Source organism: Dendropsophus ebraccatus, chromosome 14 (genome assembly GCF_027789765.1).
Source record: "Dendropsophus ebraccatus isolate aDenEbr1 chromosome 14, aDenEbr1.pat, whole genome shotgun sequence".
Classification (NCBI taxonomy): domain Eukaryota; kingdom Metazoa; phylum Chordata; class Amphibia; order Anura; family Hylidae; genus Dendropsophus; species Dendropsophus ebraccatus.
The window spans coordinates 62,778,149-62,900,044 of NC_091467.1; the positions used below are offsets into that span (position 1 = coordinate 62,778,149).

General features: G+C 45.3%; 3 protein-coding genes and 1 non-coding gene across 8 annotated transcripts; 3 read left to right on the forward strand and 1 right to left on the reverse strand.

Moving 5' to 3' along the window:
* The first annotated feature begins 16,740 nt into the window (after positions 1–16,740).
* Positions 16,741–21,077, forward strand: WFIKKN2 (WAP, follistatin/kazal, immunoglobulin, kunitz and netrin domain containing 2). The gene is made up of 3 exons (XM_069951664.1): positions 16,741–17,415; positions 19,177–19,292; positions 19,543–21,077. The coding sequence occupies exons 1-3, from the start codon at positions 17,319–17,321 to the stop codon at positions 21,040–21,042; spliced, it is 1,713 nt and encodes a 570-aa protein (XP_069807765.1). The 5' UTR covers positions 16,741–17,318; the 3' UTR covers positions 21,043–21,077.
* A 15,061-nt stretch (positions 21,078–36,138) lies between these two features.
* Positions 36,139–36,329, forward strand: LOC138773420 (U2 spliceosomal RNA). Its single transcript, XR_011360120.1, has one exon. It is a non-coding gene; the product is annotated as a U2 spliceosomal RNA (small nuclear RNA).
* Positions 36,330–54,170: 17,841 nt separating this feature from the next.
* Positions 54,171–71,453, forward strand: LOC138772629 (protein kinase C delta type-like). 3 transcript variants are annotated; one of them, XR_011359790.1, is made up of 6 exons: positions 54,171–54,770; positions 66,246–66,508; positions 67,079–67,141; positions 67,417–67,699; positions 67,928–68,489; positions 70,158–71,453. XR_011359790.1 is itself a non-coding variant. In XM_069953152.1 (5 exons), the coding sequence occupies exons 1-5, from the start codon at positions 54,183–54,185 to the stop codon at positions 68,213–68,215; spliced, it is 1,485 nt and encodes a 494-aa protein (XP_069809253.1). In that variant the 5' UTR covers positions 54,171–54,182; the 3' UTR covers positions 68,216–68,767. The 3 variants fall into 3 exon arrangements, 1 of the variants encoding a protein (XP_069809253.1); XR_011359789.1 differs by having other exon boundaries at positions 70,169–71,453; XM_069953152.1 differs by lacking the exon at positions 70,158–71,453 and having other exon boundaries at positions 67,928–68,767.
* A 5,961-nt stretch (positions 71,454–77,414) lies between these two features.
* On the reverse strand, positions 77,415–120,526 carry ABCC3 (ATP binding cassette subfamily C member 3). Of its 3 annotated transcripts, XM_069953401.1 has the most exons (31): positions 120,282–120,523; positions 95,118–95,294; positions 94,365–94,490; positions 93,694–93,831; positions 93,463–93,585; positions 93,319–93,380; positions 92,689–92,817; positions 92,175–92,393; positions 91,912–92,089; positions 91,666–91,827; positions 91,307–91,399; positions 89,724–89,927; positions 89,454–89,600; positions 89,000–89,087; positions 88,542–88,608; positions 88,112–88,238; positions 87,098–87,274; positions 86,729–86,896; positions 86,285–86,468; positions 86,101–86,206; positions 85,871–86,021; positions 85,588–85,795; positions 85,199–85,509; positions 83,718–83,917; positions 82,295–82,421; positions 81,527–81,628; positions 80,936–81,082; positions 80,691–80,849; positions 79,814–79,980; positions 79,431–79,625; positions 77,415–77,767 (listed from the first exon to the last, which is right to left on the reverse strand). In XM_069953401.1, the coding sequence occupies exons 1-31, from the start codon at positions 120,327–120,329 to the stop codon at positions 77,656–77,658; spliced, it is 4,602 nt and encodes a 1,533-aa protein (XP_069809502.1). In that variant the 5' UTR covers positions 120,330–120,523; the 3' UTR covers positions 77,415–77,655. The 3 variants fall into 3 exon arrangements, with proteins under 3 accessions (XP_069809502.1, XP_069809503.1, XP_069809504.1); XM_069953402.1 differs by lacking the exons at positions 77,415–77,767; positions 79,431–79,625; positions 79,814–79,980; ... (2 more) ...; positions 81,527–81,628; positions 82,295–82,421 and adding an exon at positions 82,464–82,739 and having other exon boundaries at positions 120,282–120,525; XM_069953403.1 differs by lacking the exons at positions 77,415–77,767; positions 79,431–79,625; positions 79,814–79,980; ... (8 more) ...; positions 86,101–86,206; positions 86,285–86,468 and having other exon boundaries at positions 86,757–86,896; positions 87,093–87,274; positions 120,282–120,526.
* Between the last annotated feature and the right edge of the window lie 1,370 nt (positions 120,527–121,896).

Genomic DNA, 121,896 nt, shown 5'->3' on the forward strand with positions numbered 1-121,896 from the left:
GATGTAAACCAAGCTGTCATGTGTCTACGTTACATTGTTTCCATTCTTAGGTTGGTTAGAATTTCTAATCCAGTCATGTGACCATTCTCTCTATTTTTCTTGGTTCGTCTGTGTCACCCTGTAAGTTTCTGGAACATCTTTGTATAATGCCAGCATCTTGTCATCCTAATAAAAGTGGCCTCTTCTGAGGCTGTGAATAGGTGTTGGCTTATATACATGGGATTGGATGTTCCACCATAAGACGCTGACTGTTTCACCAACTTTTTTGTTTTGTTTACGATCCAGAACTACATGGTCTAGACCTGACATGAATTGAAGCTTAAGGTCCGTTGTCTTGGCCGCCCTCTTCAGTAGCCGTAGGAATTGTGGTTTCCTTTCTTTGGCCACACATCATGCGCTGCTTATGTCTCTATATAACATTTTGTGGTGTTAATGAGCGCGGCTGTATTTCATCCAGTCTGGCTGTGACTCAGGCCTCATTGTGACTTTCTAGGCTGCACTCTGTATTACTTTCTTGTATTGCATTAAAGCAGTGCTTCTCAATTCCAGTCCTCAGGCCTCACCAACAGGTCATGTTTTGAGGATTTCCTTAGTATGTCACAGGTGATATAATTATACTCCGTGCATCAGGTATTATCACAGGTGTAAACCAAAGAAAAAACAAAATTGAGTAATGTAGCAAATATTATTTATTTAAGTACTCTTAAAATACAGAAAGAAAAAATAAATCAACACTATAAAAACAGGGTGGCAATCCTGGAGAGCTATCACAAATACATAAATAACTGGGAGCAACTCATAAAAAGAACACTGGGACCGGGTATGAAGTGCTATGTGCAAAGGATTGTATTACATGGGGAGCAAACCCCTATATCAAATAAAAACACCCTTCCCACCCCATACAGGAATCGCTCATATTACCAATGTGTCACAAAAATCCGCTCACTCTCCAGGACGCCACCACCCCGACGCGCGTTTCGTGTCCTTCGTCCGGTGACATTTGATACTAAGTAGTTATTATATGTAACAGTGGTGGCCCTTTGTTTATGCTGTTTTTTGGCTAAATTATCACAGGTGTGCCTTGTATGGGATATCCTCAAAACATGACCTGTTGGTGCGGTCTGCATTGAAGCCCACCTATTGTGGGTAAAGACTTTTTTCGAAACCTGCTTTGAATTGTTATAGTAAGACCCTTTCTGACAAATACACGGCCCATGTATCGCACATGGATGTATATGAGAAGCTTAAAGGGGTTATCCAGCGCTACAAAGACATGGCCACTTTCCCCCTACTGTTGTCTCCAGTTTGGGTGGGGTTTTGAAACTCTGTTCCATTGAAGTAAATGGAGCTTAATTGCAAATCACACCTGAACTGGAGACATGTTTTTGTAGCGCTGGACAACCCCTTTAAAGGGGTTAGCTAGCGCTACAAAAACATGGCCACTTTTCCCCCCACTCTTCTCTCCAGGTAAGGTGTGATTTGCAATTAAGCTCAATTTTAGAGATGAGCAAACCGGGTTCAGGTTCGAGTCGATCAGAACCCGAACGTTCAGCATTTGATTAGCGGGGGCTGCTGAACACAGATAAAGCTCTAAGGTTGTCTGGAAAACATTGATACAGCCAATGACTATATCCATGATTTCCACATAGCCTTAGGGCTTTATCCAACTTCAGCAGCCACCGCTAATCAAATGCCGAAAGTTGGGGTTCGGATCGACTTGAGCATGCTCCAGGTTCGCTCATCTCTACTCAATTTACTTCAATGGACCTGAGTTTGAAACCCCACCCAATCTGGAGACAACAGTAGGAAGAAAGTGGCCATGTCTTTGTAGCGCTTGGATAACCCTTCAGTGTTAAGACAAGGTGACGCTGGTGATACCATAGACTACTTTCAAGGTTTCTGTGCCACAATTAGGACTTTTTTTTTTTAAATTCTATTTTTGTGGGTCTTTAAAACTTGGGGATATGAGCAGGCACAGAAACCAATGGGCTCTAAATTTGTCTGCAACTGCTGATCCACAAAAAAAAAAAATCAGCGCTCGCTTGCTCCTTGTTTCCCCGCTTGCTGCCGGTGCTATTACACGTGTCGGCAGCAAGCGGGTAAGAGGGGCGGGGGCTGCCTGGGTAATCACTAGATCGTCCAGGCAGCCCATAGAGGATAGCGGCAAGCTTATTGAACCCTCCCTTTTTATTTAACTAACGACCAGGGAATGACTGAACGACATGTTAGCTACGTTTACACGGAACGATTATCGTGTGAATTCGCATGATAACGATCGAATTCGAAGGATCGTACATGTAAACGCAGCGAACGATCAAACGACGGGCGAGAAATCGTTCATTTTAATCTTTCAACAACTTCTCAAATTGTCGATCGTTCTCAAAAAATTCGCAGATCGTTCCGTATGAACAGACGTTGCGGCGATTTAACCAATGTGTGAGGCTTAAGCGATCGCAAAATGAATTTTCCATACGATATAGCGTGCCGTCTAAACGCTGATCGTTATGAAAAAAATTGTTACTCCGACATCGTTAATCGTACGATCGGGCGAATTATCGTTTCGTGTAAACGTAGCATAACACTGAACGGTTTGTGAATGTTCAACGATGAAATGTCCAGATTCTATCAATTTCTTGTTGGTCATTTAATTGTTGCCTGCTATTACAAGAAACTATTATCATTTAAAGGACAAGTGCCATGAAAAACTTTTCCCAGTAATTGAAGCACATTACAAAGTTATATAACTCTGTAATATGCTTCAATCACCTATCTGCCTCCCTTCCCTGTCTTTCCCCCCCCCCTCCACCCCCCCCCCCCCCCCCCAGGAAGTGTCCTAACTCACACAGACCTAATTACTGCCGTCACGGTCACCAGGCAGCTCCTTCTTGTGAGGATGAGTCATCAGCAGGAGGGCTGCTCTAGGTCCTGTTACAGCAGCCCCCCCTCCCCAGTCCAAGTGATGGCTTGCAGTTGTTCAGCCAATGGGAGCTGAGCAAGCTGAGTCACCTGACAAGGCAGGGGAGGCTAGTGTAACAGGAGAAGGAGCTGAGAGAAGAGCTTGCTGACGGTGACAACAGTCATTAGGTCTGTGTGAGTTAGGACACTTCCTGGTGGAGGGGGGAAAGACGGGGAAGGGAGGCAGATAGGTGATTGAAGCACATTACAGAGTTATATAACTTTGTAATGTGCTTCAATTACTGGGAAAAAGTTTTTCATGGCACTTGTCCTTTAAGGCCTGGTTCACAAGCTGTATAACAGTGTCGTGACACTACTGTATGACAGAACACCTGTTCTCTGTGACGTTCATCCTTGCTGGTACTGCAGTACCGGCCCGATTAAGTTCATTTGAACTGGAATGCAGGCGCATTCTGCTGTGACTGCACTCCAGTTAACCATAGCACATAATGGATAGTATGGCCAGGGGCACTACTATGCATTGTGTGCACAGACTATTTTGTGCGGCTGCAGAAAAAAAGTCACACTGTATACAGAGTGTATAAAGTGTGGCCAGTGTTCCATGGAAACAAATGCAGCTGGCCACTGTCAAAAAACAGTTGTTTTACATTGTGTGACGGTGGCCTAGATCTGAACGATCTAATGATATTTCGAACTATAATCGTCCCGTGTAATACGGCTTCAACAGAGTACTATGGGGAACTGAACACCTAGGAACCAAACTAGGCTTTTTTTTTTTTTTTTTTCTTTTTCTTCTGAGGTTAAGGAGTCCTTGGTAAATGAAGTGATTTACAAATACATTAGGATATTTTCTGTCACATGGAGGGAAGTTGTATGAAATGACAGGGACCATTTAAGCCCTCTTGGATATTGCTACACAATTGTTGGGAAGATCTGGAGCCACGTTACCTTACCACTGAGTAGGCAGCGTAGCTTGTATTGATACAGTTATTATGCAATGGCAGTGTGATTGTTACACAGATCATAGAATGCTGCATAAGATGCCAAAGTTGAGAAATGGGACTACGCCTTTTTCTAGAGCCATTTTTTTTTTTTTTTTTTAAATTTACTTGCATTACAACACTAAATCAGTGTACTTATCCTATGGCCTTATTCCCAGGCTCTGTGCACACGCGGTATATACAGCCTGTGTGCAGCGGAATGAATTCTTAGAATTCCCTGCATTATATATCAAAATCTTGGGAGCTCCGAGAGTTTAACCCTTTGAGGACTGGGCCAATTTAAATTTTTGCGTTTTCGTTTTTCCCTCCTTGTGCTTAAAAGGCCATAGCACTTTTTTCACCTAGGAACCCACATGAACCCTTATTTTTTGCGCCACTAATTCTACTTTGCAATGACAGGCTGAATTTTTTCATAAAGTACACTGCGAAACCAGGAAAAAATTCAAGTGTGGTGAAATTGAAAAAAAAACAACACATTTCTTTTATTTGTTTTTTTTTTTTGTTTTTACGCCGTTTGCCCTGGGGTAAAACTGACTTGTTATATATATTCCTCAAGTTGTTACAATTACACAACGATATGTAACATGTATAACTTTAATTGTATCTGATGGCCTGTAAAAAATTCAAACCATTGTTAACAAATATATGTTCCCTAAAATCGCTCCATTCCTATGCTTATAACGCTTTTATCCTTTGGTCTATGGGGCTGTGTGAGGTGTCCTTTTTTGCGCCATGATGTGTTCTTTCTATCGGTAACTTGATTGCTCATATGCAACTTTTTGATCGCGTTTTATTACAATTTTGTCTGAATTTGATGCGACCAAAAATGCGCAATTTTGCACTTTGGGATCTTGTTTTGCGCTTACGCCATTTACCGTGCGAGATCAGGAATGTGATTAATAGTTCGGGCGATTACGCACGCGGCTATAACAAACATGTTTATTTTTATTTATAACATAGGAAAAGGGGGGTGATTCTGACTTTTATTAGGGGAGGGGGCTTTTTATTAATAACAACACTTTTATTTTTACTTTTACACTTATACTAGAAGCCACCCTGGGGTTAGGGTTATTCCCCCCTGGGAGGACTTCTAGTATAAGTACTCTGATCTCTCATACAGATCTAGGCTTCATAGATATGCAGCATAGATCGATGAGATAGGCACATCGATTGCTTCCGGCTGCTGCACCTGGAAGCAATTGAGTGCCGAGTCGGGATCAGCGCCATTACGGCGCTGACCCCGGACGGGGTAAGATGTGTGGATCGCTCCTCCCGGTCACCAGGGAACGGCTGCATCAAGTAATCGCGGCCCTGCTCTGAGGCGGCCCTGGATGGGGTTGAAGGAGAAGTCCAGTGAAAATTTTTATTCAATTGTTGTATTGCCCCTCAAAAGTTATACAAATCGCCAATATGCACTTATTACGGGAAATGCTTATAAAGTCCTTTTTTCCCCTGCACTTACTACTGCATCAAGGCTTCACTTCCTGAATAACATGGTGATGTCACGACCCGACATGTGGCTGCTGGAGAGGATGATGGCAGGGGGATGCCCTGTGTCCCTCAGTGTTCCCCTGCCATCTTCCTCTCCAGCAGCTACAGCCCGCACAGCTCTGGGAGTTGGGTCGTGACATCACCATTTTTATCCAGGAAGAGAACCCTTGATGCAGTAGTAAGTGCAAGTTAAGAAAGCACTTAATGTGTATTTTCCGTAATAAGTGTGTATTGGTGGTTTGTATAACTTTTTTGGGGCAATACAATACTTTAAAGGAGGTTATTCAGGATTTGAAAAATAAAAATAACATTAGAAACAGCACACCACTCTTGTTTTCAGCTTGTGTGCAGTATTGCAGCTCTGTACACTTGCCATAAAAGGAGCAGACCTGTATTATCACACATGCTGAGGACAAATGTGATTCAGTTTTTGGAAGAAGGTAGGCATGTCCTGTCCCCCCTGAAACTGAAGTCTGACTCATACACCCCCCTGCATTCCTGATACCTTCTCTCTATGAGCTTGAAGGTAATTTTCTGACCTTGATCCTCAGTTTTGTAGTTTATTTGATATGTTAATGCACCAAACTGCCTCATTTATATATAGTGGTCTCTCAACATACAATATTAATTGGTTCCAGGACGACCATTGTAAGTTGAAACCATTGTATGTTGAGACCAAAACTCTATGGGAAACTGGTTATTGGTTCTAACTCCACCAAAATGAGAATTTAAAGGAAAATAATCAGCTAACTAATATGGATATAGCAAGTTCTTTCATAGAACAGTCAGAAAGAGCTACAAGAGACTACATTTCTTTCTATGTTGTGGAGTAGAGTGTTTTCAGGTCCTGTATGGTCACAGAATTATAAAATGATGCTGCCTTCACCTGATGCCAAAAGGTGCAACTCATCCTGGCACAGGTAAAGAGCAGTACAGGACATGTAGTATCGCACTGTACTGTAGAGAGGAGATACCAGACAGCCAACCAGTGCATGCACTTCACTAATACTGGGTTTTTATCAGTAAAATGGCCACTTTTATTGGTCGATCATCTAGTTTTTTCTTACATGTTCCGCAGATCTAGACTGTCAGTAGCATTGTATGTTAAGTCTGGTCTCAAGTTACAATGGTCCAGAAAAGAACAATGTATGTTGAAAATATTGTATCATGAGTCCATTGTAAGGGGTTGGACAAAAGTATTGGCACCCTTAGACTAATCATGTGATGCTTCTCTAATTTGTGTAATTACCAGCAGCTGTTACCTGTGGCACATAACAGGTGGTGGCAATAACTAAATCACACTTGCAGCCAGTTGAAATGGAGTAAAGTTGACTCCACCTCTGTCCTCTGTCCTTGTGTGACCACATTGAGTATGGAGAAAAGAAAGAAGACCAAAGAACTGTCTGAGGACTTTAGAAGCCAAATTGTGAGGAAGCATGAGCAATCTCCAGGCTACAAGTCCATCTCCAAAGACCTGAATGTTCCTGTCTCTACCATGTGCAGTGTCATCAAGAAGTGTAAAGCCCATGGCACTGTGGCTAACCTCCCTAGATGTGGACCGAAAAGGAAAATTGAGATTTCAACGAAAGATTCTGCAGAAGGTGGCTAAAGAACCTCAACTAACATCCAAACAAGTTCTAGCTGCCCTGCAGTCCAAGGGTACAACAGTGTAACTCGTACTATCCGTCGCCATCTGAATGAAAAGGGACTCTATGGTAGGATACCCTGGATGACCTCACTTCTGACCCAGAGACATAAAAAAGCCATGCTGGAGTTTGCCAAAACTTACCTGAGAAAGCCAAAAACTTATCGGAAGAATGTTCTCTTGTCAGATGATACAAAAGTAGAGCTTTTTGGGAAAAGGCATCAACATAGAATTTACAGGGGAAAAGAGTCCTTCAAAGAAAAGGACACTGTCCCTACAGTCAAACATGGCAGAGGTTCCCTGATGTTTTGGGGTTGCTTTGCTGCCTCTGGCACTGGACTGCTTGACCGTGTGCATGGCATTATGAAGTATGAAGACTACCAACAAATTATGCAGCATAATGTAGGGCCCAGTGTGAGAAACCTGGGTCTCCCTCAGAGGTCATGGGTCTTCTAGCAGGACAATAACCCAAAACACACTTCAAAACGCACTAGAAAATGGTTTGAGAGAAAGTACTGGAGACTTCTAAAGTGGCCAGCAGTCCAGTCCAGACCTGAATCCCATAGAAAACCTAAGGAGAGATCTCACAATGGCCGTTTGGAGAAGACACCCTTCAAATCTCAGGGATCTGGAGCAATTTGCCAAATAAGAATGGTCTAAAATTCCAGCAGAGCAGAGAGAAACTCAGTGATGGTTACCAGAAGCGGTTGTTCGCGGTTATTTTGTCTAAAGGTTGTGCAACCAAGTATTAGGCTGAGGGTGCCAATACTTTTGTCCAGCCCATTTTTGAAGTTTTGTGTAAAATGATCAATGATTTCACTTTTTTTTTCCATTCTCTTGTGTTTTTTCTTTGCAAGCAAAATATGAAGCTATTATTACCAAAGTATTTGTGATTGCAATCATTTTCTGGAAGAAATTAAGTATTATCTGACAGAATTGCAGAGGTGCCAATACTTTTGGCCAGCACTGTATTGTAGACCTGTAGGTGTCTATCAGCTAAGGCTTCCAATGCCACCATCGCACATTGTCTTAAATCTTGGGCAGCTTCCAAGTGTTCTCTCATAGTTTAGCTTTTTGACTGACTCCTCTGTCTTAAGTCTAAGACAGGTATAAGGAATCTTTGGCCTTCCAGCTGCTGCAAAACTACAATTCCCAGTGTCCATGCATGATGTTTTTCAACAGCTGGAGGGCCTAAAGGTTCTCCATTCTTGGTGTAAGACAGCAAAAGCTCTTACTTGCCTCATTACATGGAAAGATTATTGTGCAAATAATCGTTTTAGTGTTCAAATTTTAGCCCTAATCTTTCTATATATATGCAGACAACGATTAACAAAAATTTGTTCATTGCCGTTGATCGCAACCTTTCAGCTCACCATCGTTGTTAATCATTAGCAAATCTTTTGGTGTATGTACACATTGTCCATTATTTGTATACTCCTAGTATATGAGTATATAATCTCAATAACGAATATCATTCCATGTGTTATGGTAAATGATTTCTAGTAGCTTGCAAAAGCGCTAGTTTGTGATTGTTAATTGGAGAAAATGGGACCCTAAACCACTTAGTTCCTCACTAGTTTTTTTGGGCACATTTTCAACTCTACTTTTATGTAAAAACAAAGGGTCCAGACTTTGTCACACCCATCCTAGGGTACGCATTCTTAATCCGTTGGATTTTTTGGGCATCAGTAATGCCCTACTTTGACCTGCTCAGGTAGTCCTCTCAGGCTGCTTTTTTTTTTTTTTTTTTTTTTTGAGAGTCTTGGATCAGTTTTAGGCATGTAGGCTTGTAAAGCGTGGAAGATCTGAAGGCTCTGAATGGCCTCTATTGAATCTCCGACGTTGCTTCCACAGGATATGATGTCACAACAAACGTTCACTTATTTTTTTCCCAGCCAAATAGGATTAATTTAACAGATAGTCATATATTTGGGAATAAAAATAATTGCACAAAAATTGCAAAATATTCGTCTGTTTCTGACTTGACGTAGGTCTGCGCTAGTTTGTGTGATTTTTTTCTTAAATGGGCGCAAATCCAAGATTATGCAAATTTTTGGAGGAATACTCAAAACTGGCAGATTAAATCAAAACGCATCTAAAAAATATTGGTCTGTCAAAAAACTGGTTTAGAAATAGAACTTACAGTGGTACCTTGGTGTAAGAGTAACTTGGTTTAAGAGTGTTTTGGTTTAAGAGCTCACAGTTTTTCAAAATTGTTACTTCGTTTAAGAGCATTGCTTTGGTGTAAGAGCTCCCTGTACTAGGGGGGAGGGGCATGGTCTGCATAGCGGGGTCTACAGCACTGTACTCTGACCCAGGAAGTCTCTTTCACCTTCCAAATCATAGCAGATCCACTTCAGGCTGGGGCTTACATCAGGGGACAGGACTGTGGAGGTAATCTCTCCATAGCTGTAACCCCTCTCTCCCCAGACAGAGAGTGCTGCATGTATGTGCCCACATTTGCCCTGCTCATTCCTTCATGCTCCCTGCAGTCTCTGTCCGCCCTTGTGTTTCCCATCCTCTCCATTACTGTACAGTAACTTATAATATCACATATTCTGCTGTTTCTGAATGTTTGTTTCACTTGTTTTGCATGTTATTCAGAATAATAAGTCATTATTTTGGGGTGTGGAACCAATGGTCTGCATTTCTATGATTTCTTATGTGAAAATTTGCTTTGGTTTAAGAGTGAATTTGGATTACAAGCGCAGCCCCGGAACGGATTATGCTCGTAATCCAAGGAACCACTGTATTTAAAAAAAATGGGTGCCGTGCCCTTGATAAATGACCCCCTATGTACTTCTTTCCCTTGTTAAGGGCTTAGTAATGGAATGAGAAGGACAGAAAGAAAAATGAGAAGAAATGTTTTCCTCCATGATTTATAGGAAAACACAGCACTAGGAGAGAAGAAACTGACATTTTTCTCCACTATTCCAACATCCGATTATATTCCTAGAGGTGTTCTGTAGAAATGAGCGCAATTCAAGCATGCTTGAGTCCAGTAGCGTGGCATTTGAATACTGATGACCCAAGGAGTTGGATACAGCCCTGGGGAGTCCTGGAAAACATATATACAGCTATAGGTCATAGGCTTTATCCATGTTTTTCAGGTCTCTCTAATGCTGCATCCAACTTGTTCAGCCACTGGTAATATAATTCCGAACAATTGGACTCAAGCGTACCCCAGTTGCACTCATCTCTAGTGTTCTGTAATTTGGAAGGACTCTACTGGTACCACTATGATGTTTATTTTAGGCAGAACCTACTAATTTACCCTAACCTAAAATTTTATAAGAATGATGTTAGATCATGGCTTAGTTTAAAGATGCAGCAAAACTAGCAGACGTATCTGTGATTATGAGATCCTTCAGAGGCAGCCATGGACACTGTGCCCACTACTTCCTAAGCAGTGACAACTCGCTCATCCAATCACTGACTGGGCTAGCACCAAGTTTTCTGGGATGTGATATGACTAATAATCAGCAAATTTTGACTTTTTTCGCCCCTATTAAACATTTTTTAACATTAGGCTCCTTAGAATATGGAGCCCTTTTTGATAGCAAAATAGTCAAGAATTTGGCATAGTACAATCTCCAAGGGCTAAACAAATATATCGTCCTAAAATATATTGTCCTTTTAGAGGTGTTCCCCCCAGGGGCGGGCTGGGCCGGGGGGCAGGGGGGCATATGCCCCCCGGGCCGGTCTTCCCCCAGTTGTCAGGGCCGCATGGCTGTTGACAGCTGGCTGGAGTCCTCAGTGCCTCCCCTGCTTACAGCCCCGCCCTCTTCAGTCATATTTACCTGTGGATGTGCTGTGGATCCGGTCTGTGCTCGAAGCGGCCGCTGAAGCCCCGCCCCCATGCCGGTAAGCCCCGCCCCTTTATGGCCATTATGCAGATAAGCCTATGAGGCTTATGGTAAAAAGCAAACTGCTGTAGGCAGTATCTTCCTCCGGCCACCAGAGGCTGCTCTCTCCTCCCAGCTGGTTCTCCTGTGTCTGGGCTAGAAGAGCCTGAAGACCGAGAAGATGGTGTCTGCAGGAAGCCAGGTACCTACACAGCAGGACATCTACACAGCAGGCCATCTACACAGCAGGCCATCTACACAGCAGGACATCTACACAGCAGGCCATAGGGCAGGGGGAGGGAACCAAGGCTCTCCAGCTGTTGCAGAACTACTACTACCATCATACCTGGGCAGCCATAGGCTTACCATAGATGATGGGAGTTGTAGTTTTGCAACAGCTGAAGAGCCAAGGTTCCCTATCCCTGACAGAGGATACATATACACAGGAGACCTACACAGGAGGATACATATATACAGGAGACCTACACAGGAGGATACATATATACAGGAGACCTACACAGGAGGATACATATATACAGGAGACCTACACAGGAGGATACATATATACAGGAGGAGACATACAGAGGAGTATATAGAGGATACATACAGAGGAGTATATAGAGGATACATATATACAGGAGGAGACATATATACAGGGGTACATGGAGGATACATATATACAGGAGGAGACATACAGAGGAATTAGGGCTGGGTGAGTAAATAAATTAATTCGCCCAGAAGGTTAGAATCGATTAGATTTTTGTAAAAATCTTAAATTAAATTTTCACAAAAAATCATTGCAGGCGGAGCAGCATGGATTGTCGGGTTGGCGGCCGGGCAAGAGGTGCAGGTCAAGCGGGCAGCGCGGAGGTGAGGTGCATGGCGGGCTTATGGCGGTGCGTGGAGTGTCGGGCCGGAGGTGAGGTGCAGGGCGGTCGGGCAGTCCGCCTAACAGAGCTGCGACTGACCTGCCTGAGCTATAAATATCACGTCCTGCTCCCCTCCTGGCCACACATGCAGGTCCCGGTCTCTGGAGCAGGTGATATCACCACTACAGTCCCTGCGGCCTCCTTCAAAGACCGGGGACCTGCATGTGTGGCGGGGAGGGGAACTTGTGTGCCAGGGTGAGAGGAAGAGGAGGAGGGCTATGTGCACTCCTGCCCCAATCACCCCCAGCTGCCCCAGTCCCCCTAGAGTCACCCCCAGTCTGCCTCAGTGCCCCTCAATCACCCCCAGTCTGCCCCAGTCCCCCTCAGTCACCCCCAGTCTTTCCCATTTCCCCTCCGTCATCTCCAGTCTGCCCCAGTCCCCCTTCAGTCAACTCCAACTGTCCCCAGTCCCCCTTCAGTCAACCCCAGTTTGCCCCATACACCCCCAGCTCTCCCAGTCACCCCCAGCTCCCCCAGTTTGCCCCATACACCCCCAGCTCTCCCAGTCACCCTCAGCTCCCCCAGTTTGCCCCATACACCCCCAGCTCTCCCAGTCACCCCCAGCTCCCCCAGTTTGCCCCGTACACCCCCAGCTCTCCCAGTCACCCCCAGCTCCCCCAGTTTGCCCCATACACCCCCAGCTCTCCCAGTCACCCTCAGCTCCCCCAGTTTGCCCCGTACACCCCCAGCTCTCCCAGTCACCCCCAGCTCCCCCAGTTTGCCCCGTACACCCCCAGCTCTCCCAGTCACCCCCAGCTCCCCCAGTTTGCCCCGTACACCCCCAGCTCTCCCAGTCACCCCCAGCTCCCCCAGTTTGCCCCGTACACCCCCAGCTCTCCCAGTCACCCCCAGCTCCCCCAGTTTGCCCCGTACACCCCCAACTCTCCCAGTCACCCCCAGCTCCCCCAGTTTGCCCCATACACCCCCAGCTCTCCCAGTCACCCCCAGCTCCCCCAGTTTGCCCCATACACCCCCAGCTCTCCCAGTCACCCCCAGCTGCCCCAGTTTCCCCCAGTGACCCCTCAGCTATACCCGTATTACTACTACACCCCTCATCTTTACCTGTACTACTACAGCCCACATCTGTACCTGTACTACTAATCCCCCTCATCTGTACTACTAATACACCCCTCATTTATACCTGTACTACCTCACCCCTCATCTTTACCTGTACTACTACACCCCTCATCTTTACCTGTACTACTACACCCCTCATCTTTACCTGTACTACTACTACACCCCTCATCTTTACCTGTACTACTACTAATGCCCCTCATCTGTATTACTAATACCCCCCATATCTATACCTGTACTGCCTCACCCCTCATCTTTACCTGTACTACTACACCCCTTACTCACTATACCTCCACTACTACACCCTACCTAGATGGAGGCACCAGTGGTATGGTGGTATAAGTAACTATGTGGTGAAGGAGTGGTGATAATATTTGTTACTTATATAATGGTAATAGATGATGTGGCTATGGGGTCATAGAGCGCAGTTATGGGCGTGGCTATGTCCCTCTTTCCCCCCAGCAAAAGTTGGGGGGTATGCATATATACAGGAGTACATAGAGAAGACATATATACAGAAGTATATAGATGATACATACAGTATATACAGTAGTACATAGAGGAGACATATATACAGAAGTATATAGATGATACATATATACAGGAGTACATAGAGGATACATCATATATCCTCTATGTACTCCTGTATATATGCATCCTCTATGTACTGCTGTATATATGTCTCCTCTGTACTGCTGTATATATGTCTCCTCTATGTACTCCTGTATATATGCATCCTCTATGTACTGCTGTGTAGGTCTCCTCCTGTGTGTGTATATATATATATATATATAGTTACACTGATCCAAATTTTCCTGCATTGCATATTCCCTCATATAATGTATATAGGCACACACAGGAGGAGACCTACACAGCAGTACATAGAGGATACATATATACAGCAGTACATAGAGGATACATATATACAGGAGTAGACATACACAGCAGTACATAGAGGGGACATATATACAGGAGGAGACATATACAGGAGTACATAGAGGATACATATATACAGGAGTACATAGAGGATACATATAAGTATGTGTGTTTGTTGTTTTGTTTATTATTATTTTTACTAATGGGGGGTGTTCTAAAAAGAGGAATGCCTATACCCACAGGACCACAGCAGTAAAAAAAAATACAGAAACCCCAGCTTTCCCAGCATCTTGTATTTGTAGTCAGTATAATGGAGGTCACCCAGCTTTTCCACCATCTTATACTCAGTATGATGGAGGTCACCCAGCTTTCCCAGCATCTTATAGTCAGTAGGATGGAGGTCACCCAGCTTTCCCACCATCTTATCCTCAGTATAATGGAGGTCACCCAGCTTTCTCACCATCTTATACTCAGTATGATGGAGATCACCCAGCTTTTCCACCATCTTATACTGCGTATGATGGAGGTCACCCAGCTTTCCCAGCATCTTATAGTCAGTAGGATGGAGGTCACCCAGCTTTCTCACCATCCTATACTCAGTATGATGGAGGTCACCCAGCTTTCCCAGCATCTTATAGTCAGTAGGATGGAGGTCACCCAGCTTTCTCACCATCCTATACTCAGTATGATGGAGGTCACCCAGCTTTCCCAGCATCTTATAGTCAGTAGGATGGAGGTCACCCAGCTTTCCAGCATCTTATACTCAGTATGATGGAGATCACCCAGCTTTATCAGCATCTTATACTCAGTTTGATGAAGGTCAACCAGCTTTCCAGCATCATATACTCAGTACGATAGAGGTCACCCAGCATTCCTTGCATCTGTCTATGGGTACGTTCCGTGTCATCGCTGAGCCGCCCCATAGACTTATACAGGAAAGTGACTTCTGATCCCTTCACAGGGCACAGTAGGATATTTGGTCACAAATGACGAAGATGTTATAGGTAAGGGCCAGAGTGGTCCTTAAAGGATGGGCCGCCAGCCTGCTACTCATGGGCCAGTGCTGTGTGCTTGCCCCCCGGGCTAAAATTTGCCAGCCAGCCCCTGGTTCCCCCCCATTAGTTGCTTTAAATGGATGGACAAATGAATTTGATAACAAAGGAGTCCTGTTGTACAGTGATAGTAAAGGAATTGCCATCATCAAATTCTCCGGTCATTAAAGTTTTAAGACGTATGGGTCGTTTATGTTTGCATAGGAACATAATGCTTAAGTCTAAAAATATTAAGGGATTTGCCAACATATTGGTTGATGATCTTTTTCACAATATCAGAGATTCACAGACGTAGTACCATCGGCATCAGAATTTGGGATCTTGCATCTAACGCAGTTGTGAAGTGTGATATCAGGCTGCTTCAGGACTATCGTTCGATCAGTAGAGTCTCAGACAATAGGCCATAGGTTGTGGGCTGCTGCATGATGAGCAGTCTGCTCTTACTAGATGTCAGTTTTGAATGGTGCTGTACAAGCAATGGTGCTGTTTCGTTATAGCTTGGATCAGAAAAAGCTAAAGTCATTCCGTACAGAATTGGGGTTCTAGGCTTTTCTGAATTGATAACTAAAAAAAAAATGGTAAATGGAAATCACACAGGTTCAATTTATATATTTGCCAGAATTGTAATGACTAGTGTTGAAGAAACCTGTTAAAAAGGTTTGGGTTAGGCAACGTTATCCGAACACTCAGCATTTGATTCCCTGCAGCTGCAGAAGTTGGATACCGCCCTAGGGAGTCCTGGAAAACTTGGATACAGCCAAAGACCATAGGCTTTATCCATGTTTTCCAGCCGTGGGGAATCAAACATGTCAGGTTTGGATAACATTGCCAAACTCCAAACATTTTGACAGGTGGGCTTAACACTAATTATGACTATTGTATCTTATTTCTCTAGATTTCAAGACTGTCATTGAAGTCTCATGAATGAATCTCATGGACAGGGAAAAAGTTAACAAAGCCTTAGAAAAGTTTTTACCATGGCTGGAATGTTGGTCTTATCAACACTGGAAAGATCTTCTGGTCTAGTAATCATATATGGAAGGGAGGACACGAGATCATGAACCATAGCATAAGGTTAAGGTCTTGTTCCTCCTAATATTGAGCATGCTAGGTCAAGATATGAGCCAATTCCAACAGTTGTTCAGTGTCAACTAGGAGCAGCTTTCGTGGATGGAAAATTGTTCTGCGAACAGTGTTCAGTGGGCGATATCCTTATATTTCATTTTCAGCTGTTTCATCTATGAAGAGAGAATAAGTAAGAGCCAGGTAGCTCTGCTGCTGGCTTTTTCCACCTGGAACAAAAGGGTCAGGCAGCAAAAACCATGCTTGTCCAACCTTTCTCTTTACTGACATCATCTGTTAGTGGATAGTGGGGAGGCTAGCATACACTTTAGTCTGCTGAACGTGCAGTAGTAGTGGATTAGGTCAGGTATATGGACACCTTTAGAGGAAACATTTGCTATTATAAAGGGATGAACTTGACTGCCATAATGTTTAGATAAGCCCTGTTGTACAAATGTCCATCCAGGTAATGGAGATCTGGATCCATCTGACCAGGTTTTTCTACAGACATTGGGATCCATCTAAGTCATATTTCTCCGTAGGCTGCATTCACACGTTTCGGGAAGTTGTCCGTGCTCACGGATCCGTGCGCACGGACGGACAATTTTACAGTCCATTCCTTTCTATTGGGCTATTCAGACGTTCCGTGATTTCACTGATCCGTGATCCGTTCCGTTTAATAATAGGACATGTCATAATTTGGAACGGAGGCACAGAATAGATCCCCCATAGAAATCGATGAGATCCGTATTTTTCACAGATGTGACATCCGTGGAAAACACGGATGTGCAGTAATCAATGAAATTTAAAATGCTTTAACACAGATCCGTGAAAAAACGGACACAGAGCACAATTACCAGACCGGGAAAATCACTGAACGTGTGAATGCAGCCTTAGAGATCTAGATTAATTTAACCAGGACATGTTTCTTCTTAGATATCTGGATTCATTCGGAAAGGCCATGTTTCCCCACGGTGATCTAAATTCATCTGACCCAAGTCATGTTTCTCCACAGAGATTTGAATCCATTTGCCTAGGCCATGTTTCTACACAGACATCTGGATCCATCTGACTGGGCTTTGTTTCTACACAGACATCTGGATCCATCTGACTGGGCTTTGTTTCTACACAGACATCTGGATCCATATGACCGGGCTTTGTTTCTCTAAAGACATCTAGATCCATCTGTTTCAGTCATGTTTCACCACAGAGATCTGGATTCATTCCACTAGGACATGTTTCTCCACAGTGCTCTAGATCCATCTGTCCAAGTTACATTTATTCACATATGTGGATCCATCTGACCAGACCATGTTTCGCAACCGAGATCTGGATCCATCTACCAAGTCATGTTTCCCCACTGAGATTTTGATCCATCTGACGGGGTTATTTTTCTCCATTTAGCTCTCGATCCATCTGACTGGGCCATGTTTCTCCACAGTGATCCAAATCTATTTGACCTGGCCATGTTTCTCCACAGAGATCTGAATCAATTCGACCATCATCCATGCATGCTGAGGAGCAGTAAGTTGTGGGTTTGGACATATTGGTCGGATACCAGTGTTGTATTTAGTCACAATTTGCTCAGTGCTCCACGTGTGTATGGGCACGATTCCTGACATTCTTCTTGGGCCAATTTCGTTGATGGGTTTTCTCCGTTCACAGGACCCCCTTTTTGTGGGTGCTTTTTACACAATCAGGGTGCGTCCACACTATAGAATTCACGCAGAGAACTTCCTGTGGATTCTACTACTCACCTCGGTGCGCTCCCGCTTGAATCTCCGTCCTATAGACTCCATTCTATGCTCAAGCAGATTCCGCCATCCACCCAAAGAATTGACATGTTGGCACGGGGGCGAGCAGCAGAATCCACGGAAAGTTCACCGCACAGATTCTCTAGTGGGAACGCACCCTCACACCTTCCTCCATATACTCTCCACACTGTTACATAAAAACCTACAAAGCTGACAGTGAATTCCTGGCCCTGGCTACCAAACCCCTGATGGCCTTGCTCCAAGTCTCTCACATCACTGTATTATCCCATCTAATGGGGATTTACACTGAGACTGATCACTGGATTTTATACTGCATTCCAGGCAACTGGTCTACTGTTCATACAGGGAAGATCTGCTCATGAGAAGGTAGGGGTCTGTAATAAAGGGTCTATTTGGTCTCGATAGAGATGGGCGTTCTTCTTTAGTTTACTTTAGTTAGGCTTATGCTCTGGTACACATACAAATTAAGGAAAACAGGCTTTTTGCAACAGCCACAAGTTTCCTTGCAATTTTTTTCCTTCCATAGTTAAACATTGAAGTTGTGGTCATGCTGTAATTGAGCCGCGGTGGGCATACTCTAAAATCTACCTCTGCCATGGAATTTATGGTTTGTATAATTTCAGAAAGTAACATTTGCAAGATGCGGTTATACAACACTCGATTGGCTGTACCGAGTTCGCTGCACTGACAGTGAAAAGTCTGTGTTTTGGATTTTACTAATCGGCTCAGACAGAGAAATTACAGCTGTAAAAATAGTGAATTTCAAAGACAGCCTATTCATTAGGACTTTTCCTCCCTTTAAGGTTTCACCGAGTCCTAACAAAGAACAACAGTCTTATGTTGTATAATGCTGCGAAGGAATTTATTAAGCCCTTAATTTGATATATAAAGTTTCTGTGCCATGCCAAATAATGAGCAGTCCTATGTAAACGTGTCTCCCCCAATTAAACTCAAATGTTTTATATAATTACCCAGCAGTCGTCGTATTTTGTTTCGTCATATTACATAAATTTAAACCCGCTCACCCGTGAACAGAACAATTAATAAAGTGGGGGGGTGGGGGGGGGGGTGAGGAACGCCGTCGCCGCAAGCGGAATCCTTTTAAGTCTTTCCAGAATTTTTTTTTTCTTTTTCGGAAATTCACAGACTAAACCTAGGACAAAAACGTATTGTCCTATGAAATCAAGATTTCCCGAATTAATTAATGGAGCAATGGAATAAATTGTACAGTAAATACACACATGCCGCCTGCATGAATTAAAGAGTTATTTTTATAAGACCATTAATCCAGAGCAGATCGGAGCAGGCTGTATTACTGACGGCGCTGTATAGTGAGCAGAGCACTAGACACGCTACGGAAATTTTTCGGCAATTTAATTTTTTTTTTTACAGTTTTAAGGCTAGAATTTGGCCACTAGTCCTGAAATGCGTCATCCTTCTACTAGTACCTGTATGGGGGCGAAGGCTGCAAGGACCCATGTGGTGATTCTTCTCTTTTTACTTCTGCAAGGGGAAGCTGTACCTCACATGAGATACTACAATGCCGGCTTATGTCCGAACGATATGAATCCAAACCTGTGGGTGGATGCTCAGAGTACCTGTCAGAGAGAGTGTGAAGCTGATCAGGTGGGTGCTATTTGCTTTAAGTCATGTTCTACGTGCTGGAGTATCTATGTCAGAGGATACAAAGAGACTATTACTAAACACAGATATGGGGGTAGGATGTTATTCAATGCGGGACTTAGCGTTTTGTAGAGAGTTGGTTTTGTGTTGATTGATGAGCTGAGTGAGCTAAATCTAGTATCATTTGTTTTATAGGTTCTTTTTTATTAGTAGGAAAATTTTTTATTACTTTTTTTTTTTATTTATTTAATAGGAGTGTGAAACTTACGAGAAGTGTTGTCCTAATGTCTGTGGAACCAAAAGTTGTGTGGCAGCTCGATACATGGATGTGAAGGGAAGGAAAGGTCCCATGGGGATGCCCAAACAGGCTACTTGTGACCTCTTTATGTGCACTCAGCAAGGTTCCCAGTGTGACATTTGGGACGGGCAACCCATCTGCAAATGCAAAGATAGATGCGAGAAAGAACCAAGTTTTACCTGCGCTTCTGATGGGCTCACCTACTATAACAAGTGCTTTATGGATGCCGAAGCTTGTGCCAAAGGCATCTCATTAACTATAGTCACATGCAAGTATCACCTCACTTGGCCACATACTAGCCCTCTTCCATCGGAGACAACAGCCATCCCCACCATTCCATCAGTCGAAACAGCCATTGTAAACATTCTTCCACCAGCTCTAGTGAACAAACCCACTCACAAGACTGTCAATGTCGGAGACACGGTCAGCTTTCATTGTGATGTTACTGGAAAACCCAAACCTGAAATAACATGGGAGAAGGAAGGAAAGGACAGTGTAGTCATGCGGCCCAACCATGTGGTTGCGAACATAGTGGTCACCAACATCGCCCAGCTAGTTATCTATAATACACAACTGCAAGACACTGGAGTCTATATATGTACAGCTAGAAACAGTGGAGGCATCATCAAGATCAACTTCCCCTTGTCTGTTAAGGAGCAACCTGCCAAGGAAAAATCTGGAAATCAAACTTTTTTTCCAACTGATGAGTGTCTAAAGCCCCCGGACAGTGAAGACTGTGGGGAAGAGCAGACACGCTGGTATTTTGATGCCAAGAAAAATAATTGTTTCATCTTTGTCTACGGCAATTGCAACAGTAACATGAACCATTTTGAGAGCTATGAGTCATGTATGTTAACGTGTATGAACGGACCAGTCAACATCTGCAATTATCCCGCCCTGCAAGGTCCTTGCAAGGCATACGAGCCACGATGGGCATTCAACAAGCTACTGAATCAGTGTCAGTCTTTCATCTATGGCGGGTGTGTAGGCAATGAGAACAACTTTGAAAGCAAAGAAATGTGTGAGGAATCTTGCCCATTCCCCAAAAACCTAAAGTGTAAAGTCTGTAAGCCTCGGCAGAAGCTGGTGACCAGCTTCTGTAAAAGTGACTTTGCCATTCTTGGGCGAATAGTAGAACTGACAGAAGATCAGGAATCTGGACATGCTCTTGTTTCAGTGGAAGAAATCCTGAAAGATGAAAAAATGGGACTAAAATTTTTGGCAAAGCAGGCACTAGAAATCACTCTTCTCAACATGGACTGGAGTTGCCCCTGTCCCAATGTCACCTCTGTCAATGGACAGCTCATAATCATGGGTGATGCACATAACGGCATGGCAGTCCTACAGCCACACAGCTTTGTGGGCATGTCTAGTGCCCGCCGTGTGCGCAAACTTAGGGAAGTAATCCACAATAAAACCTGTGATCTGTTAAAAGAAATTTTAGGGCAACCGTAATATGTTGATATGTTAATAGAACACGTCTGATACTTGAAGGAATGTATGTTTTCTGAAATTACTAATATCTATTAAAGATCAAATCTGGTCAGATGTGAAAGTTATTCTACTTGTTGTAATGCAATTCATAGGAGGCAGTATTATAGTAGTAATATTCTTGTATATAGGAGCAGTATTATAGTAGTTATATTCCTGTATATAGGAGCAGTATTATAGTAGCTATATTCTTGTATATAGGAGCAGTATTATAGTAGTTATATTCTTGTATATAGGGGGCATTATTATAGTAGTTATATTCTTGTATATAAGAGCAGTATTATAGTAGTTATATTCTTGTATATAAGAGCAGTATTATAGTAGTTATATTCTTGTATATAAGAGCAGTATTATAGTAGTAATATTCTTGTATATAGGAGCAGTATTATAGTAGTTATATTCTTGTATATAAGAGCAGTATTATAGTAGTTATATTCTTGTATATAGGGGGCAGTATTATAGTAGTTATATTCTTGTATATAGGAGTAGTATTATAGTAGTTATATTCTTGTATATAGGAGCAGTATAATAGTAGTTATATTCTTGTATATAGAAGCAGTATTATAGTAGTTATATTCTTGTATATAGGGAGCAGCATTATAGTAGTTATATTCTTGTATATAGGAGTAGTATTATAGTTTTATTTTTGTATATAGGAGCAGTATTATAGTAGTTATATTCCTGTATATAGGAGCAGTATTATAGTAATTATATTCCTGTATATAGGAGGCAGTATTATAGTAGTTATATTCTTGTATATAGGGAGCAGTATTATAGTAGTTATGAACAATGTGTAAAAAACAGATTGTGCACTCACCAATGATAGCCGAGCAACATCTTTATTGTAGCCACAGTACACTCAGCATGGAAGGGGGAAGGTGGATAGGTGCAGGTGCGTATACAACGAATGTTTTTCGCGCCCTGGTGCGCTTCGTCAGGTTGAGACACGTCACAGGAAAGGGGAGGTGAACATTTAACAGGTAAGTGTAAACAGAAAAACGGAAGTGCATCAAAACAGTACAAAGTTGTAAATAACAATATCCTAAATCTATTTATACTAAAAACACATTAAGGCTATGTGCACACTACTTATGAGACCGGCCAGTCCGTGACCCCGGCCGGGTTATGGAATGGCCGGTCTCTGGCCGGATCATCTCCGGGTGATCTTTCCGGCCGTGGAGCACTGATGCGGGTGCATCAGCGTGCGCCCGCATCAGAGCTTCCCATAGCACCCAGTTAAGCGAGCGGCCGGAGTTCACTGTGTGAACTGACAGGTCTTTCAGTGAATTCCGGACGCAGAAAACTGACCTGTCATTTTTTTCCAGTGCCGCACAGATCCCGGCCGGAGTGTATACGATGTGTGTACGCTCCGGCCGGGATCCAATTGCACACAAGGCTATGTTCAACTCCGCAAAACTACGGCCATAGTTCTGCGGCGAGAACTACGGCCGTAGTTTTACGTTGTGAGAACATAGCCTAAAGTCGTTTCTCTCATTGAGTCCTATTGGACCTATTGCGTTTAATTTACTTATCCATTTAGTTTCGCGGACCAGCAAAGTTTTTAGCCAATCTCCACCATTGTATCCTTTAAGTTGCCAGTATCCTTTAGATAGGATGGAAACAGAGGGAGGAGGCGACGGAGAGCCCAATCAAGCTATCCTAAGGATACTGGAGACTTACTGGATATCCTTGAGGACATTACTTGGATGCCGGGGTACTCTCTTGCGTCTGTGGATGTGGAGAATCTCTACACCCGCACCCAGCATGATACGGGTGTGGAGGCTACAGACCACATCCTCGGACGCACTGGACAGTCTGATTCTTTCAGAAAATTTATTAGTGAAGTCTTACTTTTTGTGTTACAGAATAATTGTTGAGGGAGATTGGCATCGACAGGAGACCGGCACTGCTGTGGGCACGCCGGTCTCCTGTACGTATGCCAATCTCTTTCTTTCTTGGTTGGAGTTTAAATTGATTTTCTCAGTTAATAACCCTTTTATTAAGTGTATAGTGGCTTATTTTGGTTTTGTTGACGATGTGTTTATTATTTGGAACGATTCTGTTGAACAGTTTAATGAGTTTATTTCTTTTCTCAATAACAACAACAAAGTTAATATGTTTTTTATTTCACTCTTTGGAGGGCAATCCCTAGAGTTCCTCGATGTAAAAATTGACATAATCGATAACATAATCAATACCTCAGTATTCCGTAAAGCTACTGCCTCCAACACCTTACTTCACTACTCGAGTTCACACCCTGAGACAATAAAAAGGTCTATTCCTTACAGTCAGATGACCCGCCTCCGCCGCATTAATAACGCAGATGAGTCGTTTCATCTGCAAGCCAAAGAGTTAAAGAATCGCTTAATAGCCAGAGGCTATCCCGAAAAAATTATTGATGCAGCCTATGAAAAAGCATCAGCTCGCAGCAGATCATCCCTGCGCTATCCGCAGAATAAAAAGATACAGCGGAATGACAACACAGATAAGCGGTTCGTGTTCACATTACAAAACTCTCCAATGAACCAAACTATTCGTAATATTATTTACAAACATTGGTTTTTATTGGAGAAGGACAAGGATTTAAAAGAAGTAGCTGCCCGAAAACCTTTACTCACCTTCAAGAAAAATAGAACTATTGTTGACTCCCTGAAATTAACCTCTTCTAAAACACCCCAAAATTGGCTTCAACGCTCTCTGCCTACTGGAAATAGAAAACATGCGGTCAATGCCAATACTGCCCACAGTTCTTAAATGTATCTTATGTTAGTTTAGGAGGCCATGATTGTTTTATCAAACAGTTTATTACTTGCAAAACGACACATGTCATATATGCAATCATTTGCCCGTTCCTCCGTTACTATATAGGAAAGACAAAAAGAGCTCTCTGGATACGTTTTAAAGAGCACCTCTACTCCTTAAAAAACGGTAAAGGAGTCCCCTGCATGATTGAACATGTTCGCTCTGAACACGCCAATGACCCTAAGTGTTCAAAATTTGTTGGTCTTAAGAGGGTCAATCCCCCTAACAATGGTGGAGATTGGCTAAAAACTTTGCTGGTCCGCAAAACTAAATGGATAAGTAAATTAAACGCAATAGGTCCAGCAGGACTCAATGAGAGAAAAGACTTTAATGTGTTTTTAGTATAAATAGATTTAGGATATTGTTATTTACAACTTTGGGCTATGTTCACACTACGTAAGTTTCCGGCCGTAGCGCGTTCCGTGAATAAGCGGCCGGAGACGTAGTTTGCGTACAATGGAAAGTATACGAAGTACGGCTGCACAGTTCACACTACATACGAACTTACGCCCGGATCGTATGCGGCGGCGTAAAAAATGAACCAGACCATTGTTTGCGGACGAAAATGCCGTAACTTACGACCGTATCGTTACATGCGGTCCCGTACGTAGTGGTGATTTCTTCATTTTTGCAGCTTTTTCTGCCGATCCAAAAGGTTCTGTGGGGTGTCCGGGGCTAGGCGAAGATTTCCAAGTAAAAGACCGCTGTCAGATCGCTACGTAGGGCGCTCGGGAAGCGTAAGTAGACTTCGGGCGTAAGTTCGCTGTCCGTACGTAGCCGGCCGCAAGTAGCGTAAATCTCCGTCCGGAGTTTACCGCGTATATGTCCGGCCGCGAAAATATGCGGCCGGACATATACCCAGTGTGAACATAGCCTTGTACTGTTTTGATGCACTTCCGTTTTTCTGTTTACACCTGTTAAATATTCACCTCCCCTTTCCTGTGACGTGTCTCAACCTGACGAAGCGCGCCTGGGCGCGAAAACGTTCGTTGTATACGCACCTGCACCTATCCACCTTCCCCCTTCCATGCTGAGTGTACTGTGGCTACAATAAAGATGTTGCTCGGCTATCATTGGTGAGTGCACAATCTGTTCTTCACACATTGTTCATTGTGTGCCTTTACTGCACTTTTTTGTTGCACCGCCATAAGCTTAACATTAGCCACAGTTCAGACTGCCACTCTTTTTACCGTAAAGTGTTTTTGCAGTGCCGGCTACCACACATCTACCTCTTCATTATAGTAGTTATACTCTTGTATATAGGAGCAGGACTGTATTTAGAGTTCATGCTGCCCTAGGCATTTTGCATGCTGAGGCCCCCCCCCCCTGTACTGCCAGGTTACATGCATGGTGCATACCCTGGCACAGCTGGCAGGCCGGCACCCCAGCACCCAGTAGTACTGAGCCGCCCCCCGGCTGTCAGTAGTACTGGGTGTTGGGTACTGGGGTGCCACTCTGCTTGATGCCCGCTCTTCTCATCAAACCGATGGGATGGAGGAATGAAGGAGGCCGGGAACGTCTTTGTTTGGGGACCGCTTCTGTCCAGTGTCAGACTGGAGTACCTGGGGCCCACCAGGGGAAATGAACCTTGGGGCCCACCAATATTGAACAAGTGAGACACAACATGTTGATCCGCTCCTTGCCTGGATTCATCTGCATCTGTGACAAATCCCTTGAGAACAACATTTTCAGTCGAACTAAAACTCTCAGAATACCCTCCATTTATACAGCTCTCAGGGTATGCTGGGAGTTGTTGTCTCGGCCCATATATTTGATTACCTGCATGTAACATCCTCTGAAATATGTATGGTTCATTGGATTTAATGTATACACACATTGTTTATGATATGCACTAATAGGCTATTTAAGTCATTCCCTCCCCCCACTATGACGTCTACAGCCGGAAGAAGCGTCATGTGACGCGAGAACGTTTGCTGCTAGGACGCCGATCTGCACCTCCCTCCCCTATGAGCACTACGATTTTTTTTTTTTTTTTTTTTAAACTCGTTTTTATTAGGAGATGCAAGAAAAGATATATACATCATGGATATACATATACAATCATGTACAGCAGAAAACATACATAGAAACATACATCTCTCAGAAAGGCACACTGGAAATACGTGAGGAGGAAGGTGTTTCGACGCACAATGTCAAATCCTACCCAGATCCAGGGAGTTCAGACTCAGAAATGAGAGTCAAAGGGGATCTACACCAAGCGTCCCATACTTTACCAAATTTAGCTGGGCAGCCCCTGTGTTTATATACTAATCGTTCAAAGGACACCACTGAATTAACCATAGTGATCCACATTGCTAATGTGGGGGGGTCGTTTATCTATCCATCTCATAGCTATGGCCTTGCGGGCAAGAAATAGGGCTTCCCTGAGGAATATGACATTGTGGTGTGTCCACACCTCCTCACTCAATGAACCAAACAGACAAACCGTAGGGTCCAGCGGGACCTGCATAGGGCACATAGATGTAAGGGTGTTTCCCACCTCCCGCCAGAAGGATTGGAGTCTAGGGCATGCCCAAATCATGTGCCAAAAGTTCGCCGGTTCCATTTGACACTTGGGGCAAGTTGGAGCAGGAATCCTACCCATACGATGCTACCTGACAGGAGTTAAGTAACATTGATGAATGATATAAAGTTGCGTGAGTTTATTATTTACAGAGGGTGATACATGTAGGTGGGATTCTAGAATAACTTCATATGTTTCATCTGATAACGCAGGAATGTGATCTCGCCATCTATCCAGCGTCGGGAGGGGCGTCGAGGTAGCTTTCAAGCGTATGAGGTGGGAGTATATGGACGAAACCAGTCCGCCAGGGCCCTGTGATCTAATAACGCCTATCAGGGGATAGCTAGAGATTGGGGGTTCAGTAGGGCTAAACTGAGCCTGCAAGGAGTGACGCAGCTGTAAATATTTATAAAAATGACGGTTAGGAAGAAAATATGTCTTCAGGGTATCGTATGAAACAACAGTGCCATTCTTGTAAACTTGTTCCACATATCGGACTCCCACCCCCTCCCAATAAGCTACATCATGAAACATCAGTAAATGAGCACATCTACCATTATGCCATAAAGGGGACTCAACTGGGGTGCCTGTGTAATTGGAAATGTTAGCTGCGGCACTCCACACCTGAAGGGCAGTGTGATGAATAGGGAGAAGCCGTGTATTGGGAAGCCTGTTCGCTACTAGGATTGACCATAATGAAGGGGAGTGCGAGTAATCAAGAAGATGCATCTCTGAGCTAGCACCAGGCTCTGCCTCCATCCAGCATTGCAAGTATTTCAGTTGACCTGCCAAATAATATAAAAATAAATCAGGAACCGCAAAGCCTGCCATATCCTTGGGCCTCTGTAGCTTCGCGAGTTGCAACTTAGACCTAGAGGCACCCCAGATGAAGCCAATCATAGTGGACTCCAATGTTCTAAAGAAAATTTTGGGGACCGGTATGAAGACATGTTGGAGGACATACAGGCATTTAGGGAGCACCACCATCTTGACCAGATTAATTCTTCCAGCTACTGAAAGAGGGAGGGCACTCCAGACCTTAAATTCGTCCCTAAAGTGACCAATAAGAGGATCTATGTTGGCAGTCCTCATATCCACAGGTGTAGCGTTAATTTGTACCCCTAAGTACCGGAATTGGGAAACTACTCTGAGACCGTGTACCGTAGAACCTAAAAGGTTAGCTCTCGAGTGATGGACATATAGAAAAAAGGATTTGGTCCAGTTCATCAATAGACCAGAGTAGTCCTCAAACCTGTCTATAAGCTGAATGGCTCTGGGTAGGGAGACATCGGGTTCAGAAAGAAAAAGTAGTAGGTCATCAGCATAGAGCCCAAGTCTGTCCTCCCCACCAGTATACCCGAGTCCTTTATAGATGGGATCCGCCCGGAGAAGAGCCGCCAGCGGCTCCATGGCCAGGATGAAAAGAAGAGGGGACAGAGGACAACCTTGGCGGGTGCCTCTGCCCAAGGGAAAGGAAGGAGAAACAAGTCCATTCAGTGACATAGCCGCTGTTGGACATTTATATAGTATATTTATCCACCTAATAAAATTGGGGCCGAATTTAAATTTGTGTAACACAGCTAGGAGAAATGGCCATTCAATAGAATCAAAGGCCTTGGCGGCATCTAATGCCGCCAGAGCCCAATCCGCCTTCTGCGCCCGCCCTCGCTGTAACGCAATCTGTGCCCTGCGAATATTGTCAGAGGTACTCCTACCCAAGACAAAACCTGATTGGTTGGAGTGAATGTGTGAGGGAATAACTCTACACAGGCGATTATTTTGTAAGCAATTTGTAGTCTGAATTAAGGAGGGATATAGGTCGATACGATCCACAATCCATTGGATTTTTGTCAGGTTTAAGTATAAGTACGATCGTGGCTCTATAAAAGGACTCGGATAAAACCTGGTGCTCAAATGAGGAGTGGAACACCGAGAGGAGAGCAGGGAGTAATATGTCCTTATATTGGAGATACGCTTCCAGTGGGAGGCCGTCAGGCCCCGATGCCTTACCCCTCGCAGAGCCATGCAGAGCTATGTCCAATTCCTCCAGAGTTATGGGGGCGTCTAATACGGCACACAGGTCAGCGTTCAACTCTGGCAAAGGTATGTCCGCTAAGTATGCCTGTATGTCCTGCGGGGTACATTGTAATTTAGAGTTGTAGATATCCTGATAGTATTCCGAAAACCTCTGCAAAATACTATCACTGGAGGTAAGAACTTCTCCAGTAGTCGCAGAAATCTTCAGAATTGCAGGAGAGGAATTATTCTGATGAATAAGGTAGGCCAGGAGACTACTAGATTGATTCCCCATCTCAAAGCCCCTCTGGGCGCAAAATAACAATTTACGTTTATTCTTTTCCTGCAAATATTGCAGATATTCCCGACCCGCCTGTAACCATAGACATCTATTACCATCGGTAGGGTCAGTAACATAGGCAGTCTCCAATTGTTTGCATCTAGCCGCCAACTCCTCCTCCCACCTAGCTGACTCACGCTTGACAAATGATATAGAAGACTGCAGACACCCTCTCCAGTATGCCTTAAGGGCATCCCAGAACATGGAATGAGATTTGTAGGGTAAGTTATATTGCAAAAAGGTTTGCAGTCGGTCAGGAACCCGATCCGATTCACTAATGAGAGTGAGCCAGAAGGGGTGTATTTTCCGGACTCCAATATTCTGTGCCAGAGGCCTAATATTCAACTCCAGCAATATGGGGGAGTGGTCTGAAATGGCCCGTGGCAAATGCTGGATGGAGGACAGAAGCATGTTAGTTTTAGCATTACCTATAGCGTAGTCTATTGGGGACAGAGCGTGATGCCCAGCAGAGTGGCAGGTATACTCAGCAGTAGTGGGAAATCGTAATCTCCACAGATCTATCCATCCCAGTTCTAACAGCAATTGGTCAAGGGGAGATGTGGTGGGTACAGCAGAACCAGGCACTGTCCCCAAAAATCTGTCTATCGAAGGGTTAAGAGTCAGGTTAAAATCTCCCAAGACCATTGACACTGCCTGTGGGTATACAGCTGCGAATCGTGCCGCTTCATGCACAATATGCAATGAGGCGGGAGGGGGTAGGTATATTCCAATAATCACCACCTGAACAGACTCAATCCAGGCCTGAACAAAGACACCCCTACCCTCTGGATCTCTATATGTGGCACCAGGCTCCCAGCGCAGTGATTTGTGGATGAGTAGAGAGACTCCTCTAGAATATGAGGTATGGGTAGAGTGTAAGGACCACTGAATCCATGGCTTTTGTAGAAATTTAAGTGTTGATTTTTGCATATGGGTTTCCTGTAAACATATCACATGTGGCTTATATTTGTGAATTTGTGAGAAAACCAGGGACCTCTTTTTAGGTGTACCTAAACCTCTGACATTGTGAGAGAACACTGTAATAGACATAAACAAGAAGAACCTACATATGTGCCTACCAAAAGAGACGGGGAGATACACAAAACACTCCTACAAGGGAGAACTGAAATATCCTCTCCTACAACAAGCAGGGAGGTTAGAACTACACACACGCCTCACAAAGGAGGCCACAGAATTAGCTAACTTCAAACAGAAGTAAATAGTGATCAGTATATACGGGCGTAGTCTGCACTATAGATGGTGTGAGCACAGACCACATAAACATCACTCTAACTTTCCATCCGTATGGAAGATCATCACAGTCATGAAAACAGGTACATCATCTAGGTGCAAAGACCAGGATCAGTGCTCTGCTCGGCACCCTAGCATAGTCCCGCAGTGCAGCATATATCATGAACAAGCAGAAGCATGCCAAGGCCGAGCAGATGTATAAGGCACTGAAGTTACTTACATAAAACTGCTTAAGTGCACTGTAGGACCAGGTAGAGACCAATCAGAGTCATAAACAAGGAAAGGAAGGAGAAAGAGGAAAAGGGAGGGGGACGGAGAACGGGGAAAGAGGGATAAGGAAAGAAAGAAGGGTGGGAAGAGAGGAAAAGGAATGGGAGAACATATGCATTAAAAGCTTAACAGAGAAACGATCATACAGCTAACAGTATATGTTTGCAGAACTTCTCAAGTAACCCCGTGAGCTTCAGACGGCAAGAACTAGAGATCCATCGCAAATGTTATCCAGCCGACTGAACAATCAGTAAAGCCAGCATTAGAAACTCCCACTCGGGGTGATTCGCAAAGGAGCTGGTGCATAAGTCGGCCGAATCCACAGCATGTAGGGGCAAAGGAAAAAGGAGGGGGAACAAGAAGCGGGAGAGAAGTAGGTGTCGCAAGGATGCATCCAATAGGTAGGAGATCTCCAGCAGTATATAGCAGCAGAGCGTCCCATGAACAGCGGTACAGAGGGCGACAGTATACATGAGATAAAGTCAAGTGCAAGCTCTCCGGTATATCCGGTGGAAATCATCCAAGCAAAAAAAACACATAGAGGAATAAACGTACAGGACAAAGGGACTCAGACATGGGTCTCGGCTGAGACCAACAGATCATACATATCTGGCACGATCCGGAGTTACAGCTCTCAACGTCCCTGGGCCCGTCCTTGGACTTGGACCCATTCTTCAGCTTCGGCAGGTGAAGTAAAGAATACAGTGCGGCCATCCGATATCACCCGCAACCGGGCCGGGTAAGACATAGAATATGGTATTTGGAGGTCTCGCAATTTGGCCTTCACTGTGATAAATGTAGCCCTTGTCTTCTGTAATGCCGCGGAAAAATCCGGGAACATCAGGATGGGTGAGTTGTGGTAAGTCAGTTTACCTTGACGGCGTGCCGCTCGGAGAATAGCATCCCTGTCTCTACTACTCAGGAGTCGTACCAGGAAGGGTCGTGGAGGGGTGCCCGGTGGAGGTGCTTTAGCCGGCACCCGATGCGCCCTTTCTACTGCAAAGGTAGCAGAGACGGGGAGATCCGGTAGTAGTTCCCGGAGCCAACGTTCAGCAAAGAGGCACGGATCATCTCCCTTAGATCTTTCTGGGAGGCCCAATATGCGAACATTATTCCGCCGCAGGCGGTTTTCAAGATCATCCGCTCGCTGAATCCACGCCGTCGCCACTTTATCCAGTGAGGTAAGCCGAGCCGGGACTGGCGCCATGTTGTCTTCAAGCTGGGAGACACGTTGCTCAGTGTCCCGTACTCTCTCCCGCAGCTTTTGCATATCTTGGCACAGCAACCCCACATCTGTCTTCACCTCCTCCAACTTGCCAGTAAGGGAGGTCATGGAGGCATGTATGGCATCCAGTAGTTGTGCCGATACCTGCGCAAGAGTGGGTTCAGGCTCCTCCGAGTCGCCATCTTGGTGAGCAAGAGACTGTGTCGCGGTCTGCTGCGGAGTTAGTTTTGTAAAGTCCTTCAGCTTGCGACTGCCGGGTCCGGTTCATGTTGTGCCCCAAGTGTTCAGTAGCACCCGAAGATAGTTTTGGGGTGATGATATCAGGATATCTGCAGGATTATCGCCTGAAAAGAGGTGATGTAGCGGGAGCTCTCCTCAGACGCGTCCGCTCATGTCCGCGGCAAGCTCCGCCCCCCAGCACCACGATTTGTATGAAATAAAGGATCAAGTTTTTAGCCGGTGAATGAGTTTCACTTTCCCTTTTGTTGCATTATAGTAGTTCCTTATATATAGGAACAGTATTATAGTAGTTATATTCCTGTATATAGGGGGCAGTATTATAGTAGTTATATTCTTGTATATAGGAGCAGTATTATAGTAGTTATATTCCTGTATATAGGGGGCAGTATTATAGTAGTTATATTCTTGTATATAGGAGCAGTATTATAGTAGTTATATTCTTGTATATAGGAGCAGTATTATAGTAGTTATATTCTTGTATATAGGGGGCAGTATTATAGTAGTTATATTCTCGTATATAGGAGCAGTATTATAGTAGTTATATTCTCGTATATAGGAGCAGTATTATAGTTGTTATATCCCTGTATATAGGAGCAGTATTATAGTAGTTATATTCTCGTATATAGGAGCAGTATTATGGTAGTTATACTCTTGTATATAGGGGCAGTATTATAGTAGTTATATTCCTGTATATAGGATCAGTATTATAGTAGTTATATTCCTGTATATAGGAGCAGTATAATAGTAGTTATATTCTTGTATATAGGAGCAGTATTATAGTAGTTATATTCCTGTATATAGGAGCAGTATAATAGTAGTTATATTCTTGTATATAGGAGCAGTATTATAGTAGTATATTCCTGTATATAGGAGCAGTATTATAGTAGTTATATTCCTGTATATAGTAGCAGTATTATAGTAGTTATATTCTTGTATATAGGAGCAGTATTATAGTAGTTATATTCTTGTATATAGGGGGCAGTATTATAGTAGTTATATTCTCGTATATAGGAGCAGTATTATAGTAGTTATATTCTCGTATATAGGAGCAGTATTATGGTAGTTATACTCTTGTATATAGGGGCAGTATTATAGTAGTTATATTCCTGTATATAGGATCAGTATTATAGTAGTTATATTCCTGTATATAGGGGGCAGCATTATAGTAGTTATATTCTTGTACATAGGAGCAGTATTATAGTAGTTATATTCTTGTATATGTAGGAGCAGTGTTATAAATGTTATATTCTTGTACATAGGAGACGGTATTATAGCAGGTATATGTATCCAAGAGAAACAGATGACCCGCACCAGTAGCTGAATACAATCCCTAATCCCCTAAATAGTCTCTAGGATCCTCAGAGTAGCAATGCATGTCGCTCAAGCAGGACTTGGAAACAAACAGTATCAAATATGTATATGAAGAAAAGATTTGGCACTTACCCACTGTAGTGACTTCAAGGTGGTTTATTGCAGCATGTGGTGTTATATAGGAGCAGTATTGTAGTAGTTATACACGAACTGGAGAGAATGGAACGGCTGCACATCCCATGTATGGCTGATACTAATGCCGCTAGGCCTATATTAAAAATCAACACCAGAGTGTCTGTATATGAATTGATCAAGCCATATTGCCCCGTGTACCACCGCGCAGGTCCTCTGGTCCACACGGGTCCCTACGCTAACTCCACACCGTGTCGGTCAGCGACCGCCAACCTAGATGGGATGTGCAGCCGTTCCATTCTCTCCAGTTCGTGTTTCACAGCTCTCCCTCTCTGAACAGCTAGCACTCCTTTATAAGACCCACATGACCAAAATTAGCAGGATATGTCTGTGCTCACATATCTGGACCTTATGTCTTCCCCATTCTGTGAGAGCAGCAATGGTAAGTGTAATACCATATCCATACTTGTGTCGTTTGGGGGCAGCCTTCCCCGCTGGTGGTGCTGGCTGGGTTTTGGTGGGGCTTTTTGGGTCTGGTCCTGTGACATTGGGGTTGCAGGGCCGTTCCATAGCCTCCCTTCCCTGCATGTGCACACTTTGCGGGGTTGGCGGTCGCCGGCCGACACGGTGTGGAGTTAGCGTAGGGACCCGTGTGGACCAGAGGACCTGCGCGGTGGTACACGGGGCAATATGGCTTGATCAATTCATATACAGACACTCTGGTGTTGATTTTAAATATAGGCCTAGCGGCATTAGTATCAGCCATAGATGGGATGTGCAGCCGTTCCATTCTCTCCAGTTTGTTATTGTAGTAGTTATATTCTTGTATATAGGAGCAGTATTATAGTAGTTATATTCTTGTATATAGGAGCAGTATTATAGTAGTTATAGTGTTGTATTTAAGAGCAGTATTATGGTAGTTATATTCTTGTATATAGGAGCACTAACCCCAATGATATACCCATTACAAGTTTAATGTATGGTAAGCAGCATAGGAGGTAATGCCTAAACAAACCAGTAGCCACTCGGTGGTGCTCAGTCCCATCTACAGCAATCCATAAATGCGATATGAAAAAGAAAGGAGATGGCACCACTGGCAGCTTCCACTTGCAAGGAGAGGGACAATATCACAGGCGCATTCCTGGCAGCAATCGTTTTATGCACTCGGCACTTCTTCCGGCCAAGGCCCATTGCACGGCTGTTGGATTTGCGAATATACTGAAGTTGAAGCTCTCAGAGGTGAGTGCCTTCTCCTTTCTTCTATAACATATGAATTATAATAATGCTGTTATAGTTAAGATACTGAGATTGTCAAGGTGAAGTGTCCTTGGGAAGTGACTTTTTTTTTCAGGGGCTTAGAACAATTGCCACTTTTTTCCTCTGTACCGTATCTCTTATATGGTCAGACAAAAATGACCCTCAAACACTAAAGACCAGGAGAATATTAAACATGTCAGAAAGTCCATGAATGTACATCTATTAGAGAATTCTCTCTTTACATAGCACATTCTCTATAGTAGTAAGGTCCTGGTTGTGTCCATACGATCAGCCCGAGTTCTGGTTCGGCAAAACTGTTTTGACCTCAGCCATTTAGCCTCACCAGGATTCGGGCAAAACTGTAGGGTGGTGAAAGGAGGACTTTAGCGAGTGTTAATTTTTATTTTTATTATTATTATTTATATTTTTCACCAGTGACTTATCCTTTCTCAGCTAAAGATCCAGTGCTTGCAAAGTAAGGGTATGTTCACACAGAGTAAAATTGCTGCTTTTACTCTGTGTGAACATACCCCAACGGTCTATGCAATCTTTATTTGCTACATTATGTGTAGATAAATTGGTGGCGCTTGGATCGGCACCTGTCTGATTGTACTTCAAATTTACCATGTTGTAAAGTGAAAGGCCCCTAGTGAGACATGGGAAAGATCAATTCATTTAACAGAAAGAAAAATAAAGTTGGAACAAGGAAATTGAAACGCATTTATTTTATAAACCATTTTTTATTACTGATCATAGTAGGAGAAATAAAAAACAACACAAAATCATAGAAGATTGTCGGCAGAAAAAGACCACTGTTCCAGGTATCTACTCTTTCAGTAAAATAATATTTTCTCACATTGCTTCTGATCTTTCCCCCAACTAATCTCTCACTGTGTCCTCTTGTTCTTGAGCTTAGTTTTTTTTTACTAAAAACACTCCCCTCCTGAACCTTATTTAGTCCTTTAACATACTTAAAGGTTTCAATCATGCTCCCCCTTTCCCTTCTTTCCTCCAGACTATACAGATTCAAATCCTTCAGTCTTTCCTGATATGGTTTATGCCTCACACCCTCCACCATTTTGTAGCCAGTCTTTGGACCCATTCTATTTTATCAATGTCCTATTTTAGGTGAGGTCTCCAGAACTGGACACAGTATTCCAGATGTGGCCTCACTAGAGCTCTATACAGCAGGATCACGATCTCCCTCTTCCTACTGGTTATACCTCTAGCTATACACCCCAGCATACGATTTGCTTTCCCCACCGCCTGGTTGCACTGGTGACTCATTTTAAGGCAATCAGGCAATAAGGCAATCAGAAATCACTACCCCTAAATCCTTCTCTTCTGAAGTCTTTTCCAACACGGAACTGCCGATGTGATACTCGGATAGAGGATTCCTCCTCCCCAAGTGCATTATTTTACAATTGGAAACATTGAACTTCAATTTCCACTGTTTGGACCACGTATCTAGCAAAGCTAAATCATTTTCCATATTACTGACACCTCCAGGAGTATCCACCCTATTGCACACTTTTGTGTTGTCAGCAAACAGACAAACTTTACCTACCAAACCTTCTCCTATGTCACTTACAAACATATTAAAAAGAATAGGACCCAGAACAGACCCTTGTTGCCCCAGTCTCTGCTCAGAATATGCACCATTAACAACAATTAACAAAATCATCAGTTTGTAACGCTTCTCTGCCTTTTGGCTAAGATCAAGTGTAGTATCTGTTGTTATCAGTTTAATATCTGATACGTCCCCTATCTGGGGACCATATATTAAATGGATTTTTAGAACAGGAAGATGGTAAAAGAGCTTGCTCTGTCCTCTCCAGGCATTAACCTGGTATTGCAGTGCCTCCAGGTTCAGTGCACCCCCCCCCCCCCCAAAAAAAAAAAAAAAATTAATAAAATCATTAGTTTCCACCCGTCTAAATTTTACACCCTTTGATAAATCACCCCTGTAAATATATCAGACACCAGGGCACATACAACCAGGGCCGTATTTACCACTAGGCACCCATGGTCCGGTGCCTAGGGCAGCACCTTGCAGGGGGGCAGCACCAGGGAGCAGGGGAAGGAAAAAACTATTTTTTTTGACTTGCCAGTAAATCTGGTGTCTTTTCCAGTGGGGTGGGGGGTATGGTGGTATTGGTCAGGTCTGGTAAGGCCAATCGGTGTGTGAAGATGGGGCGTCTTCAGGTTTAGTGCCTAGGGCAGCAGCAGTTGTTAATACGGCCCTGCATACAACTACACATATCAGACAGCAGGACACACACACTACACATATCAGACAGCAGGACACACTACACATATCAGACAGCAGGGCACACACACTACACATATCAGACAGCAGGACACACACACAAACCAAAATTCCAATCTATCCGGATACAGCACCACATCTTCCCTCAGCAACCTGCCAGCCACCCGCTTACTAGGGGCCACCAGCTCACCCACCCGCATAGCCCCAAAAAACGCAAGGGAGAACACCACCCTAAACAAAACCGCTTCAAAAAGCGAGTTGCACACAACATCGAGAACCCCACCCAAACGCTCCAACAACAAAAAGGAAACAGGTCTACGAGAATCCCGCGTCACCCTACCCCTCCGAAAACCTCTAAGCGCTTGTCCAACCACAAAATCCTTAGTGATATCCCTCATCCTCCTCAACTTAAAACCGAACGCCAGCCCTGCCATAACTCTATTCAGCCTTGCCACCGACCAGCCTTCCCCCGACACATGCCCCAACCAGCACAGCAGAGCCACCACCCTCTCTTCCTCACTATCCCCAACACCCAATGACCACACCCATTCAGACCACAAACCCCAAGCCGCCTCATAAGCTGCCCACGTACCCGACGACAAGGTATTACTAATCAATCCCCCTGCCACTCGAAGGCCAGACTCCACAGATGCCCAGGCACACCATCCCCTTGACCTCCGCGTCGGGCGCCAGCTGACGAAAATGGTCGAACTGTAACCGAGAGAGAGAGTCATCTATTGAATTCAGAACACCTGGGACATGAACAGCCACCACCTATGCATTCAACCGCAGGCATTCCAACACCAACTGCCGCAGCAAACGTATCACCGGAGGCGACGAGGCCGTCAAATTATTGATAGCCATGACCACTGCCATGTTGTCACAATGAAAACGCACTTTCCGGTCCCGAAAACTGTCCCCCCACAAGGACACAGCCACCAGAATCGGGAAGAGTTCCAGAAAGGTGAGGTTGCGCAACAACCCCACGCCCTCCCATTCTGGCGGCCATGTGCCTGCGCACCACTGTCCACGGCAGTAAGCGCCGAAATCGACGCTCCCCGCCGCGTCAGTGTATAAATCACAGTCCGTATTCTCCACCACACCAGACAGCATTATGGATCGGCCATTATATCGTTCAAGGAAACTCTCCCAAACAGCCAGATCATCCCTATGTTCCCTGGTCAGACGCACAAAATGGTGCGCAGCTCTCACCCCCGAGGTTGCCCCAGCCAACCTCCGGCAAAAAACCGACCCATAGGAATGATCCGGCATGCAAAGTTAAGCCTCCCAAGCAACGACTGCAAGTCCCTGAGCGTGATCTTTTTGAGGCCACGCGCCCGTCTCACCTCATGCCTTTAAGGACACCAACTTGTCCTCCGGCAGCCGACACTCCATCCTTTCAGAATCAAGAGTGATTCCCAAAAAATTCAGGGACGTAGCAGGCCCCTCCGTTTTATCGGGGGCCAGAGGAACCCCAAACGACCCAGCCACCCATTCCACCGTACCCAACAGCGCGCGACACACTGGGGAGCCAGCAGGACCTATGCACAAGAAGTCGTCCAGGTAGTGGATAACCGACTTCAACCCCGCTCTGTCCCTCACCACCCACTCAAGGAACGAACTAAAAGTCTTGAAGTAAGCACATGAGATAGCACATCCCATGGGCAAACACCGATCAGCATAGTAAGCCCCATCAAGCCCACGCAACCCAGCAAGCCCACGCTGTCCGGATGGACCGGTAACAGCCGAAACGCCGCTTCCACGTTGGTTTTGGCCATAAGCGCCCCTCGTCCATAACATCTCACCCATCTCACGGCTTCATCGAACGATGTATAAACCACGGAGCAAAGCTCCGGGTCAATGCCATCATTAATCGACTTACCCCTGGGATGTGAAAGATGATGGATGAGCCGAAATTTATTCGGCTCTTACTTGGGCACCACACCCAAGGGAGATACCACAAAACCCGCCACTGGCGGCGCGGCAAAAGGCCCAGCCATCCTACCCAATTCATCCTCCTTCCTCAGCTTGTCAGACACAACCTCCGCATGCAAATAAGCAGACTTCAGATTCCTAAGCGTAGGCGGCACCACATGCTCGGGGGGCCGGAATCACAAACCCACCCCGAAAACCCCGTAACAACAAATCTGCCTTCTGCCTATCCGGGAATCTAAGTAGATGCGGGAGCATCGCGGCTAGATTCACCAGCGTCACCCCCTTTTCCAGCACTACCTCCTCCAACCCTCCCCTTGCCCTTTTAAAAACATCTCGCCGACCGGTGGGAAGAGGCATTACATGTCGAGCAGGCATGTTTGAACTTACAACTGGCGCCAAACTTACACTGCCCGTCATTGAACTGCCAACAGAAACCGGACTTCTGTCCGCCCTGCTGGCCACTCTGCAATGTTGAGGAAGCTGCTTGGCCGGCCGAGCCGGCCCCCGCTTGAAAGGGCTGACCATACCTCACAGGAGCCATGACTCTCAACCACAGCCCTATATCCTTATGATCCCACTTTATGCCTGGCCTAATCGCCCTCCGCTGCCTGAACTGCTCACCATAACGGAGCCAAGCCTGACCTCCGTACACCCGATGAGCCTCGCTGATAGCATCCATGTAACAAAAAAGGGCCGAACAATGTTCGGGCGCCTTTTCCCCAATGACGCTCGCCATAATGGCAAACGCCTGGAGCCAATTCATAAATGTCTGAGGAATAAGCCTCCACCTCCTCTTTTCCTCCTCCTCCTTCTTAATGTCTTCCTTCTTCCCCTTATCAAGATTAAATTTTTCTAAGGGCAAGAGGGAAAAAATTTCGACGTATTCATCACGCCAAATCTTTTCCCTCACTTCCTGTTTCAAATGGGCACCCAGCGCTCCCTCGAAACAGACATATACCTCACCCCGGGCCCTGTCATCCAACCTAACCATAACCCTCTGCCTGTTCCCTCTCTGTCTGCACCGAAACGGCCACCCCAGCACCTCTAGCTGTCACTCCACCCCCAACGGGCCCACTCCCCAGACCAGCAGCCACAACTTCCGACCGCTCAGGCACCCACGCAGCGACTGGGCTACCCCCTCACCCGAAACCCCCCCCCCCCCCGCCTCGCAGCGCGCCAACAATGCACGGAAACAGCCAACCAATTCACCCACACTCTCACTCAACCCAGTCGCCCCTCCACCCGCCCCAGGCACAGCCACGGACCCCTCACCCCCCACGGGACTAACTCCCATACCCTGAGACATAAGAATAGGGGGAAACGGACAAGACAGGGACATATACTCACCGGGCTGCGCAGGGGCTGTGGGCCCGCCAGCCGACGAAGGAGCCTCCAGACGACGATCCGCCAGCAACACAGGGGCCATGAGGCCGGACCGCAGACCCTCTTCTCCCTCACGAACCGCATCATCACTGGCAGCTGGGTTCTGGGAGGAAAGCAGGCCCTGGGGATCAGCCAGGCCATCAGGCTGGTAAAACTGAGGGGGAGGGGCTACACGGGCCTGCACCCCGCGAACCTGCTGCACCGCGGACCTCATGGGCAGGGGGATGGGGTGAACGTCAGCCGCCACCTGTATTATCTGGCGGGAGGCAGGCTGCCTGGCCGGCACATCACCAGGCACCGCCGCTGGGGAGCTGAGAGAGGAGGACGCAGAGGCGGAGGCCGATCCTCCCCTGTGGCTGGTTGGAGGAGGACCGGACACCGCCACGAGGCCCGGCCGCCGGGTTAGATTCCTCCCAGCCCGGGACCGGCGCCCGGAGGCGGAACGCTGATTACCCGGAACCGGAGGGTCCCTATTGGGGCTCTGAGTGCGCCGCCGGGACCTGGGCACGACAGGCTCCGGACTCAGCCTGACAGGAGGCCGGGACCTGCGTGCCGAGTGCTGAGGCATCGAAGACGGGGGATCGGGGGCAGAAGGTGCCTCAGCCAACAGACCTTCCAAACCCCGCTGCAGCCATCCTCGGTTGCCGCCGGCAGCAGCCCGAAGCTGCTCCAGGAGAGCATCGATGTCCGCCATGGCCGCTCTGCAGGGGAAGGTAAGGGGAGGTGCGACTTGTCAGGGCTCCCACTCAACTGAGGCCCGAGGCGGGAAACCGGCCCTTTTATTAACTCTTCCCCGCCCCCAGGCCCCCAGCACGTGACCAAGTCCTGCCTACAAGCCCCAGTCATGCGGGCCTGCACGCAGGCCTGCTGCCACGCTCCGGCCCTCCTTATCAGACAGCCAGGCACACACACTACCAGAGGCTGGCTGGCAGATTTTAGCCTGGGGGGCAAGCACACGGCACTGGCCCTTGAGTGGCAGGCTAGCGGCCCATCCTTCAAGGACCACTCTGGCCCTTACCTGGTATTACCCTCCCCAAATAAGTGCGGGAAAGAAAGATGACACATGCGCCACAGAATTATAGTATTGGGGTCAGTGTTCCCAGCCACGAAAAGCCCTTGTAATTGTCTCACCTCCGGATGAAATGTCTCAAGCCCCTGAGTACTTCTTTAAACCTAGTGCTCTCTCACATGCTATATAGTATGTCATGAGAGCTATCCCAAGATATATATCTATTGGATTAAAGGGAACCTAGCTCAGGTGTACAGCATAGTACCTTAGAGTGCCTTTACACAGACAGATGTTTGAAGCCAAAGCCAGGAACAGACTATAAGCAGAGAACAGGTAATAAAGGAAAAACTGAGATTTCTCCTCTTTTCAACTCTATTCCTGGCTTTGGCTTCAAATATCTGTCAGATAAATCTGTCTGTGTGAATGCACCCCTTAAGGTACCATGCTGTGTACCTGGTGACCCTGATATCAGTGCTGTAATCATTTATATTGCCCCTCTGGTTCTCTTATCATGTTACAACCATCAGCCCTAAATCTCTACAGCACCAGCTGTTATCAGAGGATGTACTACAACTCCCAGTATATCCTGAGGGCTGCAGACTGTATGTAAATGCTGGGAGTTGTAGTGTTTGCAGCTGTTGTACTTGGAGGATTCTTGGTGTACTGTATACTGGAGGCTTTGTGGGAGATCAGAATACATAGTCCTGTGGGGGCTCAGTGTGTGGTTGTGACCCCAGAACAGAACTAATAGGGGATAGAAGAAATATACCGTTACTGACCAAATCCAATACACCAGTATATAAGAAACCAATATTATCAATGTCACCACAATTATTACCACCCCATACTAACTAATACCACCACACCGTAACTGAGATCCAGTATACCCAGACCAATAATACCAGTATAAAAGAAGCACATATCACAACCCCTTCACCACCGCCGCCATTACTAACTAACATCCACTGTACAAATACCAGGATCATTACCATAGAAGGTTCTCATCATTAAAATGTGTCAGCTGGTTGTGATCTCATGTGTAATCAAAGATACATAATGAACTGCTAGATAGCTATTTCCTACTGGATATCTATCTATCTATCTACTGTATCTCCTATCTATCTATCTCCTATCTATCTCTTATCTATCTATCTATCTATCTATCTATCTATCTATCTATCTATCTCCTATCTATCTGTCTATCTAACTATTTATCTCCTGTCTGTCTGTCTGTCTGTCTATCTATGAAATTAGGAAATTTACTGTAAAATATAGCTTTTATTTTTCTCATTTAAAAATTCACAAGAATCACCAGGCAAAAAAACCTATTACCTATTTACACAGCCACCACCAATAATTTAGCTTGTACAAAAAATTGCTGAGCTAAAAAACTCTATCTCACAAAAAACACATGTATCAATACACCTTTTTCTTCTTTATTCGTCCATGTATTTTTGTGTACAATATTTGTTACTTGTATCTTTTCATGTCCCTTAATTTTTTTATCAATATTTTTGTTTTGTGAGTATTCAGACTATTGCGTCTATTTTCATAAATATTATTTTTCACAAAAAGAAATGAAGAGGTTACTTCCCTTTTTCTTTTGTTTGGGTCCTGTTCACATCACATATTTTTCAGCCCAACGCGTTTCCTGTTACCACACATCTTCAGGGGCTATAGGGTTAAACTCACATTTCCTGGGACGTTTTCATGTTCCTCTGTACAGCTCTGGTGATGGCCGTACAATGAGTCTGAGCGCCCGGCTTCTTTTTATATGGTGCATGTGCCCGCCCACTACTCTTCGTCATAGAGCTTCTGCCCATTCTTTACCTACGCTTCCAGCGCTGTCCGGGCAGTCATGTTACAGACCGGAGTGCCGTATCACATGATCTGTTTACGTCATCCTTGTTACCTAGTTACCCGGGACGCCTCTGCATCCCAAGCCTCCTTTTGGATCGCGTATCTGAGCCGCATTGTGTGTCCATGTGAAGGAATTGCAGAAGTTCTGTTTTAGAGTTTGCAAGAGGAATCAGCGGAAGGACATATATGAGATGTAATCATTTAAACCATGCGGGCGCATCGCGTTCAGCCGAAAAGTCCATTGCGCCTCGCATTGCAACAGTTTTTTATCATAATTGCCACGTAGTTTAGATTTTTGAACCACCTCAATTACTTGGCATTTCAGTGTTTCCCAATCTCCTCCATGATGTTGTAGAAAGTGCACAGCCACAGGGGTATCTCGTTTATTCTTATGTCCCCTATGTGTTCACTGAGTCTTTTTTTGAGAGATCTAAAAGTCTTCCCAATAATTTTTTGGACAGGGGCACGTCAGCATATAGATAACACCTGATGTGTTGCAATTTGCAAATTCTCGTATTTCGTAACACTGTCCCGTACTGCTACTTTGAAATTGCTTTCCAGATTTTATGTACACATCGTGCATCACGATATGATTTTATGTACACATCGTGCATCTACTGCATGGGTATGTCCCTGTAATGCTTGTCTTTTGCTTTTCTTTTTTACTTTTTGATAAATAACTGTGGACAAGCCTATCTTTTAGGTTACGACCTCTCCTATATGTAATCATAGGATTTTTTGGGAGGAATTGGTCAATGGTAGTGTCCAACTGTAAGATTGGCCAATACTGAGATAGAATTTTCCTTACTTCCTTTGATTTCACATCAAACGTGCCTATAATTCTGCACTGTTGATCCGAGTCCACATCCTTTGTTTTTGGAGCAAGCAATTCATTTCGATTCCTTTGAATTGCTCTCCAGTAGGCTTTTCTTAGCACTTTCTTAGGGTACCCCCTTTGTAGTAGTCTGTCCCTTAAGTCTCCCGCTTTTTCTTTAAATTCTGTAATCGTTGTACAATTACGTCGTATCCTGTAATACTGACCCACCGGTATTCCAGCTTTTTGTGGGCACGGGTGACAGCTGTCCCATCTCAACAGCGAGTTTGTAGCTGTATCTTTTCTATGAACACTTGTATTCAGTCTGCCATTAGCCATCACTTGGATATCTAGGTCCAAGAATACAATTTGGCTCTTACTGATGGTTTTGGTAAATCTCAGACCGAGCTCATTTTGATTTAGCTCACCGACGAACGTGCTGAAATTTTCCTCGGTAGAATTCCATATCGATAGCACGTCGTCTATGAACCTAATCCATAATTGCACATGCTGGGACCATTATGAAATAGACGCAATAGTCTGAATACTCACAAAACAAAAATATTGATAAAAAATTAAGGGACATGAAAAGATACAAGTAACAAATATTGTACACAAAAATACATGGACGAATAAAGAAGAAAAAGGTGTATTGATACATGTGTTTTTGTGAGATAGAGTTTTTTAGCTCAGCAATTTTTTCTACAAGCTAAATTATTGGTGGTGGCTGTGTAAATAGGTAATAGGCTTTTTTGCCTGGTGATTCTTGTGAATTTTTAAATGAGAAAAATAAAATCTATATTTTACAGTAAATTTCCTAATTTTTCAGTGCAATATAAATATTATCTATAGGAAATAAACATTGTTTACAGTGATCAGATAATATACTGATATCCCTTACGAAGTGAAGGGAATGGCTGGATTGTTGAGAGGCAAGGTGGATAATGCCAAATGGTTGGAGGATGCAAAAGAAGTGTTTTCGGAAAAAGAACTGACCTTTCAAATACAAATGACGTCCTTAAAAAACTCCTTCAGATCTCTAACAAGATTATATAAAGATCATGCACGTTTTTGGTAGGAGATACACAGTCTGGAAAACTACATAAAAAATGGCATAGTCCCTAGAGGACTGAGGAACCCTATTACACCGGCGCCGAGACTAAAAACAGATAAAATTAAAGAAAGGTGGGAAAAAGAAGCCACAGAAGGCTCATTACGGCTGATGCAGATCCTTCTGGATGAAGAAAAAAAAATCTATCTGGAAACATTAACAACTAAACTGGATGAAGCAGTAGAGAAAATAAATATACAAAGGGAAGATCCGTCATTCAGTAAAAAAGAAAAAATATTAGAGGAGGATATACAGAAATTTGTAGCACATTTAAAAGAACGTAAACACCAACAATATAAAAGGGACTCGGCTGACTTTAAAGAAAAAAGAGTGTATGAAGCCTTAAAATACAACATAGGAAATACGCAAGAAACAGACATATCCTCGTCTGAAGCAGAGGCATCAGATGTAGAAAATCCCTCAAACCGTGCAATAAGAGAACAGCAAAGAGGAAGGGGACGTGGATGAGCAAGAGGACAAGGACGAGGAAGGGGGAGAGGTTTTTTAGGACACCCCCAATATCCCAATACGTCCTGCGGAACAGGAAATAAAAAGTGTAAGAGAAGGGAATAAGTTACAAATAATAAATCTGACTAAACGAGTACTTACGGAACCAGAAATGAATGTGCTAACAAAGGGTCTATCGTTTGTTCCTTCAGTAAAATTTAATGCCTTTATGTGGGTAAAGGACATACATTTATATGCAAGGAATTTGAAGTGGAAGAAATACTTCTCCATAAAAAATAAAAAAGGGTATCAACAACTGGGAATTGAAGAAGATGATATACCTATATACAGGGATATGATGGAATTGGCTAGTTCTACATCAAGAAATGAGGGAGAAGGACCTACATATAAAGGTCACGCCTTTGAACCCACAAGGTCCCGCGGGCAACATCTTCATCTGCGCAAGCGTGGATCACAGATACTACTAATTGAGCGCGATCCAGCGCTACCAGCGCTTACCGCCTTGAGAAAGAACAACACCGCTGGGACGTCACTCCACCCAACCCGTTACCTCCTGCGTTTGTATCGCAACCCAGGACGAGTGTGAGGACCGGACCGCAACCCAGGACTGGTGAGAGGTGTCTGCGACACCAAACATATGCTGCTAAAAAATTTACATTTACTTTACATGCCGCCAGAGCATTGAATACACTGCTACTAATACCGGCAAACTGCAGCTCACGAACAAGCGATTGCAGACATTGCAATAATTCGCTACAAACCATCTGCTACTAAAAACCCTAAACAACCAAGCACTTTAATCATGTTTACAAATCCCTATGAATACATGATCAAGCAATAATTGTTGCCAAATTGGATAATCAATATACATTGCTGCCTTATAACAATATATGACTGCTGCTTTCCAATACAGGATATTAGCAATCATATGGATGAATGAATGTGATTAATCTTCTACAAGTGACTAATTTATGAACTTATCATTCCATTTTACAAAGGACTAATATATGAACTCATTGGGCCATATTTTACAATACCTTCCTAATTTTTTCTAACTTTTCCATTCACGATTTTTATATTTCAGTTTTTATCCTACTTTTATGATTTTTTTGGTGTGTTTTTGGTTTTTTAAATTAGAGATCTCTAAGTTGTCTATGTTTTATGTATTTACTGTAATATTTGGCTGACATTATTCTCTGTTACAGATTTATAATAAAACCAAAGTTTACTAATTTGTACACCTGATAATCCCACTATATATTCATACCACCAATTTACATTTCTAACTAGAGGACCTACACCTTCTTTTTTTAATTTGCTTATTTATTAATTTATATTTATAAATTGGGAAAAGGGGGGTGATTTGGACTTTTATTAGGGGAGGGGATTTTTTTACTAAGAAAAACACTTTTTACCTTTTTTTTTTTTTTTTTTTACATGAACTAGAAGTCCCCCTGGGGGACTTGTATATACACAGCAAAGATCGATTAGATCGGTCATAGATTGCTTTGGCCTGCTGCAGGCCACAGCAATCTATTGCCCAGCTGGGATCAGCGTCATTGCGACGCTGAGGCCCGGCACAGGCAGAAGAACGGATCTCCCCCCCGCAATGCGACACCAGGGATGTGAGTAATAAAGCACTTCAATGCAGCTGTCAGGTTTGACAGCTGCATTGAAGCGCTTAATTAGCCGGCGCGGCAACGGGACCCGCGCCGGCTAATAGAGGCACTGCCCGGCTGCACATTGCAGCAGGGAGCAGTGCCGTTCAGAGCGGGGTCCTGGCGGGACCCCGCTCAAAACACCCCCCGCGGCACCATGACGTACCAGGTACGTCATGGGTAGCTAAGGGGTTAAGGACAGAGACAAATTTTATGAATATGACCTGTGTCACTTTATTCATTAATAACTTCGGGATGCTTTTACTACCTATCCGGCTGATTCTGAGATTGTTTTCTCGTGACATATTGTACTTTACATTTCTGGTAAATTGGAGTCGATACTTATAACGAATCTTTATGAAAAAAACAAAACGTGAAAAAATGTAAAAAATTCATTTTTCCAACTTTGGAACTTTTCTGCTTATACATAAAATGGTTATGCCACATAAATCATATATTAAATAGCATTAGCAACATGTCTAATTTATGTTGGCGGCATTTATTAAACTATCTTTCATTTTTTTTTTTTTTTAGACAATGGGAAGCTTAAAACATTAGCAGCAATTTTCCAAATTATTAGTAAAATTTCAAAATCAGATATTTTTAGGGACCTGTTCAGGTTTAGGCTATGTTCACACTACGTATGATTCCGGCCGTAGTGCGAACCGCGAATATGCGCACGTAGTTTTGAGGTTGATGCGTTCGCTTGAAAGTATACGATATACGCCCACACAGTGCACACTACGTATGAGCTTACGGCCGGATCGTATGCGGCACCGTGAAAAATGAACAAGACCATTGTTTGAGGACGGAAATGTTCCAACTCACAGCCGTGGATTTCCATACGGTCCTGTACGAAGTACTTATTTCAGCCAAATTGAACTTGATTTTTTGATCCAAAAGGTTCTGTGTGGTTTACGGGGCTGGGCGAAGATCGCTTCGAAAAAAGCTAGGGAAGCATAACTGTACTACGGGCGTATGTTCGCGGTTCGTACGCATCCGGCCACATGTCTATTTTTCCCACACTCGAAGTTTCAGCCGCACATGTACGGCGGCGTACGAAATGCGGCCGGAATCATACGCAGTGTGAACATAGCCTTAAAGTGTATTTGAGGGGACTGTTTGTTAGAAAGCCCCACAAAGCACCCCATTTCAGAAACTGCACCCCCCCAAACTCTGCAAAAGCATATCCAGAAAGTTTTTTTTAACCCTTTAGGGGAGTCACAGAAATAAAAGCTAAGTGTGTAAGAAATGTAAAAATTTTAATTTTCTGTGCAGAGATTTTATTGTAATCCAATATCTTTCATAATTATAAACCTATTACCAGAGAAATGCACCCCAATATTGATTGCCCCGTTTCTGCAGTTTATAGAAATACCCCATATGTGACCCTATTGCGCTATTTGACGCAACCACAAGCCTCAGATATAAAGGAGCGCCCAGGGAATTTCAATGGCTCCGTTATATTTGGTCATTTCTGACTGTACCACTTCAGGTTGGCAGAGGCTCTGGGGTGCCAAAACCTAAAAACACCCCTAAAGGGACACCATTTAGAAAACTACACCCCTCAAGGAATGTAACAAGGGGTGCGGTGAGCATCTGGACCCCACAGGTGCTTCACAGATTTTCCGAACAATGTGGTGTAAAAAAGGAAAAATTTTATTTTTTACACTAAAACTTTGTTCTAACCTTCAATTTTTCAAGGGGATAAAAGAAAAAAAAACACCAAACATGTAGCGCAGTTTCTCCCGAGTACAGAAATACCTCACATGTGGACATAAAGTGGCAAGCGGGCGCAGGATGAGCCTCCAAAGGGAAGGAGCGCCAATTGGCTTTTGGAAGCTGAATTTCACTGGAATGGATTTCAAGGGCCATGTCGCATTTACAGAGCCCTCGTGCTGCCAAGACACTGGAAACCCCCCACAAGTGACCCCATTCTGGAAACTACACCCCTCAAGGAATCTAACAAGGGGTGCAGTGAGCATATGGACCCCACTGGTGACGGGCACAAATGTGGAACAATGTGACGTGAAAGGGAAAATTTTCATTTTTTCACTTTCACGGTACAAATGTGCCCGTCATCAAGGGGTCCATATCCTCATTGCACACCTTGTTAGGTTCCTTGAGGGGTGTAGTTTCCACAATGGGGTCACTTGTCGGGGGTTTCTAGTGTTTTGGCAGCACGAGGGCTCTGTAAATGCGACATGGCGTTCATCATCCATTCTGGCCAAATCCAGCCTCCAAAATCCAAATGGCGCTCCTTCCCTTCGGAGGCTTTCCCTGCGCCCACATGGCGCTTTATGTCCACATGTGGGGTATTTATGGACTATGGGGAAATTGCTCTACACATTTTGTGTGGTTTTTTTTTGTCTTTTAACCCCTTTTGAAAATGAAAACTTTTAGGCTAAACCAACATTATAGTGTAAAAAATGTAATATTTCATTTTCACGCCACATTGTTCCCCATTTGTGCCCGTCACCAGTGGGGTCCATATGGTCACTACACCCCTTGTTACATTCCCTGAGGGGGTGTAGTTTCCATAATGGGGTCACTTATGGGGGGGGGGATCAACTGTCTTGGCAACACGGGGGCCTTTTCAATGCAACATGGCCCCTCGAAATCCAATCCAGCCTCCAAAAACCAAATGGCGCTCCTTCCCTTTGGAGGCTTACCCTGCACCCGCATGGCGCTTTATGTCCACATGTGGGTTATTTTCATACTCAGGGGAAATTGCTCTATACATTTTGTGTTTTTTTTTTAATCTTTTAACCCCTTGCAAAAATGAAAAAAATCAAGACAAGATCAATGATTTAGTGTAAAAATTAAACATTTTTTACACTAAATGTTGGTCTAGCCTTGATTTTTTCCATTTCCACAAGGGGTTAAAAAAGAAAATGAACGCAAAACGTGTAGGGTAATTTCCCCTGAGTACGAAAATACCCCACATGTGGATATAATGTGCCATATGGGCACAGGGCAAGCCACCAAAGGGACAGAGCGTCATTTAGAGGCTGGAATGGAGGATGGAGGCCATGTCGCAATTACAAAGCTCCTGTGCTGCCAGGACAGCAGAAACCCCCCACAAGTGACCCCATTCTGGAAACTACACCCCATAAGGAATCTAACAAGGGATGCAGTGAGCATATGGACCCCACTGGTGACGGGCACATATGTAGAACATGTTCCGTGAAAAACAACAAAACATTTTTTTCATTTTCACGTCACAAATGTGGCCATCACCAGGGGGCCATATCCCCGCTGCCCCCCTTGTTAGATTCCTTATGGGGTGTAGTTTCCAGAAAGGGTCACATGTGGGGGGATTCTACCGTCCTAGCAGCACAGAGGCTTTGTAATTGCATCATGGCAAGTCTCTAATGGGAATGGCGGCCATACCTATTTAGCTGGGGAAAAGGGACCATTCTAATTTATTTGGGGGTATTAGGCCAATTATTAGTTTATAAGGTTGAAAATGACAGGTATCCATCAAATTAAACCTGTGTTGATCCAGAGAAAGGCAAAAAAACCCTCGTGAGGCAGACGACAGTAACCTTATCACAGGGAGAAAATTCCTTCCCGACTCCATAATGGCGATCAGAATAATCCCCGGATCAACGTGACCCCTGAAATAGGAAAAAGGGACAAAATTTAGATAATGTAGAACCCCAATGACGTGTGGTGCGCCTTGGAGCGATCCAGTATGCAGAGTCGGGGTGATCAGGACAGGTGTCACACTGGAAAATGGCGTCCTTCCTGATCCCCCTGTTACCCCACACTCTGCACTTCTTCTGGGGTCTCCCGTTCTCCTGTGTGCGGGACGTCACCTGGAAAATGTTGTCCTGGTGCGATACGGGGTCCCTCATATCCAGAAGCGCTGGGTCCGCTCCATGGCTGCTAAATATTAGGGCTCTATTACTGCTTCTGATATTTTCGGATCGTGCCGCAAGCTACAGTAGCTCGGGCAGCGAGGGACCGGAAGAGGGGGTGCTGGTATAAAAGTTATCCCTGTACAGGTGGTGGTGACCTTTATCCAGCAGTGGGAAGATCAGTTCCCAAACGATCTTCCCACTATCTCCGAGGATGGGGGAGGCATCTAGGGGCTGGATTCGGGTGTCCCTTCCTTCATACACTCTAAGGGTACGCGCACACTGCGGAATGACGGAGGATAACACTTTGTGCATTCCGCAGTTGGCACCCGCTGGTGGACTGATGCAGGCGCGTCTCCGCTCGTATCACACTCCATTCTATGCACTGGCGGATTCCGCCCTCTGTTCAAACAATGAATGTGTTTATTCTTTAGACGGACGCCGAAATCCGCCTGTGCATAGAATGGAGTCTATGACACGGGGGGAGACGCACGCCTCTATCAGTCCGCCGGCGGGTGCCAGCTGCGGAATGCACAAAGTGTTATCCTCCGCCATTCCGCAGTGTGCACGTACCCTAAATCTGTAAGTGTACCCTGAGGTACATACCGTCATCTCTTATTGGGACGGTACTGCCGGAAAAGACGTGTCTGGGGGGCAGCGTACACTATGGATGATGAGGATGAATGGAGGAAAGAAGGATCCCCCCATTCATCCTCACTGGCTGTTTCGGTGTCGGAGGCAATGATAACGTATGCGTCTGATGCCGAAAACACTCTGGGGGCCATATATGGGGTATATGTGTAGTGGTGTAGTGTAAAACTTTATTTTGTGTAGTGTGGTGTAATGTAGTGTTTTTTACGATTTTTTTTTTTAACAGTAAGGAAAAAAAAAACCTACGTCAAGGGTGTTGCTGATAAATGCTGCACTTATGTGCAGTGGCGGTAGGATATAGGGGGAAAAAATGCCCCTATGCCAAAAAGGAGGAGTTGCTGATCAGCGGCGCACTTACGTGCAATGTTAGGGTGCATAAAAAGAAAAAAAAAATTGGATTTTTTTTTTTTAACCCAAAGCAACTGATCAGTGAATAATATTCACTGATCAGCCGCTAGGGGCAGGTAGAGCAAAGATTCACGACCAAAGACATGAGGACGCCGCAGACCGCCACTCCGGATGCCGGGATCAGGTGAGTATAGTGCACCTACACTATACACACCTGTTCTGCACCCCTCAGCTACCTACTGGCCGGCCCATCACGGCGATCGTGGGGGTGGCACCGGCACCATCTTTTCAGAGGTCACTAATGGCGATTGGTGCTGTCTCGGACAGCACCAATCGCCATTGCTTTCCTGGTCACCGGGTCACCGATGACCCGGAAAGCTGAATTAAGCTGCTATATGCTGATCTGTATTGATAAGCCGATAGCAGCGATCGTCGGCACAGGGGGGTAAACCACCCCCCGTGCCGACGAGCAGAGATGGCCTGCTATACATTATAGCAGGCAATCTTCCCAGATCGCTGTGTGTGAACACACAACGATCGGGGAAACATCGAACGTAAATGTACGTCCGTTTGCGCTAAGTACCAGGGTGCGGGGGCGTACATTTACGCCCAATGTCGCTAAGGGGTTAAGATATGAACGGCCGTTCTTGCCTTAAAATAATGCACTGCATTACACTCTATGGGAACAACAGCTGTTTCACACACTGTATTGAATAACGGCCATTGTTCCCCTATGGCCGCATAAAAAATTGAGTTGTCAATTACTTTCAGCCGATAATGCAGAAACAAAGGCCGTTGTTGCCCCTTTGTTCAGACAATGTACGGCCGTTCTGACTGATGTATTTTGTATAGACTTCAATGGTTCATTGGAGTGCAGGTACACCCAAATGTGCCCGTATTCCAATTAAAATAAAATCATGATAATAACGGCCGCTGTCTGACATGTTCCGGCGGCCGATGTTATTATATCATCATTGTTTATGCACAGTGTGAACATAACCCAAGGATGTGGCCAATTCTTAATTGTGTCTTTTCCTTCTCTTCTCCTCTCGGCCTCATATCTCAGATTTTTCCATCCCTGGAGCTTTTTACCTCTCTGTTTTCTTGTGGGAACAATTGTCCTGTTGGATAAAACCAATAAATCATCTTTTCTTCTTTATTTCTGTTCAAATAAATGAAATAAATAAAACTGCTTTAAAGGGGAAGTATCAGCAGGTCAGACGGATCTAACTGGCTGATGGCTCCTTATTGCCCCCGCAGTGCTGAGTATGTAGCTATGTGTCTTCCCTTCCTCCTCCACGCTGTTCCAGTACAGTGATAATATAATCCTTGGTTCGGTAAGGCGGCTTGGGGCACTTCCTCGCCCTTAATGCCGCACAGGGCCGGCTCGGTGTGATGGGGGCGGGCAGTGCTCCTAACGGTGCTCCGTGACAGGGATACAACTACTAACAGCACAGAAATGGCGCCAAGAATGGAGGTAAGAGACATAAATCCCTTCATACTCAGCGCCCCGTGCACAATGGGGAGATATTAGCAGGTTAGATGCGGCAATATATGTGGGTGTTATTAGTCTATTATTCCTATTAGTGTCAGGTAACATCTATAACAGCAGGAGGTGACTGACCCGACCAGTTTCAGGTTACACTAACCTGCAGACATTGGGCTTTGACTGAACAATTTCCCTTGAATTCTATAATCCCCCTTATGAGGTTATAAGTTTTATCCTCCCAAAACAATATTACAGATATGAGACTTGTGTGGACGGCTGGACGCTACACATTGTATTCTATACATTGCCTGCCAATGGTTGGTGATAGCACAGGGCCCTATATAACACTAATCTGTATTCTCTGTATGGCAGTATGTGCCCGCAGTATTATACAACGTATGACATGATCCCTGACAGATGTGACTGGTGACATGAAGGGGGTGAGTGGCGGGATTATTATAATGGGGCATTAGGTGTTAGTAGTGTTGGCTGCTACATTCTCATACTATATGGACAAGGGGCCCATGCTGTCTGACCAGATCCGGGAACAGCAGACAAACACACACAGATATGGGGGAAACCTGAAAGATTCTTCAATTACACATTGTAATCGGCCGATAAACAATCAGTGTGATCTGACACTAACAATTCATGACTATTATTAAATGTTATAAAAGAAAGGATAAAACCCAGAGTGAGTGGATGGGAAATGTTATACCATTAGAGGTAATACATGAGGCCAGATATAATCCTTATAGAGGAGAAATCAGGGCCCATGTAACCCTATGGCACATGGGAGTGACTGTGATTGGTCAGTGGCATGCGGGCAGCTGGGATGTTGTCAACGGCGTTTGGTTGCCAGGCGACAGTTAGTGTGGATGCTGAGCGGCTTCAAGGAGCAGCGATCAAACATGGAGGACGAGGAGACTGGACGAAAGGGACAGAAGAGGAGAAGGGATGTCCATGACGCATCGAAAGATGAAGAGACATCAGGAGGACAGAAGAGGAGAAGGGATGTCCATGACGCATCGAAAGATGAAGAGACATCAGGAGGACAGAAGAGGAGAAGGGATGTCCATGACGCATCGAAAGATGAAGAGACATCAGGAGGACAGAGGAGGAGAAGAGATGTCCATGACGCATCGAAAGATGAAGAGACATCAGGAGGACAGAAGAGGAGAAGAGATGTCATTGACCCATCGAAAGATGAAGAGACGTCTATGAAGAAGAGGAGGATCGGCCCAGGACCGGAGATCATCTGGGTGAGACATCATGAAGACCAGGAAGAAGAAGGATATGGAGAAGACGAGGTGATCCCTATCCTGGACTCAAGTGAGGAGAAGACCTCTGCTATCAAGACAGAAGAGCAAGGGAAGGAGGACCTACCCTACCCCGGCAGCACAATCTCCGACAACATCAAGAGGCTGACCTTCCATCATGTGCTTGGCCGGGGTAGCTACGGACAGGTAAGACATTGCTGCCAACATAGCACAACCCAAACTGATGTTACAATGTTACAGTTTTATATACATTGACACGCCATTTCTGTATATATACAATGGTCATAATCACAATTTCGGCCTTAGGTGGCTTGTGTTAAAGGGGTATTCTGTCCAAGAGCTAGATGCAGCAGAGCTGATGATCCCCTCTAATTCAGCAAAGTCAAAATAGCCCCCCCCCATCAGCCGCTTACAGGGCATCTCCATCCCTAATACACTTAAACAGGCCGCCTTCTCCTGGTCCTGCAGGGAGTCCGTGAGCCACCACAGCCAGGTGTACGCTGGTGCCATAGTGCCCTGCAACCCCACTACTCAGGACGCACGTAGCCCCGGCCGTAGTTCTCCGCTGCTTTCTTCTCCCGGCGGTGACATCATTCATGCTCCAGGATGGCGGGAAAGAAGCCACAGGGAACTACTGCGGGGGCCACGTGTGTCACGGGTAGTGGGGATGCAGGGTACTATAGCATCAACGTATACCCGGCTGCTGCGGCGGGGGCTCACAGACCACCTGCAGGACCAGGGGAAGGTGGGCTGCTTCCAGTGTCTGTGCAGAGTGCAGAGCTCCCCATCACTATTAGAAGAGGGACACACAGATGGCCGCCGGGAACTGGCCAACCACACACTGGTACCAGAGCGGCTGGTGGAAAATGGAGCTGGCCAATGCACTGAGGAGGGGAGAGGATGATGATGCAGGAGCTGCGGCAGGATTCTGTGATCAGGGAAGAGGGACAGAGCGTCACTGTTCACTACAGTCTGCTTTACCACCTGTTTACACTGGGTACCGAGGGGTGTAAGGAGGGGGGGGGGCTTAGGTACGGCCCACTGAGGGTGATGTGACAGAGCTGACAGTGGGTCAGTTGTCCTGCAGCTCTTCAGTGGGCGGGGTTATAATTGCTAGCCCCGCCCATTGAAGAGAAGAAGGACATGTGATCCCCATTCCGAAGATGGGGGCCAGGAGGAAGGAACGTGTCGGAGTGGACTCTGTTTAGCTCCGTTTTTGTGTTGAGAGGGGGTGAGTAAGGAGAAATAGCTTCAAAGCGGCTCAGAACACTTAATTAGTGGCTTTGAGCAATATATGCAGCTATGGGTGGGCTTATCAGTAATGCAAAAAGATTTTGGGGTGGAATACCCCTTTAATGGCTCTAAAATACAATATAAACAGTAGAATGAAAAGGGGGTACTCCAGAGAAAAATACAGATTTAAACTGGTGTCAGAATGTTACAAAGAATTGTACATTACTTTTAATTAAAATATTTTATCATCCCAGTACTTATCAGCTGCTGTATGTCCTGCAGGAAGTGGTGTATTCTTTCCAGTCCGACACAGTGCTCTCTGCTGTCCCCTCTGTCTGTGTCAGATATTGCCCAGAGCAGCAGCAGATTCCCATAGGAAACCTCCTGCTCTGGACAGTTCCTGACATGGACAGAGGTGGCAGCAGAGAGCACTGTGTCAGACTGGAAAGAATACGCCACTTTTTGCAGGACATACAGCAGCTGATAAGAACTGAAATATTCACATTTACTAATCTGTATAAGTTTCTGGCACCAGTTGATTTAAACACAAAAGGTTTTCTCCTCCTCCCATCCAGGGCGTGAGGTGATGGTGCTAAGTCGCCATCTCTGATACTGCGGACATACTGTTCAGCATCTGAGCATTACATGGAAGTGTAATCCCCCCCCCCCCCATGTGATGATGGTAACTTGGCCCCCACCCCCTCATCTCAGAAGGTTTTCCTCCGAGGCATCTCAATAAGTGATCAGCGGTGAGCAATGAGCGTTAGCCATCTTCTGCTCCCCGGACAGCCCCATCTTCTCTCTCCAGGAGCCCCTACCAGGCCTGTGTTACTTCATCCGCTGCATGCAGTGTAGTATGATGTGCTTGCCGATGACAGAACACATAGAGGAACAGTCCACAATGCAGCAGATATTGGCTTTGCTTTCCCCTGGATCCTCCCTGCAGTGATGGAACTGAGACCCAACAGTGTTACCTATCACCTCACATACAGAGGGGCAGCAACGGCCATTCTTACAAGAACCAATTTACAGTGTTAGAGATTTCCCAAGAAAAATGTACTTCTCCCCTATCCACAGTATAGGGAACAAGTAAGAGATCACAGGGGTCCTCCTACCTCTGTACCCCAATCTCTGTATCTGGCCCCCGGCTTCTTTCTTCCCAATAGATTGGCGGGGACCACACGTGATCAGGGTTCTGTATTCATTGCTATGGAGCCGCCGGAAATAGAGGAGTGAGCGCTCTCCCAGCTCTCTCCGCCGCTCCATAGGAATGAATAGAGCCACGGGTCAGGGGCCGCACCCACAGCTGTATCTCTTACTATCCTGTGGAGAGGGGAAAACCTAATTTTTCTTGGAAATCATCTTTAAAAATGAAGTTATTACATCTCCACAGGACTGTCCCATCACTTATACCAGGGAGAGGGAACCTGCAGCCCTCCAGCTGCTGCAGAACTACAATTCCCATCATGCCTGGACAGCCAGCACATTAGTTGTCAGGGCAGGATAGGAGTTGTAGTTGTGCAGGAGCCGGAGGCCCAGGTTGTGCTCCTTGTACTTAAGATGCTACAGTTGTTTCTACATCATCACAATAGAGAAATGGTAGGGATTAGATTTATCCCTCATCTCAGATATTCAGGCTGCAAAAAAAAAAAAAAAAAATATATATATATATATATATATATATATATATATTTAGTATTCTTGCCGTCAGCTCCTCATTCCCCAGGCCAAACAGGACTGAAATGAAAAATAAAGTGTCAGTGGGTTTTTGCCACCATGATCACATATTGATATCCTATCCTGAGGACCGGCCATCAATATGTGGAACTTCTGTAGCTGGGTAATGGGGAAGTTTCATTAAAGGGGTAGTGCGGCGGTAAACAATTATTCACAGAATAACACACATTACAGAGTTATACAACTTTGTAATGTATGTTTTGTCTGTGAATGGCCCCCTTCCCGTGTCCCACCACCCCCGCACGTGTACCCGGAAGTGTGGTGCATTATACATTACCTGATCCGTGTCGCGCATGTCCGCCATCTTGTGCCAGGGCATCATCTTCGGAGCAGTTATGCTCAGCCAATCGCGGCTGAGCATCTGATGACGCTGCAGAAGGCGGCCGGCACTAGGGACGGTCGGAGCGCTTCGGCCGTCCGTCCGAAGATGACGTCCTGGCACAAGATGGCGGACATGCGCGACACGGATCAGGTAATGTATAATGCACCACACTTCCGGGTACATGTGCGGGGGTGGTGGGACACGGGAAGGGGGCGATTCACAGACATAACATACATTACAAAGTTGTATAACTTTGTAATGTGTGTTATTCTGTGAATAATTGTTTACCGCCGCACTACCCCTTTAAGTTTATTTATGTATATGTAACAATATGTGCCACTTACCGCTACTGGCCTGACTGTCCCCAATACCCTGGATGGCTGATATGCATTCAGTGACTGCAGTCTGCACCCTCAGTACGCAGACACAGGAGCAGCGATGCTGGAAAACTATACAGGGAACTAATATTGTCACTGTCATATACCATCATACTAGGGGGTAACTATCCTCACTGTACATATACCATCATACCGGGGGGGGAGCTATCCTCACTGTACATATACCATCATACTGGGGGGTAACTATCCTCACTGTACATATACCATCATACTGGGGGGTAACTATCCTCACTGTACATATACCATCATACTGGGGGGTAACTATCCTCACTGTACATATACCATCATACTGGGGGGTAACTATCATCACTGTACATATACCATCATACTGGGGGGTAACTATCCTCACTGTACATATACCATCATACTGGGGGGTAATTATCCTCACTGTACATATATACCATCATACTGGGGGGTAACTATCCTCACTGTACATATACCATCATACTGGGGGGTAACTATCCTCACTGTACATATACCATCATACTGGGGGGTAACTATCCTCACTGTACATATACCATCATACTGGGGGGTAACTATCCTCACTGTACATATATACCATCATACTGGGGGGTAACTATCCTCACTGTACATATATACCATCATACTGGGGGGTAACTATCCTCACTGTACATACACCATCATACTGGGGGGTAACTATCCTCACTGTATATACCAGGGCTCCAGACTAAAAAATTTACCTAGGAGCCATTGGCTCCTAACCTGAAAAATTTAGGCGCCAAATAGAATATTTGGTCGCCAACATTTTAAAACATGTAAAATTAATGTTATGTTAAATGGGACTTACTGTGTGCAGAGGCCACAGCAGCATCCTCCTTTAGATTCTTTCTTTTCTTAGGCCCCGTTCCCACTGAGGAAAGGTAGCGGAATTTCGCGACAGAATTGTCCGCCGCGGAATGCCGTTAGCCTCCCGCTCATAATGGGAGTCTATGGGAGTCTATGGTTTCATTTTTTTTTTTTTACAGAAATCAATAGTGCAGGCGATTTTAAGAAACTGTGTAATTGAGTTTATTAGGCAAATATGACATTATCTGCATTCAAAAAGACTTTCCCCAGGTCCCCCCTCCCCCTCCCTCCTCTCTCTTCTTCACTGCTCATTATCAGGAAATCTCGACTCTTTTTATCTCGACGACTTCTTTAAGACCTCTTCCCTGTTTATAGTCTGTTTCTGGCTTTGGCTTGAAAAATCTGTCAGATAAATCTCTCTGTGTAAACGCACCACTACATCAGTCGGGTCCTGTCTATGAAGAGGGGAGGGGGGAGGAGGAGGAAGGAGGAAGATTAGTCGGCAGCAGAGAAAAAAGGATTACACAGCAGGAACTGTGTGGAATCAGATATTCAGAGGTCAGAAAGGTCAGTGCTGACCTCAGAGGAGATGTAGCTGTAATAGTCTTTGTTGTCCTGTTTTGGTGCTTCATCTCCCTCCACCCCTCCCATCTCCATAGCGAACAATGAAGACAGGGGGGAGAGATTCAAACAGCTTTTTCATGATAAAAATGCATTTTTCGGCTAATAAACCCAATTACAAAGTTTCTTAAAATCGCCTGTACTGTTGATTTCTGAAGAAAAAAATTAAACGACAGTGACACTTTAAGAGTAACTTGGATTAAGAACGTTTTGCTAGAAGAGCTCACAGTTTTTCAAAATTGTAACTTGGTTTAAGAGCTCACTGTACTGGGTGGAAAGGCGAGTGGGGGAGGGGCATGGTCTGCATAGCGGGGTCTACAGCCCTGTACTCTGACCCAAAACATCTCTTTCACCTTCCAAATCATGTGTTTCCCATCCTCTCAATTCCTAATATAATATGCCTGCTCTTACACTCAGCTATACACACTGCTGCTATAAAGTAAAGGCCGGACGTAACGCAATTTAAGGGAGGCTGACATGACAGGGAAAATGGCACATAGTGGGTTAAGGTGAAAGGTTCGGCTAGGGCGGGAGTTGCTAGGAGTGGAGTTGGTGGGGAGGGGAGGTGTTATAAGGCTTCTACAGCAGCAGGAAGCAGCACACGTGAGGGAGCAGTGTAAGAGTGTGGACGTGTGTGGTGATCCCTGTGAGGTGGTCTTTTCTTGCTGTGGCCGGAGACGTGCAGAAGTCCTTACCCCGATGGCGCTGTCGGTTCCTGAGCTCCTGCAGCACCTGAGAGAGGCGGCGGTGGCGTTCCCCGACCGGGCCTGGTTTGATACCCAGGTGCAGGCTATCCTGGCCACCTCTGCTCCTTCACCGGCGGCCGGCTCTCCTGTTCGGGCTGGCTTGGACCCCGCGGCTGTGGTGTCCCCTGATCGTGGGCCGTCTCCTGGCCCTGCGTCCTCCCCAGTTCCGGATGGCTCTCAGGAGGTGGAGTTGAGCCCGCCCCTTCCTGCCCGGCAACGGAGCTCGCGGCGCTCTAGGCCTCCAGCCCGCCTGAGCCCGACTTCTCCCCCTAGATTCTGGCGCAGGAGCCCCCACGGGGACCCTCCAGGTGGGGCTTCCCTCCTCAACACCCGGGGTCGGGCCGCCCGCTCTGTGAGGAATCCGGGAGCGCGGACGGTTTCTGCGGGCCGGGGGAGGTCTCAGCCCCCATCTTCGGGCCTCCTCCCCCTGTCCGGACGTCCTCTGCAGCTGTTTGCCGCAGGCGCCCCCGGTGATGACCAGGCCGGGCCGTCTGCCAGTCTTGCCCCCAGCCTTCTGATCTCCCAGGATTCTACGTGCTGGCCGCAGTCCAGCGACAGCACTCCGGGGGGGGGGGGGGGGGGGATGATCTCTCCTGCCTCTGTCTTGTCTTCCCTGGCCCGCAGTCCTGAGTCATTGGAGACCCGTCCGGTGCCTGGTCCCGGTACCCAGATACAGAGTCAGTGGATGGATCCGGAGTCTCCGGCTGTTGGCCCACAGCACCCGGCAGCCCGGTGAGTCTGTCTTCTGTGTATTTGCCTGCAAGCGTGTGGGGAGGGGGGGGGGGGGTTTTGGCCGGGAGGGTGTGCCTGCAGCTGGGGTTGGTCGGGAGGGTTTAGGCCCTTGGGCGGGTATGGGAGCTGGCTGGCTGGAACTCCTGTCTGGCCTCAGGGCTATTGTGGGGGGGAGGGTGTAGCAGGTCAAGGGGGGGCCGCCTGCGAGGGTTGTTGAAGGGCAGGGGGCGGTGGGTCCATCAGTTGTGACAGGGTCCGGCGTGGCGCGGGCGCCAGTTGCTGCATGGGTGGGGGTTCCGTCGGTGACTCCGTCACCGGCTGCGGTGGGGGGGCCGTCTGTGGGTGAGTTGGCGGGGGGTGGCGGTGTCGGTTCAAGCTGATCGTGAGAAGGAGGTGGACTGGGTGCGGCTGGACGATAGGGCGAGGGGCGAGGTGTACGTGTGTTTCGAAGGGCCTTTGGGGGCCCATTTGAAACAGCACGTTAAAGACAAAATCTGGCAGGACGAATATGTCGAGATTTTCTTCCTGCTCCCGCTGGAGAAGTTTCCGGCCAGTCTTCATCACAGGGGCAGTTTTCCCAATCTGGGGGGGGGGAGGGGGGCAGGCCGGCTTGTGTTGGCAGTTTAATGACGGCCAGTGCAAGTACGGGACGGCCTGTAAGTTCAGGCATGCTTGCGGGACGTGTGGAGGGACCTCCCACGGTTCCGCCCGATGTTTTCGGACAGGCAGGGGCCGGGGTGCTAGACAAGGGGGTGACGCCGGTGAAGGTGGGCGCGATGCGCCCCTTTCTAGACAGGTATCCGGACAGGGTCAAGGCGGATCTGCTCATTAGGGGTTTTACGGACGGTTTTGTTATCCCGCCCCCTCTGTATGCGGTTCCCTTCTCGTTGGGGCACTTGCGGTCGGCCTATTTATACCCCTCGGTGGTTTCCGAGAAATTGGCGAAGGAGGTGTCCCTGGGCAGGATGGCGGGCCCCTTTTCCGACCCTCCTTGGGGGGACCTGGTTGTGTCCCCACTCTGGGTGGTCCCCAAGAAGGAGGCGAATAAGTTTCGGCTTATTCACCATCTTTCTCACCCCCATGGCAGGTCGGTCAACGCTGGCATAGACCTGGAGCTGTGCTCCGTGGTTTACACCTCGTTTGATGCGGCGGTGGCATGGGTGCGAGAGTATGGTCAGGGGGCATTGATGGCGAAGGTGGATATCGAGTCTGCCTTTCGTCTTCTTCCTGTACATCCAGTCAGTGTGCGTTTGCTGGGTTGCCATTGGGGGGGCACCTTCTTTGTTGATAGGTGTCTTCCCATGGGCTGCTCCCTTTCGTGCGCTTACTTTGAGGCGTTCAGTTCCTTCCTTGAGTGGGTGGTTCGAGATCTGGCAGGTGTGAAGTCGGTCATCCATTATTTGGACGACTTTTTGTTTGTCGGGCCTCCCGGGTCGTCCATTTGTAGTACTCTGTTGGGAACCATGGAGTGGGTGTCGGGTCGTTTCGGGGTCCCCCTTGCTAGGGAATAAACAGAGGGTCCGGCGACGGTGCTCCAATTCTTGGGAATCACTATTGATTCCGGTCGGCTGGAGTGTCGGTTGCCTGAGGATAAGCTTGAGGCTCTGAAAGTGGAGGTGAGGCGGGCTCAGGTTTTGAAAAAGGTCCATTTGCGGGAGCTTCAGTCTCTTCTGGGCAAATTGAATTTTGCCTGTCGTATTCTGCCCATGGGGAGGGTGTTTTGCCGGCGGCTGGCGGGGGCGACTGCGGGCGTGAAGGCGGCGCATCATTTTGTCCGTTTGACTCAGGAGTTGCAGGAGGATTTGGGGGTGTGGTCTTCCATCTTGGACACGAACAATGGGAGGTCGTTGGTTCTGGCCCCGGTGGTGGATAGCTTTGATTGGGAGCTTTTCACGGATGCGGCTGGGGGTGTGGGTTTTGGGGCTTACTGCCAGGGTCGGTGATGCGCCGGGTTGTGGCCCAAGGAGTGGGTGGAGGCAGGCCTCGTGCGGAACCCGGCTCTCCTGGAACTTTTTCCCATTGTTGTTGCGGTGTCAGTGTGGGGGGACAAGTTCCGGGACAGAAAGGTCCGTTTTCACTGCGATAATCAGGCGGTGGTTTCGGCCATCAATTCAGGTTTGGCTTCTTCCCCTCCGGTGGTTCGCTTGCTGCGTCATTTGGTCCTTAGTTGTTTGGCCCTTAACTCTTGGGTGGTTGCGGTTCATGTCCCAGGTGTTAGTAACTCAGTTGCGGATTCTCTTTCTCGCCAGCAGTGGGATCGGTTCCGGTCGTTGGTCCCGGAGGCGGATACGGACGGGGTCGCCTGCCCGGAGCATCTGTGGAGGCTTGTCTGAGGGCGGGAGAGCTCGTGCGGTGTTCACTGGCTGACAGCACCTGGAAAGCGGATTCAACTGCATGGGAGGAGTGGCTGTCTTGGGAGAATGGTTGAGGTGATGTGCGGTCAGATCAGGAGCGAGTGTTGGCGTTTTCGGGTTGGTTGGGCAATGCAGCGGTGGTGGGCTGGTCAGTGGCACGGGTGAATCGCTTTGTGGCGGTGCTTGCTTTTGGTTTGAAGTTGCGCAGGCTTCGTGACGTCACAAAGGATTTCATGGTTTCAAGGTTTTCGGAGAGGAAGGATGCAGGCGGATGCGAGGCGGCCGGTGTCTTTTGTTTTGTTGCAACGGCTGGGGGCTTGCTTGGGGTCGGTTTGTAAGTCGGCAGGGGAGGTTTACTTGTTTAGTTGGCTTTTTCGTGGGCGTTTTTTTTTTTTTGGTGTCCCCGTCTGCTAGGAGGGCTGGGGGGCTGTTGCGGGAAGATGTTTGGCTGGAGACGGATCCGTCGATCTAAGACGGATCAAAGGGGTAGAGGGCGGGACGTCGTGTTGCATGCTGTGGGGGAGTCTGAGATGTGTCAGGTATGTTGTCTGGCGGCGTTTCCTTTGTTTGCGGGGATGGGAGCTGGCCCCTTGCTGAGGCATGGTGACGGTTCCTTTTTGTCCCGGTATCAATTTTCGACGGTTTTCCGGCAATGTTTGGGGGTGCTGGGGCTAGATGGGACTGGCTTCGCTCCTTATTCCTTCCGAATAGAGGCAGCAACTGAAGCGGCGGGCTGGGGGTTGAGTGCGGAAGTGTTGCGCCGTATCGTTTGGTGGGAGTACAGGCGTTACAGGTCATATGTTAGGCCTCATTTACTGCCAGCTTAAAGGGGGTGTGTGGTTTGGTTGCGGGGGTTGGTGGTTGTTTTCTGTGTGGTTTCATCCCTCCTTTTCCTTGTTCTTTTGTTCTTGCAGGGATCGGCTCCGCGCTCGTGTGGATTATGGGGCATTCTTATGTCTGCAGGGGTGCGCAGAGGGCAGCGGTGCGCCCGGATGGGCGTCAGCTCGGTTTTTCCAGAAGGATGGCAGTCGTTCGGTGGCTGGGGGTGAGCGGTATGGGGTGGAACCGTGTACTGGCTGAGTTTAATAGTTTTGCGCGGCTGGACAGGCCCCCGGATATACTGGTGCTGCACGTGGGTGGCAATGATCTGGGGGTCCGTCCATTTCGCGAGTTAATTAGGGACATTCGTTACGACATCTTGCGCCTCTGGAGGACGTTTCCGGGGGTGCTGATTGTCTGGTCTGACGTTGTGCCAAGGAAGACGTGGAAGGTGGCTAGGTCGGTGGAGCGACTGAATAAGGCGAGGGTGAAGGTGAATCGGGCTGTCAGTTCATTTGTTGCTCCGAATGGGGGGGTGGCAGTGCGACATCAGGATCTGGGGGATTGCCCTGGAAATTTCTGGCTTGGGGATGGCGTCCACTTGAACGCTGTGGGGATTGACTTGTGGGCGTTGGCGCTACAGGAGGGTATTGAGAGGGCCCTGTGTTTGTGGAGGAGCTCGCACGTTTGAGGTGGTCAAAGGTGCTCGTTGTGGCGGGGTAGGAGGTCCTTGGGGTTGGCTAAAATGGATGGAAAAGGGGTACACGAGGAGTGGTGCACCCCTTTTTAGTTACTGGATCATCGGGTTACTTGGAGGATTTGGGCTCCTGGCAGTGTGGTGTCCTGGGGAGTATTTGGGTGTTATGCATAATCGGCCAGGGTAATTGCAATTGGGCTCCTGAGTCTGGGGTAACCGGCTGGGGGCAGTATTTAGAACAGTACAGGTATAGCACTAATGGAGAGTGCATTGCTATGGGTGGCCGGTTATGTTTTTAGCTTCAAGGACCCCCTCCCGTTTAGAAGTTTGGGATAGTTTGGGTAGCATATTTATTGCTATTGATATTTCATTACTGTTATTTTATGTATGTATTTTTGTTAATAAAGTTGGCTGCTGTGGCCAGATTTATCCAAACTGTGGTCGGTGTCTTTATTCCTTAAGGGGTAGGCATAAGGGGATAAGTGGGGCCACGGCGGGATCATTTTTCCCATGTCATGTGCCTGCACTCACACTCAGCTATACACACCGCTGCTATAATGTGCCTGCACTTACACTCAGCCAGTCACACTGCTGTATAGAAAAGTGTCTTTCTCAGTCCTCCTGACAGCTCTGTGATTCTGACTTCCTGATTGGTCCATGCTGAGCACACACCACTTCCCCATTGCTGTCATGTGACCACACAGACCTCTGACAGCAGCCCTGCTTCTCTATTCTAGCCTGTTGTACTACGCTACTGCATTATAGGGATCTGCAGTTCCATCCTGTATCTACAAACTGCTGCTGTGTTATCAGGTTTATGCAGTTACTATACATTATACTCCACATGCTGATTGCTATACCGTACAGTAACTTATCACATATTCAGCTGTTTCTAAATGTTTGTTTTATTTGTTTTGCATGTTATTCAGAATAAAAAAATCATTATTTTTGAGGTGTGGAACCAATTGTCTGCATTCCAATGATTTCTTTGGTTTAAAATTGATTTGGATTACAAGCACGGTCCCAGAAGGAATTAAGCTGGTAATCCAAGGCACCGCTGTATATGTTATAAAATGCCTGATAACATTACAGTGACTCCATGTAAAAAGACTGAGAAAATGATGCATGAGTTGAGGATATCCAGCATAGGTATAAGAGAGGACTCTGCTGACTTGACTGATGGCTGTCTCTGTAGGTGGTGCTGGCAGAAGACATCTACACCCGCCAGGAATTCGCTGTCAAAGTCATCGCCAAGAGGAGCCTGCTGAACGAAGGAAAGGAGCGCGTGACGGTGGAGCGGCGTGTGCTACAGCTTGCATCTGGCAGCCCCTTCCTCATCCAAGGCCACTTTGCTCTCCAGACCAACGGACACGTGCTGCTTGGAATGGAGTACATCACGTGCGGAGACTTCCATCACCTCCTGCAGCAGAAGGGGCGTCTGACCATCGCCAATGCACGGTAATGTGGTTGCAGGCTATTAAAGGGGAACTATTAGCAGGTTAGACAAATCGAACCTACTGATAGCCCCCTAATGCACATCGGGCGCAAAGGAGGAAGGTATGTCTCTTACCTTTCTTATTGGCGTCCTTCCCATGCAGATAGTAGTTAAATAAATGTCTCGGAGCACCGTTAGGAGCACTGCTCCTCCCCCATGGCAACAATCCAGCCCGTCCACTGATTATCATTAGAAGGAGCAGCTCGGCGATGTGGGGGGCGGGGCAGTGTTTCTAATGGTGCTCCAGGATGCGGATTTAACTACTAACTGCATGGGAACAATGCCGAGGAGGAAGGTAAGAGACATGCCTTCCTCCTTGGTGCCCCGTGTGCATTAGGGGGCTATAGGCATATAGCATAGAGTTACAGAAACACTTTATATAACTAGTAGATGGAATAAAGCAGGTGTAGCAGAACATGTAGCATAAAGAATAAGATATGTGTCATTTACCCATCAGTAGTCCCCAGTACAGAGATCACATTGTTTTCTATTATTCTATTGTTTACTACTGTTTTCTCTTTTCTTTTTGCCAGATTCTACGCCGCAGAACTTCTGTGTGGACTTCAACATCTTCATTCCAAGGGCATCATCCACCGGTAAGAACATTCATCCTGTGTTTTAGGTGTAATAGTCTGACATCTGCTGTATAATCCCAGATAATATTTATATAGTCTGCTGTGACTGCTATGTATTCTATATCATACCTGAAGGTGTTTGTACAATGGACATATCCCTGGAGTCCAGTATAGACACCATCCTGCTGACTGTACTGACTCCTAAGATCCAAGTATATAATGATACAAGTATACACCGCTAACTAACTGTAGGATGATCACCGATCTTACAACTAATGTTTTTCTCTATTTTGCAGAGATCTCAAGCCCGGAAACATCCTCGTGGCTGCAACAGGACATGTGAAGATCTGCGACTTCGGATTGGCAATCTGGAACACCTGTGGAGAGCGGCTGCCCCCCGACTGCGTAGGAACACCAGGATTCGTGGCCCCTGAGATGCTGGCTGGGGAGGAGTACGACGCTGGAATCGACTGGTTTGCCTTCGGCATCATTCTCAACATCATGGTCACCGGCAAGGCCAGATACCACCAAAGACGATTCAAGGCCTCCAATATGGAGGCGAAGACCATCATCAAAGAGGTGACTATTCTCTCTATGTAACACAGGTTATACTATACTAAAACAGTTGTTTTCTCACTAGTATTATTCTCTTTAGATGTATAAACAGAAATCCCAGTTAAAATGTCCCACTAAACATTTATGTCCTGGAATTACCATCTGCTATGAAATATGTTATATTCCGGTTATGTGCGCCCTACCGCCTCATTCCTATGTTCTCATCACTAAATATATATGTTTCATTTTCAGCTCCTCGAGGAAGATCCTGACAACCGCCTTGGGGTCAACGGTGACATCAGAGCCCATCCATTTTTTGAGGACATCAACTGGGACTCGGTACAAGCCCTTGGAATGGAACCACCACACACTCCATCAGAAGAGAACATCCGGCGCGGCTTTCGACCATTTGACATCAACAAGATGAAGGCAGAAGAGAAGGAGGGCAAGCCCCTGTCAGCAGAAGAACAGGCCTTATTCGCAGGATTTTCATTCATCACCTCGGACTGGAAAACCCTGGACAGCGCACCAGCTCCATAACATCCTGAGAGCAACCTGTACTAATACCAACAAGAAGACCATCTGGAGGAGGAGGAACATCGAGAAGACCATCAAGAGGAAGGGGACCACCAAGAGGAGGAAGAACATCAAGAGGAAGGATACCACCAAGAGGAGGAAGAATATCAAGAGGAAGGATACTACCAAGAGGAGGAAGAACATCAAGAGGAAGGATACCACCAAGAGGAGGAAGAATATCAAGAGGAAGGATACTACCAAGAGGAGGATTATTGAAATCTGGTGTAAGGAGAAGGAGGTGAGATTTTTTTTTTTTTTATCTCTTTATTTGGCATTTGGCTGTGCCTGATAATATCTGACACGCCACATGCACACAAGATAAGATTTTTATGATACTATATATATAGTGATTCACTATGTATATATATATCATAAATTACTAAAACTACTACAATTACATTTACTGGTGACTGGATGACCAGTGAGTGTAATTTCACATTTCCCCCTCTTCTATGACATCTAATGGTAGTGTCATTGGCGATGGGGAAAGTAGGTGAGTGATGGCCGGCTATTAAGGGGTGGAGGAGGCCGGAATATATATATATATATATATATATATATATATATATATATATACACACTCACCGGCCACTTTATTAGGTACACCATGCTAGTAACGGGTTGGACCCCCTTTTGCCTTCAGAACTGCCTCAATTCTTCGTGGCATAGATACAACAAGGTGCTGGAAGCATTCCTCAGAGATTTTGGTCCATATTGACATGATGGCATCACACATTTGGCGCAGATTTGTCGGCTGCACATCCATGATGCGAATCTCCCGTTCTACCACATCCCAAAGATGATCTATTGTATTGAGATCTGGTGACTGTGGAGGCCATTGGAGTACAGTGAACTCATTGTCATGTTCAAGAAACCAGTCTGAGATGATTCTAGCTTTATGACATGGCGCATTATCCTGCTGAAAGTAGCCATCAGATATTGGGTACATTGTGGTCATAAAGGGATGGAAATGGTCAGCAACAATACTCAGGTAGGCTGTGGCGTTGCAACGATGCTCAATTGGTACCAAGGGGCCCAAAGAGTGCCAAGAAAATATTCCCCACACCATGACACCACCACCACCAGCCTGAACCGTTGATACAAGGCAGGATGGATCCATGCTTTCATGTTGTTGACGCCAAATTCTGACCCTAACATCCGAATGCCGCAGCAGAAATCGAGACTCATCAGACCAGGCAACGTTTTTCCAATCTTCTACTGTCCAATTTCGATGAGCTTGTGCAAATTGTAGCCTCAGTTTCCTGTTCTTAGCTGAAAGGAGTGGCACCCGGTGTGGTCTTCTGCTGCTGTAGCCCATCTGCCTCAAAGTTCGATGTACTGTGCGTTCAGAGATGCTCTTCTGCTTACCTTGGTTGTAACGGTTGGCTATTTGAGTCACTGTTGCCTTTCTATCAGCTCGAACCAGTCTGCCCATTCTCCTCTGACCTCTGGCATCAACAAGGCATTTCTGCCCACAGAACTGCCGCTCACTGGATGTTTTTTCTTTTTCGGACCATTCTCTGTAAACCTTAGAGATGGTTGTGCGTGAAAATCCCAGTAGTTCAGCAGTTTCTGAAATACTCAGACCAGCCCTTCTGGCACCAACAACCATGCCACGTTCAAAGGCACTCAAATCACCTTTCTTCCCCATACTGATGCTCGGTTTGAACTGCAGGAGATTGTCTTGACCATGTCTACATGCCTAAATGCACTGAGTTGCCGTCATGTGATTGGCTGATTAGAAATTAAGTGGTAACGTGCAGTTGGACAGGTGTACCTAATAAAGTGGCCGGTGAGTGTATATATATATATTATTATTTATTTATTTATTTTTTACATAAGTTACATAAGTTTCAATGCTAAAAAAAAGACATATTTCCATGAAGTTCAGCTTATTACGCTACAGTGTTGATCTAGAGGAAGAGCCATCAGGAGAAAGAACAACATGGACAAGAAAACCACCCAGAGAAACAACACAATGGACAAGAAAACTACCAAGGGGAAGAACACAATGGGCAAGAAAATCTATCAGGAGGAAGAACATCGTGGGCTAGAAAGCCATCAGGAGGAAGAACACAATGGACAAGAAAACCATCAAGAGGAAGAACACAATGGAGAAGAAAATCTATCAGGTGGAAGAACACCATGGGCAAGAAAACCATCTAGAGGAAGAATACCATGGGCAAGAACACCATCCAAAGGAAGAACACCATGGACAAGAACACCATCCAAAGGAAGAACACCATATGTTAGAAAATCCATCAGGGGAAAGGGGACCATGAAGTAATCAAACTGAGGAGAGGAAGACAAGCAAGATATGGAATACCATCAAGAGGAAAGAAAACATAAAAAGAAGTAGACCATAACAAACAGAAGATCAGAACGGGCAAGCAAAGGAAAGAACGTCAAGCCCACAGGACAAGACAAGACCAGGACCTCATCAGGAGAAGGCCCGGAACTTCCATCGCTGGATCAGGCTGGATGACGGCTTCAGGATTACTAACATCTGGTGTAAGTAGGTGACGTTTTTGTTTTTTTAAAGTTGTATATTTTGCTGAGTGTGATTATATCTGGCGCACCACATGCTCACAAGGGAAGAATTTGATGATACTATGTATATAGTGGTTCACTGTGTAAATACTTAATGGACGGCTATCAAGGGGTGGAGGAGGACGGCTTTTTTATTTTAAAGTTACATAGTTTTTAAGGCTGAAAAAAAACCCATCTATGTATCCAGTTCAGCCAATTACTATACAGTGTTAATCCAGCAGAAGAACCATCAGGAGGAAGAATACCATGGACAAGAACACCATCAAGAGGAAGAACACTATGGACAAGAACACCATCAAGAGGAAGAACACTATGGACAAGAACACCATCAAGAAGAGGAAGAACGTCAAGGAAAAACACCAAGAGGAAGTAGACCTTCACGAAAAGAGAATCAGTATGAACAGGCAGAGGAATGGATATTAATTCCATAGGACAGGACAAGATCAGGACCTCAACTGGAGAAGGCCCAGAATTTTCATCGCTGGAGGACGGCTTCCAGATATGATACTATATATATAGTGGTTAGGTGTGCATATACTTCATGGCCGGCTATTATGGGGTGAAGGAGGTCGGATTTTTTCTTTTAAAGTTACATAGTTTTTAGGGCTGAAAAAAGACATCTATGCATCCAGTTCATCCTCCTACTCTACAGTGTTAATCCAGTGGAAGAACCATCAGGAGGAAGAACACCATGGACAAGAACACCATCAAGAAGAAGAACACCATGGACAAGAAAACCATCCAGAGTAAGAACACCATGGACAAGAACATCATCAAGAGGAAGAACACCATGGACAAGAAAACCATCCAGAGGAAGAACACCATGGACAAGAACACCATCCAGAGTAAGAACACCATGGACAAGAACATCATCAAGAGGAAGAACACCATGGACAAGAACATCATCAAGAGGAAGAACACCATGGACAAGAACATCATCAAAAGGAAGAACACCATGGACAAGAACATCATCAAGAGGAAGAACACCATGGACAAGAACATCATGAAGAGGAAGAACACCATGGACAAGAACATCATCAAGAGGAAGAACACCATGGACAAGAACATCATCAAAAGGAAGAACACCATGGACAAGAACATCATCAAGAGGAAGAACACCATGGACAAGAACATCATGAAGAGGAAGAACACCATGGACAAGAACATCATCAAAAGGAAGAACACCATGGACAAGAACATCATCAGGAGGAAGAACACCATGGACAAGAACATCATCAAGAGGAAGAACACCATGGACAAGAACACCATCAAGAGGAAGAACACCATGGACAAGAACACCATCAAGAGGAAGACTGAACTCCAAGAGGAAGTAGACATCAAGAAAAGAAAATCAGAATGAACAGGCAATGAAATAGATTTGAATTCCATAGGACAGGACAAGATCAGGAGAAGGCCCAGAATATTCATCGCTGGAGGACGGCTTCCAGATTACCAAAATCTCTTGTAATGAGATGAGGTGTTTTATTTTTCATTTCTAAATCTGGTATTTGGATGAGGCTGATTATATCAGGCGCACCATATGCCCACAAGAGAAGATTCGTACAATAATATATATATATATATATATATATATATATATATATATATATATATAGTCTTACACTATGTATATACTCCATAAAAGCATAAGACTACTACTGTACAGTTACATTTACCAGTGACCGGTGAGTGGGACTTCACATTTTTTTTTTTTTTTAGCAATACTCTCATTCAATATAAATTTTTGGCATTAGGATGTACCTGGCCATACTAGGTGCACCATATGTAGAGAGTAGAACATTATGATTATATAAATAAATATATAAATATATATATATATCATATAAAACTAATTGACTGCAGCTATATTACTGGTGAATACCGGTAAGTGCAATCTCACCCACAACATTTCACTCTCTTCCATGACATCTGATCTTACTGTCATTTTTTACATGGAATAAGGATGATCGGCTATTTTTTACCCTTGTTTACATGCAGAGCTGGCACGGGGGGAGGGGTGTTCAAACAGGGCAACTGCCCAGGGTCCCCAAACCCAAGGGACCCCTTGCAAATGTATGGGGCAACTAGCGGCAGCCTGCAACATATAAAAGTAAACCTTGTTGCTAGCCGCGGTTTACTTTACAACAGTGGAAGAGTCTACTGACATTGCCCCCTTAGGCCGGTGTTGCCTAAAGTGTGCAGAGTGTGCAGTGGCCCCATAGAGAATGAACAGAGCACTGGCCACGGTGGGTGTGCAGGCGCATTGAGTGCTCCATTCACTGTGGGGCACTAGTATCACCGTTCATGGCATTGGTGTGGGTCTGAGAAGTCGGACCCCCTATCTTATGGGTGGGAGAGGTATATTTTAAATATATATTTTCTGAAATATTAACGGTTTAGCATTAGGATGTGCCTGGCCATACCATGCACCCCACATGCCTATACAAGGAAAATCTTACATAACATATATATATATATATGTTATCAATATAATTCATAAAAACGAAAACTACTACAACTACAATTACTGGTGATTACCAGTGAGTGTAATGTAACATTTCCCCCTCTCCTATGACATCTAATGGTAGCGTCATTGGTGACAGGGAAATAAGGTGAGTGATGGCCGGCTATTAAGGGGTGGAGGAGGCCGGATTTTTTTTTTTTTTTTTTTAAATCAAGATTTACTGAAATCTATAACTTTCTGAGATTAGGATGTGCCTGGCCATACCAGACACGCCAAATATCCAGGTGAGAACATTATGGTACTAACTACATGAGACAGGGAAATAAGATGCCAGATTACTCTGAACCCCCTTGGAGACACATACTGCACATGGGCTTACAGGGTGGGTTCCCACACGCTGCGAGAAATCTGCTGCAATTCCTGGCACTGTCAGTGTGAATAGGTTTACAAACTCGCAGCGGGATGAAAATTTCGTAAGTAAACGCCATCCCCCTTAACTCGCCGCGGCCCAGTGAATACATTATTGTTCAGCGCTCTGGCTTGCTGCTGGGGTTCCCGTCTCCCTGACATCCCTGAAGAAATGTTTGCGTTTTTGAAATAATGTGTATTATGAAGTCGCAATTTTTTTTTTACAATATAACTTTTTTTTTTTTTACCACATATTTTGGGGGCTGCAGAAAGGGGTCTCATACTAAATGGGGGTGTCCAGTGAGGCCTGATACTATATGACGACTGGACAGAGGGGCCTATACTAGTGACCTTACTACTATATAGGAGTACAGCGCATACCTAACTGTTATGTGGGGGCAACCTTAAACCGATTAAAACAAACTAAGGGCCCTATTCCACCGGACGACTATCGTTCAGATTATCGTTAAATCGTTCGATTCCAAACGATAATCGTTCGGTTGAAATGCTGTTAACGATTAATGACCAAACGAGAAATCGTTGACCTATTTTTATCGTTGCTCGTTCGCAAAATGTTCGGAAATCGTTCGCATTGAATAAGACGTCGCCCGGTCGTTCGCAGTAGATACGAAAGCAATAGTGAAGAAAAAACTATCACAAATACGATCATAAGTAACGATTATCGTTCCAGGGAAATGAGTGAACGTTTTCAGGTCTTTCGCAATAGCGGTCGTTTGAGATTGTTAAATCGTTAACGATTATGCGAACGATAATCGTCCGGTGGAATAGGGCCCTTACTGATGTAGAAATCCAGGGAATTCCTGAGGTTCACTTACTTGTAGCTGTATAAATACTATAACCTGCCACCTATCAGGTGTGTATAGCTTTATTTGGTTTATTAGATACATGTATAATGATTTTAGTGCAGACAACCTGCAGCTTACTGTATAATAATAGGAGCATACACAATCCAGCTCCACCGTAAATCGCCCTGTTTCAGCGCTACCTTCCATCCTTGGTGAGGACAAGATGGGAAAACGTTTCAAAGTTTCCAATGTGTAAACAATTCTTCAATCTTTATTGTGTCCCCAAGAATAAAAGAAAAAAGAAAGAAAATTTTTGACTACTTATAGTGATCTTCTTCATGGTCATACTACCATTACACCTTACGGCCACTCCATGGAACATGCCAGACTCCAGAAAAAGCAAAAACTTTCCAATGTAAGAAACTTTTATATCTAAATTTTACACTAATGATACACATAGATTTATGTACATTATTTTACATATATTGTATTTCTGTTTTCTCCCCCCGTTCCTTCATTGAAACTTTAAGAAGAGAAGTTTGTTTGTTTGCCCCCTCTCTTTACCAGCAGAGGGGTCTGTGTAGCAGTACCTGCACATCATCACTTCTCAAGTAGGTTTTTACTAATGCTGGGTCAGGGGCATGGTGGAGAACCCAGGAATCAGACTCCAAACAGTCAAGTTATTGCTTGTCTTAATGGTATGACATTAGTTCCTATCGATTTGAAGGAGATTCTGGTATTATGGATGATCTCCAGTCTTGTTTCAACGCTTTTAAGGACTATGACAGGGAAGCTGCCTCCAGAGGGCGCTAGATATCCATCTGTTTCCTTTCATTCCGTCACCTGCATATTTTCTCCCAGGTGACATTGCCTAGGCTGTAAGACTCCGTATGTCATCTTGGCAATCCCTTTAAGAATATTTACACATTACTTACAGATTTGCACCCAGCTATTCCATATTCTAAGAAGCACATGGTGTGTAAGTGCCTGATAGAGCCACCAATCCATCAAGAAAAGTCATTTTTCCAGCCTTATATTCCAGCTATATCCTAATCTTGTGACATGAAGGCCTCAGGGATAACTTGTATTCTTCTCAGTTACAGTATGTGTTACTGAATAATATGGATCCCATTTGGTATAGCTGCTCGGGTCCCAGCAGTTGTAGCAGGGGTGCTATAATCTGGAGAGCCAGGGGCTATTGATTGCCCTCCCAATTTTTCTGTCTATCACAAATCCTCATTATTAGGGCACCGGGAATGACATTTCGGTGGAGCAACCCTAGTTGGCTCAGATGTGGGCCACTCGTATAGAGGCCCTGAGGCTAATAGTTTTATGGGGGCACTGTGACCCTCATGACTAGTAATGGCCGTGCATGGGGCCAGTATGTAAAACATTTGCTGAATATTGTCTCCCTATTTCCATTTCTTGAAAGTTAATTTGCATACTAGTGCACAAATCTAAAACTTTCTCCAAACTGCTCGGCACCGACTGTGATATTCTCCTAAGACAGGCATGTCCAAACTTTTTTCGAAGAGTGCCAAATTTGTTGAAGTGAACATGTGCGAGGGCCGACCATTTTACATGCTACATGCTATATGCTTTATAACACAGGCAGATAATAGCAAGCTGGATACCTGGGGGGCCGTAAAAGTTCGGAACGTGGGCCGCAAATGGCCCTCCGGCTGGACTTTGGACATGCCTGTCCTAAGATGAAGTCTGCACCAGCTAGAACTACCAAAAAGTAGCCAACTCACTCCTCTCTAAAGAATCTATTTCTACAACAAAGAAGTTATTCTGTTCAGTTACCAGTTTGCAATGGGTTACCATCACCAGTGCGCCTCCCCCACTATCAATGCAGCTGGCCATGGGAGTGTGGTGAAAACCCTTGAGTCATTGTTACCATGACAGGGCTGTAGATTATTACGAGGCCAAACTATACCACCCTAGCTAGCCTCTGAGATTGTGCCTTCCCCATTAATCTGGTCTAGATCTTCCATCAGGTAGATCTTCTTATCTAGCTCATCCTTCGTCCACCTTCACAATCAGATCTTTCACTGGCATTGCCAATTGCTTATAACAGCTGGAGATGGGAATCGGGACCCTCCACTCCAATTTCTTTAAACATTGGGTCTTGTCCACCAATGGCTCGAAAATGCTACTATACTTGGATAACTTCATCCTGACAACTCAGGTTTCATCTCCAGGGCCCCTCTAGATGCCAAAGGGCCACTGCTATGTTGTACAAATTGAGGGGTCTCCAAAACCTGTGATTGCATTCGGGATATCTTTTCTCTCTGTCTTTCCTATAGTCCAGTGTGAGGCTTATGTAGTACAGGCAAAGACTTGGACCACAACTCAGTGTCCTTTTCAAATATTAGAATAAATGGTCTATCACATTATTTAACTCCCTTAGAACATGGGGGTGAATTTCATCTAGACTTGTTAATTTCCTAATTTAGGCCGGCCATTCTGTGATACTGGTACTGTGGTACTATGGTACTGTCGGGATGATCTTCATGTTCTTCATGTTGAATTGGGATGAGGGCGCATCCGTGTGCGCCCGCATCCCAATTCACCATAGCACACAATGGAAAGTGCGGCCGGAGCCGCACTTTCCATTGTGTGAACTGACAGTTCTATGTGGCCGCTATTCAATGAATAACAGCCACACAAAACGGACGTGTCAGTTTTCCATACGGCCGCTTGAAATCCCGTCCGGAGCGTATACTATATATATACACTATGGCCGGGATTCCATTCATTTTCAATGCAAAGTATCTTTTGAATTAAAATTGCAAATTGCAACAACGCCGGGATTATTTAAAAAAATATGTTGTGTGAACTTAGCCTCAATGTTTTATATGTTGATATATAACCTTGTAGGTACCAATTATATACTTGACAAGCTGTTAGAGCTGCAAATAAATAAAAGAAATCATTAAAAAAAGTGAATTTAATGTATTTTCCCCCACTTTTTCAGTATTTTGTACAATATTTAAATAACTTTTTTCTCATACAAATGTTTGCAGTAATAAAAGTTGATCCGTTATATAAAATATCAGTTTGTGATTACAGTCAGAATGTTGAATGCTCTGAAAACAAAACCAATTTTCTGTACATTGTGGAAAATGATAAAAATAATATAAAATAAAAATAAAAAAAATATATAAAATATTCTAAGCTGCCAATCCGGCATCTTTGGCCATTCCATAAAATATTCCTCTGGATGCGATGAGATTGGTTGGGGTGTCAAATTCTGCTATTTTCCCTTTGTCCAAAACTAGTACCCTGAAAGACATTAAAGATATGTGGAAATTGTTACAAGTAAAAAAAAGATTTGGCGCTGAAAGAAAAAGTAAGTAAACACTTTAACCTTCAATTTCTACATTAATTAAAAACAAAATGTAATCAAATTGTTTTCTGACTCTGACTTCTAAATCTGACTCTTTTCTGAGTTTACACGGAACGATTATCGTGCGAATTTGCACAATAACGATCGAATTCGAACGATAATCGTACGTGTAAATGCAGCGAACGATCAAACAACGAGCGAGAAATTCATTTTGATCTTTGAACATGTTCTTAAATCGTTGTTCGCAAAAAATTCGCAGAACGTTCGGTGTAAACAGTCGTTCACCGATTAAGCCTATGTGCAAGATAGGCTTAAGCAATCGCAAAACGATCGCAAAACGATCTTTCTGTACGATATATCGTTCCATCTAAACGCTGATCGTTATAAAAAAAACGTTACTTCGAAATCCTTAATCGTACGATCGGGCGAATTATCGCTCCGTGTAAACGCAGCATTACAATACTCTGACAATTATAGAGACACCCAATGTAACTGAACTCAGGGAGACCAGCCAAAGATAACACTGCCGGCTGCTAGTTAAAGCGCTTAATGCAGTGAAATCCTAGGTGCATTGCTTCCAGGGAAACATGAATATGTAAAAACAGAGCCCGTGGAGCCTCATTGAAGAGTCTGGAAACACAGGGCTCTGTTTATACATATTCATGTTTCCCAGGGAGCTATGCACCTAGGATTTCACTGCATTGAGTGCTTTAACTAGCAGCCGGCAGTATTATCTTTGGCTGGTCTTCCTGAGATCAGCGATCTGTTTCTCTTATGGCTCTACGAGGCATTGCTCCCAACTAGCTAGAATCCTGCTCCACACTGATGAGGGGCAACACTCCGAAACAGCTGTATGTGGATGGATACCTGGCCTTGGTTTTCCCTTGTCATTACATAGGGCCACGTAATATGGTGGTTTTGGTGGTTTCCCCACAGGAACCACCCCTTGGCTGGGTCCTTCTCAGAAGGATATCTGGCTAGGCCTGTGTTTCCAGACTTTTAAATGAGGCTCATTATAGAATGGCATATAAAACCTAGTTACTGACAGACCTAATCTACTCATGAAAGACTCATTTACAGGGAAGAATGATGAAAAACTTCTCAGCTTTGTGCAGATCTTATTTGGAACGACAGAAAATTTTTGGTGGAAGTGATCACACCTAAAGGGGTATGTACAGGTCATAAAATCAAAGGGTTTATCACTTTCTTCCTGCACTGTTGATGTTTACTCAGTTTGCTCATTGAAAGACATGAAAAGTACAATCATCTGTGTGTTATTAGTTTGGTTACATAGAGGGAGATTTATCAAACTGGTGTACAGTAGAATTGGCCCAGTTGCCCCTAGCAACCAATCAGATTCAACCTTTCATTTTCCAAAGAGTCTGTAAGAAATGAAAGGTGGAATCTGATTGGTTGCTAGGGGCAACTAAGCCAGTTCTACTTTACACCAATTTAATAAATCTTCTCCCATAGTGTTTATTTACCACCACCCCAAGTGAGCCATAGTTTCTATAAGAAGATCTTCCAGCTCCAGCTTCCCATATTGGTAGTTTTGTGGTTTTCTGTCAAGGAGTAATGGTGGACATGGAGCTCACATACCTTGTATAATCCATAATGGTATTAAGCCGGTGAGCAATGGTCAGCACTGTGCAGTCCTCAAATTGCGTCCTGATGGTCATTTGTATGAGGTCGTCAGTTTCCAGATCAATGGCGGCAGTGGCTTCATCCAATATCAGGATACGAGTTTTGCGGAGGAGAGCTCGGGCCAAGCAGACGAGCTGCCGCTGACCGACACTGGGGAAGAATGGAGAAGTATATAGTAATAGGGGGATGAGGGGATATGATTTACTCTGAATACATGTAGCAGCCCAGATCTCAACCTTTCTGAATCCCTCAGAGTATGACTGTGTGGGTGGGATAAGTTGCAATTGAAGCTTTTTTCCTTCTGTAAGGAGGGAGGATCTAGTAGAAGATTTTCTCACCTAAGATTTTCGCCGCCCTCTGAACACTCGTAATCCAACTTCTCAGTTTGGGAGGAAACAAACTTTTTCAAGTTGGACAATTCCAGGGCTTTCCAGATATCGTCATCTGAGTATCTATCGAAGGGGTCAAGGTTCATTCTGAGCGTTCCTGAGAAAAGAACTGGGTCCTGCGAAGACACGAACATGAGAAAATCATATGATACACAGAAACAGTAGAGTCCTCATACACATCTGTTGGGGTTAGGACTGGACACCCTTAGGGGGGTAAATGATCAGCTCTGCTTAATTTTTATGGCTAATTCTAATATCCTTCTTATCAGGTGACTGAGATAATAGGTGTCAATCATCTTGTACTCAGGAATTCAGAACTGAGCCCTGTGCCCTGTGTCTTGCCTCTGGGGGATTCCTTTTCTCCTTGTCTTCCATACTCCAACATCATACCATCTTCTGACGTGCCTATATATATATATATATATATATATAAGAAGTGATAACCAGCGGCACACCAATTGTGTGAAGAAAACGTGATGATTTATTCGTGAATCAAAACATCTCAGCAAACACAGTCCAGCACGACGTTTCGGCGGGAGTCCGCCATTTTCAAGTGCCACTTAGCACTTGAAAATGGCGGACTCCCGCCGAAACGTCGTGCTGGACTGTGTTTGCTGAGATGTTTTGATTCACGAATAAATCATCACGTTTTCTTCACACAATTGGTGTGCCGCTGGTTATCACTTCTTATCTGGATCAAGGGTTCGTGGTCAGAACCAAGCCAACGAGCACCCGCATCGCTGAGACCTGTAGTGCCACTCATCTCCACAGTATATATATATATATATATATATATATATATCAGAATATGACGTGTTGGTGTTACCTGTGGGATGATCGTGAGCATGGAGCGGAGGCTGTGCAGCCCAATCTCAGAGATATTCACTCCATCGATATTGATGATTCCTTCAGCTGCTTCCAAAATCCGAAAGAGACACAGCGTCATGGAAGATTTCCCCGCTCCTGTCCTTCCAACGATTCCGACCTATAAACCAATATGATACAGTATGTTATACAAATTCATTGCCTTCTACTGTGGAACCTGTGAGTAAGTAATAATCCTATACTCACCTTCTCTCCTCCTTTTACACTAAGGCTCAGATTCTTCAACACCAAGTCCAGGCCGGGCCGGTACCGCACTGAGTAGTTTGAGAACTCGACTTCCCCTCGGCTTGGCCACTCTTCTGAAGGCTTCTTATCTTCTATGATCCATGGTGCCTGAGATGAGAAGATGACGAACTCATGTTTAGGATCATGTATGTGACCAAATTGCATTATCTGCAGCTGTATCATCATCAGCAGTCGGTGACACCTGAGACCGATACAATCATGGTGGCTTTCTGGATTATTATTATTTATTTTTAAAGGGCCCCGAATTCCAGATCGCTATAAAAGCGGTAAGGGTTAACAAACAGGACATAACAAAATCAAATCACATTACATGAATAAGGTACAATGGATATGGATAATCCCTTGCTCCCGCCAAAAGACAGTACTGTAAGCTAACGTGCAAATTTGTGAAGAGAATCTGGCCAATTTTCAAATCAATACAAATTCAATATAATTTAAGGCAGAGGACACAGATGAGACACACAGAGCCTACGGGTCACCTCCAGTCTTGTTCCTGTGGGACACTACGCCGTTGGTTTACGAAGAACTCACCTCTGTTTCTGTCTCGGCATATTCCTTCACACGCTCCACAGCCACGATGTTGGTCTCTAAGTCAGAAGTCATTCTCACCATCCAGTTTAGGGACATTGTCACCTGAACAGTAAAACATGAAGAAAACCTTGAGAAGATATACCTTTAGGCTATGTTCCCATTCGGTAAGAGACCGTCCGTCCAGTGAGCGTGCAGTACCGGCCTGATGATCTTTAGCGCCGCTAAGTTCTAATGCAAGCGCATCCATGCACGCCCGCATCAGAACTTTCAACTGCACACAATAGAGAGTGCAGAGAATCCATTGTGTGAACTGACAGGATTTCTGCGGCCGCTATTCAGTGACAGTGACATGTCAGTTTCTTGCGGCGCCACAAGGGATCCCGGCCGGAGTGTATACCATGTGTATACACTCCGGCCGTGATTCCCTCAGCCTGCAGCACTACGTAAGTCCAGCAGAAATCTGATTTCTTCGGAACTTACGTAGTGTGAACATAGATTGCCTTTAGTGAACAATAGTGAACAATAGATTGCCTTTACTTGCACAGATCAAGAGATTTAGAAGAATCGGGATGAATTACAGCAATGCTCCCCAACCTGTGACCCTGTTGCAAAACTCCCATCATGTCCTGGCAAATCTGCTGAAAAAGATTCACAACTTTTCCTTTGGCTGTGATGGACGTTGTAGCTTTGCAACAGCTTGAGGGCCACAGTTTGGTGAACACTGAATCATTGGACTGTGGGAGCACTGGGGTATGGTATCGAACGTACCTGCAAAGCGTAAGATACGGAGAGACCCACAAGACCAGGACTGAGACTCTCTCTACCAATCACAGCGAAGAGAGCGGCAAAGAGGACAACACAGTTTCCGACAAACTCAACCCTGATTCCCAGCCACCTGGAAGGGTACAATATACTCTGTTAATGTTTAGTCATCTTCTCCTTAGAAATTTTTTTTTCCCCATCAGCCACCTGGGAAATTTATTATGCGCCACAATGTACAATGAGAAAATGGCCGCCAGATGAATGCACAAGCATATGTCCCACAGGAAGGTTGAATACAATGGTAGCGGATTATTAACGCTCCATGTTGCGCCATGTTTTACCTGGAAATACAAAGAAGCAGAGTCTGAGGGCGGAGTCTGAGCGAGTGGCAGAGAGGAGGAGGCGGATATGGCGGCTCCGTTCATGCAGACAGTAAGAAAGCGAGAAAAGGCTGAAGAAATGGAGGAAAGGAGATAAAGAAGAATGGGTCAGCGGGGGAAGGATCCTAAGCAGCCATGCAGAAGACTGGACATGAAGTCTATTCATTGTATAATGCAAAGTTCTTGATCTTTCAATGTGTTATCTTTCACCATTTTAAAGTCCTCTGCTTGTTGTCAGGGAACACGAACAACGATCATCAAACTCCAGACTAAACTAGCCCAAATATCAGTGTAAATGACAGACATCAGCCAAGTATATAGCAGCCAGAGGTTAATCTAATGGAGAGTATTCACAGCAAGCAGAGGTATTTTATAGATCCATATTTTGGAGACACAAACTCCGCCCTCTGGATCTCTATCTGGGTTATACCCAGGCTAACGGTGGCCGGCCGGCTCTCTGTGACAGGGCAGTATGCCGTGTGCGGTACAGGCGGTGGGGATGAACATGACTGGTGCCAGCAGAAAATGACTGCAGAGAAGCGCCAGGAGGTAGCAACTAAATCCACAAACTAAAACAAAGACCCCACCAGCAGAATACGTGAAAACCATTCTATAATATCTTTTCCTTAGAATCTAAGGATGCTCTACCGATTTGTCAGGGTCAGAGTTGTCATGGCGATCTTGTGTGCAATAAAATCTCCATTCATGTCGATGGTCCCATAATGGTTACACAAAGGTCAGATCTTAGTAGTGGAGCCTCAGGCCTGCTGGTTTGACTTTATAGGCCCAAAGCCTGACTCTGCACTACTGATTTGTCTGGTTCACTGTTGTCATGAGAACCTTGTGCAGATTAAAATGATCATCCACATCAATAGTTTCATTTGAGCTCAGCTATTGATGTAGATGGTGATCTGTATTCATAAAAACCCTTTATCTGACAGGGATTAAAGGAGGAACAGATTCTCTCTTTACTGCAGCCTCCGGCCTGTGAGATCCTGTGTATTGTTTGATATCACGCTTAGGTCATACCACCAGGGTATACACAGTACCTGTTGGACACTATGCCCGGGTAGTAGCTCTTTTGATTTTCATCCACTTTGTTGTCACTGAGTTGGACGAAGCTGCTCTGGCGTCCATAAGCCCGGATGATGCTGGCCCCTGTGATGGTTTCCGAGAAATGGGAGTAGATGGGAGACCGGCTGACTGACTCCAGACGCTTGAGCTGCCGGGATGTGGCCACGTAGAATCTCTGGAGAAACACAAGTGTGTATGGTAGATAGTTTGGTGGTCATCTTAAAGGGGAACTCCACATAGGAATGCAGCTATGACAATATATTATGGAATTAAGCTACGACTACACAGCGATTTCCGACAACTCAACCAGAAACTACTGCATCGCACTGCCTGGTCACACAACTCGATTACTCACACAAGTGAATAGGGTCACATTGTGACTTACATGTGGCTGCGAACCAGATTTTGCAGTTACAAAAAATCGATAGGCGGAGATACAGTTTTTTGAATGACCACTAGGCACAATACAGATCTGGAAGATATCCTCATCCATCTTCGTAAGGGATGATCCCTGGTATGTGCCAGTAGCTGACCAAACTAAGTCTATGTTCACACTAAGCTCTTTGCCTATTTTTTTGGCCATAAAATGCTTGTAAAAGAGACAAAAACTGTATAAAGGTAGCATCGAAATGATCGCTCTGATCTATTTTCTGATAGGGAACTTTGGTTACATCTGCTGGTGGAGGCTGAGTTAACCGTCCCCTTGGAAGTCATGTGTAGAGTGATTTCTTGCTTCATTGGTTGAATATAGGCCCCTCCTAGACCGGGATAAAGGATGTGATGTCACAGAGGCTACATGAGGCTACATGTATAAGATGGCGCCGCCCTGAGCTTTATGCAGTAAGTCATGTCAGGTTGGGGGGAGGGGATGGAAGGAAGTGTTGATGAGTTTCAACAAACACAAGAAAATCTGTGATGTTAAACAGGAAACCATCAGAGGGTGAATCACTACAGATCCGACAGATTATATTGCTGCACAACAGGGGATCTGAAGCGATTCTGACGCCAAAATGAATGTGTTGCAGATTTGAGTTTTTCTTTAAAAAACAAACAACATGTACAGTGTGAACACAGCCTTAATGGCTCGCTCAGCCTGGATTGTTTGGGTTGAGTTTCATTATTAAGGAAATTTTAATGCAGAAAACCTGCAGTATATCTGTCATGTGTGATCATATTGCTATGGCTCAGCCTCACGTAGAGAAGACACTGTGGATTATCTGAAGCGTTCTGGAGTTTTTTTTGGTAGGTTTCTGTCCAGATTCAGGAGTGCACATACAGTTTATAATGCAGATCTGCTGTACAGTGTTTCTGCACCCAAACCATCAGTTTATATACAGTACGTAGCAGATCTGCACGTGTTAAAGTGCCCTGTGGGTTTTCCACAGCAATTTTTGACAAAAATCTTCAGTAGAGAATGTGCCCTGGTAGTCATGTGTTACGGAAGTCTGGCACTCACCTGTACGAAGAAATAGACAAAGGCCAGGGGTATAATCACTACGGCGAACAGGGGCGTGCTGCAGACAATGACAATCATAGTGGACACTGAGTTGAAGAACGTGGCCAGGAACATGAGGATGGTGTGGGGTATGACCTCATCGATGACATAGATGTCCTTAGAGAAGCGGTTGATGATTCGACCAATGGGTGTGGTGTCATAGAACGACTGTGGCGTGTGCATTTTATTCTCCAAGAGTGCTGCATGCAGCTTCCGTGCTGCGCCAATCCCGGCCATGGCCAAGGTGAAGGAGGACGTCATCACCAGGAGACCTAATAAACATCAGAAGAATAACATCATACATCCGGACCCATCCAGAACATTCCCGCCCCCCATCTCATCTTTCCCACCTTGTAACAATCCCAGTGCAGCATAGACCCCAACTCTCTGTTGTGTGTTTTGCTGCGTCCCGTTGACCACCGGCTCGTTGGTCCAGTCGCTAAGCCACACGTTGGCCCCAATGGCGGAGGCGTTTTGGCAACAGTAGAGGAAGCAGATGAACAATGAGACCGCAAGTCCAACCGCTTTCATGTATTGCCAGAAAACCGCTAGCTTAACCTAAGGGGTGCAGAGCGTGAGACATCAGCTACGTAACACCACCTTGGATACAGCACGTTGGGCCAGTTCACGTACCCTCCCGGTCTCTGTTGTCTCCGTCTGAATAAGTTTCTCCACCGGAGGTTTTTTCGGGGTGCCGCTTTCTGATGTTTTTCTTTCACAAACCTTCCTGCGCACTGACATGATGTGAGGCGGTTCTGTGTCGGAAGAGAGGACGCTGATCTGTCTGGAGAGAGAAGAGGTCAATGAGTTACGACGTGTTATAGCATATGTGTCTCCTCTCCTCCTTCACACATCCTCCTCACCGGATGAACTTCTTCCGGGCCTCGTTGGCAACAGGTTCGCTGTCTACCAGATCCGTGTGGTTGCTCAGTGTCTCCTCGGCCAGCAGCACCTCCTCCTCATCTAGGACTGGGGATACAGAGAAATGGCGTGAAGTGATGAAGCATATGAGATGAAGCATATGCGGGGAGCGGTGTTGTCACCTACTCATCAGTTCCTCCTCCTCCACGTTGTCCTCAGATGAGTAGTTCCGCAAGAATTCAGCGAATGCTCCATTTTGCTTCATCAGCTCTTGGTAAGATCCCGTCTCTGAGACTTTACCGTCCACAATCACCACAATATGGTCGACCTGCGGCAGAAAACTGATCCCGTGTGTGACCAAGAGCCGAGTCTAAGGGAAAAAAGAGAGTCATGATGAATACAGGATGGGATGGATGGCTGTGAGGTTCTAAGGAGGTATCACACATGACAGGATTAGATACAACAGCTCAGTTTTAGATACATTATGCTTAGATACACTAGCGGTTGGCGCTATACAAATAAATATTATTATTAGCTCAGCAGGCTCCATAATGTCACATGATGTGGTCCGCCATGACGGATGATCGGAGCACTGTATATATTAGATATTGGGATTTTTCCAGCACTCACCTTTCCTCGTAGTAGACCATCGGGGCCAATAACATTGTCGAAGATGTGTTTGGCCACATGAGCGTCCACGGCCGAGAGCGGATCATCCAATAGGAAAACATCTGAACTACTGTAGACGGCCCGGGCGAGGCTCACCCTCTGCTTCTGCCCTCCCGATAGGTTAATACCCTACAGGGGCGAATAAAGGAATACAGCACCTCAATCACATCATTCCATAACCCTCATAACTCTATATTAAGGGGTTATATGGTGGAAGAAGCAGGATCCACAGCAGCACAGAGAGTGCAAAATACAAAGCAGAAGAAGCAGGTCCACAGTCGGACAGAGTATTTAAGCAGAAGCTCATGTGATTATATATATATACCTCACCTTTTCTCCGATCTCAGTCTGGTCCCCTCCTGGCAGCACCTCCAGGTCGGTCACCAGGGCGCAGGCTTCCAGAACCTTCTTGTAGTTTTTCTCACTTTCTGCTCGACCAAACAAGATGTTGTCCTTCAGTGTTGAGTTCTGTATCCAGGCCTGCTGTGGAACGTACGCCACCGAGCCCTGCAACATGTATACAAGGGTCAGTCAGCACCTCACATGTGCCCTGCACCGCAGTCTCCTCCCTGACACCCACCACACATCACAGCCCACCAACCACTACGATATATATATGGGGATCAGCATATGTACCCTGGACCGCAGTCTCCTCCCTGACACCCACCACACATCACAGGCCACCAACCACTGCAATATGTATATGGGGATCAGTATATGTACCCTGGACCGCAGTCTCCTCCCTGACACCCACCACACATCACAGCCCACCAACCACTGCAATATGTATATGGGGATCAGTATATGTACCCTGGACCGCAGTCTCCTCCCTGACACCCACCACACATCACAGCCCACCAACCACTGCAATATGTATATGGGGATCAGTATATATACCCTGGACCGCAGTCTCCTCCCTGACACCCACCACACATCACAGGTCACCAACCACTGCGATATGTATATAGCGATCAGTATATATACCCTGGACCACAGTCTCCTCCCTGACACCCACCATACATCACAGGTCACCAACCACTGCGATATGTATATGGGGATTAGTATATATACCCTGGACCGCAGTCTCCTCCCTGACACCCACCATATATCACAGGTCACCAACCACTGCGATATGTATATGGGGATTAGTATATGTACCATGGACCGCAGTCTCCTCCCTGACACCCACCACACATCACAGGTCACCAACCACTGCGATATTTATATGGGGATTAGTGTATGTACCATGGACCGCAGTCTCCTCCCTGACACCCACCACACATCACAGGTCACCCGTGATAAACCCTTGAAACAGAACTGCTCATTATATGTAATAGTACTGACCCTGACAGAGACTTCTCCCTCCAGCTTCTCCATCTCCCCAAGAAGAGCGGACACCAGTGACGACTTCCCGCAACCCACATGACCAACAATGGCGACCAGTGAGCCAGAGGGAACCAGGAGGTTGATGCTAAGGATAGAAAAGAATAAGGTTCACACAGATAATATCACAAAGGACGGACGGGATCAGCAAACAGTATCACAGAGGACTGGCTTATGGACACTGATCAGCAGGCAGTATCACACATGATATGGATTAGATACAGCACCTCAGTAGACAGTATCACACGCTTTGATACCTCAGAAATAATGGGGAGATATAATCCTTGGGGGATGAATGCTTTGGGGTGGAGGCATTAAGGGGAGTTGCAATTTCAGAATTCATTGCATTACACTACACACAGGAACCACTTGGTGGCACTGCATCTCTTACTTGCTCAGCACCGGATCACTGGATTTTGCCCAGCTGAATGTCCCGTCCTGTACCGCAATGGCGACACCTGGAAACCATAAGGAACAGAAAATAAATATTTCAGATAAAGTATAAAATGTGAGGAGTTGTCTTAGTTGGTAGGATCCCTCATGTTATATTTCCTTACTGTCAGATTAAAGAGGGTTATCCAGCTATAGAAGAACATGGCCACTTTCTTCTAGAGACAGCACCACTCTTGTCTCCAGTTTGGGTGCAGGTTTTGCAACTCCGTTCCATTGAAGTGAATGGAGCTTAATGGCAAACCACACCTGATTTGGAGACGAGATTCGTGTTGTCTATCGCAGAAAGTGGCCATGTTTTTCTAAAGCTGGATGACCCCTTTAATCAGATTTGCCAGGTAAGAGGAATTTCCCTGATTCCTTTACTAGGGGTTGAACCATCCTGGCACCAGTTCTCACCAGTCATTGACTTGTCCTTGTTGACTGCGGCCGGGTCCAACTCCTCATTGGCCAAAAAGTTCTGGATCCTCTTGATGGAGACGCTGGCCTGGGGTACAGGAGTGATCGGGTTACACCTCAGACACACCAGTAGGTATGGTCAGATATGTCCTTTAAACCAGTGTCCAATAATCTGTATATGTATACATAGGTAAGAGAGATCTGGCACATTTGTATCTGATAATCCAGAATTTACAAAATTCCATTGATGCCAGATTATAAGACTTTTATTTTAAGGGTTTCATATATACCCTGTAAACACCTGAAGTAGATGGGACTTTACAGGTATCAGATACTCTCTGTACTATTAGGATCTGATAGCTACAGGATTATCATGTTACATATGTGCTGGATTATCAATTATTCTGGATTACTGGATGCTGGATTAAGGGAATATTCATGGATTTCTTCTCACCTGGGCGAGGCTGCTGATGACCTGAGGCAGCATGTTCAGTGGAAATCGTAGAATATTGAACAGTGAGAGGGACACAAAGGCCGTCTCTGCATCCAGAATGTTGTTCTCATCCACTGACACATACACAGCGAACGTAGTCAGCGCCACCTGCAAGAAAGTGGAGCAGGATTGTGAGGTTAACGGCAGTTTCCAGGGGGTATGCTGGTATTTGTAGTGTTCCCACAGCTGAAGGGATCTGTAGAGTTTATTCTGAAGGGTTGCCGCTCTTACCAGGAATGGTGCGCTGGTCCACGCAAATGTTGATAAAGCGTTGAGGTAAGCTGATTTCTTTAGGACATTGAGTTCTTTGCGGCGGATTTCCAGGACCTTCTGAGAAAACGACGGCTCCCAGGCATAAAGCTTCAGGACCTTAATCCCGTTTAGGATTTCATTCATCAGCTTAATCCTGGAATCCTTGTACTGCATCTGCTCCACCTGAAAGGACAGATATTGTTATATACCAAAGGGGCGGAGTCAGCATCAATGGTCTAAAGCAGGGTCGAAGTCAGAATTGTTACTGTAAAGCAGGGGTGGAGTCAGAATTGTTACTGTAAAGCAGGGGTGGAGTCAGAATTGTTACTGTAAAGCAGAGGCGGAGTCAGAATTGTTACTGTAAAGCAGGGGTGGAGTCAGAATTGTTACTGTAAAGCAGAGGCGGAGTCAGAATTGATACTGTAAAGCAGGGGCGAAGTCAGAATTTTTCCTGTAAAGTAGGGGCGGAGTCAGAATTGTTACTGTAAAGCAGGGGCGAAGTCAGAATTGTTACTGTAAAGCAGAGGCGGAGTCAGAATTGATACTGTAAAGCAGGGGCGAAGTCAGAATTTTTCCTGTAAAGTAGGGGCGGATTCAGAATTGTTACTGTAAAGCATTGGCGGAGTCAGAATTGTTACGGTAAAGCAGGGGCGAAGTCAGAATTTTTCCTGTAAAGTAGGGGTGGATTCAGAATTGTTACCGTAAAGCAGGGGCGAAGTCAGAATTGTTACTGTAAAGCAGGGGCGAAGTCAGAATTGTTACTGTAAAGCAGGGGCGAAGTCAGAATTGTTACTGTAAAGCAGGGGCGAAGTCAGAATTGTTACTGTAAAGCAGGGGCGAAGTCAGAATTGTTACTGTAAAGCAGGGGCGAAGTCAGAATTGTTACTGTAAAGCAGAGGCGAAGTCAGAATTGTTACTGTAAAGCAGGGGCGAAGTCAGAATTTTTCCTGTAAAGTAGGGGCGAAGTCAGAATTGTTACTGTAAAGCATTGGCGGAGTCAGAATTGTTACTGTAAAGCAGAGGCGAAGTCAGAATTGCTACTGTAAAGCAGGGGCGAAGTCAGAATTTTTCCTGTAAAGTAGGGGCGAAGTCAGAATTGTTACTGTAAAGCAGGGGCGAAGTCAGAATTGTTACTGTAAAGCATTGGCGGAGTCAGAATTGTTACTGTAAAGCAGGGGCGAAGTCAGAATTTTTCCTGTAAAGTAGGGGCGGATTCAGAATTGTTACTGTAAAGCAGGGGCGAAGTCAGAATTGTTACTGTAAAGCAGGGGCAGAGGCTGCACCATTGTTCTGAATGAGGGGTGGGATCTGCACAGGGGGCAATGCGGCACTATGCATAGGGGGGAAACAGCTAATCAAGTCATCTGCAGAAAGATGGAGATTTACATTACATCATAGAAAATTGTTTTGAGAATTGTAGAAAGGGGGCGTGGCTAATAGGAGTAAAATGCCCCAACCTGATGTGCGTCCCTTTTTGGCACAAATTAATTGTCCAACTAACCTGTGTGTGTGTGTGTGTGTGTGTGTGTGTGTGTGAAATCTGCATCACTGTCATCACTTACCTGGAAGGCTCTGGTCTTCATAGCAATAAAGGCATTAATGGGGATGAGAAGAACCATGATAGCAACTCCGGCCAGCACCGATGGTCCCAGAGTCTGAGAGAGGAAGAAGAGATCTGGATCAATACATGAACATACAATGATCCTGCCATTAGGCCAGTTTCCCCCCCAATCCGAACTACAACTCCCATTGACCTTGCTGGACTTTAGTTTTGCCGCAGTTTTGGAATGTGGCCCTTAGGTTCTGAGAAGTGTAACACCCAAACTCTCCTCTGGGGGCAGACTCTTTATTCTCCAATTACAGTCTTTAGTTACTTTTCTAGGTCACATGTGGGAATAAGCTCTCTATCCATCAGTGTTACCTGCCAGAGAAAATAAAGCGCCAGGAAGATCTGCAATGGGGCCGACCACAGCATGTTCAGGAAAGTGGTCAAGTCCTGGAAGCGTTGAGCATCTACCGACATCAGGTTGACGACCTCTCCGACTGTAGATGAACGCTTTGCAGCATTTGTGATCACCAGCGACTGTGAACAACAGGAGAGGGTCATATCGCTTATCAAGGACGTTGAAGAACTCATGGACTCACTGCTGGTGGAACATGATCTCACCTTTCTGTATATGATGCCAGTGATGGCACTTCTCAGTCGCATCCCAGTGACAAAGCAGTACTGGAAATGTTGGTGGAGGATCAGCGTTTGGGCTATCGAGGAGAGGAACATCAGAGCTGCGATAGTAAATCCCCACCACGCCGGAGCTTGTCTATTCTTAATGAAGTCAATGAGAATTCTGAAAGATAAGACATCACCAAGTATTAAGAAAACAATTCAGCCAACGTCCCATGATGCAGTTGAGATGTCATTTTGGCTGGTACCTTAGCAACTGAGGATTCACGAAGGACAAGAGGTCCTGAAACAGCTTAAAAACTGAACCGATTAGGAAGAAAGGGCCAAAGGCCTTTATCAGAACCTTTAAGAAGGACGGCTCTTTCCTCTTTTTGCTGTTTTCGATCAGGACATCGGACTCTGTGGGCTTCTCATCTATGTGGTTCATCTCTATCTCCTGCGTCTTTGTGAACTTCACTTCGCTCATCCTGGAATGAGAAAGAATCATGGGAAATTATGGTGGCACCTAAACCTGAGTTCACCAAACTATCTTCCTGCTTTGTTTAACCAGAGGAAAGGCATATGGACCATAGGGAAGACCCAACCAATGTACAGTACTAAATGGTCCCTCATATTGGACAAATATATGGGATTGAGGGTCAAGCCTTCAATGTTGGTCATCTTTGTTGTTGGCAGATAAGTGGCCAAGAATCAACAACATCTGCAAGAAAGTTACTGAAGACATGGACAGTCTTGGAGGCTGGTCCACCAACTTGTAGATACCTTATATTGTTCTTCTCATTTTCCCATTCCTTAATCAGTTTGGTCACAGCCGATTTCGAGGTGTCATCTTCATTCAAAGACCAAAGGTCCTTCTCTTCTAGAGGTCTTCTGTAGCCCAGTATGGCCATCCTAAGAAGGTAAAAGGGGCATTAAATCAACTGGAAAATCAGATCTTATCAAGCCTTTCAGAAGCTGATAGAGTGACTGTGCCCACTCACCAGCAGCAGAAGGCCTTAGGGCTGCCAATCAATCACTGATGGGTGGGGGAACATCTGAAGGCTGTGCATTACTCAATGATGGGAGCTGGAAGAATTCAAGGCTGTCAATCACTCAATAGGCAGGGGAATGTCTTAAGGCTGTCAAACCCTATAGGTAATACTGATAGGTGCGGCAATGTGGATTAACAAGGGAATGTCTCAAGATCATCCCAGTCACTAATGGGTGGAACAGGATCTCAAGGCTGTCTATCACTCACTTATAGAAGGGGGAGGGTCTCCAGCTCATGAAGACAATGCAGTCAATCACTCGTTTAAGAGGGGCAGTGAGGCAACCCTCAAAAAGAAGGACCTGAGGTGTCAATTTGGGATTATTTTGCACACCATTTGTGGCTGATAACTCCATTCTACTTACTTAGTGAACCACCAGAATGTTAATCTTGATAGAAAACCAGCATCTGACTCGGGGCAGGGATTCTGCAGAGAAGATTACGATACACTCAGTGTTAGTGTCTACACATTAAAGCGGATTGTAGATTATTAATGTATATGGACTCACACAGTCCGATCTGACGGGAGAAAAGAACGGCCGCGCCTCTTTGAAGCAAGCGAGAATAAGCTCCACCACCAGGAGAGAGAAATAAATAAAAAACGTGGTGAAGCGGAATCTGTCCGTGACGCCCTAAAAACACAAAGAATACAAAATATTGTTCATGACGTCAGGATCACTCACAGCTAATAATACATCAGGGAAATCAGGGCGACTATATCGCCGATCTTATCCCATTACCTTATTGACTGAAGACATGACCTTGGAGCGGAAGGGTACAATAGCGCATAGTGTTGCCAGAAACCAGAATACTATTAGCACCCCTGAGGACTGGACGCCCCTCAGTCTCTCGTACTGGATAATTATTGTCGCTGTAATCTGCAAAATGTAGAAAAATATGAAGGACCATCCATTGTGCATGGTGGCCCCAACCCCCTCAACTGCAGATGTCGGAGGGGAGAAGGGTCAATCGTGTTGAATTTCAACTCCCTCAACTTTTGTGTCTCAGGGAGAGAAATTGCCATCAGAGAAGTCCGTCAGGGCCCTTCTCCCCAAGCCAAATATGCATGTGTATTGAGGGGACAGGAAAAGATAGCTGTGAGCAGGTGTGTGGCCAGCTTTAATTGTATACAGCATTTACATCAATATCTACATCCTGTCTAATTTGAACAGTTATGTGTGACCATTGATGTGGATAGAGACCCAGGAGATTACACCAGTATAGAACCTGATCACCCCTTCAGTTTAGAGCCTCTGTCCCCAGTTTCATCCGACTTGATGAAAAGAATAGCTCTGGATGCTGTAATGGAACCCAATGGACCTCATTACAGGTCAATGGGCTTGTTGGGGCCGGTGGACAAGGTCTAATACAAGCAATAAGACCGTAACATGTTGACGGACTTGATACAAACCATTGTAATTCCGACTATAAGTGGGGTGACGAAGTACACCGGCGGAGGGGGGTCGTTCTGTACAAGACTATGGAAAGAGTAAAAGAGGTCCGCCCAACACACGCACCAGAGCAGCACTCCGAACAGCTGCAAAACAGAGGCCAATGGGTTAGACAACATTATACTACTGGATTATATAATTGGATTGTGTAGACTGTAACAAGTCCTCAGCTGTGAGAAGTATTAAAGGGGTTATCCAACGCTACAAAAACATGTCCCATTTTTCCCTCTCTTGTCTCCAGATTGGGTAGGGTTTGGAACTCAGTCCCATTGAAGTAAATGGAGCTTAATTGCAAACCACATCTGAACTAGAGACAAGAGAGGGGGAAAAGTAGCCATGCTTTTGTAGCGCTGGATAACCTTTAAGTCTGTATTAGAGATGAGCGAACCTGGAGCATGCTCGAGTCGATCCGAACCCGAACTTTCGGCATTTGATTAGCGGTGGCTGCTGAAGTTGGATAAAGCCCTAAGGCTATGTGGAAATCATGGATATAGTCATTGGCTGTATCCATGTTTTCCAGACAACCTTAGAGCTTTATCCAAGTTCAGCAGCCCCAGCTAATCAAATACCGAACGTTCGGGTTCGAACTTGAACCCGAACCCGGTTCGCTCATCTCTAGCTAGTCTGTATGTGTTGTATACAATTGTTAGCTATAGTAGTGCCTGCATGCTCCAACATTAGTGTCATGTGCGCCTACATAGAACAATCCTTACCGTCTTGGCTTTGCTTAACATGGACAGCACGATGTATCCCCTCCTGTTATACTTTAAATAAATAATATAAAATGGCAGTATGGCCCAGAGGTAGATGCAGGGGATCCAGGCGATGACCGTGTATTGGAAGCATGGCGTCAGGTCTGGGTTATCTGTGTACAGCGTCAGGTTGGAATCCTGAAAATAAATAAATTATATGACTGTAGTCTCCTCATTACCCAGATTCCCTCTGAGTTTATAGTCAAATTATCAGGATACAAGATCAATATGATTATATGTTAGATCCAGATGGAGGAAGAAGGCTCGCACTATTAGGCCATGTACACATAACGCATGTGTTGTAGAACACACGGCCGTTGTTGCAAGTTGCGTGATTTATGCAACACACACGTTGTATGTGAATGAATGGAATCCCGGCCAGAGTCTATACACACAGTATACACTCTGGCCGGGATGGCGAACGCCGGCGCAAAAAACTGACGTGTCAGTTCTCTGTGGCCGCTATTCATTGAATAGCGGTCGCACAGAACGTGTCAGTTCACACAATGGAGCGTGCGGCTCCGGATACACGCTCCATTGTGTGCAGCGGCGAATTGTTATGCGGGCGCATCTGCATGCGCACGGTCAATTCATCAGAAATAAAGATCATCTGGCCGGGATGATCTTTCCTGACACCCGCTGTTCTGTGTCCCGGCTGGGTCACAGAACGGCCAGTGTCTTACGCCATGTGAAAATGGCCTTACTTGTTATAGACGGTATATGTCATAGAGTGATGGACATGGGGTGGTAGTCTGACCTGGAGGTCAACTTAGCCATGACTACATGCAGGTATCAGATCACATATCCATGTGTTAATGAACTATGAGATCCATGTACTACTACTACTCCTCTAGTAAATCAATACTCAAATGGAGAAAATAAGATCCATAATCAGCAACTAGTCTGACTGATGACAAAGTCTATATTCAAAGCTTATTTAGTAAACCTGAACTGTGGGTTAAAAAAACAAAAAGAAACCAAGATCCTTCATCATCACATGACCTGCTTGATGATGGTTTCCAGATTATAACAGGAGCTTATAACCAACTAACCAGCTTATTGATTAAGATGTAGTGAAACTAAACTAAAAAAAGGGTCCTATTCCACAAAGAGATTTTTCAACGATAAACGATCTCAAACGACCGCTATGGAGAACGGCCTGAAATCGTTCACCCAATTAGACGGAACGATGATCGTTACTTATTATTGTTTTTGCTGTCATCCTGTTGTCGCTACTGCGAACGACCGATCAACGTCTTATTACACCGAAAGATGCGCAAACAATTTGCAAACGATCAACGATAAAATTAGGTCTAAATTTTATCAAACAACCAACGATTTCTCGTCGGTCATTTAATCGTTGTCTGCTATTACACAAAATGATTATGGCTCAATTACGAACGATCTAACGATAATCGTCCCGTGAAATAGTGCCCTAAGATCGGACTTAACCAGTTATCCTGTTGGTCGATGGGTTCACATGAGCGATAAGGGGATAAATAAGTTCACACATAGTGGATTTTCTATCTGGTGACTGTGTATTCTAATGTATGGTATAATGGCGGCTTAATGCTTTCCCCCCGATCCCCCCGGTGAGTGATTCCGCACATGGTAGAAATCAGGTAATTGTAGTGTCTCTGGACGGATTCCGTATCCTCGGAGCAGATCTCACGTTACCAGCGTCTGCCCTCATTAAAGCGAGTGAAGCGTTCTGAGCCAAGGCCTGATGAATGACTGGATTGTTATATAATATAAAGCAGACCCTGAGCGCCATTCATCTCGGCCCCGCTACAAACCTAAAAGCATTTCTTTCCTGACTTAAATGGACCAAGACTACTCAGTTCTAATATGTCAGGGTACCAGCCAGGGATGCCTGCTGGCACAGCTCCCTCTGCTTCTGTCACTCCCCTGCTATGGAGAAGTCACCAAATGTTATATAGATTGGTGTAGGCAATCCTCCCCCTCCCACTACTCCCAGTCATACATTGGTGGAACTGTACAGAGAGGGATGATGGCGCCATGTGGCCACCAGCTGCTTGGAATCGACTTTCAATTATTAGCTAGTAGGTGACGCTATGTTGGTAGAGTGGTAATGTATAAACTGGCACCTGGTTTATTATTGGGCTACATCTGTACTTTATCCCGCTAAGACAAGGATGGGGAACCTTCGGCCCTCCAGCTGTTGCGAAACTACAATTCCCATCATGCCTGGACAGCCGAAGCTAACAGCTGGAGGGTCGAAGGTTCCCCATCCTTGCACTAGAGACTCAGGATCTGAACCTGGAAATCCTGGAAATCAACTATCCTCCTCCTCTTGATGTGGTGTTTGGCACAGGCCTCAGGGTAGGATGCTATTTACTTCACGTTCTGAATCACATACTGTGGTGTACGGGGGAAGGGGGGATTACATGATACTGTGCTGGATCTAGAAGAGATGCAGATGGAGGAGATAGCACCTTGAAAAATGTTCTTGTGGGTTTTTTTTTTAAGGAGGGGAGGAGTAAACTGCAGCCAAACAACTTTGGCACTGGCTTAGCTTTCAAAGAACAATATGATTGGGTATTATTAAAAATCTAGTAAGCCTAGATCAGGGGTGTCAAACTCAAATACACAGTGGGCCAAAATTAAAAAATTGGACAAAGTCGCTGGCCAACCTTAATATTTAATGAAAAGTGCATGTGGCATTTCTGGCACTGCCTATCCTAAGTAATTGTCCCCACATGGTAGTTACCTATTATATCCCTCAAGCAGTAGGTAATCCCATAATTGTGCCCCATATAGTAGCCCCCCTCCCAATAGTGTCCCACATACTAGCCAGGCCTACTATTAGAGCCCCACATAGTATCCAGCCTTCCCAATAGTGACCAATATAGTAACCAGCACACCTAATAGTGCCCCATATAGTAGTCAGCCCTCCCAATAGTGACCCATATAGTAGCGAGCACACCTAATAGTGCCCAATATAGTAGCCAGCCCCCCGATAGTGTTCCATATAGTAGCCAGCCCCAATAGTGTCTTATATAGTAGCCCCCCTGCCAATAGTGTCCCACATACTAGCCAGCCTACTATTAGAGCCCCACATAATAGCCAGCCCTCCCAATAGTGACCCATATAGTAGTCAGCCAACCCCAATAGTGCCCCATATAGTAGCCAGCCCTGCCAATAGTGACCCATATAGTAGCGAGCACACCTAATAATGCCCAATATAGTAGCCAGTCCCCCGATAGTGTCCGATATAGTAGCCAGCCCCAATAGTGTCTTATATAGTAGCCCCCCCTCCCAATAGTGTCTTATGTAGTAGCCAGCCCTCCCAATAGTGTCTTATATAGTAGCCAGCCCTCTAAATAGTCTCTTATATACCAGCCAGCCCTCCCAATAGTCTCTTATGTACCAGCCAGCCCTCCCAATAGTCTCTTATGTAGAAGTCAGTCCCTAAAATAGTCTCTCATATAGTAGCCAGCCCTCTCCAATAGTCTTATAAAGTAGCCAGCCCTCCCCAATAGTGTCTTACATAGAAGCCAGTCCCTAAAATAGTATCATATTATCATCTGCTGCAATGTCAGGAGGGCCAGATTTAACACAGCAATGGAAAAGTGTGGCGGGTCAAAAATAATGGCTCCACAGGCCAGGCCTAGATGATGTAGATGGAGAGTTAGGAGGCCGTCACACTTTATACTGTCAGCCAAACCCATTGGTGGTGGCAGATTGTATGTGCGCCTTAAGAACATTCTTTCCGGAAAGATCATTCATGGATAAATGCTCCTTCTTGTAAAAAACAAACCAAAAAAACGACGGTATATTTTCATTTATTCACTGAAAACTTCAGATAGACACCTTCTTTCCAGATGATAACAAATGGCCGAAACAATCATTCTTCGTTAAAATTCACCCAGTGATCAATTGTTTGGGGTGAAATAGCTTATTTTCATCAACTTTCATCTAATGTGTATGGTGTATGGGCACCTGGGTCTAAATCTTTCGACAGATAGGAAATTTCACCAAGATTCTTCTAGAGGTGAATGACTGCCGGACACCTTCAGTCTACATCGCAGCGCAACCTGAATTTCCATCTTCAATACGTCCAATGGACAATCAGTAGATCCCACAAAAATGGACATGCCCAGTGTTTACTGGATGCTTTAAGCCTTGACATGTTATAAGGGTGGCACGTGTCCATTTTAGGATGGAGTAAAGTTATTATGGACGCTACAAAACAAGCTTTGCATCAGCATTTCCCTGATGTCTAATCCATGAATGAGAATGGGCACCAAGGTTCGGCTCCCATCACTTGCTTCCTCTTTTACCCAAAAAACTTCACAAATAATATGCAAAATAAAGTGCGACAATAAAAAAGAACAACTCCAGCAGAAACCCTGAGGACAATGGAGAAGTGTGGCCTCCAGCTCACAATGCAAATCCTGTCTATTCTAAGAAGGAAAAGAAATTTGCCTCCCGGTTTCACGACTAGACAACGTCATATATTGACCATTTTATGATTTCTCTGAAGAGGGTGCCATTGTAATGGAAAAAGTGGATCATTAGACTGTTGAAAATTTTTTGGCTTCTTGGTGGCAAAGGCGGATATTGGTTTGGCAAATATTGCACCTTCTTATCTAGGCTGGTTAGTAGCTTCTCCTTTATTGTAGCAGGGCTATCCAACCACAGAAATCAGGTTCTCAGAGAGTTTCGTTCTTTCTCCTTTTGCCTCCTTTTCGTGTTCTACGTCCAATCATTTGCTCTAAATAAATTACAGTGTGCAGGTCTCTTACTAACAATGACCTGGCAGAAGGCCTAGTTTGTGAGACACATTGTCCGTGTGAGGTTCATGTTATAAAATATCTCAATGAGCTCATAGACGTGTGGCAGAAAGCCCAAAAGAAACAAAATAGGTATATATAAACGTAATAATAGGGACAATGACTTAAATATAATAATGACTTGAGGCTGAGCCCATTGCTGTGCCGTAAGATAAAGCAGGGCCTAGCAGTGGCTGATACATATGGATAACCATTATATTACATTTCACTACTACTTATTGTTACCACTGTTACTGTAAAGAATCCTTCATACATTTCTATCTTTAATGCTCTAACTGCAGAGATACACGCAGAGATATATCATCTTTTTTGTTAGGATTAGAAATACATTTTGTTGTTATATGACTGAAAATGTAAGAAATCCTATGTGTTTGCCACTTTTAATCCCCATTTATACAGATTTTATTATAAAGAATCCTAATTTTGTTGATATGTAACTTTTAATTTTCTTATATATATACCTCCACTTCTCATACTGTATAGAACTCACTACACATCATATGCACAATTTCTGCTAGATCTTTAATATTGTTTCTGTAAATATGCCTCATTCCTTATTATATGTTTAGCTCTTACTACAAAGAATATTTTATCCACATGAAGAATCCTACTACATGTTTACAGCTCTTACTATTAATAGTCCTCATGTGATACTGCTTTCACTGTTAAGAACCATGTCTCCATACAGGAATCTTACATTTTCCTGCTGGTTCCAGAAATTATTCAAAATATTCTACGTTATTTTGTTATTTTTTACACACTGAGGTTGTTAGCAGGTTACAAATCTACTGATACGCAGCTCCTACACTATAGCAAATAGCGAGTGTGAACAAAACTATACAGGTAGTGCTAAAAGTGTGCGTTACATACATATATCCTACATGTTTAACATTGTTCCCCCTGAACAGTCTTACAGTCTTCAGCTTTTATCTTTTTAGCTTTTACTATTAGCTATTTTACTGCTTCTTTGCAAGAATACAAAAAATCTTATCAGATCATCACTACTGTTAAAGGGGTACTCCAGAAAAAACTTTCCCCCAGTAATTGAAACACATTACAAAGTTATATAACTCTGTAATATGCTTCAATCACCTATCTGCCTCCCTTCCCTGTCTCCCCCCCCCCTCAACCTCCCACCAGGAAGTGAAGTAAACTCATTCTTACTTAATGTCTGTTGAACCCAGGCTGCTCTGTGGCAGCCATTTTGTGACAATGACATAATCAAGAGGGAGGCGGGTCTAAACCCTGTTAGGCCAGCCTACTTTTGTCAGATGACTCAGTTTGCTCAGCTCTCATTGGCTGAGCAAGCCATCTAACAAATCTACAGAGTCAGTTAGACATCACAGGAGACAAGTGCATCATGGGAAAGCCCAAACCAGGAAGCTGTGCCTATGTCACAAAATGGCTGCCACAGAGCAGCCTGGGGTCAACGGTCATTAGGTAAGAATGAGTTTACTTCACTTCCTGGTGGGAGGTTGAGGGGGGGGGGGAGAAAAGATAGGGAAGGGGGCAGATAGGTGATTGAAGCATATTACAAAGTTATATAACTTTGTAATGTGTTTCAATTACTGGGAAAAAGCTTTTCGCTGGAGTACCCCTTTAATATGAAAAGTCGTAAATACATACTGCTCTTACTCTGAAGAATCCTTATTTTTTTGGCTGATAATACCTATGCTATATATATATATATATATATATATATATATATATATATATATATTTATATAAATCCACTTCTCTTACTATTCACTACACATGACATTACATTTACAGCTGCTGTTCAAAAGAATCTGAAGAATACTATCACATCGAAAGAATCTGAAGAATACCATCACATCACCACTTTACTATGAATTCTTTTCATTCAATATCATTCTAGCTTTTACTGATAACAAATATTTTTACTTCTATCTTTGAAAGAATCCTAGGGCCAATGCCACTGCTTTTATGAATATTTCACATTATAGGCTGCTCTTACTGCAAAGAATCCTTTATTTTACATGAACATGACTGCCTTCTGTAAAAGATTGTTGCTGCTGTTGTAGTGAAAACTCTTTACATTCCACTTTTACTGCAAAGAATCCTCTGAAATCCAGTCTGCATAAGGTTATGTCCAGACTTTTTGCGTTCCAGGCCCTGGGCAAATGCACGGACGATGAAGTCCATGGTCATGTGTATTGGTCCATGGAATACAATGGTACTTATACTTTTCGCAATTGCAAACGGTAAATGACAGACGTGTGCGAGACCTAAGATAATCCCCAGGATACTCAGATAGAAGAGTTGTCTCCGTGTTCACTAAGTCAGAGCGCTATCTGACCCCATCACTTTCTAGGTATATCCAGTGTAAATACTAGTTACAAAGTCCTGTAGTGATGTGTACACAGTGTTAACAGGTGTCTGATAACCACAACAAGGGAAGACAAAGAGCTATTATATTATATAATACACAGATGTAAAGTAAACAGAGGTAGGAAGTGAGAATTATACCAGGTGTGGGTGTCCTGAGCAGGTGGACCCCAACTCCATCTATGTGCAGAATATACGGACCCCAACTCCATCTATGTGCAGAACATATGGACCCCAACTCCATCTATGTGCAGAACATACGGACCCCAACTCCATCTATGTGCAGAACATACGGACCCCAACTCCATCTATGTGCAGAACATACGGACCCCAACCCCATCTATGTGCAGAATATACAAACCCCAACCCCATCTAAGTGCAGAACATACGGACCCCAACCCCATCTATGTGCTGAACATACAGACCCCAACCCCATCTACGTGCAGAACATACGGACCCCAACTCCATCTATGTGCAGAACATACGGACCCCAACTCCATCTATGTGCAGAACATACGGACCCCAACCCCATCTATGTGCAGAATATACAAACCCCAACCAAGTGCAGAACATACGGACCCCAACCCCATCTATGTGCAGAATATACAAACCCCAACCCCATCTAAGTGCAGAACATACGGACCCCAACTCCATCTATGTGCAGAATATACAAACCCCAACCCCATCTATGTGCTGAACATACAGACCCCAACCCCATCTACGTGCAGAACATACGGACCCCAACCCCATCTACGTGCAGAACATATGGACCCCAACCCCATCTACGTGCAGAACATACGGACCCCAACCCCATCTATGTGCAGAACATACAGACCCCAACCCCATCTTTGTGCAGAACATATGGACCCCAACTCCATCTATGTGCAGAACATATGGACCCCAACTCCATCTATGTGCAGAACATATGGATCCCAATACCATCTATGTGCAGAACATATGGATCCCAACACCATCTATGTGCAGAACATATGGACCCCAACTCCATCTATGTGCAGAACATACGGACCCCAACCCCATCTATGTGCAGAACATACAGACCCCAACACCATCTATGTGCAGAACATATGGACCCCAACCCCATCTATGTGCAGAACATACGGACCCCAACCCCATCTATGTGCAGAACATATGGATCCCAACACCATCTATGTGCAGAACATATGGACCCCAACTCCATCTATGTGCAGAACATACGGACTCCAAGCCCATCTATGTGCAGAACATATGGATCCCAACACCATCTATGTGCAGAACATATGGACCCCAACCCCATCTATGTGCAGAACATATAGACCCCAACCCCATCTATGTGCAGAACATATGGATCCCAACACCATCTATGTGCAGAACATATGGACCCCAACTCCATCTATGTGCAGAACATATGGACCCCAAACCCATCTATGTGCAGAACATACGGACCCCAACTCCATCTATGTGCAGAACATACGGACCCCAACCCCATCTATGTGCAGAATATGTGGACCCCCAGCAATGATCTGCTGAATCTGGTTGATTTGGCAGATTATCATTCGGTGTAATAGGTGTATCGTTCTCACCTGTTTTTTAAAGACTCTTTACAAATAGATGTACAGTGCAGTCACCTAGAGTCAGTTTTCTCTATGTTGGTGGAGAGGGGCTTTGCATACATTTTTCCAAGGAGCATTGCCCTACAGTCTGCCTAGCAAGCATGTGAATTGGCATAAGGAACCCCCCCCCCCATACACACACACACACGTTTCAGAAAGGTGACCTGTTAAGCACTCAGCAGCCATCTAACACATTATTTACTGTGCAAATATATAAATCACCAGAAGATATAGATGTATTGTACACATGGCAACCGGAGTTCAATGCCCTATCCGCCAATCTTTCAGATGTCACTTAAATTTACGACCATTGATTTTATTGGCCCGGTCCCATAGAATAACGTGAACTAATAAAATACAAACTTGATATCTCAAAGGAAAATGGCCATGAACAGATGCTGGACCAACATAGGCCTGGCCTCAGGAGGAACCACCTATGTGTGATCGGAGGATCTGGTAGATTCAGAGGTCATGAAAAGGACACTGTGGAATTGGGCCAAATGTGGCCATCGTGTAGATTGACTTATCGCATCCGATTCATTGAACTGACAGTAAATGAATGTCTATGACTCACAAAGACTAATTTGGTGACTAATATAGCATTACATCAAAAGACAACCACCCTCCGAAGAGCAACATTTTCTACAAAAAGCCCCAAACCTTTTGCCATCGGAAGTTATTTTCCTCCACTTTTTCCCACTTGTCGTAACCATAAGAAAACGTTCTTTAAATATTTCAGGCCTATTTTCCCTTTTCACCCACACCTTGATTCCTGACAAGCATCTGCTGCCCGTTGAGCACTTGATGTCTTTCAGCGCCGCTCGCTTTGTACGGTTCTTTCGGCTCGGAATGCTGTTGCTGTAGAAACTGTCCATGGTGTTAATATTTAATTCTGATGAATGTTTTGTTACGACAAGGATTTTGCTGCTCGGGGGGAGAGAACACATCCAGTTCTCCGAGCGGTGACGTCAGCCGTGCGCTAATACATCCACATATATATATTTAGGTCTGCAGGAATGTAGCTGATCGGGGGGGGAAATTGCTGCCAGGCTTCCTGTCTGGACTCGATTCTAAAGTTCCGCTCAGATGTTTCTGGTTTAGCACCTGGTCACCGTTCAGCAGAAGGTCAGCACCAGGGGCACCTTATCTGATAATAACATGGTGGCCGGAGGGATTACCGCTCTAATCGTACTATCTGTAAATTTGTAAAATCGTTATTTGTCTATGAGAGCAGATAACTCCATCTATTTCAGGTGTAACTAATCCGCTGGTGAGTAGCCAGTATTGGTCCCGCTCTATAGACGCGTTTCCATGGCTCGCAGCCAACTATGAGATTGGTTTAGCCGCAGTTTTTATAGTCACCAGTTTGATTTACTTTGTTGCTCTTCAGGAGTTCTCCACTTGGTCGGACTTGACCGCACACATCACATCCTCCTCCTGACTTCTAAGTATCTGAAGTTTGGTTGAGTAGATTCTTGGCACCGGGCAGGGAATTTGGCGCCAAATAATTTACTGTAATAGTTACAGCTCATGTACTAAGTTTCTGTACAGTGGGAGTGGAATGTAGTGATACATCGGCTGATAACTGCCAAGAGTACAGAACCAACCAGGTGGCTCTTCTGATCTCTGATCCAGGTCACTCCAGTGTGGTATACGGGATGTGTCCATACAATTCATGTTTGTAGTGGGTTCCGTCCTCCGACCTTTCAGACCAGGTTGTTTTTAGGATTCCTTAAAGAGAACCTATCACCAGACATTAGTCAATTAATTTAGTTAATTCAAACAGCACATAATATACCTTGGGCACACACTCTACTTTCCAAAAAAGTTGGGGGCGGGTAATTGGCCAAGTATGGCTAGTAATCGTTTATTGTAATAGGGCCTCAGCAGAGAGATCGTCTATTGTCTTAGCAGTGCTTGTATGTGTATATATGCCTGTATGGTTGTGTGTGTATATTTATGGGTATAGACTGTATGGGGGAGATTTATTAAAGGGTGTAAGATTTAGACTGGTGCAAACTGCCCACAGCAACCAATCACAGCTCAGCTTTAGGCTCTGCTGGAAGGAAAGCTGAGCTGTGATTGGCTGCTGTGGGCAGTTTGCACCAGTCAAAATTTTACACCCTTTAATAAATCTCCCCCTATGTGTGTACATACTTGCGTGTGTCATTGCATGAATGTATATGTAGATATATACTTCTATGTGTTTACTTGTGTATGTGTGTATACCTCTGTGTATCTATTTGTATATGCATGTATGTGTGTATATACCTGTGTGTGTGTGTCTGTGTATATATATGTACATGTGTATATATCTGTGTGTGTCTCTCTGCATATACTAGTGTTTGTTTATGTATATATATATATATATATATATATATATATAATTTTTTCAGTACAAGTCACATGATTCTTTTCCATGTGATACCAGGATTTCTATTGAAGAATTGGAGAAAAACGCCAGAAAAAAAAACACAATGGGGGACATTTATGAAGTCCGGCGTTTTTCACGCGCAAGGAGGCCATCCATGCAAAAATTTTGAAAGAGCTCAGAGCTGGCGTAGGTTTCAGTATCATTTTTCCACCCAAAAAAATATAAATGCCCCTCTGCGTGCTGCCGCAGCCCCCGTATTGCCCCCTCTCCGCCCCACTGGCGAAGGTGGCGCAGATGGGAAAAGATATTCGCAAAAATACCATTTGCGGATATTTTTACACCAATCTGCCCCATCTGCGCCTAAAAAAAAGGCATTTACGCCTTTTCATACATGTCCCCCCAAAGGCTATGTTCACATGCTGTATGAGACCAGCCGTTCCGTGACCCCGCCGGGTCATGGAACGGCGGTCTTATTAAAGATCATCCCGGCTGGTACTGCAGTACTGGCTGGATGATCTTTAGCGCTGCTGAGTTCTGATGCAGGCGCATCCGTGCGCGCCCGCATCAGAACTCCTTACTGCACACAATAAAAGCCTGCGGCCGGAGCCGCTCCTTCCACTGTGTGCCCTGACAGGGTTTTCTGCGGCCGCTTTTCAATGAATAGCGGCCTCAGAAAACTGACATGTCAATTGTTTGCGGCACCGCTAGAAATACTATCAATACGCTGCAACGGACGTACTTTTACAAAAATATATGTTGTGTGAACAAGGCCGTACAAATCATGGGATTAGATACATGGATTTAGCAGCATGATATCATACACAATAGACATAGACATACTTGATATATCACTTTATGAATCTGAGGTGCAAACAAGCCTGGAATGTGGTGGCGTGTCCTGTGTCTGCACAGCAGGGTAATCTGCCACTCCCAAGATGGCTGCTCTCATGAGCTGTTTCCATGGTAACACAATCATAGCAAAATGATTGAATATGCTTCCAATAGTAACTTCTTACATGTTAAACTTTATTTACTTACCCACTTCTGTAACATACTGTACTTTAGAACAGGGATGGGGAACCTTCGGCCCTCCAGCTGTTGCAAAACTACAATTCCCATCATGCCTGGACAGCCAAAGCGACGCTTTGGCTGTCCAGGCATGATGGGAATTGTAGTTTTGCTACAGCTAAAGGGCCAGAAGTTCCCCATCCCTGCTTTAGAGGTTAATTTTTCCCAGATGGTAGGGGAGAGAGTAACAATGAAGCATTGCTTTCCTCTCCCTGTGCCCGCTATGCACATCTCACCAGCCTCTGGACCTCCGCCTGAAGGCATTTCCCCCCGAGTTGTGATGGCAAAATGGCAATCCTGGCTGATGGACAGCCTGCTCAGCCAATCAGTGACTGGAGCAGCATCTCGTCCTTGTCACTGACTGACTGAGCGGCCAGTCCATCAGTCGGGTTGTGACGTCTGCAGTGCTGAAGAGGCACAGGGAAAAGTGAGTTAATACCCTTTGTTATTTTCCCCCGTGCCCCTGCCTTTAAAAAAGAAAAAACAGAGGCCAGAGTTCTTCCTTAATATGCTCAATAGTTGATAGGTTCTCTTTCAATAGAACCATTTAGATGTGGTTAGGCATGGTGTCATTACCCAGGTCAGTACTTCACAGCTGCGCTCTATGGAGACTTTCTAATCCCATTAACCTGCTTATTTTCCACCCACGAAGGACTAAATGTCAGCAGCAGGTAAAGAGTGCTGGCGTCTGTGAAAAGAGAAGGTGGGTGGAACGGGCTGCATATAAAAGCCCTTAAAGCTTTCTCCAGCTGCCGGCTCAAACAGAAGGCGAATTCTGCAGCGGATAATACATTGTTATTACTGTCAGAGCACAAAACCTCCATGTGCCAGGACCAGGCAGTTATGTGACCTGGTAGGGATGGAGTCACACGTTCCGTGTTCGCTCTGCGGAGTACAGACAACATGGACGGTGAATTCCTGTACTGGACTGTTTCCCCGTGGTCCCTCTTCTGCCTCTTGGCACTACTGTTCTGTGTAATAAGGAGCAGAGTGATTAGCTTTGCCCTCATATAGAGCAGCCAGACCTGAGCAGAGGAGCACAGAGCCCCAGAGAAGAGCAGAAACCTGGACAGGTGAGATTATCCTTAAAACTACAACCCCCATCATGTCCTCATGATGGGAGTTGTAATTTTGAAGTCTTTGTCTCTCAAGGATGCAGAACTATAACCACCATCATGCCCTGCTGTCACTTCATAATGGGAGTTGTAATTTTGAAGTCTGTGTCTCTTTATGTAGTAGAACTACAGCTCCCATCATGCCCTGTTGACAGTTCATGTCGGGACTTGTAGTTTTTCATCTGGAGAGTCAAATATTGGGAAACAATTATTAGAGAATGACACAGTACTTTAAATATAGGGGGTAGTGGCACAGTACAAGAGGTGGAGGCAGTGGTACAGTACATGAGGGCACACAGTGGCACAGTACAAGAGGTGGAGGCGGTGGTACAGTACATGAGGGCACACAGTGGCACAGTACAAGAGGTGGAGGCAGTGGTACAGTACATGAGGGCACACAGTGGCACAGTACAAGAGGTGGAGGCGGTGGTACAGTACATGAGGGCACACAGTGGCACAGTACAAGAGGTGGAGGCAGTGGTACAGTACATGAGGGCACACAGTGGCACAGTACAAGAGGTGGAGGCGGTGGTACAGTACATGAGGGCACACAGTGGCACAGTACAAGAGGTGGAGGCGGTGGTACAGTACATGAGGGCACACAGTGGCACAGTACAAGAGGTGGAGGCGGTGGTACAGTACATGAGGGCACACAGTGGCACAGTACAAGAGGTGGAGGCAGTGGCACAATACATAAGGTGGAGGCCCCTGTACACTATACTGCACCCCCTTGTAGACTCATCATGTACATTACACCACACCCTGTTACACCATACCCTCATGTATGTACAGTCTTTATTACACCATACCCTCATGTACGTACAGTCTGTATTACATTATACCTTCATGTACGTACAGTCTTCGTTACACCGCTCTCCCAGAGCCTTCAGTAGACTCTAGCACACCGCTTTTAGCAAGAACCAGCCAAGACATAACTATGAAGAGGTGAGCAGGGGCAGGGCTGGACCTCAGATGGGGGAATAACCAATGGATTCTAGGTATGTTATGCCTAGACCATTACGGATTTCACCTTTTCTTTGGGGTTCGACTGCTGAAGAATATATCATTGTATCTGTCAGGAAATAGAGGCAGCAATGCTATCGCACCTTACATTGATGTGGTCTGAAAGGGTCACATCTGGATATAAGGACCTCGCTACATTTTTACCTAGTTGTAGCACAGAAGGCCTATTTGACCCCTTCCGAAAACAAAAAAAAGGACAACAATGAACCCAGGAGCATCTGAGCTGGTGCATGAAGCAATGGAATAAGGTGCCTGGTCTGATGGGTCACGTGTTCCAACATGTGGACGGCCATGTGCAGCCAAACAAGATGGCGGGGGCAGTATGATGGGCAATGTTCTGCTGGAAACCTTGTGTCCTGGCATCATGTGGATGTTACTGTGGCATGTCCCACATACCTACCTAACAATCATACACACCAAGTCCCCCATTCATGGCAGCAGGACTCCCTAATGGCAGAAGTCAGCAAGATAATGGTGTCTTGACCTGTAGATTCCTCAGATCTCATTCCAATCGATTATCTGTAAGATGTGCTGGAGAAACAAGTCCCATTCATGGAGGCCTCACAACTTACAGGATCTGCAGCTGATACCACAGGACACTTGAGAAGTCTAGGTCTGATGGATCAAAGCACGAGGGGCTGATACAACATGACGTTAAATGTTATGGCTGATCGGTCTATATAGTTGAAAGACCAGATGTTCCACAGAGTGATCCTCCATGGAGACAGTTGCCTTGGATCAGATGGGCCAAAGTAAACAAGTCATCCAGATTTTCCCTTTGCCGAGGAATCATATACAAGTATATAACATCCTCCATGTGAATACACCTTCCAGGAGGAGCCCGCAGCACGCCCTTCTTATAATGAAGACCTCGCCCTGGAGAGTTCAGTAGGCATCAGGTGGGGCATCACTGGGACAAAATAATTATCATTTTTGGTAGATGCCGGAGAGCTGACACAGGAAAAGAGGAAGGTGGGAAAGAGTGGCCTAAAATAAATCTCAGTCTGATGTGTCCAGGATCTACTGTCTTGTTCTAAAGGACCAATGGGCTCCTGAACACCCAGACCATGGTCTACCCCTCCTATAGATACCCTATGGTCTACCCCAGGCACCTATAGCTTCTTTCAAACGATAAAACTCGGAGACCAGACCAGCCTGGTGTCTTACCCCTATAGTCTTAGGGTCCTATTACACGGAGCAATTTTTAACAATTAACGACTAACAATAAATGATCGCTAACTAGAATGTTTATAGTTAACCTAAAATCGTTCACCATATTACAAAGAATGATGGTCGTTAAGGCCCTATTCCACGGGCCGACAGTGAGGAGCAAACGAGCGCTGTGAGCGATCGTTTGCTCCTCGTTCCCTGCTCGCTGCTGTTTCTTACAGGGGAGGTCACAGGGTGAGAGTTACATAGAGGAAGGAGCAGGGTCCCAGCGGCACAGAGGATGTCAGGAGTGGAGTGTGCTGATCTTATAGGAGAGGTCACAGGGTGAGAGTTACATAGAGGAGGAGCAGGGTCACAGCAGCACAGAGGATTTCAGGAGAGGAGTGTGCTGATCTTATAGGGGAGGTCACAGAGTGAGAGTTACATAGAGGAGGAGCAGGGTCACAGCAGCACAGAGGATGTCAGGAGAAGAGTGTGCTGATCTTATAGGGGAGGTCACAGGGTGAGAGTTACATAGAGGAAGGAGCAGGGTCCCAGCAGCACAGAGGATGTCAGGAGAGGAGTGTGCTGATCTTATAGGGGAGGTCACAGGGAGAGAGGTACATAGAGGAGGAGCAGGGTCCCAGCAGCACAGAGGATGTCAGGAGAGGAGTGTGCTGATCTTATAGGGGAGGTCACAGGGTGAGAGTTACATAGAGAAAGGAGCAGGGTCCCAGAAGCACAGAGGATGTCAGGAGAGGAGTGTGCTGATCTTATAGGGGAGGTCACAGGGTGAGAGTTACATAGAGAAAGGAGCAGGGTCCCAGCAGCACAGAGGATGTCAGGAGAGGAATGTGCTGATCTTATAGTGGAGGCCACAGGGTGAGAGTTACATAGAGGAGGACCAGGGTCCCAGCAGCACAGAGGATGTCAGGAGAGGAGTGTGCTTATCTTATAGGGAAGGTCATAGAGTGAGAGTTACATAGAGAAAGCAGCAGGGTCCCAGCAGCACAGAGGATGTCAGGAGAGGAGTGTACTGATTTTGGAGAACACTATGTAATATTTCAGTAAACGGTTTATGTGTTTTACTCCTTTTCTGGTGCTCTTGTAATTTCTGGTTAGTTGCGGAGACTTCACTTAGTATTTAATGTGAAGGATTTCTCTTCGTGTAGATGTGTATAATCTGCGGTTTGGGTTGTGGTTCCTCCAGGTCACATGACTCCACCTCTGTATACAGTGCTCCCCTGTATATCACTGCTCCCAGAAGATGTTTATAACCGAGAGTAACAAACACAGATGTGGATGGAGCCGCGGTCAGACTGCAGACACCGGAGACTTACTGAGCATTAGTATCAGGATGTGTGCTGCTGGGGCTGGGTATCTAAACCTGCCATGTGTGATACTGTGTGCTGAGTATCTAATCCCACCATGTATAAAAATGTGCACTGTATCTAATCTATCATGTGTGATACCTATTAATTTTTTTATAGAATTGTTGCACATTTATACATTCAGGGTTGGTCTCGGCAATCACTCAGGATCCGTCACTAAACGGTTGGAAATCTCCAGTGTTTACTTATATGAAGAGATCTCATTGGCCGCTGACCACACCCAAGGCATTCTGGGGATTCTGGAAGCAGACTGCGGCCATTATTGAATGGATGTAATTAATGACAGGAGAAGTTCTGGCACATTGGAAGGTTTCAGTCCTCCAGGTCTGGACTGATATGAGAGATTACAGGAGCAGCTAGGAAACAAAAGGCTCTATTACATGAAGTGATTATTGGCTGTATTTGGCTGATTATCGGCCAATAATCACTTTGTTAAGGCAACAATCAGCCGACATGCACCATGTCGGCTGATCATTGTCTTACAACATGTTGAAAGAGCAATGATGCAGATAGATTTGATCTGCTGTTATTGCTCTATGTCAGGGGTCCTCAACTGATGGACCGCAGTCCGAACCCGGACCGCGGAGGCCAGCTGTCCGGACCCCTGCTGCAGCTCCGTATACCTGTATACTGAGCTGCGCTCTGCACAGTAACTATAAGCGCTCGTAACGAGCGCTCATAGTTACTGTGCAGCAGCACTGACAGAGAGGGAGCCATCGTCTCTCTCCCTGTCAGCCACTCTTGTGGACGCAGCGGTCACAAGGGGCTCTCTGTCTCTGGTTACGGCGCTCGTGTGACGTCACTGGAGCACCGGCGCCAGGAGAAGGGGACAGCGGCCTCTTGTGACCGCTGCAGTGTGGCCACAAGAGGGGAAGAGAAGAGGAGACGTTGGAACAGGTGAGTATAAGTGTTTGTTTTTATGTTATATAATATATGGGAGGCGGAGAGTGCACAGGGGGGCTATATACTACAGGGGGAGAGCGCACAGGGGGCTATATGGGAGGGGGAGAGCACACAGGGGAGCTATATGGGAGGGGGAGAAAGCACAGGGAAGACGCTGGACCCAGGTGAGTATAAGTGTTTCTTTTTATGTTATATAATATATGGGAGGGGGAGAGTGCACAGGAGGGCTATATTGGGAGGGGAAGAGTAGACAGGGGGGCTATATGGGAGAGGGAGAGAGTACAGGGGGGGCTATATGGGAGGGGGAGAGTGCATAAGGGGGCTATATACTACAGGTGGAGAGCCCACAGGGGGGCTATATGGCAGGGGGAAAGCGCACAGGGGGGCTATATGCTATATGAGAGGGGGAGAGCGCACAGGGGTGCTATATGGGAGAGGGAGAGAGCACAGGGGGGCTATATGGGAGGGGGAGAGTGCACAGGGGGGCTATATGGAAGGAGGAGAGCACACAGGGGGGCTATATGTTATATGGAAGGGGGAGAGCGCACAGGGGGCTATATACTACTGGGGGAGAACGCACAGGGGGGCTATATACTACAGGAGGAAAGCCCACAGGGGTGCTATATGGGAGGGGGAGAGCACACAGGGGGGCTATATACTAAAGGGGGAGAGCCCACAGAGAGCTATATAGTACTGGGGGAGAGCGCACAGGGGGGCTACTGTTTCCCCCTCCTTTTGTACCTAATTTCAGAGGGCTGGTGAGAGAAAAAATGCCAGTTTTCCCACTAATAAGCATCAATTCTGTATGTAAATAGTTCAACAACGTTTGTGAAAAGTTAACAAAACACGTTTCCTACTGATGTTCAGCTCGGACCTTCACCTGACAATAGACCCTAGTAAGTGGAGCTTCACTAAAAGTTGTTGAGTACCCCTTCTCCATGTAATAGGAACAATGGCAGCAGAATGCTACTATCTTCTATGGGCTGCCCGGATGATCTAACAATTGCCCAGGCAGCCCCCCCCCCCCCCCCCCACTGCCGATGCGTGCTTTTATGTGTGCCATCACCCAGAAATACGTAACCCTATAATGGACTATGTAACCACTTAATGGACTATATGATTGCTTACTGGACGATATAACCCCGTACTGGACTGAATGACATCATACTGGATCATGTATTCTCTTACTGGACAACATAACTAACTAGATTGCCTGTAAAGTCCTGCACATTGCTGCACATCAGATACTGACAGCAAAGGTTCACATACTTTTTCTACTCACAGATATGTGATATTGGATCATTACCCTCAATGGATCATTTTGACTGATTTGGTTCTTTATCGACTTTTAGGACAAATTTATGCAGAAATATAGAAAATTCTGAAGGGTTCACAAACTTTCAAGCACCCTGACAAGTGCGCTCATTGTCAAGACATTTTAACTGCAGGCCCAGTGAGGAGCGAGGATTGTGGCCATGGTTGTGAAATTTCAGGTGAATTTTTCAGAGATAAAGCAGATGTTTTTGTCTGGTACTGTATATGATAAGCATGGGAGCTTATGGGAGGCAGCGGGTGAGGCAATAATGGCCTCACATCAGTCATCCCTACAGCTGATGTAGAGCCTGGTACAGAAGGTGCCAGGTACCAGACACATCTCATACTTAGTAATGTCAGGCTACTGATTCTAGATTTGGACTATAGGCGTCAGCTGATGATCACTTCTGGACTATAGGCGTCAGCTGATGAATACTTCTAGACTATAGGCGTCAGCTGATGATCACTTCTGGACTATAGACATTAGCTGATGATCACTTTTGGACTATAGACATTAGCTGATGATCACTTCTGGACTATAGACATTAGCTGATGATCACTTTTGGACTATAGACATTAGCTGATGATCACTTCTGGACTATAGACATTAGCTGATGATCACTTCTAGACTATAGGCGTCAGCTGATGATCACTTCTGGACTATAGGCGTCAGCTGATGGTCACTTCTGGTTTATAGACATTAGCTGATGATCACTTTTGGACAGTAAGCATCAGATGCTGATCACTTGTGTACTATGACATCAGCCAATGATCACTTCTGGACTGTAGGCTTTAGCTGATGATCATTTCTGAAGTATAGGGTCTAGCTGATGATGACTTCTGGACTATAGACTTCAGCCAATTATCACTTCTGGAGGACAGTCGTCAGCTGATGATCACTTCTGGACTATAGGCATCAGCTGATGTTGATCACTTCTGGACTATAGGCGTCAGCTGATGTTGATCACTTCTGGACTATAGGCATCAGCTGATGATCACTTCTAGACTATAGGCGTCAGCTGATGATCACTTCTAGACTATAGGCATCAGCTGGTGATCACTTCTAGACTATAGGCGTCAGCTGATATTGATCACTTCTAGATTATATGCGTCAGCTGATATTGATCACTTCTGGACTATAGGCTTCAGCTGATGATCACTTCTGGACTATAGGCGTCAGCTGATGTGGATCACTTCTAGACTATAGGCATCCGCTGATGATCACTTCTGGACTATAGGAGTCAGCTGATGATCACTTCTAGACTATAGGCATCAGCTGATGATGATCACTTCTGGACTATAGGCTTCAGCTGATGTTGATCACTTCTGGACTATAGGTGTCAGCTGATGTTGATCACTTCTGGACTATAGGCTTCAGCTGATGTTGATCACTTCTGGACTATAGGTGTCAGCTGATGTTGATCACTTCTGGACTATAGGCTTCAGCTGATGATCAGATGCCAGATTACAGGAATTGTACACGTATGGGTGTGATCAGCTACAAGCTATTGCAGAACTTTCCGGGAAGGTGACCTAAGCTGGAGGATATGGCAGTATTTGTTTGCACCTGGTCTCTTAGTGTCATGGCCGCCTACAATCTGATATCACACCCCTGGAGCTGCTCTGTCCTTGTTTGCACCTTTTGAATCTGAACTGAAGCCAGCGTGGCTTTACATCTATCCGGCCTTGTGACTGGGGCGGGGGATCTGCTGTGTGAGTACCATATGAGCCTGCAGCACAGAAGTGATGGTACTATGTTATTATTATAACTATTATTATCATCATAGAGCAGAGCAAACAATGAAAAAGTATGAAACGCGTGTGCATCAGGCGCACATACCCAGCGGAGACACATCAAAAACATCCTATTGATGACAAAAGCCACGCCGCCTGCGTCCCAACCTGAACAAGAACAAACTACTCCTCCTATCCTCCTGTTTTATCCTCCATGAATGGAGTTTTCTGTTGTGTATACAGGACCTCACAGCGTGTGAAGGAGCGAGCCGCAATGATGTATGTATGGAACTGAAAACGCGTCGTGTCCCTTTGTATGATATGGTCACAGATTTTCCTTCAGGATACAGTCACTTTTCCCATCAGATATCACAGCCCTCAGCCTTCGTTTTCTGACACGTAATTTCACCCTGCACGTTGCGGATTTTGCCACAGTTACGGACATGGATTTATGTAGGGGTCGGCTCCGGGCCGTCACAACCTTACATGGTTTCCGCAATTCGATAAGAGCGGGGGACTTATTTTTTTCCATACACAAATTCCCAAATCCCTGTTGGATAAATTGGACCTGGAGCTTATTATTCCCATTGAAGATAACGGGATGCGGAGCTCAGAATCCAGGCTGAGATGTCTGCAAAATTCTGTTGTGCGAATAAGCGCCAACAGTATGAGCAGCGATGTGTCTTGTGTATAAGGACTGACTGTATCTAAATATCTAAGCATGTAGATTGGATACAAGGATCTCCTTTGTGGATCATGCGATACTAAATATATAATATAAACACCTCAACAGGTTGACCCCAAGTTTGGCGCATATATACATTGGGCGCCAGGGAAGGTTTATGTAAAGACCCTAACCTTGCCGGAAAAATACAGCACTCGCCATCTGTTGTCCTCTATATTTTAGTGTAGAATTGGCACGGTCTCTGTCATTCATTGCTTCTAATATTCCGCTTATTATTTTTTAGGTTTTTATCCTGTGTACTTTGCCGTGAAGCCGTTGCTCTTAGCAACCAGTCAGATCACTACTTTACTTTTCAAAGAGCCCTTGGAAATATTCGAGCTGAAATCTGATTAGTTGCTCTACTCTTGTTTTTCTTTCACATCCGTTCGATGTATGTTGCCTGCTCCAGAGTTGGATCAGGTAAAAATCTTTCTGTACATGGCAAGAAAACTGCGAGTGCTGATCACCAGGCTCCTCCATACAGCGGTATGACTCCATCTCCTTCCAGTCCCGTGACTCCATCTCTTACCAGTCCTATGACTCCCATCTCCTTCCAGTCCTATGACGCCATCTCCTACGAGTCCTATGACGCCATCTCCTAGCAGTCCTATGATGCCATCTACTACCAGTCTTATGACTCCATCTTCTACCAGTTCTATGACTTCATCTTATACCAGTCCCATGACTCCATCTCTTACCATCTCTATGACTTCATGTCTTACCAGCTCTGTGACTTCATCTCCTACCAGTCCTATGACTCCATCTCCTACCAGTCCTATGACTCCATCTCCTACCAGTCCTATGACTCCATCTTCTACCAGTCCCATGACTACATCTTCTACCAGTTCTATGACTCCATCTCCTACCTGTCCTATGACTCCATCTCCTAGCAGTCCTATGACTTCATCTTCTACCAATCTCATGACTCCATCTCTTACCAACTCTATGACTTCATCTCTTACCAGCTCTGTGACTCCATCTCCTACCAGTCCTAAGCCTCCATCTCTTACCAGCTCTGTGACTCCATCTCCTACCAGTCCTAAGCCTCCATCTCCTACCAGTCCTATTACGCCATCTCTTACCAGTCCCATGACTCCATCTCCTACCGATCCTGTGACTCCATCTCCCACCAGTCCTGTAACTCCATCTCCTACCAGTCCATTGACTCCATCTCCTACCGGTCCTATGACTCCATTTCCTACCAGTCCTATGACTCCATCTCCTACCAGTCCATTGACCTAATCTCCTACCGGCCCTATGACTCCATCACCTACCAGTCCATTGACCCCATCTCCTACCAGTCCTATGACTCCATCTAGTACCAGTCCTATGACTTCATCATCCTATAATACTCTAATAGTGATTCCCCCTAAAACAAAACAATGAGAGCATGGGTCGGCCTCATGGACACCCTTGGAATAAATCCAATTAACACACAAGAAAACAAAACTTTATATTTTGCCAGTAGTGGGTAATTTTTTTTAGTAGATACAGATATATTACAAATCACATGACTTTACGCTCACAAAACTGTCCATGATACAACGTGTCTATGCTACAATTCAAAATATTCAGTTAAAGCCCTTATTACTAATTCTGTCCTATACAGACCCCGCTATGTGTCACTATAGAAAGGTTGATGCTTTTTGTGTATTAGTCCCAGAGCAGTGAACATGAAGCATCGCGTGTAGTGAAAACCACAACATAAACCACCAGGGACCAGAACACAGTGAGAAACCGAGCTCCATCATACAGCGATTCATATCTCACCTCTAACCTACAGCACTACAAACCACCTACCACGGCACACATGATGACACCCTGAGAAAGTGTGTATGTATGTATGTATCTGTATGTGAATGTATGGCTGCATATGTAATATAACTGTGTGTATATCTATGTGAGTATATTACTGGGTGTATGTAAGTGTAATGGGCAGTGGATGTGGGACACATCGGGGAGCAGGGTCTCAGTGCCCTGTAGGGCTTTACCCTTTATGCATAAGCTGGACTTTTATGGCACTTGGTCACTCTACAAGCGTTGTCCATTTGGTGGTAGTATTTGTTCATAAGAACTAGATCTAGACTAGAAGAAGGCACCTGGTCTGATGGGTCACATTCTCCATCATGTGGATGGCCAGGTGCGTGTGCGTCACTTACCTGGGGAAGACATGGCACCAGGGTGTATTATGGGGAGAAGACAATATTGCGGAGGCAGTGTGATGGGCAATATTCTGCCAGATACGGATGGGTCCTGGCATCATGTGGATGTTACTGTGACGCGTACCACATACCTAACCATTGTACACACCAAGTCCCCCCCTTTATGGCAGCAACCTCCAGATCGCAGATCTCAATCTGATAGATCATTTAGGGATGTGCTGATGAAACTGGTCCGATCCATGGAGACTTTACCTCACAACTTACAGGATCTACTGCTCATACCACCGGGGGCATCACAGGGCTATGGAGTCCGGGCCCTAGGGGGACACATCACAGTGCTATGGGGTCCAGGCCCTTGGGAGGCACATCACAGGGCTAAGGGGTCCGGGCCCTGGGGGTACACATCACAGAGCTACGGGGTCTGGACTCAGGGGAAACATCACATGGCTATGGGGTTTGGGCCCTGGGGGTCAAATCACAGGGCTATGGGGTTTGGGCCCCGGTGGACACCTCACAGGGCTATGCGGTCCGGGCCCTTGGGAGGCACATCACAGGGCTATGGGGTCCGGGCTCAGGGAAAACATCACATGGCTATGGGGTTTGGGCCCTGGGGGTCAAATCACAGGGCTATGGGGTCCAGGCCCTTTGGGGACACCTCACAAGGCTATGCGGTCCAGGCCCTTGGGGGACACATCACAGGACTATGAGGTCTTGGCCCGGGGGACACATCACAGGGCTATGGGGTCGGGGACCTGGGGTGACACATCATAGGACTATAGAGTATGGGAACTGGGAGACACATCACAGGGCTATGGGGTCCGGGCCCCTAGGGGACACATCACAGGGCTATGGGGTCCGGGCCCATAGGGGACACATCACAGGGCTATGGGGTCCGGGCCCATAGGGGACACATCACAGGGCTATGGGGTCCTGGTTTTGGAGGTTAGAGCGAGAGACTGGTATAAAATCGGGCAGAGGGTTTTAATGTTCTGGCTAATCAGTGTATATGTATGTACATACCTATATGTGTGTATATATATGTTGATGTTCATAAGTATGTGTATAAATATAGATAAAAAAAATTGTAGTTATATATTCATCTAGTTTCTTGAGAATTCTATTATTTCCATGAATTTCTGTATATTTTCCTTGACTTGCGGTGATGTCATTCATCGCTTACATCATCTCTTATGTCATCTGTTACATCACTGAATAAAACCCTTATTAAACACGAGACCGGAGACAACCGCGACGTCTAAAAAACTAGAAATCAAACTAAAAAAATTATAGAAAAGCTTTGATTCTTTTTTACATATTCCATAGCAACGTATTAAACAAAAAAAACAAGAAAACTAATATAAAAACAGAAAGAGAGAAAGTCGGAATCCTTACCCAAAACTTGGAGCCAAGTTTCCCTTCGGTTCCACAAAATGTATCCATGTTCCGGGGCTATCCTAGAGGAGCCTATGATCTGCATAGAGTAGGGAGGAGATGCCCTGGTGGTCTGTGGTCTGGTAGATGCCCCCTGTCAGCTTTGCCTCCAGACACTGACATCCACTCGGGGGAGAAGTGCTGCTCTGGGAGTGGGAGAGCGGTGTGTGCTTCCCTGTGTTGGTGCTGACAACCTCCAGGCATAGGGGGAGGTCTCTTGACTTCTGCTTTTTTTTTTTTTTTTTTTCGTTGCATGAATTGTTATATGTGCAGAGGGAGCAATTTCTGTATTTCCTGGTTTTTACAACCCTCCTCCTCCTCCTCCTCCTTCTTCTTCTGTGAATTTGATAGTGCTCCTCCCTCTGTGATGTGACCATGCCTCCACACCCAGATCTAGCCAGGGAAGGCGTCGAAAATATTCCTGCCAGTTCCCCTCTAAATACACGAGGAGTGACCCAGCCAAGCGGCCTCCGTGGTCCCGCTGAGTATGTAACATGTCGGGTTAACGTAAGGTAAAATCGTGGTGGATCTGCGGGGAGAGCAGATGGTTCGTGTAAACCCCGGACGCTGTATACACCAGATGGTGTCAGTGATAAACTTATTCCATCCGTGTTTAGACCGCGCAGCTGGGGACCTGACGGAGACATGAAGGACCGGAGCGTAATAGCGGCTGTAAGGACTATGACTACGAGAGTGACTAACCTGAAAACTATGGAGAGGGCGATCCAAAAACTTACCAGAAAACACTAGAATGTCTCATAATGTAATCTTATAGATAGTGGCAGCAGAAGACGTCACATCATATATACTTATATACCCAGGTTATACCAGCATGCTCCATATCACTATATACAGAAGATGTATACCTTATACCAGCTGTATATATACCACTATATACTGGGGATACACAGGTTATACCAGCCTGGTCCTTATCACTATATACAGAAGATGTATACCTTATACCAGCTGTATATATACCACTATATACTGGGGATACACAGGTTATACCAGCATGCTCCATATCACTATATACAGAAGACGTATACCTTATACCAGCTGTATATATACCACTATATACTGGGGATACACAGGTTATACCAGCATGATCCATATCACTATATACAGAAGACGTATACCTTATACCAGCTGTATATATACCACTATATACTGTGGATACCAAGGCTATACCAGCATGCTCCATATCACTATATACAGAAGATGTATACCTTATACCAGCTGTATATATACCACTATATACTGGGGATACACAGGTTATACCAGCCTGGTCCTTATCACTACATATAGAAGATACCCAGGTTATACCAACTGTATACACTGTATGTATAATTATATACAGAAGATACCCAGGATATACCAGCTGTATATATATATATATATATATATATATATATATATATATATAGAGTTATATATATAATTATATACAGGAAATACCCAGGCTATATCAGCTGTACATATATACTTATATACAGGAGATACCCAGATTACACCAGCTGTACATATATAATTATATATAGCAGATTCCTAGGTTATACCAGCTGTACATATATAATTA

What these genes read in the sequence shown, in the direction of transcription:
- WFIKKN2 (XM_069951664.1), top strand. Translation starts at nt 17,319, where the DNA reads ATGTTTCTCCACAGTGATCCAAATCTATTTGACCTGGCCATGTTTCTC. An exon ending in TCCATGCATGCTGAGGAGCA is followed by an intron (nt 17,416 to 19,176) that starts GTAAGTTGTGGG and finishes TACTTCTGCAAG; the next exon opens with GGGAAGCTGTACCTCACATG. An exon ending in GAGAGTGTGAAGCTGATCAG is followed by an intron (nt 19,293 to 19,542) that starts GTGGGTGCTATT and finishes TTTATTTAATAG; the next exon opens with GAGTGTGAAACTTACGAGAA.
- LOC138772629 (XM_069953152.1), top strand. Translation starts at nt 54,183, where the DNA reads ATGCTGAGCGGCTTCAAGGAGCAGCGATCAAACATGGAGGACGAGGAG. An exon ending in GCCGGGGTAGCTACGGACAG is followed by an intron (nt 54,771 to 66,245) that starts GTAAGACATTGC and finishes CTGTCTCTGTAG; the next exon opens with GTGGTGCTGGCAGAAGACAT. An exon ending in TCCAAGGGCATCATCCACCG is followed by an intron (nt 67,142 to 67,416) that starts GTAAGAACATTC and finishes TCTATTTTGCAG; the next exon opens with AGATCTCAAGCCCGGAAACA.
- ABCC3 (XM_069953401.1), bottom strand. Translation starts at nt 120,329, where the DNA reads ATGGATACATTTTGTGGAACCGAAGGGAAACTTGGCTCCAAGTTTTGG. An exon ending in AATGAGAAGAACAATATAAG is followed by an intron (nt 92,394 to 92,688) that starts GTATCTACAAGT and finishes TTCTCATTCCAG; the next exon opens with GATGAGCGAAGTGAAGTTCA. An exon ending in CAAGGACAAGTCAATGACTG is followed by an intron (nt 88,609 to 88,999) that starts GTGAGAACTGGT and finishes TATGGTTTCCAG; the next exon opens with GTGTCGCCATTGCGGTACAG.